This window comes from Glycine soja, chromosome 4 (assembly GCF_004193775.1).
Source record: "Glycine soja cultivar W05 chromosome 4, ASM419377v2, whole genome shotgun sequence".
NCBI lineage: Eukaryota > Viridiplantae > Streptophyta > Magnoliopsida > Fabales > Fabaceae > Glycine > Glycine soja.
The window spans coordinates 4078631-4221149 of NC_041005.1; the positions used below are offsets into that span (position 1 = coordinate 4078631).

General features: G+C 32.0%; 15 protein-coding genes, 1 non-coding gene and 2 pseudogenes across 27 annotated transcripts; 8 read left to right on the forward strand and 10 right to left on the reverse strand.

Moving 5' to 3' along the window:
• Positions 1–8203: 8203 nt before the first annotated feature.
• LOC114408809 (zinc finger CCCH domain-containing protein 23-like) lies at positions 8204–9234 on the reverse strand. The gene has a single exon (XM_028371982.1). It carries the CDS (start codon positions 9154–9156, stop codon positions 8455–8457), a length of 702 nt encoding a protein of 233 aa, XP_028227783.1. The 5' UTR covers positions 9157–9234; the 3' UTR covers positions 8204–8454.
• A 1890-nt stretch (positions 9235–11124) lies between these two features.
• Positions 11125–11227, forward strand: LOC114410985. The gene has a single exon (XR_003666373.1). It is a non-coding gene; the product is annotated as a U6 spliceosomal RNA (small nuclear RNA).
• Positions 11228–17152: 5925 nt separating this feature from the next.
• On the forward strand, positions 17153–20504 carry LOC114408812 (ferrochelatase-2, chloroplastic-like). Its single transcript, XM_028371983.1, has 9 exons — positions 17153–17312; positions 17867–18197; positions 18324–18467; positions 18634–18735; positions 18920–19023; positions 19108–19234; positions 19346–19498; positions 19636–19736; positions 19871–20504. The coding sequence occupies exons 1-9, from the start codon at positions 17245–17247 to the stop codon at positions 20184–20186; spliced, it is 1446 nt and encodes a 481-aa protein (XP_028227784.1). The 5' UTR covers positions 17153–17244; the 3' UTR covers positions 20187–20504.
• Positions 20505–21951: 1447 nt separating this feature from the next.
• On the reverse strand, positions 21952–27132 carry LOC114408813 (annotated as a pseudogene). The gene is made up of 5 exons (XR_003665942.1): positions 26731–27132; positions 26505–26594; positions 26303–26374; positions 25957–26076; positions 21952–23286 (listed from the first exon to the last, which is right to left on the reverse strand). The product of XR_003665942.1 is annotated as a far upstream element-binding protein 1-like (transcript).
• Positions 27133–28199: 1067 nt separating this feature from the next.
• On the reverse strand, positions 28200–30825 carry LOC114408814 (NADH dehydrogenase [ubiquinone] iron-sulfur protein 7, mitochondrial-like). The gene is made up of 2 exons (XM_028371984.1): positions 30278–30825; positions 28200–28757 (listed from the first exon to the last, which is right to left on the reverse strand). The coding sequence occupies exons 1-2, from the start codon at positions 30682–30684 to the stop codon at positions 28523–28525; spliced, it is 642 nt and encodes a 213-aa protein (XP_028227785.1). The 5' UTR covers positions 30685–30825; the 3' UTR covers positions 28200–28522.
• Positions 30826–41123: 10298 nt separating this feature from the next.
• Positions 41124–45356, forward strand: LOC114408815 (protein NDL2-like). 3 transcript variants are annotated; one of them, XM_028371987.1, is made up of 11 exons: positions 41124–41248; positions 41964–42063; positions 42623–42720; positions 42852–42940; positions 43529–43589; positions 43688–43774; positions 43851–43928; positions 44013–44069; positions 44177–44232; positions 44548–44683; positions 44791–45356. In XM_028371987.1, the coding sequence occupies exons 1-11, from the start codon at positions 41198–41200 to the stop codon at positions 45010–45012; spliced, it is 1035 nt and encodes a 344-aa protein (XP_028227788.1). In that variant the 5' UTR covers positions 41124–41197; the 3' UTR covers positions 45013–45356. The 3 variants fall into 3 exon arrangements, with proteins under 3 accessions (XP_028227788.1, XP_028227787.1, XP_028227789.1); XM_028371986.1 differs by having other exon boundaries at positions 41138–41260; XM_028371988.1 differs by having other exon boundaries at positions 41200–41248; positions 42623–42745.
• A 330-nt stretch (positions 45357–45686) lies between these two features.
• On the reverse strand, positions 45687–49716 carry LOC114408816 (homeobox protein ATH1-like). Its single transcript, XM_028371989.1, has 5 exons — positions 48465–49716; positions 47054–48301; positions 46464–46816; positions 46298–46358; positions 45687–46209 (listed from the first exon to the last, which is right to left on the reverse strand). The coding sequence occupies exons 2-5, from the start codon at positions 48194–48196 to the stop codon at positions 46039–46041; spliced, it is 1728 nt and encodes a 575-aa protein (XP_028227790.1). The 5' UTR covers positions 48197–48301; positions 48465–49716; the 3' UTR covers positions 45687–46038.
• Positions 49717–54300: 4584 nt separating this feature from the next.
• On the reverse strand, positions 54301–55033 carry LOC114408817 (abscisic acid receptor PYL2-like). The gene has a single exon (XM_028371990.1). The coding sequence runs from the start codon at positions 54910–54912 to the stop codon at positions 54343–54345; it is 570 nt and encodes a 189-aa protein (XP_028227791.1). The 5' UTR covers positions 54913–55033; the 3' UTR covers positions 54301–54342.
• Positions 55034–59454: 4421 nt separating this feature from the next.
• LOC114408818 (probable transcription factor At5g61620) lies at positions 59455–61739 on the forward strand. Of its 2 annotated transcripts, none has more exons than XM_028371992.1 (3): positions 59455–59857; positions 60787–60989; positions 61326–61452. In XM_028371992.1, exons 1-3 carry the CDS (start codon positions 59527–59529, stop codon positions 61368–61370), a joined length of 579 nt encoding a protein of 192 aa, XP_028227793.1. In that variant the 5' UTR covers positions 59455–59526; the 3' UTR covers positions 61371–61452. The 2 variants fall into 2 exon arrangements, with proteins under 2 accessions (XP_028227793.1, XP_028227792.1); XM_028371991.1 differs by having other exon boundaries at positions 59456–59857; positions 61402–61739.
• Positions 61740–66809: 5070 nt separating this feature from the next.
• Positions 66810–68404, reverse strand: LOC114408821 (annotated as a pseudogene).
• Positions 68405–71083: 2679 nt separating this feature from the next.
• Positions 71084–77114, reverse strand: LOC114408819 (glycine dehydrogenase (decarboxylating), mitochondrial-like). The gene is made up of 15 exons (XM_028371993.1): positions 75557–77114; positions 74728–74973; positions 74583–74660; positions 74394–74494; positions 74120–74315; positions 73899–74024; positions 73523–73708; positions 73259–73372; positions 72945–73097; positions 72514–72702; positions 72361–72438; positions 72149–72274; positions 71960–72058; positions 71663–71780; positions 71084–71384 (listed from the first exon to the last, which is right to left on the reverse strand). The coding sequence occupies exons 1-15, from the start codon at positions 76745–76747 to the stop codon at positions 71290–71292; spliced, it is 3096 nt and encodes a 1031-aa protein (XP_028227794.1). The 5' UTR covers positions 76748–77114; the 3' UTR covers positions 71084–71289.
• Positions 77115–78606: 1492 nt separating this feature from the next.
• On the reverse strand, positions 78607–80260 carry LOC114408071 (putative GATA transcription factor 22). The gene is made up of 3 exons (XM_028371195.1): positions 79987–80260; positions 79226–79570; positions 78607–79025 (listed from the first exon to the last, which is right to left on the reverse strand). Exons 1-3 carry the CDS (start codon positions 80161–80163, stop codon positions 78669–78671), a joined length of 879 nt encoding a protein of 292 aa, XP_028226996.1. The 5' UTR covers positions 80164–80260; the 3' UTR covers positions 78607–78668.
• A 7655-nt stretch (positions 80261–87915) lies between these two features.
• Positions 87916–91498, forward strand: LOC114408822. 3 transcript variants are annotated; one of them, XM_028371996.1, is made up of 7 exons: positions 87916–88309; positions 88381–88489; positions 88566–88686; positions 88912–89033; positions 89150–89271; positions 90718–90877; positions 91046–91498. In XM_028371996.1, the coding sequence occupies exons 1-7, from the start codon at positions 88141–88143 to the stop codon at positions 91047–91049; spliced, it is 807 nt and encodes a 268-aa protein (XP_028227797.1). In that variant the 5' UTR covers positions 87916–88140; the 3' UTR covers positions 91050–91498. The 3 variants fall into 3 exon arrangements, with proteins under 3 accessions (XP_028227797.1, XP_028227795.1, XP_028227796.1); XM_028371994.1 differs by having other exon boundaries at positions 87917–88309; positions 91041–91498; XM_028371995.1 differs by having other exon boundaries at positions 87919–88309; positions 88390–88489; positions 91041–91498.
• A 4956-nt stretch (positions 91499–96454) lies between these two features.
• On the forward strand, positions 96455–97845 carry LOC114408823 (NDR1/HIN1-like protein 13). The gene has a single exon (XM_028371998.1). It carries the CDS (start codon positions 96676–96678, stop codon positions 97444–97446), a length of 771 nt encoding a protein of 256 aa, XP_028227799.1. The 5' UTR covers positions 96455–96675; the 3' UTR covers positions 97447–97845.
• Positions 97846–101928: 4083 nt separating this feature from the next.
• LOC114408824 (ATP-dependent zinc metalloprotease FTSH 4, mitochondrial-like) lies at positions 101929–102854 on the reverse strand. Its single transcript, XM_028371999.1, has one exon. The coding sequence runs from the start codon at positions 102739–102741 to the stop codon at positions 102121–102123; it is 621 nt and encodes a 206-aa protein (XP_028227800.1). The 5' UTR covers positions 102742–102854; the 3' UTR covers positions 101929–102120.
• Positions 102855–111199: 8345 nt separating this feature from the next.
• LOC114408825 (probable ADP,ATP carrier protein At5g56450) lies at positions 111200–116062 on the forward strand. The gene is made up of 2 exons (XM_028372000.1): positions 111200–111796; positions 115141–116062. The coding sequence occupies exons 1-2, from the start codon at positions 111476–111478 to the stop codon at positions 115768–115770; spliced, it is 951 nt and encodes a 316-aa protein (XP_028227801.1). The 5' UTR covers positions 111200–111475; the 3' UTR covers positions 115771–116062.
• Positions 116063–121246: 5184 nt separating this feature from the next.
• LOC114408826 (glutaredoxin-C6-like) lies at positions 121247–122517 on the reverse strand. 2 transcript variants are annotated; one of them, XM_028372001.1, is made up of 2 exons: positions 121936–122517; positions 121247–121764 (listed from the first exon to the last, which is right to left on the reverse strand). In XM_028372001.1, the coding sequence occupies exons 1-2, from the start codon at positions 122329–122331 to the stop codon at positions 121750–121752; spliced, it is 411 nt and encodes a 136-aa protein (XP_028227802.1). In that variant the 5' UTR covers positions 122332–122517; the 3' UTR covers positions 121247–121749. The 2 variants fall into 2 exon arrangements, with proteins under 2 accessions (XP_028227802.1, XP_028227803.1); XM_028372002.1 differs by having other exon boundaries at positions 121247–122516.
• Positions 122518–134085: 11568 nt separating this feature from the next.
• LOC114408827 (heat shock factor protein HSF30-like) lies at positions 134086–136184 on the forward strand. Of its 5 annotated transcripts, none has more exons than XR_003665945.1 (3): positions 134086–134504; positions 134590–135466; positions 135544–136184. XR_003665945.1 is itself a non-coding variant. In XM_028372003.1 (2 exons), the coding sequence occupies exons 1-2, from the start codon at positions 134199–134201 to the stop codon at positions 135400–135402; spliced, it is 1119 nt and encodes a 372-aa protein (XP_028227804.1). In that variant the 5' UTR covers positions 134086–134198; the 3' UTR covers positions 135403–136184. The 5 variants fall into 5 exon arrangements, 1 of the variants encoding a protein (XP_028227804.1); XR_003665943.1 differs by having other exon boundaries at positions 135568–136184; XR_003665946.1 differs by having other exon boundaries at positions 134590–135460.
• The last annotated feature ends 6335 nt before the right edge of the window (positions 136185–142519 follow it).

Sequence of the window (142519 nt, forward strand, 5' to 3'; positions counted from 1 at the left end):
GATATAATGAAAATTTTCATTGTTTCGATGGGTTGATAAAAGAGGAATATGGAATTTGTAATAGTGAAATATATCAAAATCATTTCCTTTCTCAATAGGCAATAAATATGGTGTAAATGGTTGTGGTGTTTTTTTTTTCTTATTTATTGAGATTTTTAGTAATAAAAAACTATATCAAGTGTGTGTCTGAATATTGTTAAAAAGCATGCATATTATCATGTTTTCACGGCTAATTTATACAAATTAATGTTGGACCCGTGCACATGCACGGTTAAAAAAATAAAAAAGAAAGAAAATGACTGACTGAGATAGAGAGTAAATGTAAAAAAAAAAAATGAAAAAATATTATAAATTTTATGTCCAACCAACACGTAACAGTTAATTGGACAGATTCTGCAAAAGTTAATATTATTGATTTTAAGTTGACACGTGTCAATCTTATATTATGCATAATGAAATAGACACGATAAGTGTCAATTAGTTAAATAATACTTCATTCGTCTTGTAACAATCATTGTGTAACAAAAAAAAGAGTATCCCAATATTACTTATCATGTATGTTCTTTTTATTTTCTATTATTTTTATCTTTATCTTTCTTCGCTTCATAAACCCCAAAATGGAGTGAACTTCCAACTCTTTTCAATGCTACCTCCTAAATTTTTTAGAATAACTTGACTTATCTTGTATTTTGTTTATTTTATTTTTCACTCGATGATTTTTTGTTTTGCATGATAAAAACACATAGTTTAAGGTACAAAAAATTCAAAGACAATTTTTTACTTGTCAAATTTCATTCTGACAATCAATATATATTTTGATAAAACTAACTTATAAGTTAGTTAATATAATTTAAAATATTTCACAAATTTAGCTGATAAATTAGTTGATAAATGTTAATAACTTAAAAATATATATTTAATTATATATGTATGTATATATGTGTTTTAACATTTTAATTTGTTTCTAATAACGTGTCATCACAAAAACTAGGGCAATATTGTTTTTTTTTTTCTAATTTGTATCATAAAAAATGGTAAAAAAAAATAATGATTGCACTTATATTGTTTAAAATCAAATTTTTAATAAACTTGTATTGTTTACAATCAAATGATTGTAAATAAATAAGTGAGAATAAATTTGAGAAAATAAATAAAATGAGTAACTTTTGAGTTATCTTATTTCCATAAGTAGCTTAGAATTTATGAAAACAAGTTATAAATTATTAAAATAAGTTTGTATATCACGTAACACGATAAATTCACTTACCTTTTTTTAGTTATTTTTATAAAATTATTTTATATATATCATTAGTTAATACTTTTTTTTGAATTATAAGAATTTATAAATTAAAAAAATTATAAATATTTTTAATTTTATTTTATATCATTATATATATATATATATATATATATATATATATATATAAAGTTTACATATATAAAGTTTACATATTTTTATTTAAGCTTTACTAATTTATATTTAAGTTTCATAAATTAATATATAAATTATTTACATAAATTATTTAGTAAATTTATTTTAATATACAGATTACTTTTACTCTAACTATATAAATCAATATAATTGTAATTAATATGTAAATTATAAAAATTACTTAAATTTATTTCAATATGTAAATTATTTTCTCTTCAATTATATAGATTAAAAAAATTTAATGTTTAATTTTTAGGAAAATTATAAGTTAACATTTTATTTTAACAATAAAAAATTATTTAGTAAATAATATTTTTAATACCAGTTATGTAAATCAAGAAAATTACATAAATTAATATTTAAACTATTTATATAAATTATTTAATGTAATTTATAAAAATTATATACATTTATTTTATAAAAATAATACAAAATTTTATTTTGATTATAAAAATTAATAATTTTTTTAAGTTTAAAATTATTTAAATATTATTTTAAATTTATATAATTTGTATAAATTACATAAAATAAAATTTTAAGTAATCTATATTATTTTATGTGTTTTTTAATTATAATAAAATAATTAAAAAAAATTGGAAATTTATATTAAAATAATATTTTATAATAAAGTAAATACATGTAAAATTAAATATTAAATATTAAATATATTTAAATATTAAATATTATATTTTAAATTTTGAATTTTAATAATTCTAAAAAAATTAATTGTTCCTTATTAATGATACAAGTAAAATAATGTTTATAAAATCAACTAAACAAAACAAGTGTATTAGGAATTTGTTATTTTGTGTTTAAATAAAATATTACAAATTCAATTTCTCTTAAGATTATTTTTATTTTTCCTTTTATTTAACTTTTTTCTACTACATAAATGACAAATGGACAAAAATGATTTATTCTAAAAGATAGAAATACTAAATGTCTTGATTTAAAAATATGAAAATTTAACGGATTTAAAATCATAGGAGACCATATTTAGTCTATATTTTATAAAGAAAAAGAGTTATACTACCACAATCTATCATGAATGGTAAGTTAATTAACTTTTAAAATAATTATTTTAAATTAATTAAAATGATATTTTATGATTAAATAACAGTGTAAAATTATTTCAGATTATCATTATAAGTAGATATTAAACTTTATTTAAATCAATGTTGATATTCATTATTTTTAATGTTTTTTATGGAGATTATTTTTAATATGTTAGGTTTAATAGAAACGACAATTTACTTTAAAGAACATTTAGTTAGGTTTTGAACATATCCATTTAGTATTTTTATTTTTATTTTTTAGATAATAGACGCCAGAACATCGTCATAGCATTACTAGTTACTACAATGACACACCATTAAAGCCTTGCCAGCCTTTTTTACTTGAAACACCAAAATTACCCGTTGTTAATTACCAATTCATAAAATTGTAAATTTTTACATTGATTTCTTTTTTTTTTTAGATATAGCTGGGAAAAGTGATTGGTTTTCAAGGAATGACATTACACTGAGATGTTGGGGATTTTTCTGTTCATGTCTGGTCTGGGTTATGCTTTAGCTTTGTCTCCTGCAATTAAATTGGGCCTTATAGGTTATCTGCATTTGTGTAACTGTGTAAGCTGTAGTCCAATTCTCTTGGGCTAAGTGGGAAGCTGGGAGCATAACTACAACTTTTTCCAAATTCTTACTTTTAGCTGTATTTAACCTTTGTTTGGTATGAACTTTTTTTTAGAAAAAAAAACCTTTGTTTAGTGTGGATGAAATCGGGCAGAAAGATGGAAAACAGAAAATAATTAATTACTGGTTTAACCTTGAAATTTGGAAGTGTGCTTTTTATAATTACTGAAAGTTAAAATGATATTTTTTACTGAATTTTGATAAATTATTATTTTTAATTCTTCGCATAATAAATTCATACTTTATGATAATTTTTAACTATTATAAATTAATTTTTATTTTTAGCTACTAGAGTTAATATTTTAAAATTGTCACAAAATGTTAAAATTATTTAAAAGTGACAATTTATTGCGTGATGTGCTAAAAAGATAATTTGTCAAAATCGAAGATTAAAAAAATACACTCTTTATGTTTAAAGACTAAAATAGTAATTGACCAAACAGAAAATATTCATTGTAGTTAGTTTTCTAGGAACCACGTATAAAAGAAAGGAAAGAAATATTTCATGTGGAATCTGTTTACCGTAGTTGATTGCTCAATTTGGATGGAAAAACTATAATCACAAAAATATCCTTATTTGTTTTTTATTTACGTTATTTATGTCAATTAACACACATACTTGTTTTGTTTTTATTTTTAACTAAATAATATAAAAATCATTTCACTTTTCATTGATTGTTTTATTCCTTTATTTCATTATCTTCTCTAATATCCTTAAGTAAACGAAGTCAAATTCTAGAACGTAGCCCATCAACATCGTATATATGAATAAGTTTGGATCACATACATATGAAATGAATGAATGGATTGCAGAAGGGGTCCATGCCCTTTGTCTCCGGCACGCCGAAGCCACCGCTCCAAAGACGGAAAAGTACTGTCAAAACAACAAATGGAGAAAAGTACTGTCAGTATTGTAAATCCACAACTCACAACTCGTTTCTTCAAATTGCTTCAATATCCCACGGATCACGGTTACAGGAATATGGTCTTTTAGATTTTTTTTATTTTATACACAGAATAAATAAAACTCATCATTACATCAATTAGCCTTCACTGCTTAAGATTATTTATCAAATATTTCATGTATGATTTTTTAGATTAAGTATACATATATTCAATCAAAACTTAAATAAAAAAATCAGTTAAATTATTCTCTCAGCACATATGAATAAATTTTATTATTTTCTTATTTTAAAATGTACACTCCATTATCTAAAAAATAATATGGGTTTGATATTAATCTTTTCACTATGAACAAAAAATCTCTTAATAATAATGAATAATTATTAATGTGTTTTTAATAATATTTTGTCTATTTTTTACAACTTTGAATGTCACTAATAGTTACCTTGATACATTTAGTTATTCATTTTAATGTTTTAGAAAGTGGATTGAATTTTATATGATAAAATATATTATGTATTAATAGTTTAAAGTAATTTTATGTTGTTATTAAATTATGTATGATAAATTTATTTATTTATTTAATAATTATTTTAAAAGTTATATTAATAATAATTTTTGATTGATCCATCGACAATTCTACAGTATAAAAGTTTTTATATTAACAATATATAATCATTAAACTTATTTTAAATAGTATCTTTGTTTTCAGCTTTAATTTTTTCAAAAAATCGTTTTTTTTCTTTTGGTATAAAATTATGACACCAGATTCAAATCTAGAAGTTCCATTACTAAGCCGGTCTTTAGTGAGTAAAAAAAGTTTTATTTTATAAAAAATGGTAAACACTGAACACAATTTCAATCTCAAATCTGTAAGTCTGGAAACAATAATAAAAGAAAAGGGAAGTTTTATTTCACGAATCTAGTTTTAATTCCATCCATCCCTTTACTAATTTAATGGCTCCGGATTGAATTAAACGATCAATTACAATTGTCAATTGTTAATGAAAATATTTTTATTAATATAATTTATATCAGGATACATCAATGCCTTATGTTAATAATTTATATTTTGATAGAATATTTGTACGGTTGTACCAATAAACGAACCCGCATGAGACGCCATGGAAGGACAGAAAAGACTACAAGGACATGAATTATATGGTAAAAGTGGGAAAATGAAGGAAAAAACGTGAAGGGTTCAGAAAAGAACACAAGGACATGAATTATATGGCTTGAAAGACACAGCTTGAAGTCCTCATTTGCAAGTCATGTCTTATGACCTTCTATATTAAATAAATTAATATTTTTCCTTTAATCAATTATTTAATTGAAAGAAATTTTAATATTTTTAATCATGTTTTATTTAATACTTAAATTTATTTAATCAATATTAATTTTTTTATAAATCGTATTAAAAAATAATAATACAATAAAAAAATTATTAAATATTTTTTAAAACTTCAAAAAAGATATATTAAGTGTGAATCAAATCCAAATTCTTTTTCCCGAACTTATGTGTTCCTATCTAAATTTAACTAATTGAGTAGCATGTTGGTTTTTTATTGTGTAATATAACATTGTCATATTGTTTATCCGACTTATTAATTGAATAGTAAATTTCAGCCACCAAACTATCCTAAATATGGATCTTGCTTGGTGAAGAAACCTTCCTGTGTGTATTGTGATTGTTGATGGATAATCTCGATGGCATAATGGTATTGTTCCACGCAGCACTCCATCTCCCAACTCGAGTAACCTTTCCTAAAAAATTCAGAAAACGTTGTCGATTTTCGATGGAATCGAGAAATTAACCACTGTCCATTTTGTCTCGTTTTTCATTTATAAACTTGCTTACCAATAGGAATTAACGTTAATTTGTCGCCTACTTGTCCCCTCTCTTAGCCTAGTTATTCATTACTTCTTACTTAAAATTTAAACAACCACATTGCAAATGGTGCATCCTTGACCACATCTTGTCTCTTCCAACTCTTAGATTTCCACATGAGTGGATATTATCAAACATTATTTTATTTTTGTTCCTCGAATACAATACAATAAAGAAACACCAAGTGGCACCAAGTGGATAGACTATAAGATTCGTCTCTGGGATAAGCTCCGCCTTGTCAGCATCGCCATCCACGTCCCGTATCTAATCTAGCTTCAGATAAATCCTAGTGCATTTATTAATATATAAGCAATTGGTGTTAGTGATAAGTCATGAGGCTTCCATAATATTCTATTATTATTTCTTTATTATCTCTGATATAATTATTTGAACAACCATACTTTGACACATTTTGCACGGCTAACTCCAAACGAGTAAGCTCAACTCTCAAATTAGTAGTGATGAGTTTGAATGAGTATATAGTTTGTGATTTTATATAATAAACTACTTACGTTTTTCTTAATAAAAAATCAAATTCTTGAATCTAGCCAACTAATTAATGTATTTTATAAATTTTCTCCTAATTTAAAGTTTTTATTAATGACATGAAGATATTGATAAAATAATATTATTTTATTAAGCAGTTTAGTTTTAATGAATTATCAATGTAAATGTATTCATGCTATCGATTAATAACAGTTTTGGTGATGACTTTTAAAATAATTATATAAATTTCAATAACTTTTAATATATAACAATTAAGGATTTATTGATAGTATATTTTTCTCTACTAAATTAAAAAATAATTTAATAAAAATTATTTCAACAAAAATTAGTTTCTATTTTTTTTTTGTTGAAAAGCTTGTTTGAGTGTTTGACAAATAATTTTTTTTAATAATTTTTAGCATTTTCTAAAATGTTACTTGAAGTAACATTTTTTAAAAATGATAATTTTTAATTTTTTTATATATTTTTTCTTTTTATCCTCAATATATTTATCAAATTTTTTAATTATCTTTTTAAAATAAATCATAATTTTATTATTTTTCTGTCATTTTATATTTTTTAACTACTTCAATAACTAATTTTACAGAACACATATAATTTAATAAGTTATCTTTTTAATTTTTAGTTACTCGCTTTCAGTTAATTTTGTCAAATATAACCAAAATGTAATTATACCTTTTAAAAATTAATGTTATATAGTTACTTTAAAGTAAATGTTGACAAAGACATATACTTTAGTAACTAATAATGATATAACTCCACTTGTTTATCTCATGTTATATATATATATATATATATATATATATATTTATTTATTTATCATATTACTCATTAAATATTCTATTTTTTTATTTTTCATTAGGTTTATTTTCCTAGGGAGTATATAACAATTTTTTTTTTCAAAATTAGAGAGGTGTTAGAAATATATTTTTTATTATTGATTAAAATTTATTAAAAAACATAAAATTTTGAATAAGTTCTCTAAATAAGAAATGAAATTGACACAATCTTATTATATGCAATCATGAAATATATTTAAGAGTATATATTTTATTGGTAAAAATGAAAGACAATGTTATAAATTTTATAAAAATTAACACATCTTATTTAATAAACTGAGATAAAACACTTAACAGTTAAAATAGTATATTAAAGAGTGAAGTATTATCATTTTTGTTGATATTCACTAAGAAGCTTCATAAATTTCAATCATTAAATTGAGTGCTCATCTAAAATGTTTGTTTTCAGTACTTATTAGACCCCAAGTTACATCAAGCAAACATTAACCTAGATAACAAAGTGGTTTCGTTGGGCAAATTGTTTACCTTCAGATAAAGAAATAATTAAATGTCACCATCATTGCCTCATGTTGCTTACTTTCTGTAAACAAAAAGAAGCCATTACAAAACTTCGTCCGCACCTGTAACACACAGATTTCAGACACTGCAATCGTGAATCTACAGTAGATAAACAATGTCTTCTTTCTACTTCATACAAATAGAGTGCTAAAAAGATGGTGTCAAAATCCTAAATAGTGAATGATCTGAAAAGCCCAAAATCAGAGAAAATGAATATGAGCATTAAAAAAAAAGAGTCTAGGAGAATGCCAAAACGTGTGTACTTGACGGAACTAAGCTTCACAACGATTTATCATACAAAAATGTAGGCAGGAGGGTAAGAAATTAAGCAGAAAATGAGATAATCGAGCAATTGCATTTGGAACAATTTTGCTTCCAAGTCTCGAATAAAAAACACTTACGTCACATCGTTGTTCAGCGAAAAAAAAATAATAAGAAAAACATGATTCTTGAATGAAGTCCAAAATTAACAATTGATACAATCAAATGCTACCCAATTTTGGGCAGCCAGGAACTAAGGTAAAAAACAAAACACAGAGAGCAAAACGGTCTCTACCTTCTCAACTATGTACATATAGTTTTATTTTATTGAATTGCATTATATATTGTACAGAGACAAACAGACAGACCCAAATGAAAGGCCACGGAATCCATTCATTTCACGAGTTCCGATACTCATCCAATGGAATTCTCCCTACTAAGCTTCGCATATATCCTCGCTCTAATGTCTCTCCCCGATTCCACCCTCTCCATCGCAGGCTCCTCCTCGCACCCATTCACACTCATAAACCCGCCACGTGGCGACCCGAACACGCAACGGGTCAGACCCGAATACGACCCTTCCTCATCCAGTTTAACTATTCCGCGGACGAAGCTGTACGGCGAAGAATCGGAGAACGAAGAGTTAATGAGCACCGAAGTGGGAGAGGAAACAAACGACGACGACGATGAATCCGTCACGACGCGGAGTTGGTCGCTGGTGTGGGCGAAGAAGCACACTCTGCGGCGGCAATTTGTTCCGTCTTTGCAGAGCTGGGTCCGGTAGCGAGAAGGGTGGAGCCAGCATTCGAAGACGCCGTGCGCGAACTGACACGTGTCGCCCCTCTTGCAGTTCCCCTTCCGGTAATCGGGGCAGGAGGTGCCTGAGTAGTGGTACTTGCGGGGGTCACGGCGGCGAGCCTTCTCGGCGGGGTGGGCGTAGGGACACTCGGTCCAGTCGTGGGACCTGACACGTGGACAGTTCCGCACCTTGAACTGGAACATTCGGAAATGGTCGGAGGAGAATAATGAGCACGTGTCAGCATTGGAAGAGATCGACGGGGAGAGTGCTCCTCCTCCGTCCGCGTCCCAGGTAGGGATTTGAACGTTTGGGATCATCGTTTAGTGGTTCAGTTTGTTTCGGTCATTAACAATAAATATATAAAGTGGTGCCTGGTGCCATGGAAGGGGGCTTGCGGTTTGTTTAACCAAGGTTGAGTCAACATTAAGTAACAACAAAATATCTTTAGTCTCATCCGGTTACTATAATTAGCGGATAATTTTATTTCTTAAATATATAATTATAAATTTAGTTTAATCCTTCATTTGATTGGATTATTCTTTCAATATATTAAGGGATTAGTCTTTAACTTTTAATTAAATATATTAACTAAAACCATATATATCTATAGTTCCCATGATGACGTGTCCACTGTCCACATGGTTTGTTTTTGTCTAGCTTGCATTATAAGGGTTCGTGTTTAGCTTTAGTTTCTTTGTTTTTAGCGGTAACAACATTATATGTCTCAGTTGAATAAAACGACAAATGTTTCAATTTTGTTAAAACTCCGTTAAGTGATTGATTGATACTCCGTTACGGGATTGATAGTTACTATATCTATGCACGTGTATTTGTGTATGAGGAATTTGCAAAGGAATATAAGGCTTGTTTGGATTTTTGTTAAGAGGGGAATGCTGATTTTTTTTTAAATAGAATGATTCGTTGAACAGTTACATCAAGTTGCTGCTAATGTTATACATGTATTATGGTGGATTATTTGCAACATAGTATATTCTGTGGGTGGTTCAATACGTGTAGGCTGTGTAAACTGGTATAGAGGGAGCGGACTGGCCTGTTAGTCTGCTGCCTTCATTGCTGTAATTTTCTGCACTTCTTGTGCCTTTAATGTAATCAATGTTATTGCTGTTGAAAAGAAATTGTGAGTCAAATTTAATATATAAAATTTATTATTATCATTAATTGTTATAAAAAGATAATAACTTTTTTTTTTATAATTTTCATATGTAATAACTAAAATTTAGTTAAATAAAGGGTTATAATATATTTTTAATTGATAGCTTAATGTCAAATTTATAGGTGTTAATTATAAATGAGATAAAATTTATAGATCAATTAATGTTTTTTTTATTGTGTACCAATTTTTTTATTGATCGAAAAGGTAAAATTTAGGAGAGTTAAATACTCTTTTCATTTTTATTAATTAGTTGTCGTTTATGGTATTTTAGTAGGGTGACTGCTTTGATAAATAAATAACAAAGGAAAACATATTTATCCTAAATTAGATGCGGATACACATTGGAGATTGGCTAGGAAGAAGTCAGTAGTTACAAAGTTAAAATGATCTTTAATTAATTTTTATGCAACAAGAGACAAGACCTGAGCATTGTTGAAGAAACATTTTAGACTCATAAATGGACATACAAAGACAAGGCATAAAACTCCTCTGTTTAGGTGGCTGGGGCTATGACCAGGATAAATGGAGTTGGTGGTGAAGGATGCTTGAGGAAGGTGGAGTTGTTCCAGATTTAGTTTTCGACTTAGATGATGCATGGAACTGGCTAGTGACGTGGATGGTGGTAGGTTACTTTCAGGTCATGATTTTTTGTTTCTAAATGATACTCACACTCCCTTCCAGTTTTTTTTTTTTAAACTCAGCTCCCTTGCTTCCTCCACCGGTTATCATAATACTGAACCAAATCAAACATTACAGTCAAGGTACTATGAATATGAAACCTGAAATCCTATGAATGTCATAAATTTATTTTAAATAATAAATTTATTTAGAATAATATTTTTTTGGGTAAGAGTTATAAAATAAAATACAAAAAAAAAACCTAATATCAATTTTTCACTGACTCCGTTTATATTGAGACTTGAGAAAGATGGTTCCCGTTTGCTCCCGGTGGAGGCTCCGAGGCTGTGTATATACTCGACATTACTTTAGCTTGTTTTGTTGTTTCTTTCCCTTTCCCACAAGACTCAGGTCTCGTTCGCAAACGAGTCCCACACCGTCTAAACTTACCACAATATTAGCGTTTATAATTAGATGCACTGCATCACTTATTGTCCCTTCGGGGACATCCGATAAAATTGGAACGATACAGAGAAGATTAGCATGGCCCCTGCGCAAGGATGACACGCACAAATCGAGAAATGGTCCAAATTTTTTTCTCCGCTCTTTTTTGGTTTCCCTACTTTTTCCTATGAATCTGGTGACTAGGGTGCATTTCAAAGGAGTATGCACTCTCTCTCTCTCTCTCTTGAGAATTTTTATCACTGTTCGTACTTGCTTTTGAAGTGAGCACACTACGCACTGCACAATTGCACACCTTTTGGCAAAGTTTTCTTTACATTGCAGAGATAATTTTGTCTAAGTTTGTCTGCTCATTACAAGATTCAGATTTTCAGCATATAGACCTTTGAAAGAGTGAATAACTTGCTCTTTAATTTAAATAGGACAAACTGAACTAATTTGATAGGTGCTTTGGTTGGCTGCATATAAAGATCCTCAGAAAACATGTGTGGTTAAGTTGGTTGCAGTGGCTCCGTTATGAATGCTTCTAGTCTCTTATTTAAGCAATTTTTATTCGTACCTTATGAATACCTCTAGTCTCTTATATGCAATTGATTCTCATGATTTCTCTAAGCAAAACAACACTGTACTGATAAAGACCATATTAATTAGGATGTATTCCTAGCAATCTATGGCCACCAAACCACCTTCATTTTCTCCTTTCATTATTTATATTCCTTGCATTGCATCAATTGTTTAACTCCCGGGACGTAATTATTAAGGTGAAGCAAGCATCATAGGTAAGTTTATGTAGTTCGAGCACGGTGGGTAAGCTCATCTGCTATGATACATCCAAAAAGTTTGAGTAGTATTATTATGAATCGGATCATCTCAACGAGAAGAAAAGTTTGAGTATTGTATCATGTTAAAAGTCCACGTGACACTTTGGATTCAACTTTTATTTTCTGAAAATAATTTTTATTTTTGAATTTTTAAGGTTTAAAAACATGTATCTAAAAAAAATAATCTAAGGTGCCATTTCGTTTTTGCTTCTTTAGAAAAGAAAAGACTAAAGACATTCATTTGATGTTTTCAGTTCTGGACCTGTTCCAAATTTTAAATGAACTTATTTTCATTCTTATTTTCTGTTTTCTTTAAAAATAAAAACAAAAAACACTCAAAGAAAGTGTTATTCTATCTTTTCAGTTTATAAATTGTTTTCATGGAGAAATTACTGAATAAAACTAAATAAAAAAATATATATACTATAAAAATAATTTTATGTTAGACTGAATTAAATAAAGTATTAGTGGATATCCTTTGATAAATAATTTTAGAAAAAAATATATTCAAAGTATTAAATAATTAATTATCCATGAAATATGATTAGCCTGTATAAACAAATTCAAATAGGGAAATAACATATTTAATGACACATTTAAAATGATAAAATGTTAAAGGTTCTTTATAGGCAAATAAAATTTTATTAAAAACCAATTTCAAAGCACAAGTTGTGCCGAAATGACCCTACCAAAAGAGAATATAACAGTCTGCACTATGTCTTTTGCATTTTACCACTTCCACTTGCCACCTATTCGGGTAATCCAATATCGGTATGTGTGTTTAACATTAGAAACAAACTATTTACATAATTAAAAAATAACATAATTTATAAAAAAATATTATTAATTAAATTTATGAGAATGAATCGCATTCCAAATTTTTAAAACAAATTTTGAAAATATTCCACTTTTTGTTTCTAAAAATAGTTATAACTACATTTAATTGCAATTATAAACTATTAAGAAAATACACTTTGATTTAATATTTCCAAATTAAATAGATGAACATAAGAAAACTTTGAAGGCACCAAAATCATTCTTTACCTTATTTTAAATCATTTTCTATGCTCTCTAAAAAGTTGGAAAGAGGAAATTTTACCCTTCATTTTCACTCTTCCACCTAAATTTTTTAACTTTTTTTTTTTATTTATAAAATTCTCTTCCTTGCCCTCCCCTCCCTTCTAGGTACACCACACAATAACATCGAAAGTTCTTCTCCTGGAAAAAAAAAAGGCTTTAGGATCGCATGATAAACTCGTCGTTCCTCTATACACGATACATCGTCATACATGCATTTGGATGTAGACAAATGAAACAGAAATCTCAAGTATCTGATACTGTCTAGACCAGCTAGTGTAGTCACATATCCCTTGCTCACTTTAATTACCAGGCCTAAACGCTTGATAATTAATGGAAATGTTTTAAAGTACACTTCTCATATATTTGATTCAAAATAGTAAATGTTATCAACTTGAGAACAAGAGGGTTGTAGGAATCGAATCCAAACTCGGAAATTGTTATGCTAGTAACAATCATTCCCTTGTCAACCTAGGAATACTATGCTCCAACTTGAACTTGGCTGAATTATGATCATATTCCATTACCCTTAAGTGCAATCCACTTCCCAACTCCTGAAATTGAAGTGAAGGAAAAATCAGGTAGAAAATTTGATGTCAGCATATCAGGGGGACAGAGTCTGCCATATGCAAAACGTGTAAAAACTATTGATTAAAACACCAGTGAACTGACCAAGTGACAATCCATACAATTTTTCTACAATGTGAGACAATGTGAATATCTCACAGAAATTACCAGGACATGTTATACATTTATTTTTGTTTGGGCATAATAGCAGCAATAAGGTTTGAATAGAGACCTCAAACAAACTCTCTCGGCCCCTCCCCCACTAGACCGACCCCTAGTGGGTATAGGTTCAAGACATGTTAAACATTACTTATATAACATTAAATCCAAATCAATAGCCTTTGCATATATAAGAAGCCATCACATACATACACATGAAACCAAAAACTTAAATTACATGAGAGAAGTAACTAAGCAAATACATTGTATTATTGGCTGGATATGGGAGCACTATCTTCAGTAGCCATAGGCTCCACCTGAGGAGCCTTCTTTGCAATTGACTTTGGTATGTCAATATACTCTTGGATGCAACACTGCTGAGGATGCGACAATAGTATCAGCACATGACGGAATAGAACACGTGCCAACCCCTGTCCACTCTCCAAGATATAACCCTCATATTCACTAATGTTCAAGTGCCTCCACCAGTGTATCATAAACCTCCTGGGGGCAGTTATCAGGTCCAGGTTTATCATGAAGGTACATAACATCCAAAGTGAAGAGCTTCTGGTTCACAGGCCACTGATGCTGTGGTCGCTCTGATGATCTGCAGTAGAACAAAATCTACAATGGAGTAGCATGTAGCACATTGCATATTAGGATTCATAATCATAATACCATGCTAGTGTTATGTTACTCATAAATTTTAAATAGAATAAACCATCATTGTTGGTCCCCAATGATGCACAAATACAATATGTGTAAGATACGTGTAAGATTATTCTAAAATATATAAGAAACGATACATGCAAGATACATATAGAAATTCATAAAACATAACAAATATATAATTGCAATTTTGTAAATCCAAATTAAGAACATACTTCTTGGACATTAGTAATAAACATTGTACAACATTGCCATTATAAATCACTCACTATTGTTTACAATAGAATAGCGTCAGTCTCATTCCTTTTTGTTAAATTCATCAAGGGACAATTTTCTATATTGTAAATGCTTCAGTGTCTCATATGTTGTTGCATTGAATTTGTTGGAGGACAAGAATGAGGTAAAGTATCCAAAAGCTTAGATACGTGAAGCAAATTAAAGTGTCGGTATCGGTGCTTCCTAGAGTAACTGAAAGTGTCACTCTCTCTTTCTCTAACCGTCCTTAAACTAATGATAAGTATATAAGTAGTTCCTAAAGCATTAGAAATCATGCTACATAGTCCCTCAAGTATAGAAAGAAATTTCAAATTATCAGGGGATGCACCTGCATCCTCTCAGGTGAATGTAGGTCTGCCTATGCCTATAAACAAAGATTAAGATAGAAGGGTGTAAATTACTCTTATAAATCTAAAAGTCTTCCATACTCTAATCCAATCACAGGTTATTATATTTGATAATTCATAAAAAAAACTCAATACTTAAATATAAGACTAGTGATTAAACTAAAATAACTCTACAATCAGTTGACGAATACACTCCATGATAATTCAAAAGAATTTTAATTAGGTGTTTTATAATCGAAAATAAATAATTTAAAATTATATCTAACATAACATGGTTTTTAAAATCTCTCGCCCTAGTTCTCTACGACAACTCTTGCCTCCCCATAACTTTCATTCCTAATTAAGTAGTTCAAGCATTATATGCCTTGATAACTTCTCTCATTTTTCTTCTTATTCAATAAAATAATGCTAGAGATTTTTGTTATATCCTTCATCGGAAATTATTGCTGAGGAAGGGTTGTCTCATTTATGGCAATTTTTTAAAGCCTCCGAAGTTGTTTGATTGTCTCACAAGTTTTTATTTTATTTTTATTATTATTGTTATTATATATATATATGTTGTGGTCTTTTGTAGGTAGTTATATCAAAGGATGGTTTTGAGTTAATAGGAGCTTGACAACTTAAAATACAATATAATAGTATAGTTAAAGTTACCCCCTGATTTTTTTCACCAATATATTTCCTAAAATAAATATTCAAGCAAGATATTTTATAAAAGAAAGGAAATAGATTGATGTAATTTATTTTTCTTAAATTTTAAATTATATTTATCTATCCAAACACAACCTTAACAATTTCATGTTAGGTAATACTATTTAAGTCAATAGCTAATTATCAAATCAAAGAAAGAATTCAAGTGGCATTATTCTATTTAGCTCATAAGTGATGGAATTTGGGCCGCATCAAAAGATGGATACTTAAATATACTTTTTTTAGGGTGTTGCTAGGTGCACCCAACATTATTGTTGGTGCACCAGCACTTAAGGCGAAATGACAAAAATACCCTTGATCCGTAAGCCATTTAAGTTGATCCGTAAAAGGCTTACGAATCAACTTGATTCGTAAGCATTTTATGGATCAACTTGATCCGTAAGACTTTTACAGATGAAGTTGATCTGTAAGGCTTCTATGGATCAAGTTGATCCATTTTGTTCCGTAAAATGCTTACGGATCAAGTTGATCCATAAGTCTTTTATGAATCAACTTGATCCATAAGCCTTTTACAGAACAATACGGATCAACTTGATCCGTATCAACCTTACAGATCAACTTGATTCGTACGATTTTCGGATCATCCTCACACACACCCATCACAAATATGAAAAAAATATAGGAGCAGTTTTGATATTTTAAAAAAAATGTTGAGTACACCAACAATAATGCTGGGTGCACCTAACAACACATTTTTTTTTTACTGTATATTGAAATATACTTAAGCACCAACCTTAATTGCAAAATGAAAGTTTCAAATGAAGTTGACATTCGACTCCACTTAACGGCCGAGAAAAAGAACAACACTATACAGTAAATACAATTATATTATAAACATTTTTTTAAGACATTAAATTTATTTTAATAATTTAAATGAATTCTTACTTTTTATATTATAAGATATTAAATATTTTTATTTTATAGTGATTCTTCTTCTTTTTTTTACATTTTCAACTTACAAAACCTATTAATTTTTAATAATTTATTTACAAATAATTACAAATTAATATAAGAAATTAATAAGAAGATACGATGAATAAAAAATTATAAGAAGATATACATACATTATTAATATTTAATTTTAAGTAATAAATTTTTTTTATTGAAAATAATGTATTTATTATATTTTAAAGTAATATATATTTTATTATTTAATATAAAACTTTTTTTTTTCAATTTGAAAAGCAATAATAAATACTTTAAGAAAACCCATATAAAAATGAGTGTATCACTAAAAGACAAAAAAAGTGGGGAGTTTCTGTGAAAGGTGTCGTTGGAATTTGGAACACGTAGACGTTACTTTCATCAGAATTTAGATTTAGAAGGTGAGCTTGGACCGATTCTTTACTTGGTTTGGTTTGGTATTTGGTGTTGACTTTTTAACTTTAGTTCAACTTTGGCAACCAACTAACAATATAAATACTTACACCTCAGAACCCACCCCCTTCGTTCGGTTCAACTTTCTTTTCTTTGCCAACACTCCTTCGATTAGGGGTTTCGATCCCAAATTACAAATTGGTCGCCATGAACGCAACCTCATACTCTGCTCTTCCTTCTACGTTCCGCAGTCTCCATCATCGGAATTTCTCAGCGTAAGCTTGCTCTCGCATTTGCATTTCACTTTGATCGATTTAACATCAATTTCCTAAAACCTTCACCAAACCCTAGTTGTACTCTTCGCATCTTTCTATCTTTCGTTCCTTAATTCGACTTGTTATGATTATTTATTATTGAATTTCGCCGCTTTAGTCACTGTATGCTGGCTTTCATATAGGCGTGATAAAATAGATAGATTATTGTAATGAAAGGTGGTGCCTGAGGCCACTTTTCATGATACTGACTTTGAAATTGTTACTGCGGTTCCATGATCTGGTACTAGCCTGGATGGCTGCTAATGTAGTAGCATTGCATCTTCTGGGTTCATACGGCTACACACAACTTGTGTTTTGGCAGTTTTATCAATAAAGTTTTTTTTGGGCTTTTTTTTAAAAAAAAATACCTGAGTCAGCCATTCTCTTTCAAATTCAATAATGTCTTTTTTTTTTTTCTTTTTGTGAATGTCTACCTGCAGCAAACACTGGCTTCGGATTTATCACTTGTAAGTAGAGTTTGCTAACTAAAATGCTTTGTCACTCTTTATTTTCAGGTTTTGTTCTGATATCCAAAATCCTGGCTATGTTGATTGCCATTCAAATTGTAATAAGTCTACATCTCAAGCGTCTTTGTTTTTGTGTTCCGACTCCAACAGTAGAAGAAATGGTGTTTTTGGTAGACCACTTTGTGTGAACCCCTCTGGCAGGAGAAACCTAGTTGGTCCAGCTTTTTATTCTCTGGAGACTAGTGCTTATGACGTGGCTGCTTTAGAATCTCCTTCCCGTGTTGCAGAAGAAAAAGTTGGTGTGCTGCTTCTCAATCTAGGAGGACCAGAGACATTGAGTGACGTCCAACCTTTTCTGTTTAATCTTTTTGCAGATCCTGTATGTTAGTTTGTTTTTGTGCTTTTTCTACTGTTGATTTTTCTTTTTCCTGTCTATGTAAATTCCATTAGCATTAGTACATGTTCATATGATTTGTATGCTAATGTGTTTCTTGTATTGACATAGGATATCATTCGTCTTCCAAGGTTGTTTCGGTTTCTCCAGCGACCATTGGCAAAATTGATTTCTGTACTTCGGGCTCCTAAATCCAAGGAAGGGTATGCTGCTATTGGTGGTGGCTCTCCTTTACGAAAAATTACAGATGACCAGGTGGAGTTTAAATTTTTTGGTTTTCCCATTATCTGCTTTGTGGAGCTTTTATCTTTCTGCAACATGAATCTTTTTTGGCCTTTTCCTGATACAGTCAATAAAAATTCTCTGTATTGGTAATGTGCTGGAACTAATGAAGCTTTTATGGTTCGTTGTCCATGAGCAGGCACTTGCAATTAAAATGGCTTTGGAAGCAAAGGGCATCTCTTCAAATGTCTACGTTGGGATGCGATACTGGTACCCATTTACCGAAGAAGCAATTCAGCAAGTAAGTTCTCTTGCTTTTTGGTCTAACATTGTCTTTCTGCATTATTCCCATCATACATCCATTTCCTCCTTTCATAATTAAATCACACACAGGATAATTAATCATGAATTACATTATTTATTCTGAGCTCCACTGTATCACCTTAGGCTTGAGTCTAAAATCAAAAGCTTGTCTTGCGTGACAGATTAAGAGGGACAGAATAACAAGGCTTGTGGTACTACCCCTTTATCCCCAGTTTTCTATATCCACAACTGGATCAAGCATCCGTGTTCTTGAGCATATATTCAGGTACTGCTTATTGGCACTTTGTCAATGCTCTTTGGTGATTCAAGGATTATTCTTAATCAACTGATATCATCATTTAATTGTCAGGGAAGATGCCTACTTGTCTAAGCTCCCTGTTTCCATTATAAACTCTTGGTATCAACGAGAAGGTTATATTAAGTCAATGGCTAACTTAATTCAGAAAGAGCTCCAGAGTTTTTCTGAACCAAAAGAGGTGGGTTATTCTTGTGTTAAATGCTTTCAACATGATTCGTACGTAAATTGAAGGCTATGTGATGTATTTTACTGCAGTCTGAAGGTGTATCTTGTTTTTTCTATATGTTAGGTAATGATATTTTTCAGTGCCCACGGTGTACCTGTCAGTTACGTTGAGGAAGCTGGGGATCCATACCGAGACCAAATGGAGGAGTGCATCTTCTTGATCATGCAAGAGTTGAAAGCTAGAGGAATTAGTAATGAGCACACTCTTGCTTATCAGGTTTTTTTTAACCCTTTCAACTTGCTTTTCTTGCATCCTGAGTTAAATGGGGATTTCATATTTAATTGCTGGGTTGTACTCTATGGTGTACTTTTTATTTTTTTGATATCATACATTTTTGTTGGATGAATTTCCAGAGTCGAGTGGGTCCTGTACAGTGGCTGAAACCATATACTGATGAAGTTCTCGTTGAGCTTGGCCAAAAAGGTGTGAAGAGTCTTTTAGCTGTTCCAGTGAGGTACATTATTATTGATATTTTACGCATGTTGATTTTAATTCTAGACAGTAGCATATGGATTTTATAGTACGTTACTTGTTGCAAGTTGTGAATATCCCAGAGAGTAAAAGTAATCTTGTCTTCTTGTGTCCCAGTTTTGTGAGTGAGCATATTGAAACCCTTGAAGAAATTGACATGGAGTACAAGGAATTGGCTCTTGAATCTGGCATCAAGAATTGGGCACGTGTACCTGCCCTTGGTGTTACCCCTTCCTTCATTACAGATTTAGCAGATGCAGTAATAGAAGCTCTCCCATCAGCAACAGCAATATATGCACCGACCAGCACCTCTGAAGATGTTGATCATGACCCAGTTAGATATTTTATCAAGATGTTCTTTGGTTCAATCTTGGCATTCATCTTGTTCTTGTCACCCAAAATGATCACGGCATTCAGGAATCATGTCATTTAGAAGAATTAAATCCTGCTTGCTGAATTCAATCTGCAAGCATATAGATGAAGCCTATTGATAGCAACAAAGTATACTTTGATTTTTTGTCTTTGTTTTACTTATTTCAACCTCTACTGTATACAGCACAGAGCTATAAGGAAGCAATTTTTCGCACTTGATTATAATGAGAACTTGCACCTCGGCTTAAAGAGGATTCAAAGAATAATAATTGTAGACCAGGATCTATTCAGGAGCCAAGAGGCATTGTCTCCATCTCCGATATTAAACCCCGAACAAGTTATTGATTTTTGTATATTATTTATTTACACTTTCTCTACATTTTATATCTGCATAAACTGTTTAATTATTGAGCAATGTTTCTTTCTCACGCCAGAAGAATGGGGTGTGAAATGGATGAAAAGGAGAGAAAGGGGGAATAGGTGAAAAAAAAGTAAGAAATGTGATAACTCTTACATTTCTTTTTCATGTTTGGCCAGATTAATATCACTCCTTATGATTATGCAAAATGCAATTTTTTATCAGATATAATTCTAGCAAATTGTGGATAAATTTTATAAGTATTATTTTTCATGTTGAGAAATAAATTGAGGGGAAGAGAAAAATATGAAATTCTTGAAATTTATTTTTAGATGAAATTTAGAATTCTTGAATATTAATTAATTAAAATTTATTTTAAAATCTTAAATTAAAATTCCATTTAATAAAATGCCCAAACAACAAATTATAGTCTAGAAAAATTTTAAATTCCCTGAATTATTTTCCCTTCTTAAAATACTCTATCCAAACTCACTTTTGTGCTCTCTTTAAAGTAAAATAGAAAGAAATTCAGCAAAAAAAAAGTAAAATAGAAAGAAAAGGAAAGCTCTCTTTAAAGTAAAATAGAAAGAAATTCAGCAAAAAAAAAGTAAAATAGAAAGAAAAGGAAAGAGAGAAAAAAAAAAAGATGGATTAGTAATGAATAAAATAGTGAAAAGATTGTTACTTAGATGGATAGAAACAAGTGAAAAAAATACTTGTTTAGATGAACCAAAAAGTTAAAAGAAATTATATGAAAAAATTATATTTTATTTCATTACTTTTTCTTAACATAAAATAAAATTACAATTTTAAATTTTGTTGTGGAATCATTTTTTAATAAATTAAAATAAAAAATGAAGCCATTTTGTTATAAAGAGAAACCATTTTCTCTCCCCTATTTCATGCTAATTCAGGGGAAGACTTTTCAAGTGAGTTTCACGAAAATAATTTCCTTCCATTATATTTCACTTTTCATGAAATGGTAAAATTTATCGTTTTTTTAACTTATGCCTCTATTTTTCATTTTCTTCCACTCAATTTCGGTAGATTTCTAAGGAAACAGTAGGTTGAGTAGACTACTTTTCTCATATGAACATCCTCCAAAACACCCTCTGAATAAAGGCAAAACGCCATTCTAATTTCTCACCGTTATTTATCCTCCAACATACTTCTAAATTTATTGAAACAAATTAAAAACAACTTATGAACAAAGTGTTTCTCATAAATTAAAAAAATTATAAATACTCTTCCAAACACCATTATACCATAAAATTGACCATGAAACCAGATGAAATAAACTAAATCTAGCGTACCTCATTGCCCGAAGGCTCCTCACTATGCAAAGGTATGGGGGAGGAATACGGAATGCATCCTTACCCTTGCATATGTAAAAAGAGGTTGTTTCTGGATTCGATCCATGATCAACAGGTCACCAAGGCATAACTTTACCGCAGTGTCAGGGCAAAGATAATGAAAATTTTAAATTATTGTCATAAGTTCAAATAAGCTTCCCAAAGTTGCCTCCAAAATGTGTTTCTATTTAACAGTACCAAGATATTCAAAAAGTAAAAAAATTCAATACACCAATTCTTCCATCTAAATAGTGCAATGCTACATAGTTGTCACTAGTACAATAAACGGTGAAAGACAATAAAAATAGTCAATGAGAAGGGGAGGGGAAGGGTGGCAAAAATATCAACTCTTGGGTGATGCTTTAGCAACAGCACTATGGGGTGCCTGAGCATTACCATCACCATCACCAGTATATGCCAGAGTGTGTGTATAACCAGCACCAAAAGAACTGTTGCTGTAAGAAGGCGGTGCCTGACCATAACCAGGCTGGCCACCCTGAGGAGCACCATATGTTTGATGACCGTACCCTGGTTGCACTGCACCACCATAACCAGATGCTGGTGCTCTCTGAGAACCTGACTCTGGTTGAGCATACCCAGAAGGAGGGGGCTGCACAGGATATGCTGACTGATCATAGCCTCCTCCAGCACTAGGAAACTGTGACTCTCCATAAACAGGTGAATTGCCAGTCGGCTTTTGAGATTGAGGGGTTCCATAACCAGGCTGTGGTTGATTGCCATAAGCTGCTTGGGATGTAGGGGGAACCCCATAACCTGGCTGAGGAGTTCCTTGAAGTGAGTAATTGACAGTGTTTGAACTGGGCTGTTGATTGGTAGGATAACCTTGCTGCACAACAGTAGTCGGTTGGGCAGAAGGAGCTTGGGCTGAATCTCCCCGTGCTGCATAGTTTGCAGTGTGGCCCTCCTGCGCCGGGTTACTCCCACTGCCATAGCCAGTAGCTGGGCCATAGCCTTGCTGCTGATCAAATGTCGGTGGCTGCCCATACCCTGAGTGTGATTGCGCATTATATGCATCATAGCTGTCCTGTGCAGAACCCTGCTGTCCTGATTGGTTACAACCAGAGGAAGGTGGCTGACTGTAATTGTATGCAGAGCCATCGGCTGGAGGTGCAGTACCCCCAGGATTTTGTGGTTGCTGTGGCTGTTGACTATAGTAATCATAACCACCACCATGAGTAGACTGCTGGTGGGGGTGGTGCAGTAGACTGGTCCCAATTGGTGGAATATCCACCAGGTTGCTGGGCAGGATAGCCTGCATATGGTTGCTGAGGCATGTTATACTGGGGTGATGGACCAGAGTATGCTCCAGGTTGCACATAGCCATAACCAGCTTGCTGCATTGGAGCAGGGGGAGCCCAGTCAGAGGGTGGTCGAGATTCGTAACCTTGTTGAGGATAACCACCAGACATTGCAGGATTTATAACACGATTCTGTGGAGACAACCATTGAAACCAAAAATAAAGATTGAATTCAACCAAGGTTCCACATAGTACACGTATACAAAGCAACAGATGCACACACATACACGGGTTAAAGTTACACAAATAAAAATCAACATATAAAGAACACAAGATGAGGGTGAGCCCTGGTGCAGCGGTAAAGTTGTGCCTTGGTGACTTGTTGGTCATGGGTTCGAATCCGGAAACAGCCTCTTTGCATATGCAAGGGTAAGGCTGCGTACAATATCCCTCCCCCATACCTTCGCATAGCGAAGAGCCTCTGGGCAATGGGGTACGAAGTTTTTTTAAAGAACACAAGATAAAGGATATATCTCTTGCATTAACTGATTGCATACAAGATCAGAAAGGGATATAAATAACTACATACCGTACTGGTTCGTGATAAAACTGAGTTACTCCAGCTGAAGAACACCCTTTACCTAGTTGAATTGAATGGGTACAAAAGGAAGCATGGACCATAGAAGCAGACAAGCATACAATATTTATTGCCTTAAAAGGGCAATCCCTCATATAGTATCTCAAAATATGCAAGATCTTGTTCCAATTGCTACACAATATAATATATCATTCATAATCATATATTAATTCAACAAGAGACTCTGGCTGGACTACAGATATTTCAGTGTATAAGATGGAGAAACCCTAAATGCAAATATGTACACTATCGAGACAACTTCTCTGTCCTCCCATGTACATCCTCTTAACCTTTCCTTGACCCAATGTAACAGGTCAACCTCAGAGGATCATCAAATAAAAAAGCAAATAAAATTAAATATTATTTTAATGGAATGGGAATCTAAAATAAGGGTAAAGGGCCTGTAAACATATTTACTGCATGCAGCTCAAACTTCACAAAAGATTACAGTTAAATGACACAAGAATAAGAAAAAAGAAAAGAAAAACACATAAGAAATGTACAACCCATTACACACGTCAGAAACAACAGAATATAACAGAAACCTTGAACAACATAACTTGTTAGTTGAAACAACTACGATTTAAAAATGGATAAAATTAAAGTGCTTCACAATGGGCAAATTTCAGGCTGATATGTCAAATGGCAATGTAAGTCCAATATAAGACACAAGGATAAAATATTATTTCAAGTATATGAAGGTTTTTTTGAGGAGTGAACTGAAAAGCACAAATGGTATAGTTGAAAAGGATTTCAACACAATAATTCAATATTCAGTTTAATAATGACACTTCATAGAGTACAAAATATTGATAGGAGACTACTGCCCGTGATAATAAATATCAAAACTGAGATTTAGAACCATACCAGGGCATGCCGAGGGAACAACAACAAAGGAATTCACGTTGGTGTCACCAATGGTGCAATAGACTAACCCTACAATAGTCCCAATAATAGGATCAGTCATAGGATACACAATTAAGAAGCATATTCCATTGTCGAACAGGCTATAATCCCAATGAGTATCCACTTGGACCAAAAATTGCCATAATTACAGTAGCCTTCACGGCCCCAGGAACCTAAACCACAAAAATGATGAAAGACCCACCTCACCAAAGCACTGGGCTAACAGCAAAACTTTACCACTGTTAAAACAGTCTTTGCAAGAGCTTGGTATCTTGGTCAACAAAACTGAACAATGCAATTCTCAAATATTCCCACCAATATCCTCAGTTTGTGGATATATAAAAAGAGATAATGAGCAAGACATATTATCTACCTATATAGCAGACAACAGATACACACACAAACATAAAGACACAGTTAGCAAGTCAGAATTAGAAAGACCCTGAAAGTTTATGACCATCAACAGAAGCCTAGACTAAACCAAAAAATAATTGTGCATATTACTATTATATCAAGACAACTAATTGAACAAGACAACATGCAGTTGTCAACACCATAATATAATGTATCAAATAAATGATGATTACTGCAGTGGCCAGTCTCCCTAATCGTATTTCCACTTGGCGAGCAGATGCAATTGGAGATTACAAGCAGAAACACCATAACAGCAATTAGCAAATTAATGTATCTTCTACCTTTGTGCATTATTTTTATAGTAGTCTTGAAAGTTGAAACACCTAAACAAAATGAAACTATGCACTAATTTTCTTCTGAGAAGAATACAATAAGTAACATAGGTCCAATTAATCAAAGATGTATCGTATAAGTTAATTAATGATGGTCATGATATGATGCAATATCATTAATAATATCAAGGAATTAATAATCAATAAATTAGTAGTATTAAATATGAACAAAATAAAAATCATTTAAGCCACCTAAAGCAAAAACCATCACATAACTTACCAAAGTTATTTTTTCCCCTGCAAAGGAACAAAAGCAATTGTTGAAGAGAGTCCAAAAATCATGAAACATGTTAAAGAGATCCATCAGTTCTAGTTTTATATTTTAATATCGTAAGAAAAAATAACAAGACCCAACAGGCAATCACAAGCACACAGTATTCATCTAACAATCACATAAAGCATGGACATAAATTCACCTATTTTGATCAAACATCAAGATTATTAGATTTCTGCAGTATACAGAACACAAAACTCAGTAGAAAATCCACAATTTTAAACACTCAACTAGACTTGGCACAAGGCAGGTAAACATGCTAAGCTAAATGTAACAAAAAGAAAGCACCCTTAACATACCTCACCACTAATGACTTAATAAACTAACTGCTTTGCAGGCTCAATTTGCTCAGGAGTACCATCAATTTTTAATGTTCTTTCAGTAGATGTGTCACCCAGGGGAAGATGCAGAAGTATCACCTGAAAAAATATAAATATTAGTGAAAAGCAACACTAAATAGGAATTTCCAAGTCTTGAGAGTCTGCTGTTAAGTGTTACCACAGCCTATTTTGAAATTAGTAGTAATCACAAAGCCACAGTAAAAAAAAACCATAGCAACTAAATCAAAGCTAACTATGGTTTATCACCTACATCTAACACACAATGAAGACAACAATATAATATTTATCACTTAGAAGTGAAAACCTGAATCCGTGCTCCAGTAGAAGCTTGCATATTCTTTATCGTTTCTCCACCTTTACCAATTATAAGGCCAACCTGAAGATTCACAAAACAAACCATATGAACCACCAAACAGACCAGAGAAAAATTTATCCTCAATAAAGAACACACCAATAACATAAAACACTGTACAAAGCATAAGCTTATACACGTCTCCTTTTCACACCTTATTATTTGGGATTTTCATGACAAATTCATCCGACCCAGCTTGTCCGGTCAGTCTTCGAGTAACAATGCCAGAACCCCCAGATTCAGCCTGGTACAGAAACAATTCATCTTATATCATCTTACTATGACTAGCATCACATCAACATCTAAGATAATTTAACAAAATCCTAACCGTACTTAATTTATAAAAAAAAAAAAAAAAAAAACTCAATAAGGTGCGATACCTCAGCAAGAACTTCATTGATGAGTTTCTCAGCAGACAGGCAATCGCATCAGGAGTGCCCATAAGCTCAACCATCCTAGTGGAAGAATTAGGGTCCGCATCGATATCACGAGTAATTTGAATTTTGGCACCAGACTGCAACTGGAGATACTTAATGGTCTCTCCACCTTTACCAACAATCACACCAACCCTGCCATTAGCACGCTGCTTGGCGAGCTCGATGCCGGAGGGTTGGTCTTCGTACTTGCGCTTGAGGGGGGCGTAATCCTCCGCCATTGCCACAAACCCTAAACTCGCTACTCTGTCACGTTACTGTTCCCCTGGGGCAAGGGAGAAAGATTAGATATTTTGCTTTCCCTGTGCAAGTGCAACCCCAAACAAAATAAGGTCTTCAGTTCTTTTTCTTTACGTCATCCACAGAATTGAGATTCGACAATCGAGACTTTACTTTGTTTAATTTATTTTTCTATGACTGTTTGTATAAATAATTTAATTTAATCAAGTATTTGTTTAGTGATAAGCTTTTATTAAATGCATAAAAATAGAATTTTTTATATATAGTATGAAACATTTTTATTTATTTATTTAAGATTTAATGTTAATAGTTTATAAAATATATTTTAAAAATAAAGAATTGAATTTATATATATATATATATACATATATATTAATATAAAACATTGAAATTGATAAAAATATTCATATATAAAAATAATAATAACAATTTATCTCTTAATATCAATTATTTTCAGTATTTCTACATATTTATAAATCTTTATATTTTATTTATTATTTTTTATACAACATTTTTAAAGTAACTAAATTAAAATACATATTAGCATAATTCTAAAATTATTCGAAACTTTATTATATGTTACACGTGAATTTTAGCTTACTAATTTTTATTTATTGTATTTTTCTTGTATGCATGTAACATGGTAAGTTGACTTTTATTTATTACAAATTAAATTAAAAATTAAAATCATAAAAGTTATGTTGTTTATAAGATATTTTATAAATCAGATAAACTAAGTCGCGTTATTTTATATGAAACAAATAAAACAATGGGGTTGAATATTTTTATTTGAGAAAATAATTTAATGTTTACCAATAGTTCAGAATTAAACATTTTCATTTTATTTTGAATTTTCATAAAATATGTACAGGAATTATCTCAAATTAAATTGACCCCCACATTGCAAATAATCCTTCTTTGAAATTTCACTTCCCATGGCAATCAACACTTAATCACTTCCCTGGTTTGATACAAAATTTCGAAAGAAAAAAAAAATACAGAATAGTAAGGAGACAGAGTCCGTCCCTGCTCCCTCCCTTATTTTTGCTTCCCTTCCAAAGGAGTAGGCACTTAATAATAAATCCAAACATTAAACTGTGTAAACACATTCTTTGTATTAAATTCTTTTTGAATGGCGACTAGGCGAGACGAAAGGAGCTGCGGAAGGTGTAAGGTAGGGAAGAAACCTTCAGTTCAAAAATATCTATTGAAACGCCATTAATCAGGAATAGGCGATGAGACTGAAATTGGTCCAATGTAAGAACCGTAACTTACAAACCAAACATTAGTCATTCAGAAATTGTTTACTCTCAGGTACAGATAATAAACATTCAACCTCAAAGGGGCCTGAAACCCCGTAAAAGCATTCAGAAACTGTGACAAGGTATTGTATGGACACAATCTCCATCAAACATGGGTGCTTCTTAGCAAGGTAAACTACCATGTAGTTGCTTATTATAAAATAGCTTCGATGCCAAGAAAATAGATTGAATCGACCTCACTTTGTCCACCAATGGAGGAAGTCTTTGCGCCTATTGATCTTTTTCTGCAGCTGGAGGAGTCCATACAGCAAAGCCTCAGCAGTTGGAGGACAGCCTGGAATATATATGTCAACAGGAACAATCCTGTCACATCCCCGAACTACGGAGTAAGAGTAATGGTAGTATCCTCCTCCATTAGCACAACTTCCCATTGAGACAACCCATCTAGGCTCAGGCATTTGGTCATAAACCCTGCAAGAAATTTTCATCATCACATAGAAATTTGTAAATTTAATTAACTTAGTTTTGCCATGCCTAAAACAGAACATGACTAAAGTTCTAAGGCAATAACAATAACAAATTAATATAAAGAATAACAATAATATAGGAAACAAGGAATTTCACAGGGAAATTGTAAAGAGGAGATAAAAAAAGGGCATGAGAATTAATTACTAATGTTTCATGAACATCTATTGTAGAAAAAAATCCCAACAACCAAATAGATAAGGCATTACAATGGACGTAACTGCCAGCATTATGATATAAGTTCTTAAGATTGTAGAGAGCAATTTAGATCCCAAAAGGAAAAAAAAAAACTGACAATTTAAATTAAAAAAAAAAGTTGCAGAGTCTTACAAGTGGTATAGCAAGCTGGCTAATGGCCAAGAACAAAACTTATAAGGGGGCACTTGGAAGAACTTATGGAGAGTTTATTGTATTAACGCTTAATTAAGCAGTTTACCGAAACACATATAAAGATGAGGAACCAATAATCTGTGTTATAGAAGGGTATAAGAAGTGACATTCTCTTGTACTCCTTTTCTATAACAACTGATGCAAATTAAAACCTTATTTTATACTTTATAGTTACAGGACATAACTCAGAATGTTCCCACCTCTAACTCAATGCAAGACAATCACTATCCACATTAGAACCTCTTTTGGCATGCACTCAATCAAACTATTTTCTATAGCAGCATGCATACACAGAGAGACAACTCTATATTAGCTACCCAGCTATTACTTAGTTTTATTTCAGGAAGAAAGGCAAGGTAGCAGAGAATTAGAAGCACGTGGAGGCAATGAGATAAACAAATGTAAATGGGGAATCAGTCTGGGGGAGTAGATTGCAACAACCAGTGGTGGGCAGTGGACGTAGGAACCTGATTCTGTTAGTGATATGGAGTGAGAGAAGAGGACAGGAGAAGCAAGGTTCAGTTCAAGTGACGGAGTGAGGAACTGAGGATTGGGAAGATAGGAATCAAGCCTCTCAAAGAAACTACAGACTACAGTTAGTGTGTCATTTCCATTTTATATATCAATGTTCATTTTCAGTATTTAGCGATCCCTATCCGGTACTGTTATCAGCATTATCAGAATAATAATGAACTCTACGAGATTTCTTCATTAAAACAGTATCCTAGTTCCACTTTCCTACCAATACTAAACTCAAAGGTTACATCACCAAAACAAGAGTCAATTAAAACAAACAAAACACAATATCATATGCAAGATTAAATCTCCCTGGAGTGCAATTTAGTCACAGAAATCCTCAATTAACATACATTCATTCAACTCCTTCAACACCGACCATAAAATTTATCTTTAAAATTTCCTCAACATGTATACAACAGCCTCCAAATCGAATATTATGTATCCACACACAAACAAAGCAAATCAGTGCATCAAGTGAGTCATGTGATTTTGAATCTACGGTGGAAAGGAATAAAAATAGGGAAGTAAAAACCCTAGAAAAGGGATAGAGGGAATACTTGCGAAGAGCGGGAGCCATCTTGTTGGTGAGAGTGCCAGCGACGATCATGCAATCAGACTGGCGAGGGCTGGGCCTGAAAATGATGCCGAAGCGGTCGAGATCGTAGCGGGCGGCGCCGGTGTGCATCATTTCGACGGCGCAGCAGGCGAGGCCGAAGGTCATGGGCCAGATGGAGCCGCGCCGGGCCCAGTTCATCAGATCGTCAACCTTCGAGATCACGAACTCCGCCGCCTTCGACACGCCGGCGGGAGGGGAAGCGGACGGAGGCGGTGGAGGGGCATATGGGGCGGGCGTGGGTGTGGATGTTGATGCGTTCAGAGATGGGAGCGTTGTGTGGAGGGAAACAACTCTTTGAGGGGAAACCAGCTGAGGGAAGCGTGAAGAGGCTCGACTCAGAAGAGCCATAGTGATGCTATGCTATGAGCCAAGAAAGACACTCTCTCTCCCACCTACATGAGGTTTGTATAAAAACAGAAAAGACTCTGTGTGTTTTGTTCTACAGGCCCTGAATTTGACTTCTAAGCTTCACAGGCCCTGAAGGGGAACTTTCTTAAATAGATGTCTCGGTAGTAGAATTTACATCTACATTTTGGATAATAGAGTGCTAGAAGCAAATTTTGTAGGTGCGGGAAGCAAAAGTGGTAGTAGAAAGATCGAACAGAAATCCTTTTGAGTGGGGTAAAGGCCCAATGACATATATGATTTATATTCCTTCACTGTCTACGCAGTCACAGAGTGCTTTGTCCTCTTCACTCTTCACTCGCATATTTCATGGCTGATTCTAGTTTTCAACCACGAGCGGGAATAAAGGTACGGTGACTTTTCACTTTGTTTTTATTTTAGTATTTTGTACCATAGGAGATACTAGTAACAATTAAGCTACACTCCGTTGATTCTTCTTTATCATCTCCTAGTTCAAGTTCTTGATGAACATTACTCCGTCTATGGTTTATGCATGAAAAGAAAAAAAAAATGTCAAGATAGAAAGAAATAAAAGGAAACAAGATAAGGGAAGAAATTATAAATTTAATTAAGCTAAAATGAAAAGAAAAGAAAAGAAAATCTAAGAATTAATTAACAGTTGGCGTACAGTAGTTTCCAGGAAGTAGTAGTAGTAGTGTATATTTCATCGGGATTGGGTTTTAATAATAAATGCTCAGAACTCAAAACAAGTAATGGCTTATTGAAATTTGCAACCTGCATGCTGTGAGATCAGCACCATGCTGATTTTGAGCGATTCAACTTGGACTTGTCGTTATTAATGACTGCATCATTGAATCTGGATCTGGTGCATTCGTGGACCATGCTCCGGAGTATAACATTTTGAAAAACGAATGGTCCTGATTAAAATATGAATGATGCCATGCAACACAACACAGTACTGTCATTAGATCAACTGAGCTTTGCGATGGAAACTATTATTATTGATGACGGCTTGTGCCTCTCCTCAGACAAATAAATCACAAATGTGCCATTCTGCCAAGGAAATAGTGGTGCCATCCTAATGAGAAAAGAAGCTAGTGCAATGTATATAGTCAACGATCGAAATCAGTGAAACCTCATCTGATATCAGATTTTCACTTCATGCAAGCTAAAACCCGACGCTAAAAAACGATTCAGCAAATTTTATTTTCATAAGGATACATAAAATTAATGATATGAATTACGTTGTTATTTTCATATATTTTGATTACTATGTTATCTTTCTTATAAAATATTATATAGTAAGCATTTCTAGTATTGTATAAGCATTTATAAATAGGAATGTAGTGTGAAAATATAAATAAAAAATATTAAAAATATCATTCAAAATATATTTTAGTATATTTTAGTAACGAAACCTTAAACAGATCATTCAAAATTAAATTTTAAAACGTCAAAAATATATTTAATTAGTATACTATTTTTAAATATTAATTTATAAATTTTCAATATACTTGATGTTGATACAAAAATTGTATAATGATTGAATAAGTTGAAAATTTAATTCATTAATAAATTAAAAATAAAATATTAATTTGATTTAAAATAAAATACAAAAGATGTATATCATAAAATTAAAAATACGTGTCTACTTAAAAAGAGAGTACACCGTGCATACAAATATTATACTTTTTAATAATAAAAACTCAAATATGTTGCAAACGTGAATTATTATTAAATAAGGGCACTTTAATCACCTCATTTAAAAAAAAAACCATTTAGGAATTTTTCTATTTAAATTTGGATTTAAAAAAAACAATATAAAAATGTATTTTAAAAGAATTAATATTTTAAAAATAATTTATGTTCATAATTAATATTTTAAAAGTTAGTTTAAAATAGTTAATTTTGTTTGAATTAAAAATTAATTTTAAAATGTATTTAAAATACTTTTTAAAACTTAGAAATCTTACACCAAAAATAAATATATTTATCTTGAAAATTAAAATTTTTTTAAAGCTTAGAAATCTTACATCAAAATGGATTCCCAAGTCCCACCGCTAGAGAAAAAGGCCATCAAGTATCGATAATTATAGTTGATATACGGCAGAGCAATAACTTAATTTTTTTAATTTAGATTTCTAGTTAAATTTTAATTTACGTGGTAGCTAAGATATTACGTACCTATCACATCTTCCTTTCACGTTATAACCATTGTTCAGAAGATAGTCTCATAAACATTTTCATGTGAACCAGGACACTGAAAATGTAAAAGTTTCTCAACTAAGAGGGCAAATAAATTAAGAAGGCTTGAAAATGAAATTTAACTTGGGAAAAGTTTTATTTATTTATCTAGACAAGTTAAATTCTTAAGATTGATGGTAAGGTCAAATTGATTAAAGATCTCGTCCTATTACAAAGTATTTCCAAATCTTCAGTGAATAAAAAATTATTTTTTATTTTAAACATATGACCGTGCTAATTTTTGTAAAGCAAATGCCAGTATCATAAAGGATGTTGGTTAAAAAATTTAAAATATAAATATTTTTATTAAAAGATGAAAATTATATTGTCTGTGATATTAAGTTTTCCTATAATTTACCCTATAATTTTTTTTTAATTTCTTAATCAATATCGTATAAATACTGGTTAGCAGAACTTTTTTCTTAAAATAAGTTTCATATTTTTGTATAATAAATACTTCTTTTGATAAATGTAAGAGTATATTTTGAAGATTCAAAATCAAAGGGTACTACTTGGTGCATCTAGCAATTTTTCAAAATTCTAAAAATATCCCCTGCTAACTTCTTCACGCACCATTCATTTTGTTGCTTTCTTCTATGCAATCATTCATTCTCGTGAGAGGTGGTTCTTCGTTGTTGTGTCCATTTTGGTTGAGACGCATTGGTTGCGGTGGTTCATTGACAAGTGGTGGTGGTTGGTGTGGCTCTTAACGTTGGATGCAACATACGTTGATTTTCTTCTACAACTTCGATCTAGTTTTATACGGATTTGCAATTCGTATAAAACTTACAGATTGATAATCTTTAAGTTTTATATAACTTAAGGATTAACAATCCATATAATTGTTACGAATTGACAATCCGTATGTTTCTTACAGATTGACAATCTGTAACAACCATACAAATTGTCAATCTGTAAGGTTCTTACGGATTGGTAATTCGTATTATTGTTACGGATTGTCAATCCATAAGAAACATACGAATTATCAATCTCTAAGTTTCTTATGGATTATCATTAATCCGTAAGAATTTTTTATTTTATTTTTTAAAAAATTTGTTTTATTGTTTTTTAATGTAATTAGTTTTATTATTTAAAATATTTTTAAATACGTATAGTTTAATAATTTGTACCTTTTAGTTTATATAGTTTGAAAGTAGTATTTATTTTAAATAATTTAGAATTTTATTTTATTTTAGTCATTTATTTTAAAATTGTTTTTTTAGTCTTTATAATTTTATGAATTACAAAAATATTAGCAATACATTCGTAAGTAATTTATCGTAATATAATTTGTAATAAAAAAAGTTGATATTTATAACTAATTTATAGGTAATTATTTATATATATTTTTTTGTAACAAGGACTAAAATATAAGTCCCTAAAAGAGTTTATATTTTTTTGGTAACTAGTACTCGATGAGTATTTAAACATTTATAATGTTTTTGTAAGTATTATTAAGTTAACTACTTTATAGAAGTCAAAAAATAATTATATTGTGTCATATATTAGTTTATGTAAGTCTAAATTTTAATATATATGATTATAAATTTTGATGTATTATATTATTAAATGCAGTAAAAAAAATTAAAAAATTATGTGATGGTATGTATATGGTGTTGTTAGGAGTCATTTGTTTGTCATTGAATTTTTTTTAATGTTTTGTTAAGATGGACGAAGATTAATGGATGTATGATAATATAATATCTGAAGAAATTGATATGAATGAAGAAAATGAAGAGGAACCTGGTGTGAATGAAGAAAATGGAGAGGAACCTGGTATGCATCAACATGTTGATTATTCTGATGTCTTCAATACTTCTTAGGTATTAATATGTGTTTTTTTGTTAAAGTAAGTAAATGAATGTCTAAGCATGTATTATCCCTATTGTAGGTGTTTGGTACCTGTGATGATGTTTTGAATTTAGCTCAATCTGTTGCGTATGATATTGGTTTTGTGGCGGTGGTTATGAGGTCAGACACAAATACTATTATTAGAGGAAGGACCTCATTTGGTTTAATAGGTTGTGAAAGGAGTGAGAATATAGGGTCAGGAAGAAAGATTTAGTATGAACAGTTACTGGAAGTAGAAAATGTGGATGTCTCTTTAAGCTGCGAGTGAAACTAGTGGTGAGAGGTGAAGGATGGATGATGAAGTTAATATGTGAGAGTCATAATCATGCATTGGCTAAGTTATTAGTTGGACATCCATATGCTAATCGAACAACTAAGGATGAGAAGATTATTATTGCTTATATGACAAAGTCAATGGTCAAATAAAGAAATATTCTTCTAACATTGAAGAAGCACAATGCCAACAGATATACAACAATATAGCAAGTATATAATGTAAGATATGCATATTGTTCTTTCATAAGAGACAGTAATACTGAAATGCAATAACTAATGAAGCTTCTTGAACGTGATCAGTATATTCATTGTCATAGATTGAAGGATAAAGATGTTGTACGCGATATATTTTGGAGTCATTCTAATGTAGTGAAATTATCCAATGCCTGTAATTTGGTATTTCTCATAGATAGCACCTACAAAACAAACAGGTATATGATGTCTTTACTTGACATTGTTGGTGTAACACTAACATGGGTGACATTTTCAGCTGTTTTTTGCTTATTTGGAGGTAGAACGTGTAAACAATGTTGTTTGAGCTCTAGAGCGATTTCGAGGTATTTTTCTGAGATGTGATGCACTCCCTAAAGTCATTGTTACCGACAAAGATTTGACATTGACGAATGCAGTTAAAATTGTTTTCCTTGAGTCTACCCATTTGTTGTGTCGGTTTCACATTGCTATTAGGGTTGACTTATGGTAGGGTTTAAGGGTTTAGTAAGATTATGGTTAAGGGTTTATGGTTGGTTGTCTAGGGTTTATGGGTTAGTTATTTTATGGTTTAGGGTTTATGTCTTAAGGTTTTGGGTTTTGAGTTTATGGTCCATGGTTTATGGGTTTTGGTCTAGGGTTTAGGGTTTAGTTAGTTTATGGATTATGGTTTAAGGCGTAGGCTTTACTTATTTTAGGGTATAGTGGTTAGTTAGTTTATGGTTTAGGTTTTAGGGTGTAGGCTTTACTTATTTTAGGCTTCAGGGTTTAGTTAGTTTATGGTTTAGGTTTTAGGAGATTAGGGTTTATGCATGCTATTTAATGAATTATGGTTTAACATATTGTAGTTAGGTGAAGATACTACATAAATGCAAATTAAAACCTTAGTCATAACATACTTGTTTGTCAAATAATAGGAAATATTAAACATTGTGCAATCATATAACATACATATTTCCTATACAACTTAATGAATCCCAAGAATCTTCATGTGTCTAGTGTATGTCGCCTTCGTCTCGACCAAACATAAACATTTTTGTTGCTCAGTGACACCCTTGGGGATTCTCAGGCACTCCTAAGTCACGGTGTATGCTTCATTTCCAGCAGTAACCATCCCCATGTTGATTAAGTGTTCTAACCTTTCTGTTATCCGTTGGCAAGCCTCATACGACATTGACAACAAGGTAGAAAGTAATTCTGGAATGCATGACACAAAAAATGACTAAAAGTGAATTAATATTTTACTATAGTACTGCATGTTGAGGCATGTCTACATCAACAGGTGCAAGTGTAGGTGCAGGTAGTTTTGGCATAGTTGTTGCAGAGATGGGATACTAAGGAGGATCTGATTCAATAAATGTATCATCGTGTACCACAGGTGGATGTCTAGGAGGATCCTCAGGCTATGTTGGACTCATGCTGGAATCAGATATCATGTAGAATCACTCTATGTAGTCTACTGCACAATGTCCAAGAGCAACACAAATCTGACCTACCGATGCAAGGTATTCAGAGAACTGCATCTATCTATCATTAATCTCCTCTATAGATAAAGATGGGGGCAATAAGGTGTGGATCAATGGTTTGCACATAACTAAATTGTCGCCCAACTCTCTCTGGTCGGTGTATCACAATAGATGGACCCCATCTGATTTGTCTGAAAAATAAGGAGATCTTCTCAAATTCTCTGAATGAATAATGGTCACCATAAGGATTCCAACGCACAACATTGGACGTCAATTTATCCAACCACTTATGATACCCTGACACTGATAATGCCTTCCCAAACTTCCATTGGAAAGCATGTGGTTTCCTTTCATGATAATCCTCATCAGCAACACATGAAGCAACAATAGGGAAATGCTCGCAGATCCAACACTGCATATATTTAAAAAACAAAAAAAATACTAATCAATAGTAAATATAAACTATAAAACTAATCATTGAAGTTAAACGAAATTATAAATACCTGTAACAGTGTGATATATCCTACAAGTTGCATGGCGGATTTCTTTGACACATCATTCAAATTGTCATACATATGGACCAATGCAGCTGTTCCCCATGAATAGCTTCCAGATTGGTTGAGGTCATGAAATGCGTCCAAGAATACCACAAGCACGTGTGTGACACTCTTGTTAGCAAACAATGTGCAACCAAGTAGATGCAACATATATGCTTGAGCTGCTATGGTCCACTATCCTGCGTCACATTTGCTACGATAAATGTCTCGCAGCCAAGCTAGCCGAACATATGCCCCATGGCATTGAAATGTCTCATCTTTTGCTTCTTATGTATTGACTTCAAGCAACTCAATTAACAAGTCCACGACTTGGTCTGCATGAAGAGCATCAAAGGTATGGAAGACGTATGTAATAGGAAGATGAAGCAACGATGCCATATCATTGAGGGTGATAGTGACTTCTTCTACCGGAAGATGGAAACTACTAGTTTCCTTGTACCACCTCTCCGCAAAAGCAAATATAAGTCCCTTGTCACGAGTGTCTAAGGAACATGCAATTAGAAGACTTAATCCTGTGGCAGTCACTATGCCTTCAATCTATGGAGTAGACCTTCTAAATTTTTGTACCTTCCTTCTATGAGAGGACAACTTCAACTTAGGGCGTTCCTAAAAAAAATATTAATCACTTCAAGTTAAATGACAAATAGTTAGGAAAATATTATATAATTCAAGAAATAAGTACCTTTCCTGCCTAAACTGTGACTGCCACATGATGAATATATTCTGTCAAAATTGATGTATTGTGGGATCCCTTGGAAAACCCTGGGCATCCGCACGTGCATCATCAGTAACTACCTACTGAGGCTGCTCATGAACCTCGTCAATTGCAAGATCCATATGCTCAACATTCTCAGCAATAGGTGTAGTTATCCGTTGTCCACGCGCATATGTTGTCAACCTTCGACGCTGAGGGGCTTCATCTGCATCACCACTAACTTGTGTCCTTAAGGCTCTTCCAATAACTTTGTCTAAAGACTAATACAATCCTTTGGTTCTAACCATAATCTGCACATTTAAATAATAATAACAATTAATTTCATCGTTCAAATAATAGTTGGCTTTCATAGACTAACTAACAAATTGACTAATAAATAAATTTAATTTAAAATATTGAATAAATTACTATTGAATAATTCATAAATAAATAGTTAATTATTTTTTAATTAACTTTTTAAATACTTTTATATATTCATAAATCAATATTGAAATTCTTTTTAAAAATTTATAGCCTCCACATCACTAACTCTAGTAAACTTAAATATATGATCAAAATCTAAGTATAATTTTGTTTTTTATTTCTAATAAATGACTATTTTATTTTTTTAAAAAATTAGTATTTGAGTAATTTTAAATATTTATAAAAAAATGAAGAAATTTTAATTTTATATTTTCAAACACTATTTATATAAATATTTAATACTACTAGTGTAATAATATTTATATGACTATATCAATACAAAAAATTGTCATTTACAAATTTATATTTTCTTGTTAAACTAATTTGTACAATATTTACTTATTAAAAATTGGAATTAATGATATTTAACAAATTTATAAATAATTATTTTAAATATCAAATATAATTAAATTGCTTATATTTTAAAAATAAATAAATAACAATAACATTGTCGCAACCTACCTCACGACGGGACGACGAAAGAAAAAATAATGAAAGCATCGTTGGTCTCCTAAGGAGAAAATGAGTGAAAGTTGCCACCAACGTTTATTCAACGAAAACGTTAGAAAAATCAAAAAGAGGTCTGCGAATTTTGAAAACAAGGGTTCGGAAATTGTTTACGCATAGGGACGACAACCTTTAGTCGAGTGTGCACAATGTGACTTCAAAATTATGTATTTTCCCAAGAGCGGTGAATTGCTTTTATTACATTATTTCATTTTATTTTTATTTTTTCCGAGTCGACAAGGGTGTTGCCTTTGCTCCTATGTATCCTAAGGTGCGATGAGGAAATCAGACCTACGTAGTTCTTTAAGTTTGAATGTTTGTGTATTAAATTGATTTTATGTTTTTTGAAAAATTTATTTTATTTGCGAACATAGAGTCGTTAAGGCGTTGGACCTTGAAACTACATTTTAAATTTTGAAAAGCGGATGGAGTCGTTAAGGTGTTGGACCTTAAAACGATCTTAAGTGATATTTAATAAAGAGAAGTTTGGTTTTGAATTGATTTCCTTCTTCTTTTTTTTGTTTACTAGTTTCTAGTCTCACAAAAGAAAAGAAAATGATTTCACGACACTGGTGGTTGGCTAGAATTAAACCTTACAAATAAAATGAAATTACCAACGATAAAGGGGAGAAGGTGAATACGTATATAATATCAGAGAGGACCCATAAGGATACATGAATTACATTCAACTCTTAAGAAAAGAAAAGAAAAGGAAGAAGAACTAACCGATTGTTGCACAGGGCACAAGACTAGCAAGAAAAGCGATGTAGGGAATGATCCTCGGTTGCGATTCGGCAACGCCTCGGCTTCGCTTTTCTTTTTTTTCCTTCCTTTCCCTTCGTTTTTCTTCCTCTCTAAACTTTCTGAACCCTTTGCCCTTCCCCTTCATGGCTATTTATAGGAAAAAGCCATTTGGGGCAGGGGAAGCTCGCCAAGGTGAGTTGGTTACTTAAGGTTGAAGATATTTCATGGCCCAAGCGAGCCAGATGCTAGCCTAGGTGAGCTTAGGCCCAGAAAATTCCATAAAATGACTATTTTGCCAATTTCCTTGTGGTTTTCCTTCTTGGATTCGACAATCGATTTGAGCGATCCCTCGACCTTGCGTTGCAATTGGTGTTGAATGATAAAAGCATTCCCCAAATGAAATTAGGGTTTGATAAACATTTATACATTTATTTTTAAATAAAAAAATTCATAAATTATTTATTTATTGGATAAATTATTTATTAAAATCTAACTTCAAAAAACAAATATAATTAATTAAATAAATATATATTAAAAATATACAACAATATTTATTTATTAAAAAATATTATAACAAAAAAATATTAATTTAATTTTTAATTAATAATAATTTATTCAGTTATTATTTTATTAAATATTAAATTAAAAAAATATACGAATTGACAATCCGTATGAATTATACAAATTACTAATCTGTATGCATTGTACGGATTTTCAATTCTTATAATACAACAGCAAAGTTATACAGCGTAAACTTAAACCAAAATACAACAACAAAGAGCAAAGAGACTCATGGTGACGGCAACAATAACAACAGTGGCGGGGAGTGACAACAATGACCAATTGGAGGCACCAAAGGCGGGGTGTTGATGGCACGATGCGAAGAAGCAAAAACGAAAAAAAAGAAGAAGAGCACCAACAGAAGGCTAGGGTGAGTGAGAAGAGAAGAGGGAGCTTTTAAATTTTTAAGTGAAGGATATTTTTGACAATTCACTTAAATTGTTGGGTGCATGAAATAATTACCGCAACTAAAACAAGCTATTGGTAAAACAAAAAAAGAAAAAAAAAAGAGCGGGTCTATGGGAAGCGATTTTAATATGAAAGAATAAATGTAAAAAAAAAACAATGGGAAGCGATTTTAATATGAAAGAAATAGTGTTAGTGTTTTAAAAAAGGAGGGAGAAGGAGGAAAAAAAAATGGGAAGAAAAAAGAAAAGTGTCGGCTTGGGAACTATGGTTAAGCGAACCAAAGTGAGGGGTTAAGAAAGGCTGGTGTGAAACGGCTTGAATTGAATTGACACGGGGTTGAGCGTCGGTGACTCGTGCGAGACAAACACAGAAGAGAGAGAATTTGACACATACTGCTACTAATATAACAGCTATAAAAGCAAGAATCAAGCGAAAGAAAAAGGAATGTAGTGTGTGTGAGTGAGTAACAAATTCTAAACGCTATTGAGAGTAAAATGGCGGATTCAGTGTCGGTGGACATGGAAGCCATCTCTCCTCCACCCGAGGTACGTACGTACGTACGTAACTAACTAACTAACAACCATTTCATTACACGCTCGCTCGTCGTTTCCAGTTTCCCTTCTCGATTCATTTGACAACGTCTTCAACTATCTTTTTAACTGATTCTGTTTCTTCATCGCTTCGTTAAGCAAAAAACCATATTCTTCGTTTGCGTTTCATCACACAATGCTGTTGCGTTTGCTCCAATAGAATCTTTCTGAGTTCAGTCAATTAAGAATAGGATTATACGCTCACTTTAGTTTCTGTTTTAGCGGGGGACCTGACCTGGACACTCGCCATGTGAATTTCGGTTATATATTAATCATTCATTTCTAAATGCGTAAATGCTTTCTAGTTAAATAATTGGGATTTGTTTTTGAATTTTTCTCTTTTTATGTTACTTTTCTATGACTGGTAAGACTCTCGCAGATGCAGATTAATATAGTTTTTTAACCTCTTCGCATGCACAAATATTTGCACTTTTTGTTAACTTGTATTTTTGTTTTTTTTTCTTTCCCTCTGTGAATGAGAATAAGAAAGAACCAGAGGGTTTACAGGCTTCTGTTGCCCATGCTGAAATCATACATGTGGTTAAATAGAGAATGATTCTTTAGTTTGCCCCTTTTTCTTGTTGTGTAAACATGAAAGAGATGGCTTTTCGTATTCATATCTGATTTTCTTGTCTATTATGGCTAACGAGCTGCTGAAATATTTTTGCAGGAACATGTTGTTAGAACTCGTCATGGTTGTGTCTCAGTTGCTGTGTATGGGGACCAGGACAAGCCAGCGCTTATCACGTATCCTGATTTGGCTTTAAATTGTAAGCAAAATGGTTTTTACTTTTTCTATATGATTCTTCTAGCAATGAGTACTCTTAGGCCATGATTAACGTCATTTTAATACACTTTATTACATGCTAATAATTACTACTTCACAAACAATTATTAAATGATTTTGTGTTTTTAATATAATAAATTTTTTTCTTATAAAAAATAAAATAAATGTTTTATTTTGTATTATACTTTTTTGTTTTAGTTTCTTTACCATTTCAGTTCTAGTTAGCATTTTCCTTTATAATAATAATAATATTATTATTATTATTATCCCCCCAAAAGTCAATTTTTTTTTAAAAAAAAGAACAAAAATTGATGGGCATTTATAGATTTGTTTTAATCATAAGATGAAAACGCCGTCTCATTAGGTAGATTCAATGCTAGAATTTTGAAATAATGGTAGTTAGCTAGTTTTCTCTTAAAAGATTTTATGATGAGAATGCCAAAATATAGATAGAACGATGTTTTATGACTTTGTTAACACTGTTTGTTTTGTTTACAAACCAACAATCTGACCATTTGCTTTCCTGCATGTGGTTTCATCAGATGTCTCCTGCTTTCAGGGGTTATTATTTTGTCCAGAAGCCTGTTCATTGCTGCTCCACAATTTCTGCATATATCATATTAGTCCACCTGGGCATGAGGTCTCTAACTTTATGTCTTGAAACTGTAATATGCTGTTACTTGCTACTTATCTCTCCTCATTTGTAAATATTTTTGTTGTTGGATGTATCTAGTTCCTTATCATTTTGTACTTTTTCATGAGTTATTGCAGTTGGGAGCTGCTGCCATTGATCCAGATGATCCAATTCTTTCTGCTGATGACTTGGTTGATCAAATAGCTGAAGTTCTTAACTATTTTGGGTGGGCATGTTCTACCTTACTCGTCAATTTCTTTCCATTTAGGCTATGGTAGAAAGTTTTGGAGATAATGAAATGGGATCAAATGGAAACTGAAGTGATGGAATGAAATATGAAATGGAAAACAGTTCATTCCCTATGTTTGGAGATTTAACTACTAATGATGGAGAAAATGTGATAGTAAAAGGTTGAAAGTAAAATTTCAATAAAACCTTTATAAACTTAAACTTTTTTCAAGTAACCAAGTTTATGGAGTGAAATAGTGAATGACAAGTATTCAAAATAGAAGCTAAGCTGTACCCCGCACAATCTCTTCCTCTTCGGAAACTTTTGAACTCCTAAACAAGGGTCTTATTCCCTACTTCCATCCTTTTACTCTCCTAGTGTTAATTAGATCAATTTCCATTTGGCTTCAATTTGCTGTATTTGCTTATGTTATCTTTTAATTTACTATATTTGTGACTGAAAGTTCCTTCTGTTGTGCATTGAAAGTGATGGGTTTATAGCTTTTGCAACTGAGGCTAGAAGCTGATATTGCGTCTCCTTGATCTGGAAATGGCAATCTAATATCTTTCCCCTCTCTCTTTGCAGTCATAGTACAGTTATGTGTATGGGAGTAACTGCTGGGGCTTACATTCTTACCTTATTTGCTGTGAGTCTTTATATATGCTGCACTTTCTCTCTCCTTTCCATTCTTAAATAGCCTAGTTTCAAATAATGGGATCTCATATCTTTCTCTCTTGACAACAGATGAAGTATAGACATCGTGTTCTTGGTTTGATACTTGTTTCTCCTTTATGTAAAGCACCATCTTGGACTGAATGGTTGTACAACAAGGTTCTTTTTCTAAACCTGCAAGCCTGTCTCCTTATGAAAATACATACCACCTTTTGCTAAAGACTGATAATTGCAGGTCATGTCAAATTTACTCTACTTTTATGGCATGTGTGGGGTGGTAAAAGAAATATTGCTAAAGCGGTACTTCAGCAAGGTATGCCTCTTTCAAAAGAAAATTTCCCCCCTATTTCCTTCAGTGTGTGAAGATTGAGTCAGTCAATTTTATTGGTGGTGATAGGAAGTTCGAGGCAGTGATTATTTGCCAGAGTCAGATATAGTTCAAGCATGCCAAAGGGTTAGCCCAATTTATTTTTGTTTCCATGTGTGGACTGGGTTATAACTAACAGTGGGAATTTTGAAACTGAACTCTTGTTTGACTCTCTTTGAAATATTTCCTGACAGTCATTAGACGAGAGGCAGAGTTTGAATGTGTGGCGGTTCCTTGAAGCAATTAATGGGTAAGATAACACTTCAAAATTGTGGTTTTCTTCCAATTCAGATGTGATTACCTATAATATATATGTATGGGGTGGGGTGGGGTGTATAGGGTGGAGTTCTCTGCGGGATATCAATTATTGCCTGAAACCTCCATGCCATCTATGTAGCCAAAAAAAGATAATTGCTAGAGTTTCAATATCAGTCAGAATTTAATAATACATGCACTCGTTGCTTTTAATTTACCACTTTATATGCACAAATGCATGTGGTGATGCTGTAGGTTCCACGTACTGTGAACAACAATGTGCCCATGACTTTGTATTGGCATTTTGCAGGAGATATGACATAAGTGAAGGATTGAGAAAATTAGAGTGTCGTTCACTAATTTTTGTTGGAGATATGTCTTGCTTTCACGGTGAGGCTCTCCATATGACATCAAAGTTGGATAGACGACTCAGTGCTTTAGTCGAGGTGTGTAAGATAATTCAAGTTTATATTAATTTGTTATAAGAATTTTGTTGTGTATCAACAAAAAAAAAAAGAGCTAGATTTAATAGCTATTGTTTGCGGAGGTGCAGGTTCAAGCGTGTGGATCAATGGTAACAGAGGAGCAGCCTCATGCCATGTTAATACCGATGGAGTATTTTCTCATGGGATATGGCTTGTACAGACCATCTAAGCTGAGTGTCAGCCCAAGAAGTCCCCTGAGTCCCTCTTGCATTTCTCCTGAGCTTTACTCCCCAGAAAGTATGGGTTTGAAATTGAAACCAATAAAGACACGAATTTCCGAGGAGATATAGTACAGTAGTAGTAATGGTAGTAGGTGAATAAAGATTGCCGCTCTTTTTGATTTGATTGTTGAACAAGTTTATAGTTCTTTGTTTTGTCAAAAATCTGATGAGGGATGTCATAACCTTGTAGATAGAGGGAGACGAGAAAGAAATAAACAGAGGGAAAAAGGGGAAGAGTTTAGCTGAAAGCAGCTATAGTCATTCTTTCATTTGTAATCATAGACTTTAGTTAGCGAGCCTGAATGATTGGTAAAGCTTCGAAATTGTTATTTTTGGACAAATAAAATAATAAAGTTCTTGTTACAACTGTAAAGCTAACGCGGTGAGCATAATGCCGACACCATGCAATCTTACACATTGTTTTCATGTCGTCACTATCTTTCTACCTACTGATACTTTCATTAGTTTACTTTATTCGTCGTCCCGAGATTCCTGAAATGAAATAATGATGCAATTTTTGTTAACACGGTTATGGAAATTAATTGGTTAAAACATAAAAAGTTTTTATCATTTTTCTCCAATGACGAACTTGCTATAACTTGCAACTTGCAAGTATGCCCAAACCTCCAATTGATGACTTATAGCATCAACCCGTTAACTTTATCTGACTTGGATTATCTTGTTAGAGAGTATAACCCCTTTTATTTTGCTGTAACATTAGCTCACCTTTTAGCCTTGTTGGATTTATCTTCTTAAGTAGCTTAACCGCTATTATCGTTTTAGCAGCATTCCATAACCACTAACCAGTTAATACATGAATTTCCAAAGTGATTTAACCGGCACTTACAATTTATACCCTTACACTAATTTCTACGACCGCATCCAAATAAAAAGAAATCTTAAGCTAAAACGAACGAGTTATTATGGACATTCAAATAAATCCCGTGTTATTTTCTGAGATTCCATTTTTGTCATGGACATCCTCAGACTAATATACTCCAACCATGCAAAAGCATTATGCGCAGACTTTGGCTTCAGTTCTTTCTATTTTAACAAAGAAAAGGGTCCATGATATCGTTATGCGACTTTGTTCACCTATAGTTGACACTGATTAAACCTTTGATTGCTCATGCTTATCCTGTTTCCGTGGTTGCTCTGCATTCCTTCTTCATTTCGACAAGCCTTTCTTTTATTCATTTCAGCATACATCTCTTCGATCATAGGTTTCCACAGACGAACACGAGCATTTATAAACCAATTGGATACCTGAGTTTGAAGACACAACCAAACCAAGCATATCAGATTGTTCCTCTTTAAACCAAGTAACAAACAACAAGACTAGTAGGTAAAATACCTGGCTTCTCGTCAACCCACTTTTTACTGCAAGTAAATGCTTCTCTGCATCTTTAGGATACCTGAAAATCCATCATCAAATAATAAATAAATAATTTCTCTAAGTTCATTTCATGTATACTCTGATGATTAAAGTATAAACTGATGTTTCTATGGTTGAAACTCACGGATGCAGGAAATTCTGAAACATCCAAGCCCGTAGAACCCAGACTGATCTTTCTGGCAAGCCTCTTTGTGGCCTCCACAACTGATCTTTTCTATTCAACTGCTGGAGAGCCCATTGCTTCTGAAGGAATGAAGTTTCAGCAGACCATTCATTCTCTTCTGAGCACGAGTTGTTGAAATTTGATCCCATGGCAAGAATATAATTGCTGATCCTCTCTCGTAGGTCCTTGTAAAGGATAGAGATGGTTTGAAGAGCAAAATGTGCATGTATTTGCGGGTCCAGCTCTGTAGCAGCATGGAAAGCGGATACAACAGTATGTATCTCATCCAAACACTGGCTATATCGATTGTCCGCCTAAGTAAAAAAAAAAAGATATTACTAATTGTTGGAGTCCAAGTGCGAGTAACAAGTATCGCAATATGGAGATCATCCGTTTTTCAGATCAATATTATAAACCAATTTTAGCAATTAATTTTCCATCCATGCATTTGAATATGGAAATGTGCAACGCAAAGCTAACATGATTCTGTCCATGACCATAATTGATATGAACACAATAATGAAGTAATTTAAGATGTAGTAGCATCATACCAGTTGTAGAAGTGCCAGGAGTTGGGCTTTCTTTGATTCAGCAGCATGCCTTTGCAGTGGAGGCTCTGCATGAGCTTCATACGTAGAATTTGCATTGTTATCTATCAATATTCTTCTCTTGGGTGGGAAAGCTGAACTTGACTTGTTTCCACCTGATCTATTACCAGAAGCTGAATAATTTAACTGTTCTAGATTTTCAAATGAATATCTTGCAATTTGAGCAAGTATCTCTCGAATCCCAATGAGATATCTCGATTCCAGTACTTTTGGTGAAAACTGTACATATTTATCACCACCCAAGTTCATAGAAAGTTCCCTACTACTGCCGCAGAAGGCTTGCTCCAAGCCTGACATGGTTCCATTCATGCATGGGGTCACATTAGAGCAACTTACCTCTGAGCATTGTCCTGTGGTTGTCGATGTTGCGAGACTTAGAGAAAGTTCCTTACTAAAGCTAGAGGAATGGTTAGCATGATTGGCCATGTTTGCTAGATTTGATGATGTCCATTCATTTGGATCAAGATTTGCTAAAGAAGAATAAGGCTGACACCCAGTTCCATGAATCTCTGGAGCTTTAGGAAACTTGTTAGCATTCCAATTACCAGGAACTTCATTGTAACCACAGTCCTCAAAAGTTGCAGACAAAGGGTTTGAATTTGAAGTACCTTGCAAATTGTTGAAGAATGCCCCCAGTGCCCCTATTGAGCAGAGGGAGGGAGGCAAGGCTGATGATGAGTTCTCCAAATTTTCTTCAAAACCAATTCTAGCAGCTAGAATGGCAACAAGGGAAGAGGGAGTAATTGACATTCCTCCAACTAAATGCTCTTGAAACTCGGTGTTCTCCATAGGACTTGAGGCATCTCCCACAATAGTTTTTCCTTGTGATGTAACTAATGGACTAGAGTCCGCAATAATTGAAGGATTAATGAAGCAAGCATCACCATGGACATTATTTATAGGTTCACCTTGCTCTCCAGAAAGCATTGAAATTCCATTTATGATGTGGGATTGGTTGTTAAGGTCAAGTGAATAGCACTGAACGAGAGGATTTGAGGTGGAATGTTGGGAAATTTCATCTATTACTCTAGCATCTCGGCCAGAAATGCCCAGTGCAGCGGTGTACATATCACTCTCCATCAACATAAGCAGTAATTAGTAAATGTAACAAGAGGCTCTTGATTTTGCAGTGGTCTTCCAGAAAAACTTTACTTCAGGAACGGTATGATCCCACAGTAGTAGAAAATAGACCTACATAACAAGAAACATCCCCACCATAAACTAGAAAAGAAAATTGGAAGGAGAAAGGGAGCAAAAGGATCAATAATTATGCAGCATATGACTTAATTGAGCCTCCTTTCAAAATTCAAAATAGATGATAACAACAGACAAATGAATTAAAGTATCAACCAACCTTGACTAAATCTGCAAAAGAGTAGTCCATCACACGAGACTTTTCATGTCAAACCAGATATCTTCTTAATATTTAACAACTCCTTACCAAGATATCTTCTCCATTGTGAACCTACAGGAATGTAAAAGAACAACAAGGCTATTTGTTATAAGAAAAACCAACAAGGAAAAGAAGCCAAGGCATTCCAACCTTGCTTACACCATGCCAAATAAAAGAGCAACACCAAAGTTGTGTTGACTACTTTTGCATGAACAGAAACATCTTCTTCAAGCATCCCAACCCCAAAACACGAGTTTCATTTTCTTAGACCCCATCAAGATTCCCTCCTTTGTCAAATAATGTTATCTAGTCTTTGCACATTTAAGACAAGAAGTTGAAGAAGAAAACCATTAAAAGGGAGAAAGTGTTTGTTTAAAGTCCAAGTCAAAAAGGGAGTGGGGGATGCGCCAGTGTTGAAGTTGAATGGAAAATGAAAAAAAAAGCCAAAAATTAAGAGGGAAAGGTAAAAGAGTGAAAACAAACAAGAAAGGAGAGGGGAGGAGTGTTTGGTGCAATGGCACTCATTTGAGTTGCAGGCTTTACTGGGCCCATCTTCCCCCTCTCTCTCTCTGATCTGATCTCTTTTCTGTTTCCCTGCAATCATCATAATCAAAATATCTGGATTCTCTCTGTTCAAACTCCTGTTCATGGCAGGTACCCTCAGAAACATTTTCAGAGAAAGCCCTTTGCTTTTTAGCTATTTTTAAAACCAAGAAGGGGCTAATGTGACGAGAAAGGAGAGTAAATAAAGAAATAAGTTTGCAAGCTTTCCCTTCAGAATGTAACAACTAAACGCACAAGGCAAATGAAATGAGAGGAACAGAGAAAGAGAAACACTGTTATAGCCTTTATAGCAGTGTCCTTTCTTGGTGGTGACCAGACACAGAGAAGATTCATTCATTCATTCATTCAAGGCTGATGTAAGCAAACCACACTAATGACGACAATTTTTGGTAGCTACCTTCATCAATTTATTGTTGTTTGATGTTTTGTTATTACCAATACCGATAAGTGGATTACACTACGGAACCTGCTATCAACTCTTCATTGTTCGCTGCTATTGGTTGCATGCCACTTGCCACTGCCTACTTAAGATTTTCCATCTTTGCATGACCAAATCCATGACTTCACACAGAATTATAACTTTGCATATCGGGTAATCACCGTAACTACAGACCACAAACTCTATATTCGTCGTGCAAATGCAAACAGTGCCACTATAAAATTTGTGTTTGATTTTGTGGGACACACATAATTGAATGGTTTTACGTGAACTCCATTTAATAATAAAAAGTGTGGGTGCGCTGAAAGAGTGAGTCATCAACATAATACATAATTTTTTTTTTTTTAACCTATAGTTCATATTTCCAGTAGAGAAGTTGTCAAAAAAAGTTTATAGCTATCCAAACAAGCACTAGATTGAGTACTTCCAACCATCTATCGAAAGGGGGCACGCATGAAACACGTGACACCCACCTAGGTCACGCAAGCTACGTGACTGTAACTTATTTCTTACCTAAAACATTAATATATAAAGCAATATTAGATATGAAATAGTTTCATTTCTCATTATCTACTCTTCATTTCTCACAAACACTTGCTTGAGTATTGAATTGCTTGCAAATATTCCACCATCGTTGTCATGTTATTCTGGCAAGCTCAACCCTTAGATCTTGGATCTGGAACGTACTTATGTCATCGAAGCGGTTTTGAACAATATCCACCGAACAACTTTCAATTTCATTTTTTAGTGGAATGCTTTCAATTTCTTAGAGTAATTAAATGTAACGTATTGTTTTTAATTAAAGAAAAAAGTTTTATTAAGATAACGGATATTTTCTCACGACCAAACAAAGCATTAATGGCAACTTTAGAGTTTTTATTAAGGTGCAACTTTTATATTATACTAAAATTAAACAAAATCATAAATAAAGAGTATACATGGATACAAGTATCTTACTACTTGCTCCACTTTGTTAATGTAGTAAGATGTTAGAAAAACAAATCTATTTATTTTACCTACGAGTACTTATTAAGTTATATAGTAATGTAGTTGATAAGTTACTCAGGTAGCTTTTTTTTTTTCTTTCTGGTAGACTATGAGCTAATAATTTGATTAGCTATAAGTTAATTTGACTAAAATAAATTTCTTTGATGCACGAGCTTCATTTAGTACCTCGGACCTTGTTTTTACAAGTTACTTTATATAGTTTTTAACTCAAAGTCTACCAATTTTTTTATCCTTGTTAATTTCTTGAAATAATTTTTTATCTTTTTTTTTTTCAGTTTATAAACCCTATTACCTATTATTATCTAACTCTCAGCTATGTCACATTTTGTCTTTCACATCTTTAACTCTCGCCCGCAAAGTGACAATATGCATTGTCAATAGCACCTTAAGCCTCAGAGTCGACGAAGCATAAGACAATTCCAAAACCCTTACTTTAGCCCCCTAGAAAAATTTTATTTAGCACTATTTTACTTTTTTGGTGATATATATATATATATATATATATATATATATATATATATATATATATATATATATATATATAAGAGGACTAGAAGCATTTGGGTAACAAAACATGAGTTGAATCAGCTCTCAAAGCATTAACAGTACAACTATGGGCAAAATAAAAAACATGACAACAACTACTAAAACTGAGAACATGTTTGGCCATCTGTGACTTGATTTGTTTCTCTCAAGACATGATTTCCACTAATATTTATACAACTTTTATTATTAGCTTATTTAATGTAGTTGTTGCTAAGTTGTGCCTTTTCTTGGTAAATGGGGTCCAAACTATGCTTCAAGAAAAATCAATTTTATTTTTTGTAAGATCCCAATTTTAAATTATTCCGTTAAAATTTATTTGAGGCCTAAAACTATATTGGTTGACCATAGGGCACCATGATCGTTTTGTCGCCACTATTACACAATTCTTTTAAGCATAAAATGTCAAATCTTTATCATCGTTCTATAATATGGAATTTAAAAATTATTGTCCTAATTTTAAGATAGTAAATTATTAGAAGTATATTCAGATGTTGGAAGTGATAATATATATAAAATAAGTTAGGATTTTTTTTATTTTTACAATTTATAGTGAAGAAAGAATTATTTTTCTGTTACACATTTATTTTTATGTGAAAGAGAAAGACTGTGCACGTGTCATACAATTATTTATTTGTTCTTTGTTTCCTATTCACTATGTCATTGATTGGTAGGCGAGCAGTGCAGAATGCTCACATGGTTCATTAAGTAATGAATACAAGGTCATATATGGGCTCTGTCTAACCCTTTATATAAAAAAAGCCATCAACATGGCCACGGGGTGTCATAAATGACAAGGCCATATCTGCTATGTAGGCCTTGGCTTGTTGCCAATAGGTCCACCTATTATTATTAAGCTTTAATTTAATTTAGCTTAACAACTAATAAAAATTTTTTGCCTCAGGTCATGGGCATTATTTTTTCTTCTTGTTACAATCACATGTCCGACGCTATTTCAACCCAAGAAAATGGCCCATTTACAGGCCGAGCTCACTTGTCAATGTTAAGGGCTTTGTTGTTTTCACCTTCTTTTTTCTATTCTCACATGCTTTTTTTAATTAAAGTTCTTATTCTACCTCATTCCCTCACACCTCCTACCCCTGTCATTCACTTCTTCTTTCTCCTCTTTACCCCTGTATTCTCTTCTCTCCGCCACATACCCCTCACCTTCATATATACTTGTACTGCACCTCGTTGCTTATTTTTTGACATTTTTTTGTTTCTTTTACGTGTTATTATTATTTTAATTTGATTAAGATTTTGTTATTATTTTTTAGTCACCATATTATGAGTCTGAAATATTTATTAACTTTATCGATAATGATATTCATTAGAAAACTTGAGTGGCCCCATATTTGAACATTTGATTCTTCCACAATAATCAAACAGGACAAATTACTTAAATAACTTGAGCTGAATTTCATTTGGACCAATAGCATGTTAATAGTGATTGTTGTCATTTTGTAATAATAGAAATAACTAGTAGTTTTTAATGATTATTTCATGAGATGATGTTAAGTGTAAACAAAAGATTGATATATTTAATGTTTTTGAAAAATTATTTTGATAAGGTGTTTTTGTATTTCATACATTTTTACATAGTTATTGAGGAAAAACAAATTGATGAACTAAATGGAATTCATAATTAATGAATATATAGCCAAAATTCCTGTGAATCAAAGAATATTTAGAAAATCAAATCTTTTATAAAAATTAAAAAAAAACATTAATTTCATCAATGAAAATTATTTGTCCCTCGAACTTTTAATGGAAATTAATATTTTTTGACTTTTAAATAACTAATTCAGCGATGCAGATTTTACGCGGGTGAGGCTTCACAGTCACATGTTCCTCAAGGTTGGTCACAAGGGATCATCACAAGATTTTGTAACTTTTAATTTTTGCCGTTGAATTCAGGGTTAACATATGGACCGCACGAAAAGGTTTTAACCTCAACTACCTGTTACCTTTTTCTTCCAATCACCCTATTTTTTCTTCTTCTTAATATAAGGTAAATATTGTTCGGTGATTAAGGAAAATTAAAAGAGTACAAAATGCTTATTATATATAAAATATTTAATATTTAATATTTATATTTGTATTTAGTTTGAACATATAATAAAATATATGAAATGTTTCTTAATTTGCTTTTATTTAAAATGAATTCACATTAATATGTGTCAATAAATCTTTAAATATACTGTAATTATATTAACGTGAATTCATCTTAAATATAAGTGTAAGTCTATTCATTTTTTTAAAAAAATTAATTCATAAAATAAAAATTACAATGTATTTTAAATTAAATTAAAGACCTCTATATTGATTTTAAAATGATTTTAATTTGCTTCTTATTAGCATTCTACTTTCATGTTTTTGGCAGTGTCCATAATTAATTACACACTTATGATATGAGTTACACTTATTGGATAATTCTTGTTTCATACTTGAGTACACGAAAGCTCCCAACAATCTCGCAAGTTGCAATGCAAATTAATAGCCAATAATCCATCCCCAATAACATACGCAAATGTTAAATCATATTTCCAAGTGATGGCAATAAATTGTCTAATATCTCAACCCATGACGACTAATCAGTAATCACTAACATTCTTCTTCTTCATCGTCGTCTTAAGATTAAATACCTGACCTTTTCTTAAACGTAATCTATTTTCCTTTCTTTGTTTGTTATGTTCTGTTTTCCTCTCTAAACACCACTGGCCGCAATACCAAATTAATACAAGATTTGGAGGCTATACCATAACAATAATAAGTTAAAAAGTCGGAAGTGCACGTAATTCATAATTAGATGCTATTTCTATTAAAGAAGGGTGTAAGTGAGTAATTAACAATCATAAATCGGAAATGATTAACTAACCATTTGACTTACATTCAAAATCAATATTCTTGGAGCCTAGCCTAATTCAATGTACGAGGCATGCAAATTAAACTAACAATTAATTATTTTATCAAAATATACCCGACCGTAATTAAGTAATTAAAGGCAATAGAAGTAAGATTATTTAATAATGAAATGTTGGAGGTTGCAAGGAAAGTATGCATTTTTTATTTTTTTTGTTTAAACAACGTGTATTTTCCCTTGATAATAATTCTGTTCAAGCAAAATAAAATTATTATAGACAATATATTTTTTTCTTTCAAATATTAATCCACCTGCTTGATGATCAAATAAAGCATGCTGATGCAACACTAATCAACCAATTAATGTAATACTTATAGCAGTGATGGAGGAACAAATTAATATTAATTATGTGCTTATATAATTCAGTGCAGTGTGGTAGTAGCCATAGCGACCTCGCCGAGTTTCTGAAGGTTAAGTTTGACGACAGTGTCAACAAACATCTTAGTATCGACACCGGTGTTTCCTTCGGGTATGTCGACGACGTAAGATTCCAAAACAATGGTGTAAACCTTACCGTTGTCGGGGTTCTTGAACTCGTTGACGGAGGTGACGGAGCGGTAGTTGTGGAGGCGGTGTTCGCCGCCGACGACGCGGAAGCTGAGGAGGTGCTTGTCGTCGTCGAGGATCTCGAGGCGCTCGGTGCTGGTGGAGGCGGGGAGGCCCGACACGACGGTGACCTCGCGGATGCTGCCGACGCCGCCGTCGCCGGAGCGCATGTTGCAGCTCTTGACGAAGTGCTTGTACTTCTGAGGGTTCTCGAAGCTCCGGACGAGGGGCCACACCGTGTGTGCCGGCGCGTCGATGCGCTGCGCTATGATGGAGCTGCAGATTTCAGGGGAAGGTTCGAACTTGTGGTGCGTGTTGATGATGCTTTCGAGTTCCGAGAATTCCTCTGGGGTTAGACCCAGCACAGGATATGCTTCTGAAGCCATATATTATTATGATTTTAGTTGAGGGACGAGGCTAATGAAGGAGCTCAGGTTGGTGTTTGTCTTCATACATGAACATGAATACTGAACATCAAATCCAACAACACGCTTCCTCATTTCACTCTCATTTATCTTTCTTTCTGGCTACCATGCCATTACTCTTTTCTTTTAGACAGATATGCCCTCCACTTTTCTTTTTTTAAATGGTTTAATTAATATTTTTGTCTTTAGATTATTTAAAATTATTCAACTTAATCTTTAAAATTTTAAATGCTTCAATTAGATTTTTTTTTTTATAAATATTATCAAGTTTTTTCCATTAAATTGAAACTGACGTTGTTAATAAAAATCGTCAATATTTATAAGTGAAATCCGTCATAATTATTTAATCGAAAAGACCTTATTGAAGTATTCTCAAAAGTTAGAAGACTTGAATGGAATTTTTAGAAAATTAGCAATTAAATTAAGCTATTTTAAATAATTTAGAGATAAATAATTAATTAAGCATTTTTACAAAAATTTGAGCTTAAAAATTCTTAATATTTTGAATTCTTAAGTTAAAAATAATATTTTGAGAAAAAAGTGGTAAAATTAAACAAGTTTTCAAGTTAAACAAGACACACAAAGTTATAAAATGTAATAAGGAATTTGAGTGATATGTTAATATCACGGTTCAAACTCTCAACTCGCCTATTTTTCAACAAGGTCGGGTTAAGTGACTCAATCTGTTAGCCTGCATTGGTTAGTCTTGTTTAACATACCAACCCGGTGGGCTAACTGACGATAGGACATGACACAGATTTTTCATACATAAAAAATATATAAATACTAATAGGTATTTAGGTTTTGGATGATCATTTTGTATTTTTTTAAGTTTATAATTCAAAAAATCAAAATACATATTAGTTATTATTTTTATATCTTCAATTTCTCTAATATTTATAGGAAAATTTATATTAAGATCAAATTTAGAATAAACAATTAATATACTTATATTTTGTAATTAAATTTGTTTTTCTTAAAAAAAAATTAAATTTACTAATTTGGGTTAATTTTATTAAATAAGATACTATTTTTTTTTTATTTCCAGCGACTAGCAGCTCAGAAGCTGTGTTTGTCAATCTCAACCTGTTTTTGTCCCAGCTTCCTGCGCGGCGGACCAAAACAAATCGGGTGACCCACTTTATCATTCCTAATTTTTATAAGAAACTAATTAAAATGGTCTAATAGACTAATAGTGTTAAAATATTAATATTTTTTATATTATTATCTAACCATAAATTATTATATATATTAAAATTGTTAATTTTTATAATAATTATTTCAAAATTATATTTAGAATAATTTATAATTAAATAATTGACTAAAATCTTGCACACAGACAATGCATCAAATTATACTTTCTAGATGAAGAATAAACTAAAAAAATCATATTTTTATTATGTAAAATAATATATACGAGTCTAATTTTTCTCCCCAAAAGTTTGAGGTTATTTTGGCAGTTTTAAACGAATTAAAACAATAATTTTCAATAATAAAAGATTTAATTAAAATACAATTTAATTACATTTCATGCACTATATAATTACAAATAAAGTAGTTTAAAATATATTATGATAATGATCCAATTAGAGATAACATATTAATTATAAATTTATAATAAAATAATTAAATGATAAATTTATTTATTCACTCTTTTACTTATTGTTAGTTTAAAAATATATCATTTAATTACGTTTCATGCACTATTTAATTACAAATAAAATAATTTAAAAATATATTGTGAAAATATGCAATTAGAGACCTCATATTAATTACAAATTTATGATGAAATAATTAAATGATTAATTAATTTATTTAGTCTTTTATTTGTTATTGTTTTAAAAATATATGAAAGTCATTAAACATAATTTTCTTCTTTTTCAATTAAGCAGCTCGATCACCCTACTAATTAACAGTATAATTAAAAATTTAGGGCAGGAAATAATTAGTTAGTAATTAATTATGTGAATGCAAATTTGATTTTTGAAGATGAGACAGAGGTGGGAGAGGAGAAAAAGTGGTCGCAATCGTTGAAAAGGGAAAGGCTGAACTGGAGATACGCGGTTCATGTGAACTCTTTAACGAACTCTCACCCTCAACTGGACCCACCATTCCTTTCCTCCTGCAATTTTGTTTTTCATTGATTATGACCAACATAATAATGTGTATGTTTAATTTTGTTGCTGCAATACAATGTTTTGTTTTGTATTTGATTTGATATTACATGATAAAAAATGAGAAATCGTACATTGCTTATAGATTCCCTTGCTTATCAGTGAAATAAAGCGTTGCGTTGCGATATGACGATGTTTACTGTGGACTGTGGTGTGTGACTTTCTTCCATGCTTACCAGTTACCAAGTGTTGAATTGAACGAAACATAAATGGGCTGGGTTAGTTAGATATAAATGATATTTTTATGTATTTGACTATTTGGGATGGATGGGGTGAAAATAAGTGAGACAGGAAGAAAAGAAAAGAAAAAAAAAAGTAAAGGGAAAGTAATAATTATGATAGGCGATGTAATTAAAAAAGAAGAGAAACATAAAGAAAAAAAATGGAATGAAAGAGAAAATAGATGAATGAGTATAATTTTCCTAGAAGAAAAAAAAAATCTGTTTTATTCATATTAATAAAAATAAACCTTGCCTTTTCTTATACTTCTGTTGTTTGTAATAGCTCGACAAAAGAATAAAATGAAAATAATAAAGTAAAATATCATTTGAGTCCTGAAAGTGTTGTAACATTTTCACATTAATTCTTAAAAATAAGAAAATTTAAAAAATTCTTCAAAACATAATTTGTCAATTATTTTAGTTCAGAGTTAAAAAAATTATGTAACTTGAGTGATAATATTAAAATATGTAGAAGAACTTAAGTGATATTAAGTTGTTAAGTTTATGAGCTTATTTAACATCCTAGCCTTATTTAAAACTTTCTTAATTTTAGAAGCTAATTTGTAAGGCTTTATACTTTTAGTCCTGGTGTTTGAAAGATAATACATGGGTCCAATATCAGTCAATTTTTCTTTCAAAATCAAATGGAAAAGGAGAGAAAAAGTTGATTTTATATATAATAATAAAAAAATCCTTATTTATATTAAATTTAATTCTTTGTTTACATTATTTAAGTCTTTTCTATACATATTTTTTCTTTTCACTTTTACGCAATCAATTAGGAGAAAATAATTTTTTAGGTTTATTTAATAAATCTTTGATTCTTAAACTTTTTCATATTTTTACTTTTAAACAAGTTAAAGTTCTTGAACTTGGTTTTTGTTATCAGTTTTAATTTCTATTCTCAAGTAACAACGGTAATTATTAACATAAAAGTCACATTAACAATTTAATAACTTATCATTTCATAAAAATTCGATAAGAGAATGCATTTTTTTTAAAACTATATTTTTAATCCCATACCTATTTAGAGAGGTTAATCACGTTAAACTAGTTCACAATCAAATGCAGAGCATCAGTTTGTTCTGCCATTGGAATAATTAATTGAGGATACAACGTCGAAAGAATTATGTGCTAAAAAGTGAAATTGCTAAATACAGGACTATATATATATATATATACGACACATTGATACAAAGGAGGGGGGAAGTTTTTTAAAAAAAAAAGATAAAAAAGAAACCGAGTTGCCAAAACAAGTGGCTGTTAAAGAAAGATCAACGAGTAAGGAGGATTCTCTTCCTAGATGGGGACAACTGTTACTCACACAGATTAATTATAAGCATGTGATATAATCCCAGTCCTTGTGTTCCAGCTAGTTATTTTTCCGCACAGGTTAAGAAAACGAAGTTGGCGATGGTGGTTGATCATCGTATGAAAATGCTAACCAGTGTTTTAATAGAGAATAAAATATAGAAATTTTCTATTTTAAAAAACACAGTAGAATTTTTTTAAATGTAATAATTTTCCGTGATTTTTAATGCGATTCTAATAAAAAAAATTAGTTATTAATTTCTTAATTATTATACTCGGGAGATATACCACTTAACATGATTCTATATTTAAAAATAAATACATGGAAAATTAAAATAAATGTATTAATAGTAATTAAAAAGGAAAACGATGATTTTTTTAATGTACGGAGTTTGTGAATTACTGTTCTCAGCTGATGGGTGATGCAGTGCAGACATGAAATGAAGAATAATTCTCTTGATCCCCGAATGCCTAATGTGCCACTTGAAAAGATGGCTTTATTATGTATTAATTAAGGATAAGCTTTTTATAAGTTTGTCCAATTATAGTTGAAAGAGAGTAATTGGGTTTCTTTCTGTTTTTGTTTTCAACTGCAAAACCTTGGGTTGGAAAGGGTCCCAAAAGAAAAACTATGTTCTCTAATTCCACTTTTTTTTTTTTTTTAAACTCCAATGCGCACTTCAACAATAGCGCCACTAAAGACCGCACAATACAAAATGTACGATTTCTATGGCTTTCTTTGTCTCTTTGCTTTTATTCTGTTTTCTGAGTCTATATATATGCATGTATGTTTCGGTTGTTAATTAGGTATTGTGTGGGTGGGTTAGTAAGTAGTTTATGCGAGGGATATTCTTTGTCTCGTTGAGAATATGGGAATAGCAAGGAAATGTTCATATTGTGGTAACTTAGGCCACAATGCAAGGACTTGTAAAAGCACTCTCAGTCAAGGACAACTAAAGCTCTTCGGAGTGCAACTAGATGTTTCTTCTTTTTCTTCATCCTCAAATTCTTTTTCATCATCACCTTCATATTCTGCCATGAAAAGAAGTTTCAGCACGAATTACTTGTTGTCTTCATGGCCCTCTTCCTCTGTACCCTCCTCCTTTTCCTCGCCTTCCCTACTTGGTGCAAATGAAAATTTAGATGGTTACTTGCTCAATGCAAATAGCCTCATATCAACAATTCAAGACGCAAAAAAAGGTTATTTTTCTCACTTCATATTTTCTTATCTCTTATGGATTCCAATAAATTTTCGGGTCCCTTTGGTAGGTGAAATTATTAGGTACCAGACTATCATGTCTATGATTCTAACTATTTTTTATGTAACATATATTTAAATTTTTTTATTTAGGAAATAATGAATAATTCTATTATGTATGACATGAAGATTACTCAATATTATGATAATTTTGAATTACTTGATAATTTCTTCTATTTTACAAGCTCATCTGTTTTCACTCATTTCGTGAGAAAATCACTTTTATAAATTATTAATATGTTTATTTAAGCTTTTAATGAAGAAAAATAATAATGTTATCCTTACTTATTTTTTTTTTACAAAAAAAATCTACCATAAAATAAAAAGAAGAGACGAGTATAAGAAAAAATGAGTTATATATGGGATGGAGAGAAAGATAAAGAGAAAAAAAAATATTGTGAGACTTTTAAATAAAAGATAACATTACTGTTTAAAAATATAAATTGTTAGTTATTTTAAAATTCCATTCAGAGTAATGTTTAAAATCCTGAAATTATAGTTAAAATTTAAAATAAAAGTTTTCTTTTATAATTACAAACAAACAAAAAATATAACTTGCATGTTAAAATCGTTAAAAAAAACCACTTTAAGTTTTTTTAAAGTTAAACAATGATCGGGCCTAAGAGAGTCAGACTTTACATAAATAATTAAGTTGATCTCTAAATAGACACTTTCACTATAGGAATAGAAATTAAAGATTAATTTTAACTTTTCCCTAAAATGCAAAAGCTACAAAAGTTTCTAGTAACTTGGGAAATTTTGGAAGTTGCTTTTGATGAGCTTTCCACTTGTTTGTTTTTGAGTCATTAAGTTGTATTATTCATTCAGCCAAAAAAAAATGTGGTGTTATTTTTTTTCTGTCTGTGGTCAGGTGTCCCGTGGACAGAGGAGGAGCATCAGATATTTCTTATAGGGCTTGAGAAGCTGGGTAAGGGGAACTGGAGAGGCATATCTAGAAGTTTTGTGACAACAAGAACACCCACCCAAGTGGCTAGTCATGCACAAAAATATTATCTCCGTCAATCACAGAATAGCTTCAATAAAAGAAAGCACCGTCCCAGCCTGTTAGATAATGTGAGTAAATTAAAACATTTTTCCTTTTTTTAATCTTTTGGAATTGATTGAAATAGTATTAAAAATTTATAATAACTCATTTTATTCAAATGCGCTAGACCACCTTAATATTTCTCCTTTGTTTGATTTTCATTTAGATATTGAGTCCCATTTTGTCTTCGGTAGAACTTTAAATTATTGTTGCACAAACATTAGTTTTTACTATTTGGCTAGATAGTCGATCGGTTTTAACTCATTATGGATTGGATGGAATAAGCATTTTCTCTAATTAATCTTGAAAATTTTCGCAGAGGGAAATGAAAGTAAAACCTCATTTAATTTATTTTTGTTTACTAGTTTGACTTCAATGTGATACATAAACTGCTACAGCCACTTAAGTAGCAATTGGATTGGATTTTTCTTTGACATGCAGTGGCTTTCTCTTCGTCCTCATTCAGTGCTGAATTGGGCTACCACTTCAACTTCAACTAATTGCACTGTTCAGAGAGCGAACCCAGATTTAGACCTCAAACTTGCAACTCCCACGCCATTTGAGCTACCAGTAGCAGATACATAGAATGTGTGATATTTGACTTCTAGTCAGCATGCTTTACTTTTTGTGACTTCAAAATTATGTATATTTTCCTAGCCCTGAAGGTAGTGTTATCTTTCAAAAAAAGACAGGAATGAAGAATGTAGTATTATATATATTTATCTTTATTTTTTCACTTCATACGTACTTAAATATATCCGATTGAAGAGAATTTGTTACCCCAATTAATTTCTTTGTTCACGGGACAAAAGATTACTCTTTCCTTCGTAACTCGCGTTAAATCATGACTATTTTAATTTAAGAATTAATAAAATAGAGAATGGAAGATAACCAAAAAAAAAAAAAAAAACACAATGATAACGTTACGGCCGGGAAATGAATACACTAGTATGAAACTTTTCCACTTATACCACATAATAACTTTATAGAATTTACAAAATTAAACAACTTAAAAGTTGAATTGAAAGTTTTTATGAAATATTAAGTTTATACTATAAAAAATTTATTCAAATCAGAAACTAAATAATATTATATCATACTATTTTATTTTGACAAAGTGTTATTTCAAATATAAACAAATGTTTATTGTTGGGTGCATGTTAGTAGCCCCATATATATATCACACTCTGTTCCTGTGAGAAGGGAAAGAAAAAATAAATATTAATTATTAAATTTTATTATAAATGTAAACTCACGTGACTTATATGTTTTAATTTTAACTAATTATATTAAGATTTGTACACTTTTTTTTATATGAGAAGGAGAAATAAATATTTTCTATCAATTTTATTGTGAATGTGAACTCATGTGACTTACATGTTTTAATTTTAATTATTCATAATTCATTCTCAATGCACAAAGGCAGGAGGAGTCAAGCTATTCCAAAAAAAGAAGAAGATTAAATATGATTTTAGTCCTCCAAATATTCATATTTATTTTAGTCATCCAAAAATAAGTTTATTACATTTGATTCCTGAAATTTTCAATTTTTTTCTTTTAAGTCATTTATTTAATTCTGTTAGTATTTTCTGTTAAATCTAAGCTACCTCTACCTATTGTAGACAATGTCACTGAGACTCAAATTGATACAATCAAAACACCTGCTAAGATTTGTTCAACAATTAGGTTTCACTATCAACTGTGATAATATATGAGTTTAATTGTATGTACTTATTTTGAAAATAATAGAATTTTATTTGATTTTTTCTATTATTTCATGGCACACTAAATGCTAATGTTGTAAATGATAATACAAGTGTTGAAACAACTATTACGGTAAACTTTTAACTGAAAAAATAAGCAGAGTTAAATAAAAGACTTAAAAGAGAAATTTTGAAAATTTTGTGGACCAAATGCAATAAAATTATTTTTGGAGGATTAAAAATATTTAGAGGACCAAAATCATGTTTAAAGAAAAAAAAATAGAAGTGAGTGCAAACACAAACTTAAATTTCAAAAAGGATTTTGAGATTTTTTTTTAGTATTTACTTGTGAAAGTATTTTTCGTTCGAAAAGCTTGAAAAGGAAGGCTGAATTCTAATTTTCGCTTTAAAAGCCCACAGAATTGAGCTGATGTACTCGGTCGGGATATTGTCCATATTCCATCACCATTGAACAAACTATCTCTATCTCTATTTCTTCTTTTTTTTTTTTTTTAGGAGTTAGTAAGATTTGGGTACGCAATAGAGCAATCATTTCCATATCCATATTAAAAAAAAAAGGCTTGTGTTGGAATCTATACTTGTTCAAGTAACTACTTTTGTGTTCTTATTTAAATTCAATTGGCATTTATATACTTATATTTAGTAGGAAAAAATGAATTAGGTTATGTTAAACTTTATAAGATACTAATCTAATGTGTTTTTTTAAATTTATTATTTGAATTTAATCTATTTTGTAATATGTCTTTTTAAGATATAACTTTACCCTTTCAAAAGTTTGTTCTAACTTATTTAAAAGCCTATAATAAAAGTTTCTAAATAAGTAAATAAACCTATTTTTAATTAAATTAACAAATATTGAAAAGCTTGTTTTACTAGTTCGTCACACAAATCCAAGAGACTTTTTCTTTACCAAATTATATTAAAATTAACTAAAACGCGGCTAATGAATTCAAATTCATATATACTCACTTATTAAAGGTATGAAGATCAAAGTTGCTGCCCAAGACAAAATATGGGGATGGATTAATAATGCCTTAGCAAAGTTCTTCTCACAATCATCCCTACTCATCACTCTTCTTAAACCATATACATTAGAAAATAAAATTGAACAAAACATCGATTTAATTCTAAACAAGTTAGAACTTGATATTGAGAAAAATACGAATTTAACTTTTAACATTACACAAGAAAATTCGTTCTATAAAGTTAGTAGTTCTCAATACATCTAGAAATTATACAAAGTAGCTATTGCTAAATGATACACCATGCTAATTAGACGCATATGTGATATATTTAAACACCTTAAGCACAGTTTCTATTTTGAATGTGCCAGGCACAGGAAATGACACTGTCGGATTATTGAAGCCATAGTCCATAAGGCTCTTTACAACATCTTCAGGCTCTATCCCACTAGTATTCTACCAAAGAAATAGCTTATAATTAAGCTAAAAATGAGTGTATGTTTAGTTCTGTGTTGTAAAATTACTTTTGAGAAAAAAACCATTTTGTCAACAAATTAAGACTCTTAAAATATTTTTGTGGTAGAATTCATTTTAAGTTCTTGGATTATTTTTTTTAAGTTTTATAGTGTCACATAAAATGTAAGAATTTTTTTTTCTCTAGTAGTAGATATCATTTTGAGTTCTTAGTCGCTTTTGAGAATCTCACATAATAAATTTCACATAAGTATATTTTATGAATTAATTAGAAAGAAAGACATTAAAAAATCATTAATTTTTTAAAAAAGAACCGTTCTTGAGAGTTTTTCCATCCGCTAGTCATTGACCTCCATTATCATGAATAATCTTGCATATCTCATCAATACCTTCTTCGTAAACACCACGGGTAGAAGGATATGTTACCTATAATATAAATCAAAACCACCACAAATGAATATTTAAAAAAATGGCCAATTTGGAAACACCCCTCCCTTCCAAATTCCCAGGTTATCCAAATAGTGCAAGTAAAATTCCAATATAGGAAGCAAGTTGTACCATAAGTGCAGATAAGTTGTCCTGAGTGTTTTCCCCAACTCTTCAATATTGACACTGGCAGGATTTGTACCATGTGCTGAGACAGGTATAATGCAGACATTGTGATGGTGGTCTCCTCTTGCCTATAGTGTGTCCAATTGCCAAAAGAAGTAAGCAGCACAGAAATTCCAGAATATATATAAAAGGCGGGTAGGGGAAAGCATTTCACCTGCTTTAGATATGAAGGAATAGGTAAACACACAAAAAACACAAAATTAAGGTAACCTTTTATTGGTTGAATAGCAACATAAAAGGTTAAAATTAAATAACAACCGAAAAACTTCTTTATCTAAAGTAAATCAGACGAAACTATGAATAACGTGTGCACTTAAAAAATCAATAGAAGCCACACTACCCGAGTAACTAACATGCATTGTCCCCAAAAGGCAAACATGTACATAATAATGACTAAAATCACCATACCAAGTGATATGCGTGAATAATCATCAGTCCAACATATTCTCCAGATGCACCAGCATTAGGTTGCAAAGAGAAGAAGTCAAACCCAGTGATTGTACACAACATTTTACCCAAATTTTCGAACATTTCCTGATACCAGATTTGCTTGTTTCGACACCAAAAAATATCTATCCCATATTTTCCTGAATAAAAAGCACTTTTATTATATTTAATCTTGTACATACCTGATAACCTTGAGCCTGTTCAGTTGGTGCAAAAGGGTGAATGTTAGCAAAGCTAGGCCATGTCAAAGGCATCATTTCAGTTGCATTCAGCTTCGGAATCATACTGTGGCACAATGAAAGATCTTTTGACTGTAGCCCATGAATGTACCTGAGCAGCTCATGCTCAGTGTGGTACCTATTTAAGGGCAAATTGAATTCAGTAAGGTACCACAGTATAATCACGTGAATTCAACTTATGTGCAAAGGGATATACGTGTTGAAGATTGGGTGTGTCAGATAAGGAGTCTTCCTAATTAGTCCAGAGGAAGTGCAGTCTGAACTTCTGGTGCAAGAGATTCAGCTGTGAAGGAGACCTGCATACGAATTAATTAATGTTTTAGATGGCCTTTTAGTAATGAGTAATGACATAATTGACAATTGTGAACATGGTATATGTAAAAAATCTTACAGGTTTGCCTTCGGAAAAAAACATTGAAAAGATTATCAACATCCTCCCAGGTGGTTGTTTCATCGAACGCAATAGTGATCTAAAAAGCAACCAAGCTCCATATTCCAAAGACAAGAAAACATACTCAGCTGATATGATGCAACAAAAAGCAACACTCACAATGTTCACATCAACAACCTGCAAATTTATTTCACTCTTGCGAGCAGCATCAGCAATTGCATGGGCATTGGCAGTCTTAGTTTTCAGTGTGAAAGAATGGATGGTCCTGAACTTCCACGGTTCCAAGTTTCTTCAGTCCCTGGGCAAACACCCCAGCTAGACCATGAACCCGTTGGGCAATGTTTTCAAGTCCTTCAGGTTCATGCATCCTCATCTAATAATTAATGCATGACATCATATTATTGTTATAATTTTGTGGATATATTAAGAGGCATGGTGCTCACATTGCCTAGTTGAGCATTGTATTCATTGTTTGTATTTCAAATTGTTTCAAAGACTTAATTTCGAAGTGGCTAGTAAGAGATAACTTGCATTGTTGGGAGTTATAAGGTGGTATGGTGGTTGGAGGGACCGCACAACGATTGGAGCGATAAGGAGATTTTGGATTCAAATCTCCCACTAAAAAAAGAGACAAGGGCTTGCATGTGGGTCTCGGAGCACTATTATAGTAATAAATCCACCGATCGATTTGCTCCTTTTGCGATAATGGGATAAAAAAAAATTGTATTGTGATTTAAGTTTTATTAGATCCACAAAAATATGGAGCTATATATGGAATTATGCTTTACTGGTTTTGACATAAGTTCTTTGGGACGATCCAATTCTTCTATGATTACCTGACCTGGTCTTAAATTTTATCTTTTTCGTCTACGTTCTTCTAGTTAGAAAAAAGTTAAATTCAATAGTACGAACTACGAAGGTCTAAAATATAAATTCAAAGTGAAAGTCAGCAATCTCCACGCTTGAAGAGGATAGCAGGTTAATGACAAAGAGAGAGAGAAAAAAAAACGGATATGAATTGAAATATTGAACAAGGCAGCAATTACAAACTATATAGGGGAGGGACATCAGGCCCAAATAGCGAGGGAAGACATCAATCCAGCCCCAATGAAAAGCATGCAGTAAGACAGTATCTGCAGCCTAAAGTTACAACTCATCCTCTTGCTAAGAAAATCCGCAGCTATCAAATCTACCAAAGCCATATACACCAAAATCCCCGACGACGAGGAATCCAAGATACCTTGGGTGATGAGTGCACCTGGGCTGTAAGGGTTATACCCGGAAGAAATAGCCGTTCCAATCCCGACACCCAAGGGTGTAGTCAGTGCAAAAAACCAAGCCATTATAGTTGCTGACGAGGCTTTAAACTGCGCTTGGGAAATGCACCCTCCAAGCGCAAACCCTTCAAAAAACTGATGAAACGATAGCGCCGCAATTAAAGGCCTTATGTACAAGGACTTTGCGAAACTCCTAAAGACAACCCAGTTATAACCGAATGTGATACAATCCCAAGCTCCAACACCTGCACATACACCCGTTATGTTATCTCCACTACACTATGCACAATACTTTATTTATCATTCCCAAAATATGAAGCTGTAATAAATTTGTCAATAAAAGAAAAAAAATAAAATTAGTTCAAAAAAAATAATAAATTAGTCTATAACACAAATTTAGAGACTAAATTTAAAATTTTCAATTTTTAACCATTTCACTCATTCATGCATGTATTTGACTACTTATCATTAATTTAGTTAAATTAGTTACCTGAGAAACGACGACGTGTCGAACGTCAGTTTCTTCTCCTTCTTCGATGTGGGAGTGGGAGTGGGAGTGTTCCTTGACGTCGCCAGTGCCATGACATGCATTATTGCCATGAGGATGGTTATGTCTATGATGTGCAGCATGTGCATGCATCCCCACGATGTGCATTCCACCGCTTTCTTCTTCCCCAAACACCTTCCCATTCCCGCCGGGTTCGGATGACCCGACCCGTGCTTGTTCTTCGGAGGAGGCCTGCTTGCGCTCGTAGTATTGCGTTCCCACGAAATCGAGGAGGAGCGTGAAGAGCGCGGCCTACATGGCGAAGAACCCCGTGAAGGGAAACTTGGACCACGGGAACGAAGGCAGGCACGGGTGCTGGAGCGCCTCGGTGGCGTCGGAGAGCATGTGGACGAATCCGGTGGCGAGAATGACGCCTGCGGCGAAGGCCTTGGCCGCGACGAAGAGGTTGCCGTCGGTGCGGAGGTGTTTTCGGACGAGCGGGATGGCGATCCCGGCCATGCCGGCGAGGAGAATGGAGGCGATGGCGAAGAACTTGAGAAGCAATGCGGCCGATTCATCTCGGCATAGCTCCAACTCGGCGCCTCCGCAGCTTGAGTTGGTCATCGATTCCCGAAGGTTCTGGAAGAAGGACGAGGAATTTTCTAAAAGCAGCGTCTCAAGAGTTTAGAAAATAATCATCGTTGGAGCAAATAAAAGAAGAAGAATCGTCATGGAAAGTGCGTGGGGGGTATAAAGAGAGAAGAACAGAGTGTCTACATTCTTGCATCACCTCTCTATATATTAACAACATTAACCTCATGCCTTTCGTTTTTTTATTCTGCCTACACTTAATAATGCAAAGCCTACTTCACTTAAATATCATTATATTTTATTCTAATGTGTAAGAATGTTTTATTTTTTATTTGATTCTTCTCTTTCACTTTATTTTTTATCTTTTAAAAATTTTAATTTGGTCCTTTTCTCAGTTTAATTTTTTTAAAATTTTATTTAATCATTTATCTTATTTTTTATTCAACTTCATCTCTTATTTTTTTTAAAGTTTAATCATTCAGTCTATCTAAGATCGAAATTATTAATCGTTTTAAAATAATTTTTCTTTCGATTTTCTTTTCTTTTCCTCCACTTCATTTTTAATAAAAAAAAGTTCATTCCTAATAATTAATAATATCAATTTTAAATCGATCTAAAGAATAAATTTTAAAAAATAAAATAAATTCATAGATAACATAATTTTATATATCTTAATAAAAAAATATTTCTTTAACCAATATTTTAAGAAAAGTTAGTATAGTATTTGTCTTTCTTAAATTTAACTAGGACTTTCTTAATTTAACACAGGTTAGTTTGATACAAACCACTAAGTTCCGGACTTCCACTCCCCATGATATCATTATGACAATCCCACCTTCCTTGTTTGACTGTTTCTACTCTATTCAATTATAAATTCATCTAACTAAAGTTAGTATCATAATAATAAAGTAGTACCTCCTGTCCTATACGTACAAAACAAATGACCAATTTATCAAAATCAATAAAAATTATTAATTTAATTATTATTACTATAAATTTATAATTTATTTCAAAGTTATCTTTAAGATTAAATATTACACGCCAATGATAACACTCAAAATCCAATGGCACTGATGTAGATTTTATAGAACTAATGATTAACTTTTTGTATCAACATTATTTTTTAAAATGTCAATTTTCCCCCATAAAATTTGGCCTAAAACCATCCATAATCTTATTCAAAATTTTGATTTCCCACCAAATTTTTTTAAAAAAATGCTAACTGGTGTTTTAGTAAAGAATAAAGTATAGTATAATTTTTCTATATAAAAAATACAGTAGAGTTTTTTTTATTGAAAAATATAATAATTTCCCCTAATTTTCAATGTAGCTCTTTAATAAAAAAATATTTATTAATTTCTTAATTATTATCTCAAAATACTGTTTAACAAGACTCTATATTAAATCTTTTTTCCTTTTTAAGAACACTTTGTCATAAGTCAAACTTTGAGAGGTCAAATACCATAAATAAGCATGTGTAGTACTGGGACGGCAGAGATTAATGGTTCAATGTGAAAAAACTCTAAATGCATGCTTGGCTCCGTATCTTCTCTCTCCAATTTACACACTTGAAGTGAATTTTGAAAGCTACCAAGAATAGTTTTGGATGAAATTCTGAATCACATTGTTATAAGAAACACAAATTGTTATTATTAGAACAAAAAAGAGAAGAAATCTTATATGAAAAAAAAAATTAACCTCTCACAATGTTATCATCGCTTGGTCATTGAGTTTTAAATTATATTCAAACAAACAATACCAAAAAATTCTGCATCCTGCCCATATCATGTGCATTTGTTGTATGTGTCCAAGAATTTTACGATAAGGGATTGTCTACTTGTCTTCAACCCTCATTTGTACACCAAGTGATCAGCCCCTACAATATCCTTAGAAATAAAATAAAGTTACCTAATAATAGGCATTTTTCCCTTAAAGAAAAACTAATCACTAAAATTAAATGATTCGCTAAGATGAATTTGGGATAACTACCATTTTGGAGACATCAATATCCATTTCTAGTAGCAGGAGAAAGTCACATCCTCGATTTTAATTGAATAAAAAAGATTTAATTATATTTTTAACCGATCAAATTAGAAAGTATTTTTTTATCTTTCAAATAAAAATTTATAATTTTAGTTCGTCAAATTAGCACAATGTTTTTTTTAGTCCTCTCTACCTAATTTTTTACTGTATGAATGTACAATTTATAACAAATTTTCACCAAAAAAGGACTAAAAATATTTTGTAAATTTAAGAGGATTAAAAATATGTTTAAGCCAAGAAAAAGTTGCAATTTCAATATTCTTTGCTTGAGTGCTTGTAAACTCGAACACTTTGTAACATTACCATACACTAAAATACTTCAGAGAACAAAATAAAATTTTGATGGAATTTTGTTTTTGTATTCACAAAATAAAAGAGTTTACAAACATGATAGAATTGTTTGAAAAATGAAATATTTTTAATAACATGTCCAGTAAATAAATATTGTATTTAATGAATATATGGCAAAAATAAAATGAGAAAACTATTATTAAATGAGACTTTGATAATAAAATAAAAAATAAACATATTAGAAAAAAAATTCTCTTTTAGAATTTGTTAATAAAAGTTAAAAATAGTATGAATATAAAAATTAAAAATTGATTAATTTTTCTTTATTTTTGCTATATATAAAACAAGAAAAAAAAGTTTAGAATCTATTGAATTCCTATCTTCAAATAGTTCAAAGACCTAATTAAAAAATAAATACAAGTTTAGGAACTCAATTGAAAAAAAAAAGTTCAAGAACCTGAAGATTAATTTAACCTTAAAAAATAGTTATAAATACTAAAACAAACATTTAATATTTTGTTAGAATTAAAAACATTTAATATTTCTATCATCCGTAACAAATCCTAAAATCCAAAAGCAGGAGTATACCGCATTGGACACAAGTCACAACAGTTTATTTCTTTTTTGGATACCTTTCTTTGCTGTGTTTAGGTATGGTTATGTGGCTGAATGAAACTTACATCATCATCATTATGATATAATGAAGCAAAGGTCAAGCAGCAACGCCTGAATGATAGGAAGAGTTTATGTACAATTTAAAAAATGAAAATACTTGTCAATGGAAGAAAAGATTAGGCCGTTGCAGCAGCTTGTTCTTCAACAACCTGTGATGTTGGGAGAAGGGTGCAAACGAGGTTGCGATCACCGTACACATTATCAATACGTCCTGATACAACCCAGCAACATTTTACATTTATTAGTCTATTTAATTGTCAAACACAACTATTCAAGCCGAAAATGCACCAAGTGAGAATTAGAATGACTACTATTAATATGCCACACTTTAATGACATTTAGAATCAATTCCTATCCCCTCAGAGAAGGGAAAGTTTTGAGAATTAAATTAAAGTAAAAAGTTCCACACCAACTTTAGAGAATAGCCTTACAATAGTGGATAATGTGGTAGGTTAATTATGATTTATGAAAAGGATCATCATGTCATACCTGTGGAAGGCCAGAACTTAGAAACACGAAGCCAGGAAGCTGGGAAGGCAGCATATTCTCGAGAGTATGGTTTTGTCCATGCATCTCCCATGAGCACTGATGGTGGATGAGGGGCACACTGCATAACATTTTAGATAATCACTCAAACTAGATCGAAATTGTAAATAAAAATATGAATCCAGTGGTACAAGTATAACACCGCTCAATTATAAAGTAGTCATCTGTTTCTTATTATATCATGTTAATAGAGAAGAATACCAAAGAGACAAAACAACAAACTCATATAGTCTCACATACCTTTAGAACATTGTTGTTAATGTCGGCCTTTCCTTTCTCAATCTCAGCAATTTCTTGTCGAATGGAAATAAGAGCATCACAAAACCTGTCTAGCTCGGCCTGCAATGATGTTTAGTTGAATTAAAGAAAATTTTACATGATAGAAAGTACAAAGAAAAGAGGTCACTCGATTCCAGATTGTAATCATACCTTGCTTTCACTTTCAGTTGGCTCAATCATGAGTGTGCCAGGCACAGGAAATGACATTGTCGGACTATGGAAACCATAGTCCATAAGGCGCTTTGCAACATCTTCAGGCTCTATCCCAGCAGTATTCTACCATAGAGATAGCTTACAATTAAGCAGAATATGAATAATCCTGATTGGTTGAAAAAAAAACTGCAATGATCAGTTGGACCTACCTTAAAGCCTCTTAAGTCAATAATGAATTCATGAGCAACTGTTCCATTGACCCCACGGAAAAGAACAGGGTAATGATTCTGTAAAACTTAGAAGTATAAGTAAAGTTGCAAGGTAAAGAAACACAAGCAATCAATCTATGACGTTGCACAAACCTCCAATCGTTTTGCCATATAGTTTGCATTCAAAATGGCTGTTTTTGATGCTTCGGTGAGTCCTTTAGAACCCATCATGGCTATGTAAGAGTATGAGATAGGCAATATCAGTGCTGAGCCCCATGGTGCAGCAGAAATGGTACCAAGTGGTTGTGACTTGCCAGGGGCAGGAATGCCACAAGTGGGAACCTTCAAATATGGTAACAGATTATTAATTATAAAGGAAACAAAGATATTATTATACAAGAACATTATTGTTACTGCTAGGGATCTCAAGCATATGTGTGTGGCAGAGAGAAAACAATGTCATCCAGTTTCAAGGATATTACAGATAAATTTTTCAGTGAGAAAAATGTTATTTCTAATTAGTGTGCAACTAAAAAATGTATGCATGCCATATAGATAATATGACACATAACAAAAATTATTACCACTGGATGTGATGGTAAAAATGGTGCCAAGTGTTTCTTTACTCCAATAGGACCCATGCCAGGGCCACCTCCTCCATGAGGGATGCAAAATGTCTTATGGAGATTCAGATGGCAAACATCTGCTCCAATCCAACCTGGGCTTGTAAGTCCTACCTGTAAATATTAACCTCGTTTGAAAATTAGGCCCAAAATGATATACTGTAATACAGAACAGCAACAACAAAAGCACCAGTTTGTATGGTTCCTAGTTTTGCATGGCAATATGATTGAAGATTTACATAGGATATAAAGACGTGAATTCATGAGAAACAAACCTGTGCATTCATGTTAGCACCATCCATATATACTTGACCTCCATTATCATGAATAATCTTGCATATCTCATCAATACCTTCTTCATAAACACCATGGGTTGAAGGATATGTTACCTATAATTTAAATCAAAACCACCACAACAAATGAATATTTAAAAAAAAGAAAAAAATTAGCCAAGTTGGAAACACCCCTTTCCTCCAAATTCCCAGGTTATCCAAATAATGCTAGTAAAATTAGAATATAGGAAGCAACACAAGTTGTACCATGAGAGCAGCTAGGTTGTCCTTATGTGTTTCAGCAGCCTTCCTCAACTCATCAATATTGATGTTTCCCTTGGCATCAGTTCCAACAGATACAATTTTCATTGCACACATAGCAGCACTGGCAGGATTTGTACCATGTGCTGAGACAGGTATAATGCAGACATTGCGATGGTGGTCTCCTCTTGCCTATAGTTTGTCCAATTGCCCAAAGAAGTAAGCATCACAAAAATTTCAGAGTATATATTATCAAATGCAGTAATGTAGGGGAAAGCATTGCATGCAGAAAGAGTGAAACACACAAAACACAGAATTGAGATAGTCTGTTACTGGTTGAACAGCAAAGTAGAATTCATAATAATGACTGAAGTCACCATACCAAATGATATGCACGAATAACCATCAGTCCAGCATATTCTCCGGCAGCACCAGCATTAGGTTGCAAAGAGAAGGAATCAAACCCAGTGATTGTACACAGCAATTTACCCAAATTTTCGAACATTTCCTGATACCAGATTTGCTTGTTTAGACACCAAAAAATATTTATCCCACATTTCCCTGTATAAAAGGCACTTTTATTAAATTTAGCCATGTACATACCTGATAACCTTGAGCCTGTTCAATCGGTGCAAAAGGGTGAATGTTAGCAAAGCTAGGCCATGTCACAGGCATCATTTCAGTTGTAGCGTTCAGCTTCATTGTACAAGATCCTAGCGGGATCATACTGTGGCACAATGAAAGATCTTTTGATTGTAGCCTATGAATGTACCTGAGAAGCTCATGCTCAGTGTGGTACCTATTTAAGAGCAAATGGAATTCAGGTAAGCTTCCACAGTATAATCACGCAATTGAACTTATGGGCACAGGGATATACGTGTTAAAGATAGGGTGTGTCAGATAAGGACTCTTTCTAGTAAGTCCAGAAGGAAGTGCAGTCTGAACTTCTGGTGCAAGAGATGCAGCTGTGAAGGAGACCTGCATACGAATTAATTGATGTTTTAGATGACCTTGTGATAATGAGCAATGATATAATTGACAATATGGTACATGTAACAAGTCTTACAGGCTTGCCATTAGAAAAAACTTTGAAAAGATTATCAACATCCTCCAAGGTGGTTGTTTCATCAAAGGCAACAGTGATCTGAAAAGCAACCAAGCTCCATAATCCAAAGACATGAAAACAAATGCAACAAAAAACCAACACTCACAGTGTTCCCATCAACAACCCGCAAATTGATTTCATTCTTGCAAGCAGCATCAGCAATTGCATGGGCATTGGCAGTCCTAATTTTCACAGTGTCAAAGAATGGATGGTCCTGAACTTCCACGGTTCCAAGTTTCTTTAATCCCTGAGCAAACACCCCAGCAAGACCATGAACCCGTTGGGCAATGGTTTTAAGTCCTTCAGGTCCATGATATACAGCATACATAGCAGCCATGTTTGCAAGCAGTGCCTAATCAGAAACAACAATGATCAAACACAAAATCAACCAACTCAAACAAGACCAAAACATGGCTCCAGGAACACACTAACACAAGGACTAGTCTATTCCCAACAGACTATTCATACAAATATGAATTAAAAAAAAAATATTAGAAGTGAAAATTTAGAATTGAAAAATCTTGAGCAGTTTTTGGCACACCACAAGTCACCCCAATGATAAAATAAAACTAAGAGTTATTATAAACATAAACACACTTTCTCTTCTATGTTTCAACTCCATTTTCTTCCTATTAACTTTTTCCTTTCCTATCACATTACTTATTACATTTAACATTTTTTCTTTTGTGTTCTTTTTCCTTTTCATGTTTCTCTTTTTACCACCAAAATCCATCCCAAAATGGGATGGAAGTTGAGTAATGTCTAAAAACTAAAACACCCTTATAAATATCTCTTCTCACTTTCTCTTTTAAAATTTCTTTTTCCTTCCTTCCTTCCCTCCCATTACACCCAAAAAAGGGGTGTTGGTTTATATTTTTCCAAACTATAATTTGATTAGACCAAATCAGGATCAAAGAACAAAGTTGTTATGGTACCTGAGCAGTGCAAATGTTGCTAGTGGCCTTGTCCCTCCGGATATGCTGCTCCCTAGTTTGCATGGCCATTCTCAAAGCCGGCTTTCCAGAAGAATCAACACTGACCCCAATGATCCTCCCAGGCATCATCCTCTTATACTCTTGCGATGTGGCGAGGAATGCGGCGTGTGGACCCCCATACCCCATCGGAACCCCAAACCTCTGAGCAGAGCCAACAACAATATCCACCCCCATTTCCCCAGGAGGCTTCAGCACAGTCAGAGCCAACAAATCAGTCCCCATAACAACCTTCACTCCATGCGCATGAGCCTCCTCTACAAACTCTCCATAGTCCAAAATCTCACCCTCAGTCCCCGGGTACTGAACAAGAACCCCACAAACATCACCGGATTTATAGTCCACATCCTTAACATCCGCAGTAACAACCTTAATACCAAAACCAGACGCTCTGGTTATGCAAACATCAACAGTTTGAGGGTGACAGTTACTGGCAATGATAAAAGTCTTTCTTTTTCCCTTGTGGATGTTGTTACACATTGACATTGCTTCAGCGGCCGCAGTTCCTTCGTCGAGCAAGGAAGCGTTGGACATTGGAAGCGCGGTGAGATCTGAGATCATGGTTTGGAAATTCATGAGGGACTCGAGACGGCCCTGAGATATCTCGGCCTGGTAAGGAGTGTACTGAGTGTACCAGGCGGGGTTCTCCATGATGTTCCGCAGGATCACGGGCGGCACGTGCGTGTTGTAGTACCCCATCCCGATGTACGACTTGAAGCACTTGTTCTTCGACGCCAAGCTGTTCATGTGCGACGACATTTCCGACTCCGTTAGCCCCTCGTTGAAGACGCTGAACGACATGTCGTTCAGACGGATTGATTTCGGGACGGTGGCGTCGATGAGGGAGTCCAGGCTGTCGAAGCCGCATGTCTGGGCCATCTTGCTTTGTTCCTCCGAGGTGGCCGAGTTGTGGCGCCGTGGGAATGTGTCGCTCGGCTTGAGCGCATCCAGTGAAATGAATCGAGATGGGACATTATGTGAGAGTTTTCGGTTGTTTCCGATCGGGTTCTCTGGTTTGGGTAATGAAAAGGAATGGGAAATAGATGAAAGAGAACGCGAATGGGAATTAACCTTGGCCGAGGAAATTAGCCTCTTGAGAATCGCCTTGTTTGCTAGCCTCCGGGCACGTTCCATGAATGCGAATGTGGAAAAAGAAAAGAGTGGGGTGTGGAGGAGAGTGTAAATAAATAAGGTTGGAGAGATCTGGTGGTTGGTGAGTGCGGGCGCACCTACGAAGGAAAAGAACGTGATGTCACACTGTCACTGTCTTGAAAAAACCTATGTGCGCGCGTAGGTTGGAGCTGTATGGATCGAAATACGATTTCCTTTGCATTCAAAGGTAAAATTTGGAATAGGAAGTGTTGTGATGTGTGGTTTGGTGCGAGATTAGTAAGTTGACGGAGTTAGAAGAGGGATTTAATTTGATTAGTGAATGGTGGGTGAGAATGAGACAGGACGCAGAAGCAGGCTATAAGAACATTGGGAGATCTTGATTCTTGGTTCAGACAGTATTTATGTTTTCTTGGATGCGTTATGTATGGAGAATCCTGACCGTGACATTATTTTAAGTTTGAATTTTATGAATGAAAAAAATCTAATTAAAAAAAAAAAGAAATACATTAAAGGTGATCAATCGAGTTTTTCAATAGATATTAATCATCGGTGAAATCAAGAATACTCCATATCAATAATATGATAACAAAAAAAAATATCAAAATTAGTTATACAAGGATTCATTATTTTTTTTATTCATAAGAAGTCATTAAATTGAATTGTGAGGGTGTGCTGACTATGTGTGATAGAACTTGTGAGGAAGCTCATGGAAAGAAGGGAGGTTTTTATTTATTTATTTTTTTATCAATAAATATTGATTTGTTAATTTTATTAAAAATATTAGTGAGAGAACTTTTAATGTGCGACTTTTTCCTTCACCCTTAAATCTATCTTCCTAATCATTAAGTCAACTTTATATCTTCAAGGAGGGAGGGTAAGGAGGCGCATGGTAAAGAGTTATGAAGGATAAGTGGGGGGTGTTTCAAAGGAAGGAGAGGGGTAGGGATGTCTATTTATTGTTTTGGAGAGTTTAAATATCATATATTGGGGTGCCAATCGTAGGCCCTTCTTAAATGGGTATTTATGGGCCAACCTAATTTTATGCTACAGGCCGATCCGCATCTCTTTATTGGGCTGAACCAACCAGATCCCAACAACTAACACAAATTAGGACTTGCTCTGTCCTTCTGAAGCCCGTGCTTAATTAACAATTAACAATATTTAGAGTGCCTTGAAGTAAAATTAAAAAAAAAATTGCGTGCTTTTGTCTAACACGTAATATTAATTATCAAATACACTTTACATTTAAATTGTAATTAATTTTAGATATAATTATAGAATATATTTAATTTATGCTTTAAATCATATCTGGTTTCCCAATTTCTTTTTCAAGATCCGTCATTGATTTCATGAAAAAAAATAGGACAACATAATTGTCGATTTATTTATCTTTTAAAAATTGAAAACATTTCGATTCTCATGACTTTTTATTGTACTTTTAAGATATGCATACATTTCTTGTTTTGACAGATTTAAAATATGCATACATGAAAATATAAAAGAAATATAGAAAAAAGTTATATAATGTAAAATAGTTTGGTATTATAACTCAATCATAATTATAATATATAATAAATTTATTAATTTTTATAATAATTATTTTAAAAGTCATTTAATAATAATGATTGTATAAAATTGTTTTTTTAATTTCATTATACATAATCATTAAACTTAAAGAAATATGAGTGACGACAGAGAAATAAAAGTAAGAATGATTTCAATTATTTAATGTTTGAATAATGAAACCGCGCACATTATTATAAAGAGTTTAATTACGGTTTAATGATTTTTAAGTTAATTTTACAAAAGTTAAATAAGTTTATTATAAATGATTAGATAAGATTGGATGATAATATAAAATTTATAATTTTAAACTTTCATTACATATCCCTTTGTTTCTATTATTAAATGAGTGGAAAATCCATGGAAGAAACATTCCTTCTTAACAGTAAACAAAGCCGCAAGATAAATCCATGAGAAGCATCGCTGCCTGAGCTACTTCATCCATTATTGGAAACACTTGCTGCTTCAAAGCCGAACTATCCCTCAAACTCAAACCAAAATCGTTCAAATCAATCTTCACGTTCTCCTGCTGAGATGTTCCTTCAGCAGTACTAGTAGTTGCCAACTTGCACTTAAGCCTGAACCGTGCAAAATGGTTTGTACGAGACTTCTTTTCCTTGTGATGCACTCTGATCTTTGTAGAAGATGAATTCACGGAAGGAGCAAAACCATTTACAGCTTCTGCCATTGCCCTTCTTGCCTTCCTCTGTCGAATGCCGCAGGCATTGCAAAGTGACTGCACCACCAAGATGTTAAAAACTTCGTAACCCATTGCCCAGAGACTCTTCGCTATGCGCTTGTTATTTAATTTTAATTAGAACTAGCTATTTATTAATTAATTTGTAGAACTACATGCAAGTATCCAATGTAAAAAAAAATGACAAGCAACAAAATATAGCTAGCGTTAATTAGATAAAAGAAGGAAAGGGAAATTACCTTAGGACCATTAGGACCACTCCTCCAGAGTGGGGTACTGGTTGTGTTGCAATCCGCACAAACCCTTGTAATATTATTCAATGCTTTCTTTGTGGCCAGATCGCTGCTAGTGCTAGGTAGCCTCATCATTTTTCTCGTTAACCTCGCAGTTGAAGACATCCATTTTTCATAATCATGATCTCTTTTGTTCTCTTCGTCCTCTATTTTGTACAAGGAAACGTTATGGTGGCCACACTCGCTGCTTGAATCTGCCTTAACGGGCTTAGGTTGAAGTTTAACGGAGGATGAATTGCACACTTGGTTGTTGTTGTTTGATGGTCCAATATGAAATACAAGCTTCCCATCCTAATTAAAATGAATAGATGAAAGACTATAGTTAAACATTAGATGCACAATTCATACTAAAATGGGTCTTTTGTGTAAGTATATTTTGTGACATGAGCCGGTCATTAATTTTTCTAATGATACCAATTAAACAACAGATGCATGTAATTAACGTTAAGAAAATAACTTAATTTGACCTGCAATTTTTCATTTCAAAAGGAAAACCAGTAGCTTTAATTTGATGAATATTATTCTAGCTAGTTTATTCTCTTACTAAAGCCACTTAGCTAGCCACACACTCATCACTAGAGCAGTGCACTTATTTCTTTCTCAACATTTATTTATATAAGCCTCACGAAGATGAAGATATATAACAGAAAAATGGAAAGCATAGTTAAAAATGGTTAACCAAAATTAAAGGAATATTAAAATCTTGCCTGTTGATGACCATGTCTTAAATCTCTGATATCTTTGGTTTGGCTTTGATCGAGTATGTGAAAGAAGGTGCAACATGAGAGAGAAGTTGATTCGTGATTATTCGCAGAAATGAAGAGTTGACTTTGATCTTGTATCGTAGGGCATGGGGGGTTGGGGTTCAGTGAAACAGAAGTCATGAATGATAAAATTCAAATTAAGATTCTAAAAAAGGAAGGGGCTGACCACACGGTGGTAGGGTTCTTATAAAAGGAGGAAAGAGCTAAGCACAGAATAAGAGGTGTCTGCCAATGTCAAGCATTCACGTCAAGGCTTTTTATATATATATATTCTAAAACCTAAACAAGAAAAGAAAAATGTGCAACTAGGATTTTCTGCAGTGGGAAATTTAACTCATCACCCAGTTAATCAGCAGATCCTAACCATTGGATCAAGATCGGACGTAAAAATCAGACTTAAATTTTTTTTATATATATATCAAATGTAAACCAAGTATATATACCAACCGATAGCCATCTAATAATACTAGTTCACGACTGCGAGAATGCATATAAAGGCACTGAATCTGGTTTCAAAAATTATCAACGTACGCCCCCATTTTAAGAGTGTATGAGTGAATAGAAGAAAGAAAGAAAAAATTATCAATATAATAAATGAAAGTGATGAGAAATGAAATGTATTTTGGAACCAAATTTATTAAAAACAATGCAAAGTAACTTGTAACTTCTACAGCAATTAATCTTGTTGATATGAATTTTACATTGATGGGTTATGGTAAAAACATGCTGGAATACAGGAACAGGGAAAAAAAACAGTAAATGTACTACAGCGATAACTGAAAAAAACAATATTAATTATTGAGAAGAGACAAGAAAAAAGGAGGTGTAAAATGCAACTACGCGACCTGACAAAAATCCTATCTGCGTTTTTTCAGTCCTCTCACATATGGTTCAACCTCGATCAGCATATATTTAATAGGATTATATTATTCATTCGTTATTTTTTAAGATATTGTTTTCTATTTTTTATCACATTTAATTATCGTTATATTCGTATTTTCTACATGCTTTATGTTCTCTTCTTATGTTTCTGTTTATTGCGTAATGATTGTATAAATATATACATTGAGATGAATTAATTGAAAAGCAAGATAATATTAATATACCAACAAAATTAACTTCGAATTAGGACATCATGGAAATGACTAACGACGGTTTATAATATTTGTTTAGTAGTGAAAGAAGAATGGGAGGAGAGAGATGATGATATGGGTTTAATTTTTTTCACTAATAAAAATTAACAATTAACATTTGATAGAAAAAAAAACAATATGAAAATGCATGTGTTAAGTCACCAATGCCTCTATTGTTTAGTGATTTTATGGTGTGAACTTATTTTGAAAGTATGTATTTGGTAGTTTAATCTTGATTTATACGTACAGTTTAATTAAAATTAATGCATTGTCAATATTTTTTTTATACCTACCTATATAGATAAACATATATGATAAATTATTGATTTTTATAATAAGTTTTTTAATGTCATATTTAAAATAATTTTTAATTGATTAATCCTATAAAAGTATTTACACACAGTATATCAAAATGAAACTCATACGTATCCCAATATTATCTCGATGAGCTATTTGCCTCCTGTATTCAAACTCAAATGGATGGAAATGGAATAGTTGTTACTTGTTACCAACTTACCATTAATTATAATCGTGCCTCTGCCCTCTAGTAGTCACCTGTGTAGAATTTATGAATTTTGTTCCCTTTTGAAAAAATGTGATGAGGATTTTGCAGATCTGAATAGATTGATACAGATATGAATGCAATTAGCCGTAACTTCTTAGTGTTGCCAAAGAAAAAATCAAGTAGGCTGCAGTCTCGTGACAGAGACAACAGACTCTTAGTCCCCACACCCTTTTGCCATCAACCATGTATGTACACATTGTTTTTTTTTCCATCAGCTCCATTCCATCCGTTGTGAAAATTAATTAAGAACAATTAATAGCCAATTAGCCCATGATTAATTTCTTCCACGTCTTGGAGGTCTTAATTATTAGTCTTATTATCCTCAAAGGAATTTTAGGGAACAACAAAAGTTCATAGAAAACGGTCGTACAATCGATTAAAAAATCATTTTTAACTGATTTAAAAAGTTATTTGTCTGTACTAGTGGCGAATTTGATACCATGGTATAACGAGAATCAGAAAGCTATCTTTGTTTTTGGCGCCACTAATTAGGGGTTGAAAGTTGTTTAAATGTCGTTCACCTAATAAATCTACACAAATCTGTGCCTAATCTACAGATTATCAAGAAGCTGGAAGCTACGTATGAATCACTCCCGTGTCTTGAAGCCAAAACAAGATTAGATAACTGTTACTGATGGTGAGGCCTAGTTTTGTCTCAACGTAAGTGTGTCCTAATGCAAGTGGTACTGTTGAATTTTGGACCATGGTCGTATGAGTACGTATTCGGCTAAATGACACTGCAATCGGTGGCCGAATTCATCCTCCCTATTCTGCTGTTCTGAGTCTGACAGAGATCCAGCTATTTGTCTTTAAGCTACCACTGTTCCAAGCGGAAAACTTAACATTGGAGGGATTTTCTTATAGCCAGTGGCATTAAGCTACTATATATATAGACGTTCTGTTTATATTTTTGTATAGTTGATTTTGAAAGAATTTATGTTGAAAAAAACTTATCTAACCAATTTTGCCACCGTAAGTACATACTCTTGTATGATTTTGATTGCCTTTACCTTGAAAATTTTGACCTTGGCCTCTGTCATTTGATAGTTCCTTGCCCTTGTGACTGCTTCCATCTAATGTTTCTTCCTGTAAAGGTTGAATTCAGAAGCACCTCAGGCCCTCCAAGAATAGTACCATTCAATTGCCTCTCTTGTTGAAGAACAAGACAGAAAACATGGTTAATAGAAGGCAATGGCTCCATTAACAAGATTTTTGTCTTAACAATATGTTACATGAATCTCCAAGAGTTTTAAGGAAACACACAACATACTATACTCTGCATCCTTATGCTTCTTCACAAGTTTCAACATCACAATCAGGTCGCAAATTTAAAGTGTCTAATCATGCCACAGAATTTGTAATGCAATGGGATAGTTAGACATACTTTTTTCACATTGTTTAATTGAATGAATTTCTTGCAACAGATGAAAGTCTAAAGTTATGTTCCTTTGAAAATCTATCTCTAAGATTATCCAACAAATCGGTAACATTTTTTATATGTACAATACTGAGTAATTGGAGGAGCAAGGGTTCAAGAAATCTAATAAAGAACTATTACATTACATTTTTTTCATGCTTCAAATAATTCATCATTTTCATCAGGCATTGAAAGAGCACCAGTGATAAACTTAAAATTTATTGTTTGACTTAACTCACTGAAGTGCTCGCCTAATAGTTTTGCTCCAAGAGCGACAACTTTTACCATTCAATGGGGTTGTCTGCATTACCGCAGCAACAGAAACATTCCATGCTGTATTTGTAATTTTGGTTTATTGTGCAGGTGTTAGAGAGCTACAACTATGCTACTGTAAATTTGACAAAACCACCATTAAAGCTAAAGAAAAGATAAAAATTGTATATTGATATTCTTCATTGATAATAAAAGGATAGGAGAAATACAATTTTATAACCTAATTACTACTGTTTGATCCTACAAGTATCACCATCTTAACTTAGAGAATTAGAAATAAAAGCTATATAATATAATAGATAATATTCTAATATTTTAACTTCATCTAATGTAATCTTTCAAATATTTTATTTTAGGTCCAAAATAAAATGCTGTAAAAAAATGGTTGAAAGATTACATTAGACCATCATTACAAATATTATTTTTAGGAGGCACAGCACAACACCAGTTAGCTAGTGTCAAGAAAATTTTCTAAAAATTGCAAAGTGGTCTTTAATTAATTTGAGTGGTTATATTTCAAAATCCCAAATTTACAAACATCTCATTAATACTCCCTCTCAATTCATATATAAAAAAATAATTAATTTAACATTAATTAAAAAAATTAGTTGACATCATTTAATTTTATTAATCTCAAGTAAAAAATAAAATTATTTTTAAAATTTGTTTTATTGGAACTTATTATCATAAATAAAAAAGAGTTATTAAAAATAAAAATAAAATTAAATGAAGGATATTTTATGAATGATAACATTAAATATGATAAAATTAGTTAAATTTATTTATATTTAAACCTAACCAACAAAATCACTTTTTTGTTTAAATATAAATCTAGAGGGAGTACCTCTCATTTTTTTTAATCTCTTTTTCTATCATATTACACATCAATCTTATTAAGCATCCATCTCTTATTTCTTTCTCTCTCTTTTAATATGTAAATACCCACAAAGATGTTCAAGAATAATTTTTGCTTTTAGATTTATTCAATTTTATTACTTAGTTCTTGTATAAAAATAAGATTTTGTAGCTTAGTTCTAAAATCGATGCTCCTACTACTGACCTTGGAGTATCAATTCTAAAAAATATTAATCCTAGAAGATATTGGATTTAAGACTAAGCTACAGAATCATATTTTTATAGAAGTCGACACCGTTTAATTTAAAGAAATAAAAGAGGTGTAAGGGATAAAATAAAATAAAAAAAGAGATGAAAAAAGTATTTAAATTAAAATATAATAAAAAAAGTGTGAGACTCACACTGATTTTAAAAACTTTCTTCTCAAAACATTAAACAATAATTAAACCAAATACTAAGTTACAAAACTTAGTAAAAATTACTTTTAAATATCCGCTATTCAATCTATCTGTTATAATTTATTTATCTGATATAAATATGATGTGATTTATCAGTAGAGCATTTAAATACTGGTCCACCTTAGACGTCAGCATAAATTACAAGTGAAGGTGCGGTTGACATAGGATATTCTACGAAGATAAGCAAATTAAAAAAGAGATGTTATTAATACTTCTTGAACACTGTCAGCAAAGCGGTGAGACGCGTGTATCATTTCTTTATGTAGGATTATAAATGGTGAGACTAGCTGTACGTGTAGGCACATCGGATCAAATAAATTAACAAGCACAGCTCATAAATGGTTCATTTATGAAACTTGGTATTTTTTTGGTGGGATTGTGATTCCTCATTAATTACCCTCACCTACGCTGAGTCAAGTGAATGCCCATGGAAACACACAAATAGCTAGCCGAGCCAATGTTAACAAATGTTCTCTAACTGTTCAATTTTTTTTAAAATAAAATATGTTGTACTATTTTTCATCGATTAATTCCTTAATCATCATCCTACCTAAAGTCCATATGAAAAAACAAAATAAAATGCTCCCTAATTGCGTGTGTGCGCGCTTGCATGTTGGTAATGGTATTGCGTAACGAATCAACCTGGCCTTTTCATATCATAAAAGTTGCAAACATGATCGTCCAACATATTTCGATTATTTTCCATATCAATCCTTGTTCCATACAACTATGATGTTCAACCACATTTTCATTATAAATTGACTTTTAAGTCAAGCACATGCAGAATTTCTTTTCAGTAGTTGAGAACTAGACGGTTGAGTCTCGAGCCTCGATCGGAATTTCGTTCCCCAGAAACATCTCAGGAAAGGAGCGACATACACATAGTACTGTTTCGAAAACTGGATGAAACATGCATAGCCATGTCAACTTTACTTTTTAAGGAGGCTTCAGCATCATAGTAACATTAAGTAATTAACAACGACAATATGTAATTTTTCGAACTACAACTAGTCATATTAATATTTTGAAATTAGATGGACTAATTGTTGAGTTAGCTGCTTGATTGAGAAATAAAAAGATAAGATTAAAAAACTAAAAGGCGATTGTAATAGGAAGTCATTTATATGAAAGCGGTGTTGCAGAGGTAGACAAGGAAGGATTAACACACACACACACATATATATATATATATATATATATATATTATTGGAGCAGTACATGACACATTGTACTAGGATACCATTGATCTGATTTTTGTTGTTTGTTGTTAAAATCAAAAGCAGTCACAAGTGTCGAGGACCTGAGCCTGACCAGAACTAAGGACCCTAGCGAGCCACTCATCGTCGTCGAAATCCCCTTCATCTTGAGCAACAATGGAGTCATTTTGCACCTGCAGCACATTTGAGGATGAGGGTGGTTCTGACGGCGTTGGTGGGGATGCGATGATCTCTTTGTAAAGCTCTTGCATGAACTTTTCAACCGCTTCTTCTTCGAAAGAGAATTGGCCCACATCGTTCTCCGTCTCGGTCAGAATCTCGTCCAGCTTTCGGGTGAGAGCTTCGGTGGAGGAAGCATTCTCTTCCATCAAAGCCATTCTCTCTCACTCTGTGTTGGTAATTGTTACTACTACTAAATGATAAAGACCAACAGAGGCTGGCTATTGAAATTGAAGAGAGTGCGATGCCACGCTGGCAGTGGAACAGTGACGTGGCAGACTTTCATGCTGAGGTCTTCTTCCTCGTGTGACCAAAACCATCACTCTTCGCTGCTCCGTTTCGCACATGGGGATAATGTTTCCCTACCACGGCTGTCTATCACCCGCGCTGTCACCTAATCCCACCTCCCAACATGTCGTCCAATTTTGGTGATATGCGATTCCCATCTTTTACAATCAGATGCATAATTTGGAGATGTAACTAAACTTTTTAATTAGAAATTACTTTAAGAATTTTATTTTATTTCAATACATTAAGAGTGTGGTTCTCTTAAAAATTTATTTGATCTATAATAACATGATTGGGACTTCACTTTTAATAATAACAATCAATGTATAAGACTGTAATTTTATGTTTTTTTTTTTTACTGTGGCTACATCAAAAATTAAACTTATAACCTCATGTATCTATCAATATTTTACTAGGTTGATTCTAGTATATTATAAGATTTTTTTATTTGTAATGAAGACTGATAATGTATTCTATATTTACTTCAGTTTAATGCATGTAAAGGCAAGACAAGAGAATATTTTGTGTTTAAGCCGGAAGAGAATTAGAGAGGAAAAAAAAACATGTAATAGTATCAAACTTAGTCTTCTGTATGTGTTATAATGAAATATTTTATGCTAAATCATTATTTATACATTAGGTTAAAGGTAATCATTGTAAAACATACACAATATAGTGTTAATACTTTCTTTATGTGTGATCAACTCTCAAATCTATATTTTAGGTTATAAATCTTTCTGAGATTTTTTCATATGTTTTTCCTGAATAAAGTTTGGTGGCAACTTTCACTCTTCATTCTATTCATAATCCAATTTGCCATCTTGGCACGATCCTAATGTGGCACCCATCAAACCTAAGACTTGAGCTCTAAGGTTGCAACCCTATGGTTTTGAGTTGTGCATGTGATAAAATTGTTGCTACTGTGGAGATCACGACCTTATAGCAATAGAGTTTGAAATCCGAATCACACCTTGCTTCCAGGTTATAAAACATAATTAGTCATGGAAATCATCACCTAATTCAATTTGAAAATCATATTTTGGAATAGGGATACACTTCTTCTGGAATGATCATTCTAAAGGGAGGATAACATAAGAATTTTTAAACATTTGAGGTGCAGCAAAAAAAAGGGTGCAGGAAGTAATTGCCTACGAGGCAGAGTTACATTACACCTTCCCTAGTTTGGGCTCATTTGGTTCAGTAAACGGGCTCTAACGAAGAATCCCAGTCCATGCTTATACCTTACTTGTGTTGAGGTGCATGGGAAAGTGTGAGAACGGATAAAACACACACACTAGAAAGGGAGAACCGCATACGTTATACAGTGACACCCAAATTATAAACGTTAGATATACTTGATTTGATTTCATAGCCACGTGGGACCTACCTAAAATGAAATGAAACCAAAATGAGCATGAGCATTCTTTTTTATTTATTTTTCATTCGAATCGAAGTAACAAGGAAAGTCAAATCAAAATCAAAATCACAACCGAACTCAAACCCAAAACCCAAACTAACGACAAATTTCCTTTTCGCAGAGGGACACTGTTCTGTTCGGTGTTCAGACAGAAAGATACACTTTTTCCAAACCTCCAAACCAACCCAGGCTTTCAACAAAACCTTTTAAATCGAAAAAAAAAAAAAAGGTGAGAAAGCGAGAAAGAAAAAACCAATGGGTTTAGGTTGGGTGGCGAAGCCGAATAATCAACAATGCAGAAGGTGGACGACAATTCGTATATGGGGAGCAACGTTTATCTGTTGCATGTGTTTAATCTTCTTCACTCCCAGAATCCCTCGCTCTCCCAAGCATCACCAATTCGTTGACATGCGCAATCTTCTCGGTAACCACCCACATTGCATACGAGATCATAATTTTTGTATGAATTTCATTTTGATGTTCTGATTATTTTAGATTCTCCAGGAGTACCCAACACGTTGAATGTGATGACAAATTTCCCGTTTTTAGTTGTGGGTGTTCTGGGCCTTGTGCTTGCCCTGGAAGAAGGTGTCTTCAACATAAGGTTTCGGTTCCTGTGTAAAAAAATTGATTTTTCCTTTTCCTCCGTTAACTGACATTGTTGTGTTGTGTTGTTGCAGTTCCCAAGGAGAGGTTTGGACATGGGCACTGTTCTATGCTGGAATAGCGGGTGTGGCTTTTGGCTCTGCTTATTACCATTTGAAGCCCGATGACCATCGTGTGTTATGGGACACTTTACCGGTTAGTTAGTATTCTGTGTTTGATCTGTAATTCTTTTCCTTTCCCATACTCCAATTGCTTTATTGTTTTCAAAATGGATGATTCCGTGACACTTTACCGGTTTTCTGATTCTATTAACTCATCTCTACTCAAAATACTCTTCTTGCAAGTTGTAATCAAGTGGGATCGCTCCTTATTCTGTCTCTCTTTTTTCATTGTGAAGCTCACTGGTTTTGTCAATGGCAGATGATGGTGGCCTTCTCCTCACTTTTGTCTAGTTTGGTTGTTGAGAGATTGGGCCAGAGGATTGGACTGTGTTGTATGTTTGCACTCAATCTTGCTGCCTTTCTATGTGTAATTTATGAACGGTTAGTTTTTATTTTTTTTTATTCATACTTATTCTGTCTTGGAATTCCCATGCATCAAATGAAGGTGCTTTAGTAGCCAAGTTTTATGCTGAATTCTGTCTGCTAGTTGGTTGCAGAATTTATAATGATGTTCGGTTCTGCATGATGTTCCAGTTGACTCTGCCTCTAGCTATTCCGGTAATAGCAGTCTTGTACCGCTCCAAATATACTCACTCAAGATATTGGTTTTTTTCTACAGGTAAGCCCTGAATTTTGTATTTTTTTTATTTTCCTGGACGAAGTTTCTATGTGACTGCCTGTTCCTGCTTTTGATGTGAAAATTATTTGTTAAATGAATAAGAGTTTATTGTGTCAGTGCATCATTAAGGGAGAGTGCCTAGGATACATTTGTTCACTAGCAAACTAAAACTTTGCTTAGTTTTTATCTTTTTATGATGATATCTCTTTTGGGCCCTACTGTCATTGCTCTAATGAAGTTAGGAATAGGGATAGAAGACTGTACTAGAAGAAGTAAACCTTATGCCATTAACGGCTTTTGAGATACATTATCTGTTTACCGAGTTTGGGTGGATATCTCACAATCTTTTGATTGTTATATAAGAAAAGAAGTTGTCATTCATAGTTGCATTGGCTATAGTTCTGATGTTTAGTAGTGGATAGTGGATACCTTTAAGGATTTTGTCTTTGAATGGAAATTGTAGGTGTTCACTAATAAACTGGTTACATTTCTAGCAAACTGTTTTGTTTGGATAAAGGAAGACTGTCTATTCTTTGATTAAGGTCCTATTTGGATAAAATTTTCCATAAACACTTGTAGAAAAAGAAAATATGAAGGTAAAACGAATTGAGCCTCTCCCATAAAAGCTAAAACAACCTATGTACTTAACTTTTATTGAAGCTCTCTCATATAATTTTTCCAAAAACTATAAGGTGCATAAATTGATTTTCGCTTATGAGAGAAGTTCAACTCATTTTTTTCTTCTTCTATAAGTACTTATTGAGAAGATTTTCCAAACAGAACCTTAGTTTATGATTTTAATGCTAAGATATTCTGCTTGATTATGCAAAGAAGAAATATAGAAATCTTATCGAAGATGTTGCATGCCATGAGACACATAAAGAGTTTCCAATCCTGATTTGATGGGTATCTTAACATGACGTAGGTTTCAGGGCATGCCAACACCATATGAATGCTCTGTCCACTTTTATAGTTTTTATAGTTTTCAAGATTTGGGACTTGACTGTAGTTTCATCAGTAGACCTTCTTCTCTGAAACAAATGATCATTTATGAAGTGCAATTTCCATGGTTTCATTTTGGGGGATATAACTCTTACCTGTTTTTGTAAGACACCATTTTTATTGTATCCATTACACTTTTATCTCTAATTGTCAATGCCGTGTTTTGATTATATTGGACAAAGTACACCATTATACTTGAGGCATGCATCTTGATTTCTGAAGTTCACCACCTCTTTGATGTCAGCGGTTTTAGTCCTGTGAAAGTTGAAACATTCTTCACTTATAACCCCCTGCCCCAAAATGTGCTCTGTTCCTGAATCATGCAAATCTTAAAGAAAATAAAGCAGCTGTTAACGTATGAATTGAGGATATAAAAGTTAAGAAATGACCATATTCTCTTAATTGTTGTGGATATGCTTTGAAGCCTGAACTCTTTTGGCACAGGGATTTATCTGCTAGCAAAATTTGAAGGTGCTACTGACAGGAAATTGTACCATGTAAATAACTACATCATCAGTGGGCATTCTTTGGAACACTTGTGCTTAGCACTGATCCCGATTTTACTCAGCGTAATGCTCATCAACAGGGAACTAAAGTTTCAAAGGTATTTGATCAAAATGTCTTGTTGCTATACTTAGAAATTGGTATATCAAACTCTCCTTGTTATTCTACTTTTGAACCAGTTATATGCTTCACCTTTTCTAACTGCTGTCCCCTAAGAAGAGATGTGATCCCTTTTTCTTATTCATTTATTGGCTTGATGATAGATTAGTTGATCATAAAGATAGACCATGAAGAGGTAGAGAGAATTGATGATTGCTCAATTGCTCCTGGATGCCTGAGAGAGAGATTGCAGCAATGAATGAGTGAAAATGCCTTAGAATTATGTAAACCATGGTTGGCGAGGTAGATCAAGCTAAAACTTCTCTTCCATAACTTGTAAGTCTAACTAGTTTAGTTGTATAGTGGGCTCAAATTCCTTTCTCTTTATTTACAAAGGAATCTCTGTTGACACCAATCTGATTTTGCCTGGTGGGTCGTCATGTGTATGAAAGCTTTTGTGCATTTCAGATAATATAGGAATATGTATGACTGAGGACCTGAGGTGACAGACAAGAGGTTTCTAACTTGAATTGGTTTTTCTTTGTCGTTGTTCATTGCCCTTGTGAAATTTGTGACAGCATTATTGATTCATCAACGTGATGCTATGAGAATTTTGTAACTAGTCTCTGTTGAGTTTATTTTTTCATGAGCTTTTTTTTTTTTTTTCGGATGTGAGAATAACTAACATGCAGAAAGCAATGATAGATTCTGTTGTGAACTTGTGAGGGACTTAAGATTGCACTCTTGTATGTTTCCTTTCTGGATTTATCATGGATGAATCCAGGTGGCAATAGAGGATTCGAGATTCACACTAACAAAGGTCAAGGCACGTGTTGGCGCTTTAGATGCGCACCTGGCAAAATATATGCTCCCTTCACATGCTGTTGCTTTGTCCTTTTGAATAACTTTTAATCTTTTTATGTCTGCTTATTTTATGGCTCCTTGCATATTCATAATCATGTGGCTTGTACCCACACACACATGATTATATATTTGTATTAGGTTCGGTGATCTTTCATTTTCTTCTGGCCCCCCCTCCTACTTCATTATGGTAAGGGAAGATCAAATTCGTTGTTTGGAGGTTGATTTCTTTTTATATATTTAAAGCCATAAAAAAATGTTACTTCTACAGTTTTGCTTACTAGATTGTAAATTGTAATGATTAAATGAATCATTTTTATTGGATTACAAATATGAAGGTGAAGTCATATATTAGATATAAATAAGAAAGTTGAGTGTCGTGTAAATAATAAAAAATCTCAAAGATCTTAAGATTTTGAATTGAAATGTAGAGTTTATACACTTGTTTTCAATAAATTTTTTATTTATTTTGGAGCTATTTTTTTTTTCTGGTGGTTAGAGGAATCATTGGCTCATGTAACTAGCACTCGGAGACGTTCGAGGCTACATACATACATGCACCGGATTACTGTTGTGTTCATAATCTGGTAAGGAACCCAACATTTTCTTATTTAGGATTAGGATTAGAACATTTGTAACTAGAAGCTAAAACGTGGTATTCCTTACTAGGAAGGAAAAAAAGAAGCAAACAAAATACTTTGGTAATGGTTTTTATCTTTGCTCCCGCGTTGGTTTTGTTTTGCGAGTAGTCATAAACCATCTAGAATATTAGGCTACTAAAAACAATTGAGTACATAATTTGATGCGTTTAAAAACTTTTTTCCTAAAACTAATCTGGAAAGGGAAGTTCAATTGGATAAACTGAAACTCTTGAGATTCAGTGATTGAATTGAACTTGAAAATTGGAATGGCAAGAAAAGAATGCGTGGAGCAGGATGTGGTGGATGGTTGTAGTAGTACTGTTGCGCTCACAATGCGGGTCTCCAGCTCACAAATGGGTTTCCAAACGATTAATCTCAACCGGAGGATTGAAAAAATATGGTCCAGAAGATTATATAGATTACTAATTTGAAGAATTTTAAGTTTTCTAAAAACCAAAATACATGTTAATATAAATTTAACAATACTTACTGTATATTTTTTCAAAACCTTTTTTGAGTTGTCTAGAGTCTAGACAAGCCTTATTGATTTAAGCCCCAACAAATTAAACCGTCATTTGGATCCATTTTTAATAACTATATTTAAGGGGGAGAGATCAATACAAGTTTGAGAAAATCTTTATTTGAAATCACAAAAGAATAACAAATAATTATAAATCTTATTACAACATTTTTCTACTAATTCTTCATTTTTTTACATAATAAGTATTGAATGCGTCTTATATTTCTAAAACATTAAATATATCTACTTTTTTATTACTAGAAAGATTTGTAAGACGAGTTGTAGAAAAATATAATTTAACTTAACCATAATTGCTTTGTAGATACGTTGAGAAATATTTAATTGATATAATTGGAACTAATTTTCTCTTAGCTGGACGTGGAGGTTTCACCGGGAGAAGAGTCCCATATGGTGACTGACGTTGAGAACGAGAAACCGTGGTAAAAACCTGAAGGGTACAAAAGAAGTCTGAAACAGAATCAAAATAGGGAAAAGTGAATCACGGTGCCTCGCATATATAGAATTTTTTTAAAGTGGCATATATTGAACGTTGGATTTAATTCAATTAAGGGTTAAGATTTGGTATAAATTTAATAATATACATTCAGTGTAAACGGATTTAATAATATATATATATATATATATATATATAGAGAGAGAGAGAGAGAGAGAGAGAGAGAGGGAGAGAGAGGGGGGGGGGGGGGGGGCAATGAAACTTTATAAGGAAGAAAGAAGAGGTTTGACAGGAACCATAGTCTCCTTGTCAACATTTTATTTAGAAAATTTAAACCATTGAATGTTTTAAAAGTATTTTAAGGATATAAATTGAGAACTTAACAAATATTATTTTTAAAAACTATGATTAAATTATAATGGAAATTACAATGGGGTGGGTGGGTAGGTAATACTTTTTTTTTCTTCATAAAACCATTTTATTTCTAGCTTCTCAATTAATGTTTTAAAGATACTAGTATTTGCCTTTTAACTTAATTTAATTTTCTAAAAAAATATTATTATTAAACAAATTCTGAAAATCGTGACACTACCTATGACATTTTAGATTTTTTTTTTTTTTACGGAGAAATTATAGATTTTTAGTATTAACTTTTCTGCCATGTTAAACATATCTATTCTATTCTACTAATGTTAATTTTATTAAATAAGAAGTATTTTTACTTACTTTCTCTTAGAAATTATACCTTGGGAGAAAACAAAATTAACAAGAAAAAAAAATAAAAAATAGTAAATATAGCATAATATGATAAAAAAATAATGTGATGAAAAAAATTATAAAAATTATTCTTCCATCCCAAAATAATTATAGTTCTAGGTTATTTTAAACATACTAAAAAAATAAATAAAAATAAAGTAATAATTTTATAAAATTAATCATATATCATCATTAATTCATTTATAGAATTTGTTATATACTATTAATATTATAAGAGATATAAATAAAAAATAATAATTAATGTTACAAACTAAAATGATAATTATTTAAAAATAATTTTATTCTCTTGCATAATAATTATAATGAGAGGAAGAAATATTAACTTTAACTTTCCAGACTTATTGAGCATATCTATTCTATTCATGTTAACCTTTGTAAAAAAAAAGTAATTTTACTAACCTTTATTAGTTAGTTTAAATGATAGTACTTTGGAAGGAGAAAATATATATTTGATTATCTGTTCAACTTGTTATCGCATAAATTTTAAGATAAATCTAATTATTTATCATAGACCGAAAAAAAAAACATGAGTGTGAAATACTTTTGCAAACGTCCATTTACATATGCAAACCATTACACAAACATACCAAAGTCTGTAAAATCATCTCTATTCTAAGTATTCTTACACCCAGAAACCCCCCTCTTTAAAATTCATATAAGTAAAAATCCAAGTGTCGGTGCTCTACCCTGACAGGGTAGAGATTTGGTTCGGACAAAGCACACTGGTACTCAGTCATTCTTCTCTGTACAAAACCTTTCATACTTTTTTTTATATAAAAAAATAACTAAAACATTTCATACTTAAAATATTACGATAATCATCCAGTAGTATATTGAAGTAGGATTTGAGTTAGAAATGGGCCACGGAGTGGGTTGAGAGGTTAGAGGTATGGTAATTGTTGACTTTGGAGTCAAGCAAGTGCAACAACGAAAATGATTAATTGATTACAAAACTAATACTTATAGTTACACTGTCAGGTGTCAATCAGCAACGAAAATCAAAATGCGCATATTATAATCTTTTTCACCCCGTTGCAATGGGTTATAATAGTTACTACTTTTAGCCTTATTTTGTGGTAATAATAATTAATTAATTATTGCATGTCAATCCTCTTGCATTAGTATACGTATTTGATTTTACCAATGGGAAGTCGATAATTTTTTTTTGTTACGGTTTAAATGATTAAAATATTTCATCGTTACAACCAGACACGGCGTTACTTACCTTTCATTCGTCCTAGATAGACCATTTGTCTTACCAGCTGTTGATGATTGGAAAGTAGTGAAATAGTACAACAAAATCGGATGGAAATGTATTTGGTTGCCTAAACTTTTATATTTCAAATTTGCAGGGGCATTAGAGATTAGATTTGATCACATTATAGAAAGAAAAATTAGTTTGACCTTCATATTATACTAAGAATATGAAATAATTCAATATTTACCTTTTTAATTAACTAAAAATATTAAAAATGTATTTGATATTTCCTTTATTTGTGTGCTTGATACATAGTAATATAAAAATAAACATCTGAAAACAAAAAGACGGAGAAAAACGTCTGGCCATAACATCCTGGGGCTTGTAATTGTTCCGTATACCAAGTTGCCAATTCAATGCAAGTGTTTATCTCCAACCATAAATTTGCGTTTCAATTTTATTTTGTCTCTAGCATATTATATAAGACATTTGACCAATTTAATTCAAGTCGAGTAAAATTAATACAGATAATTTTTTTAATTAAATTTCAATATAACTATGCATTTGGAAAAACATTAATATATGATTATGAGTTCAATTCTGGACGCATACATATAAAAAAAATCTATTAAAAGAGATTAATTCTTTAAATAAATTTAAGTAGTAATCAATCCACACTTATTTAAGGGATGTATTTTAAAAAAATTACATGCAAATATGTTAAATGTGTATAATTTGTCCTCTTAATTTTACACCTTTGAACTCACTGTCTCTATTTTTTTCTCTTTTTTCACGATAATAATTATTAATTATTAATTTAAAATAAATTATCTCTCATGACTTATGGTTCTAAGTCCGTTACTGACTGGGGGACAAATTGTTTCGTTTATTCTAAGAAAAATATAACTATACTCTTAAGAACAATTTTCTGGAAGTAATTAATTTACGCTGTAGTAGTTTGAATTTGTTTATTATAATAATAGTAATTGATAAAGGAGAAAAAAAAAAAAAAAACAGTGAGTGTGAACGTTGTTTAAAAGATGGAAAATAAGTGGAGCCAAGATTACCGAGAGTTCACTCAACTGAATCACATGTTAGGAAGAGCAGCGCGCGACGTGTGTTAGATAAGCAAAATTACTGGACACAGAACACAAAGCTTGACTTGGCTTTCAAGTCTTATAATAAAATTAAGAAGAAGTTTAGATTAGAGAGAGAGAATAATGGTAAGAAAAAAGAAGAGATTGGAATATTGGTGAGGTGGAAGCATCCACTTTTGGTTCTAGGTAGCTATCTATCTCTTCTACAAAACTTGTTCCTCTCTCAACCCCCTTCCTTAGTAGTACTCAAAATGTCCGACCCAGCTTCCAAACCCAACGGAAACGCCGCGGCCGCCACTAACGGCAATCCCGGACCCGTTAAGTCTCAACTCTACAACCCCAACCGTCAAGTTTACCGGCCGCAATCGCACTACCACCGTCGCGGCCAACGCTCCCACCGCAACTTCTGCTGCTGCTGCTGCTTCTGGACCATCCTCACCCTCCTCGCGGTGGCTCTCCTCGCCGCCATTGTCGGCGCCGCACTTTACGTACTCTACCGCCCTCACCGTCCCGAATTCTCCGTCACAAACCTCCGCATTGCGAAGATGAACCTCACCACTTCCGCCGACTCCCCTTCCCACCTCACCACGCTCTTCAACCTCACTCTCATCGCGAAGAACCCTAACAACCACCTCGTCTTCTTCTACGACCCGTTCTCCGTGACGGTGTTCTCGAACTCCGTCCCCGTCGGAAACGGTTCCGTTACGGCGTTTACTTCGGACAAGAACAACCAGACGAGCCTCCGCGCGGTGCTGTCGGGGTCCCAAGATCTGGACACGGACTCGTTGACTAGCCTGAGATCGGGGCTGAAGATGAAGAGAGGTTTCCCCGTGGAGATTCAGATGGACACCAAGGTGAAGATGAAGATGGATTGGCTCAAGAGCAAGAAGGTCGGAATTCGAGTCACCTGCGACGGAATCAGAGGAACCGTTCCCTCCGGCAAGTCTCCGGCGGTGGCCTCCGTCGTCGACTCCGAGTGTAAGGTGGATCTTCGAATCAAGATCTGGAAGTTCTCCTTTTAATAATAATAATAATAATAATGTCTTTTTTTGATTGATTGATTGTTATTATCATTGCAAAAATTCGTTATTATCTATCGACATCAATTTCACTAATCAATCCAATCAACCATCGATCCCTTTTCTCTTTTTTATTATTCTTTTTTTTTTTTTTTGGTTTTCATAATTGCATTGGGGGATGATATATCCTTACTTACTTTTCATGAAATGTGCACAAGGTCAAATTTGTATGGGGGGAATGAATTTTGAGCTTGTAATATGAGATTTAGGGCTGAATCGAAGGCCCTAAATTTAGTTTTTCTTTTTTCTTTTTAATTTGTCATTGTAGTTTGTTGATGTAATTTGTTTCAAAGTTCTTATTCTTATAGTAATGCAACTGAAAATTATATCTTGGTTTTGAAATGTAAGTCTAACCACTCCTCTGTGTCTTGTTTTCTTCGATGCATCTATGTTTAATGGATCCCCGGGATCTGCCCAACATGATCGAATGAGATTCTGTGCATTGGTTTCAGTGAATCAGAACAATACATGGTGTAAAAATTAAGTAATTAACCTAAAATGGAAATGAGGGCATTGTATTGTATTTCTTTATTCCAGTACGTTCCAAACTTGTTAGCACCTTAATAAAAATATTATACTAGTATTATGAATTAATTTAAAATGATTTTAGATATAAGTTTTAAAATAATCATTATAAACTCAATAATTTTTCATTAATGACAATTAAAATTAAAATAAATAATAAGAATAACATCATAGACATATATAATTTGATTAATTTCACATTTACACTTTTTAACGTCCGCTTATGACATGTTTAACTTATTTTTTATATATTTATTATATCTTATCACTTTATTGGGTGAAGTGAGATGTAACGTAATGTTAGATATTAGATTAATATGTGTAAACAACATATTTTGAAAATAATAAAAATTACAAAGCGATCGATCATGTTTATAGTCTAACAACTGAAGTCCTAAATGGCTAAAACCAGAGATGAAAGAGAGAGAGAGAGAGAGAGAGAGAGAGAGAGAGAGAGAGAGAGAGAGAGAGAGAGAGAGAGAGAGAGAGAGAGAGAGAGGAGGGGTGAATTTGGTTGGTATGACAATGAGAATGTAAGAGTAACGAGGAAAGAGACTTTACGAAGACCAGTGATTTGTGGGTGATGCGTAAGATTTTCCCGCAGACTGAGAGATTTGAGAGTTTCAAGTTTCAAGCAAAACAAGTTCCGGAATTGATGCGAAATGTGTTCAACGTTAGATCAGGTGCTGTGCTGTGTTATATCTTTCTGGATTCTGAAAAGTGTCCTTCCCACCCTATTGCCACGCGCACTTCTCTTCTCCCGTCTGCAGTGTTAAACGTCGTCAATTCCTCTCTTTAATCGTTATCACTGTGCTACCACCAAAAAAGACAAATCGTTATTACTGTGCACTTAACTTCTAATCCAAAAACTAAAAAGACCTTTTTACCTTTTTGACCTTCAATTAGCAACAAAATGAAAAAAAAAAGATATAGACAATTAAGTACACAACACAAACAGTGTTTGCTGGTTTAGTTAGTTAATGATTGCTTCATTCCACCCAACTTTACTTGGAGTTTGATTGAGACCTTGAAGTTGATCACAGTAACGGAAAAGATGCATCAAAACCAAAAACTAGAATTAAATTGCTTTCTTTATCAAGTGGAATGGTCAAAATTTTTATGTTATTTTTTTATGTTTTTACATTCATTTCTCTTATATATCTTTTTCATTCTTTTTATATCATTCTCATCTTTTTCTATCACATAATGCATCATGATTTTAACTTTTTCTTTCTTCTTTTTCTATTGGGATGTGACAAAAATCATAACTCCAAATTCACTTGGGACCAAATCAGGGATCCCCAAAAAAATTGTGCTAGTGGATCTGAAGGCAATGGGTCGTGGGTGCTGTACGAGTCTTTAAAAGCTTTCTATTTTCTACCCTTCCTATGGATACCTATCTCTACCGGGGAAATCCTAATTTCCATCCTAAAGCACATGTGAAGTCTGATATTGTATTAGATCTTATGGACCTACCTGCTACATAGATATATTAGATAGTGAGATCGTAAACAATTTAAGAAAACAATGAGCGAGACAAAAAACAAGTAAGGAGAGAACAAGTTCTCTATATACTCTAAAGAAACTCCCTTCTTTTTTCTTCATAAGCAACATCTGAATCTCTAACTGTATATGTGATTTCTCATTTATCACCATCAAGTGAAGTGCATGACAGTGATAGGGGTGTCTTAATTTGGGTGCACGTGCTTACCATGGACTTCTCGGCCTAGTCGGCAAGATTGTTAGATCTATACATCTTCCAATTCTTTTTCTCAGTTTGTGTCCCCTTACCCCGTACTTTTGTTTTTCTTGGTCTCCTCGTGTTACTTGCATATAGTTAGTGACATATAATAGTATAATACTAATACGATTATAGAATATGACATGTGTGATATGGCTTAATTTTCTACCTACAATTAATATATAAGTGCGTGTCTTCACTCCCAATGCAATTGTCAATGGCACTAATTAATCCAACCACGTGAACCCATTTGAACAAGAGGCGAATCCGGTTTCTCAAAGTCACAAGTAAAGGAAGGGCATATATATATATTGCAGAGCAGAAAAAGCGGTTCTGAGAGTGACATGATGTTGTAGTTTTGATTCTTGGGAAAGCTGTGCGCTTTACCAAGTACTATCAAATTTATGTTGATGCGGTGCTTTATGTTTAATTAATTAGTAGTTTTGTGTGACACGCACTTAATTTATTTGAGCATTATTATAAGAATGATAAATGGGATTTGGAGAGTGGTCGTTTTGATGATTGTGACCTTAGAGCTAGAGCAAAGAATGACAATGGTTGTGGGTGGTCAATGCAAATGATTTGGTGCTACTTCTAAATGATTGAGAGCACTGTTTCAGCTGCATTATTGAACAGCTAGCTTACGATCAAAGGAACAAGTTTCTCAAGTCTTTCGCTAGAATTTAGGGATATTTGGCTAGCTAGAGTTAGAACAGCATTTTTTGGACCGCAGACAAACCAGATCTGGAGCTGGCATTATAAGAATGTGACCTTAATCTGCAAAATACCAAACCAAAAAAGCTAATAATACAATTTCTAGCGCACCAATTTTAACGTATACTCTATTACTCGTTAAAAATTATAAAATTAGAAAAAAGATTCGAAGTATGACTTATAAAAAATTATATATACTTTTTAAAATTTTAACAAAAAACATATACTTAAAAAATATGTTAAAAGGTATATTACTAACATTTTTCATATCAAATATTCTACGTACCTATATATAATTAGCTGCTTTTAGTTATTCACAAGTATTTGTTTTGGTCATCTCACTAGGTTAAAATTTTGAATGCATGATTGATTTCCAAGTATAAAATTGAATTTGTAACAATTGATTATGAAAACGAATAAGGTTTAACAACTGAATTATTCATGTTATGTTTTTTCTTTCCTAATTACTTTGCTTTGCTGGATCTAGCAGATGTTAGGTGGGATTCAAGGGTGTGTAATCGGAATTTTAAGAGGAGAAAAACATTTGTTAGATAATATACTCCTTAAATATTAAGTAAGTAATTAGACACAAATAATTAATAGATTAAAATTAAGGTTGAATTGTTTAAATAATACTTGAATTTGATCATTGACGAAAATAATTCTTAATCAGAATTTACTTATTTCTTGGTCGAATTCTAAATTAGTTAGAATTCATTTCTCCTAATAAACCCGAGAATTTTTTTTTTTAAACTTTAAACTGATTAAACGTAGCTTTTAATCAAAAATCCTTTTTTCCTTTTAAAAAAATTCAAGTATTTGCCCTGAAATCAAAACCCTGCCAAACTCCTTGCAGATAATAAGTGAAGCAAATTCATCAAAGTAAATAATAATTGTCCATTCCATTTTGGGTGAATTGAATGGAAGGAGGAGAGAGATAATAATTATATTTATATATATTCTTTTCTAAAAGATCCTTTAATTGGAATTTTTTATTAAAAAATGCATTTCAAAAAACTCATTTTCTTAAATTTATAGTTACCTTACCTTTAGGAAAAAAAAGGAAATAAATTGAGACACTATCTAAATTTTAAAACAAAATTCCTTTAACCCTTATAACTTAGGCTTATATATATTTTTGGTTCTAGGAAAAATTACCAATTTCACATTTGGTTCTTAATATAGTTTTTTTTTTTACTTTTGGTTCCTGAATTTTATTTTTGTATTTTATCCTTTTCATTACATTGACTATGTTAGATTGAGATATCACCATTTGATGGAAAATATATCAGCCGTTGTGATAAAAAAAAAATCTTAAAAATTTGACCACTTGACATAACCAATCCAATGGGAACCAAATACAAAATAATTTTTTGCAAGAACTAAATATAAAATTTATAAATTTTTCAAGAACCAACTACAAAATTTGTAAATTTTTAGGGGGGGAAATATTCAAATTTTTAGTGATCAAACACTAGCTAATAAAACAAATCAATGGGAACTAGTATCCTACAATCTTTAAATAACTACCATATGACATAAACTTGAGCCAGAATACATAATTTAAGTTCCATTGACTAAAGTGGAAACACTAGAATCCAATAGTTATTTTGTAGCATGAGTCACCAGTCACCACTCTATGATCCCACAGGGGTAGCACCTTGAGCCTTGGATGCAGCTGCAGCAGCAGTAGAACTAGCAATTGGATTAGGCAGTGAACTGCTCTGAGATTCAATTGTTTTCTGATGTTGCTGCTGTTTGGACCTTACTTTTTCAAGTAATGCCTTTATCTGATTTCCTGCAAGTGTCTCATGCTCCGGAAAAGCGTTTGCAATTGCACGAAGCTCCTTATCGTGTGTGCTCAGAATAGTTTTTGCATTGATGTAAGCCCTCTCCAGCAACCTCTTCTCCTCATTCTCAATAAGAAGCCTAGTTTCTGAGCTCATGCTTTTCCCATTATCATTGTAATCGTGAGTGACTAGTCCAACTTTATTACTCATACCATATCTAGTAACCATTTTCCTAGCAAGATTAGTTGCGTGTGAAATATCAGATGATAGACCAGAAGTAACTTCACTTTCTCCAAAGATTAGCTCTTCATCAACCCTGCCTCCCATGGAAACATCAAGATAAGCAAGCATCTGTTTACAGCTGATACTGGTCTGATCCTTGTCAGGTAATTGAGTAACCATGCCAAGAGCCGAGCCACGAGGAACTACGGTTGCCTTGTGAACAGGAAGTGCTCCAGCAGTATGCATTGCCACTAAGGCATGGCCACCCTCATGGAAACCAGTAATCCTTCTGTTCTCCTCAGATATAATGGCTGACTTGTGTTCACTTCTGTTGTTGAGCGACAGCAGTTGCAATTCCTAAAATAATGAAGCATGATCTTTTATTTAGTTATTCAAATATATTTAAATATGAGACTTGTTCAATAAAAAAATTGTGTCAACCGTTCCAAATTAAACTCACGTTTTTCTCTATTATTTATTCTTCTCTCCTACATTTTTCCTCAAATTAAAACCAACAATTGGTATCAGAATTCTCTTCTTGACGGACCTGTGAAATGGATGCTGAATCTAGTTTCTCACAAATTGTTCTTTCTGTCTTTGATGAGGAGAGCTATGACCTTTGGAAGGTGAAAATGAAGTTCTATATGGAGTCTTTTGATTTATGGGATGCTATGGAAGAAGATTATGAAGTGTCACCGCTCCTGAAAATCCCACCATGGTCCAAATAAAACCTCACAAAGAGAAAAAAATCAAGAAGGTGAAGACAAAGACATGCTTATTTGTTGGTGTTTCTCAAATGATCTTCACCACGATCATGACTCTCGATTCATTCAAAGAAATTTGAAATTATTTAAAAAAGGAGTATGAAGGGGATGAGCACCTTCGTGGCATGCAAGTGCTAAACCCGATGAGAAAATTTGAGGTGCAAAAAATGAAGGAATTCGAGACAATTAAAGGATACTTGGATAAATTACTTGGCATTGCTAACAAGGTTAGATTGCTAGGCATTACATTTGCAAATTCTATAATTGTTGAAAAAATTATGGTTATGGTGCCCTGAAAGATATGAAGCATCAATAACCACTTTGGAGATTATAAAGGATTTGTCCAAGATCTTTTTGATAGAGGTGATACATGCCTTGCAATCTCAGGATCAAAGAAGATTGATGAGGGATGAATCAATAGTTGAAGGAGCTTTACTAGTCAAGCACTAGAATACGACCAAATACAAGAAAAACAAGAACTTTGATGGAACGGGATCTAGTTCAACATCAACCAATGCAAAAAGAAATTGAAAGAAATCTTATCCGTCTTACCAACACTGCGGAAATAAATGACACCCTCCATTCAGATGCTGGAAAAGACTCGATGCTAAGTGCAATAAATGTAATCAAATGGGGCATGAAACTATTATTTACAAAAATAGAAATCAACTACACAGTGAAGCTGCAAAGGTTACTGATATGAAAGAGTAGTACCTATTTGTTGTTACATGTTTCTCTATTATTGAATCAAGTCAAAATTGACTTATTGAAAGTGGTTGTACTAATGACAAATAACAATGATTTATTCAAGGAACTGAGCAATATAAGCACATTGAAGATTTGAGTTGTAGATCTTTGGGTTTTGCAATTTTCAATTTTTTAGATCGACTTCACGGTTTACGAACGATTTGATTTGGTTTTGAACACACCTAGTTGTAGCCAAATAGTTAGTTACCTCTTTGCAAAGTCTTCAGTAGTTTAGTTTGATCCAGTCTATCAACTTTCACAAATGCTTTAACATATTGAGGAAGTGCTGAAGGATTACAATGTAGAGAGTGCTGACTTTCAAATGCTCTAATCACAGCTTCAGGATTGTTTTGATGGTAAAGTTCCTTGAGATGAGCAACTTCAGTAGCTTCATCTGCATCTCGCAGTCGACGGGTCAGACTGCCAACATAGCTGGACCGAATCTCTCCGGGGAGCAGAAAAGCTTATTTCCTGCAGAAGTTTGAAAGTAGGTGCAACAAATGATAGGTAGATAAAAATCAGCAGTTACTTGGTCCCCAGAACATAAATGTACATAAGAGACAATTTTGAAGTCTAAAGAATTCTACAGCAAAACAATTTTTCTTGAACACCAAAGAGGTAAAATAATTCAGAAAAACAAAGCTACTATAAATGAGAGAAACAAAAACAAATACTTATAGAAACACAGTACAAACTAAATGTGCTATAGGAAGAAGCAATGTGTACTTGTACAGCCTTCAAAATTATTAAACGATAAATAGCTTCTAGCCAACAAACTATAAAATTCCATGTCTAAGAAAAGTAATACAGCATACATATCACAGATGGAAATTACCTTCATTGAATTTAAGACATAGTGATCAAGCATGCATACGTCATGCATAACTAGCTACGATGGTTCTATAATTGCCTCAAACCTTGCGGATACCTCCATTTCTAATTCAAAACAAACAACCCTTGACACAAATGACCAGATAACCTAACAAACTGTAATCAATGAATATGCAATCTTAACAGAAATCTCTGCTCTTAACAATCTTGTGTTTCATTTCATGACTTGCACCATCTATGAAGCACCTTATTTCCAGCTACTTTGAGCATGTTTGGTTTACATCCAACTTGTGCATGAATTCCAAGACAAAATCCAACAGTCCAACGGAAACTGAATGCAAAAGGAAGGGTGTAGATGTTTTTGCAAAAGTCATTTTGCCACCAACCTCCGTTTGCCCGGTTGCAATGATAAGCCAAACCTGCACTCAAACAAGCTTGGCCCATAAGAAACAACCGAGAAAACTGATTCCAATGAAAGAAAACTCTTGTACCACCCCCCAATACATTTGATCCTGAATCAAAACCCTCGACCTATCACCATTTCAAAATAAAACACACATTCAATATAAATGAAAAAGTTGAAGATAAAAAATCTATCTTTTTTAATTTATTATTTGGTTGCTACTACTCCTATTTACAAAATTACCCCTGACTCCAATTTTATATCTTTTTTCATTATTTTTTACAAACCAATGAAGTGCTTCACCTGCTGATGACCGCCTATTAAAGGTACAAAAGGCTTACCTCACCAGTGGTCCATTTCTGAAAAACTTCACCGTAGACGCCACCCATTGTAATTTGTTATTAATTAATCAATAACTAAACCAAAGCTTATACTTCTGTTACTTCTCCTCTGCGTTCCCAGATAATTTGGTTTCCGTTTCCCACAAATTTCTCCTTCCACCTATTAGATATTTGTATTTTTGAATCCTTATTTTTTTTATATTTCTTCTGTGTTCCTTTATTATATAGTGCATAAGAATGATTGATTGAAATAGACCAATTTGAGAGGGTGGAAAGCTAGAAATTGCGGCTTATTAAATCGGAATTTTGTTTCCTATAATTTGTCAATTTGGGAGATTTGGGCTTAGTCAGTTAAATAATTCATTAATTTTTGAAAAACTTTTTTTTTAATAAAGCAAATAAACCTTATTACTCGTTGAGAATAAGGCCAATATCAAGCATAAGACGTGCTTAGCTACCAAAATACAAATGTTATAATATCACACAGGCATATTAACTTTAAGATTTAATCTTAAGATTCATTATTAAAGTAATAGGATATTAGATCTTCATGTAAAAATTCAGTTTTTGTAGGTAATTATTTTAAAAAAAATTAATTTTCTATTCTCTTCACAAGATTTATTTACATTCAATTCTTGTAAAATCTAAAAAAATATTTAAAATCTCAAAATAAAATTCAGTATTAGAATTAAAAAATAAAAAAAAATCTTAAAAATAATGTGATACTATATGATCTAAAAAAAAATCACTATGATCTTAAAATAAGATTTTTTATTAAAGATGCTATAACATGGAAGCTCATGTCACCTACTCTGGTCATCCGAATTGGTTACAGCAATTCACCACATCCACATGCCAAGGGGTTTGATAAATAAATCCCCTCTTCGTTGCCTTCAACCTGCTTGAACAGGTTATTTTTGTTTGCTCCAAAATCTGTTGTTTCTTCGCAGATTTTTTTTCCTTGAAAAAGAAAAACTCAGACAGAAACCATACACGTGGACCAAAACAACTTATACAATGTGATATGCCATTCATTATACCTGGGTGTTAAAAAACTACCTCAGATGAGTCAATTATAATCACATATTTAATTAATTGATTATCTAGATATCTTTTTCTTAGGAATAATTCCCCTTACTCACGGCTAATAATTCAGCATACTGAATTCACTTTGATGCTTTAATAAAACTTAAGACTCCTAAAATCTAAAGAAAAAAAAAACGGTTCTGCAATATGAAAACTTATAAAAAAAATTAGAGGTCCTTAAGAAGTCTAGAAGTAAAGAAATAATCCTTTTAGATAGATTCAATTAAGGAACGGACAGTTCTTAATAAATTTTTTATACACACAAATCCGAAATTAAACTCTTGATCATATACTTAAAAAAGAATAAAAGTTATTTGATGTTTAACAAAATTAACTTATAAGTATAAATATCCAATTTTATCCTGATAAACACAGATAAATGAAAAAAAATGAGAAAATAAAAATAGAAAAAGAAAAGGATTAAAATCAACAAAAGAAAAAGAAAAAAAGAATCATTTATTTTTGCTTTGGCACATTAAAATTCAAAAAATCATATCTTGTTTCTTTTTCATTCCCAATGAGATTTATTAAAAAATGTACAAAAATATAAAAAGACAAAAACATTTCAGATTTAAAAAAAGGAAAAAAAAAAGTCACATAGGCACCCGTTCAAAATGCAAGGGATATTTTCAGTCTGCTCCCAATCTTCATTCTCACGGTTCCGAGCACCATACCAACTCAAGTCCAACATGTCAGCTTTAGTTGCACTCCTATGGACAGCTTACTCTACCTCCTTTTGCTCAACCAAGTCCCTAAAACTGCACCTCATAAACAAACACATCCAAACAAAATCAATTAAAGAGGTGGGATAAACTAATGCTACTAAATGAAGGCTTACATTCCGAATATGAAAAGGAAGCAAAAAATTAAATAAAAGAGTGTTGAGAAATCGAGGGCATAAATATCAGAGAAATTTATACCAATTGACCATGAATAATCATATAAATGAATTTGACAGCAAACCTTAACTCAAAATCTTAAAGTTTAGTTTTATAGATCTTCTCCTCACTTATATGGTATTCTAACTTTTTCATTTCTACTTGATGCACGACTTTACCTCACACTTATAATCCAACAATCTTTCCCTCAAATACGAGTCTCTTCCACATGATAATTTTTTCCTCGAACAGAAGCTATTTTCAATCCACGAGTATTCAATAATGACCCTAAGAGCTTAACCATTGGTACTCCAACTCATCTAGTCATTGTCGCCAACATCCTCTAGTACCTTGCACCACTACAACACTTACGAGACTCATTGTCTAGCCTCCATGCATGGACTCACTCGTCAATAAGACTTTTGATAAGGGATCTCTATATCCATGGATTCGTTGTTGTCATCTTACTCGTTTGAGTCGGTTACCAAATCGAACTATCGACTCTAATATCAATTGTTGTGAAACTGAGAAGGGTAAACATCGGGAGATTCACACCAATGGATCACAAACAATCACATAAGTGAACTTGACGTCACACTTTAATTCAAAATCTTAAAGTTTTGATACCAATTGTTGAAAAATCGAGGGAAATAAATACCAAGTAGATTTACACCAATGGGTCATGAGTAATCATGTAAGTGAACTTGACATCACACCCTAATCTAAAACCTTAAAGTTGAAATTTATGAGTTTTTTTCTCACTTACATGATGTTCAAATTTTTCATTTTTACTCGATGATAAGACTTTACTTTATACTTGTACTCCAACAAAGAGGTAGGAGGCAACTTTTTGAAGATAGACTTTGGAATCGTTCTTAGGCACCACACAATGACACTCTTCACCTTCATATATTGAGAGAGAACCTATAACATTCTAAAACTATCCAATAATTATTTAGAAAGATAATCTAAATATATCTTTTAGTAAAAGAAAAGATTAGAAATGCTAGTATAATAGCTGATTAGAGAATTAGTTTAAAGATAATAATAATAGAAAGAGAAATGCTAGTATAATAACTGATTAGAAATTTTTCATTTTTACTCAATGATGAGACTTTACTTTATACTTCTACTCCAACAAAGAGGTAGGAGACAACTCTTTAAAGATAGACTTTGGAATCGTTCTTAGACACCACACAATAACACTCTTCACTTACATATATTGAGAAAGAACCTATAACATTCTAAAACTATCCAATAATTATCTAGAAAGATAATCTAAATATATCTTTTAGTAAAAAAAAGATTAGAAATGCTACTATAATAACTGATTAGAGAATTAGTTTAACCACCACAGCTTAAACAACTTAGCTCACTTTGACAGACCCATTTGTGTAACCACTGTTCATTATCTGGACAAGAAGGCTAGAGGTGCAGAACACGACGAAGCTCGAGTGACTGTCAACGGGTTTGAGTGTCATTCACTGATCTTCCCTTGATAATATTCTCTTTCTTTAAAAAACCAAACAAATTCCCTCATGTTTTACTTTGTCTATTCTTTTGTTTATTTTCTGGTCCATTTTATTTGTTGGAGTCTCGTGAATCCTGATCATTGCCACTTCTTTTGCGATTTCCAGTTTTATATATTTTCTGGTTAAGCTTTTGATCTCTTCCTTGTGTGGGTCACTCCCGTTGCTCTTTCTTTCGCTATCATTTCTTTGTTTATTTTCTTCACTTTATTCTCATATCACTTTTTTTGTTATCATGTTACTTTATAATATTTAAATGTTACTAAACTGAAGCTTTTCTTATTTTGGTCATTACGTGTTTGTGTGCAGTACTAGCAAAATTAGTTGAAGTAAAAATTAGATGACATAGAAGTTGAAACTTCAGAATGGTTTATAATAATAATATATAAAGGTTTAGTAATAGTCATTTGGATTCACTTCCAATTTGATTATTGCAAAATTCATTATGAATGATTTTAAGTAAAAAAAATTAAATATATAATAAGATATTTTTGTAATAATTACTTTGGATGTGTTTTTGACTTGATTATCATGCAAACTTTTAAACTAAAAAAAATAAAAATGATAAAAAATTTTCACTCCTGTCAAGCATATATATATATATATATATATATATATATATATATATATATATATATATATATATATTTTGATAAGATAAAAAAATAAGAATTCCTCTTTTACATAATGTCAAATTTCCTTTTTTAATTAAAATTTCTCTGGTTAAAATAACAATAAATAAAACATAAACAAATATACTCTTTTTGTTCGATTTTAAGAGGTAAAATAAATAATTTTTTAAATTATTTAAATTTATACATTTAATTAGAGGTAACCGTCTTAAGACGGACGGTATAGAATGTTAATACCTTCCCGTAATCAACTCCTGAATACAAAATCTGGTTTTGAGATTTTTTTTTTAAATGGTTTTTTTATAGTTTTTCTTAATAAACTATGATAAGGACTCTTCTAATTATTTTTCGTCATTCGGCTGTGATCCGACTATGACAATAAATTAGCTAAAATTCATAAGTTGGCCAAAACTTATAAAGTTACAAATTTATAAGCTTTGAACCACTTAAAAAATTTGAATTGAAAATTGAAATGTTTCTTCAATTTCTTGGGTCTAAGTTTATATATATATATATATATATATATATATATATATATATATATATATATATATATATATATATATATATATATATATATATGACAGGTAAGTTTTTTAAGAAATTTTTAAAAAGTTACAAATATGGGTAAGTCATGTTTTATAAAATGACTTTAAATAAAGAAGTTGTGTTAAAATATGACTTATTTTACTTTTTTCTAATTTTAATTATATTTTTAAACACGGATTACTTTTTAAAAAAAAATGGTAAAATCGTTTATTGAAATGAGACTTCTACTTTTATTTTTTTAAAAAAATTAATGAAATTGTATAATGAAGTGAGACTTTTACTTGTTTTTTAGAAAGAAAAAAATGATGAAGACGTGTATTTAAATCAGACTTCAATTTTTTTTTGTTCTTTTACTTTTATCAAGTCGTGTTCTAGTAAATGATTTTAGTTTTTTTTAATATATAATCATTTTGACAAACACAAGTACACGGCTTTGATATTTTTATTATTTTAAAAATTAAAAAGATAAAAAGGACAAAATCGTATTATAATTCACGACTTAAGTTAAAAGTTATGAATTCAATAAAATTAAATTAGAAATATAATTAAAGAAATACAAACTCGAGTTTTGAAATATCAAATTTAAAGTCATCGGTAGGAAAATATTAAGTTTAATTTCTTTTAATGAAGATTTTAAATTTAAATTTTATGCTTAAAAATATTATTTGAATGAAAAATCTCATTAAGAATGTTCAGTTAGTTTTGTCAATTACAAAACTAATAAATATTACATACTAACATTAAGGTAATCCAAAGAAATATGAGATTGAAAGTCGTGTTTTCAAAACCCAACTTACCCATTTAGGTAAACAAAAACTAATTACTCCGGTAATAATGTAAAAATCCGAGAGTCTGAAGATGGTAAATTACAGGTGGATAAATCTAGCGAAAGAATAGTATAGAACAAAACTATCTGTTGTCTATAACAGCTCCGACCGGAAAGTCATAATAGAATAACCAACGATTTTTTGTTTTTTCCTTCACCAACCACGCCATCACCACGTTTAGAAATGAAGCATCTTTTCATCGTTCCGTGTTTTTCCTTTCTTTTTTCTCTCACTCGCAGAAAATTAACGCAATTCCACAAAAGCGGAGAAGCTCGATGGTTTGAAAGTGAAATAAATAAATTGCGCTGGATTGGGTTTGCATGATGGGCATGTTCCCTTTTGAGCCAAGTTTGTGAATTGAAGAGAAGGAAGCACCGTAGCAGCGAAAAAAGGATGAGCGCAGCGGATGATGATGACCCAGAAAGGAGAAGATTGAATAGTGGGTTGAAGAGCTTTCAGCGCGATCTGATGGCTGGGGCGGTGATGGGTGGTGTGGTGCACACGATTGTGGCCCCAATTGAGAGGGCGAAGCTATTGTTGCAGACCCAAGAGAGCAACTTGGCGATTGTGGCGAGTGGGCGTCGCAGATTCAAGGGCATGTTGGATTGCATAGCCCGTACGGTCAGGGAAGAAGGCATTCTCTCTTTGTGGAGAGGCAATGGCAGCAGTGTTATTCGTTACTATCCTTCTGTCGCTCTCAATTTCTCTCTCAAGGTTGTTACCCTTCCTCTCTTCTTTTCTATTTTCTTTTCTTTTGCCTCTCTCGTTATGCACCAAAATCAGATTCCTTCATTTGTTGTGTCCGCTAATTACTGAATTTATTCGTTTGACCATCGTTTGAGAGTTGAACTGGTATTCTTAACTTTGGAGGAATTGTAGCCTTCGGTTGCCTTAGTTTATCCTATTATTTTGTGTCTTGCGAGTATTTGCAGTCAAATATCATCTGAGATTCTGAAAATAAACCAAATTAGTCTCTGAAATTTCAGACACCTGACAATTTTAAATTACAAAAATATCATTTTAATTCTTTTTCTGTAATTTCAAGGACTAAAATGGCATTTTTATAATTTTGGAGGTTAGACTGATTGATGATGCATGTAACTTTATGGAATTATTTGGTGTATTACTCAAGGAAAATTGCAGTTAATTTAGTATTTTTACCTTTTGTCTGCATTTTATTATGATATTATGTTTTTGGTTGTATAATATATGTTTCATGGAAATGGAAATTACCTAGCAATGCACGTTTTGCAACCATTTAGAACTTATATTTCTTGATGGTATGTTAGGATCCACTTGTAAGGTATGAAACTTGAGTCCCACATTAAAAGTATGGGATTCATGTGTGGGGCTGATAAGGCCTTGGGCTCTCTAACTATAATGTCTACCTTTTGTGGTGTACTTCTCCTAAGGTTCCTATGGATTGGTCATAGAGCTTTCATTGATGGTGATAGCGACTTAAGTCTCACATTGGAAGTATGAGATTCTGGTGTGGGTTTATAAGGCCTTGGCCTCTTTAACTATATAATCATAATTGAATCTAATCAGTTTCTGGAAGTCTTGAATGTGTAGCAACCTGTTTCTTAATCAGAGCCTTTAAACTTTAAATTGGTGTGCAAGATATACTGTATCTTTCAGTTGACTCGGTGTACCCCTCCATTTATTTTTTTGGGTTTATATATTTTAATATTCGTCCTATTTAAACATTTAAATTTTATTTAAAGCAATGCCTAAATCATATAGAGCAATGCTTAGCCATGATTCTTGTAAAACTGTAATTTACCTCCATAGTCCATAACTATAAGCATAATTTTTGCTTTCCTCTATCAATTAGCAGATTTGTCTCATCCATCAAGTTAACTGTTCCTCATTTACTGTTCTTTTTTTGTTTTTGCTTTTTTCTGCCATCCATATACCCTCCTTGCCTAGTATTGTTCCATCATTTATTACTCCAAACACTTCATACCTATATCCAGGAGCAAAATCTCTCAAATTGCAGATCCTGACTGGCAAATGTTTTCCAGGCCACAATGTTCTCCTTGTATAATGTACAAATGGATTTTGACAAATACCTGTTTTCATAATGAATAATTACTCTAGAAACAGTGCTAGTATGCACACCTTTCACTCATTAAATATGAGAAGGGGACTTCCTTTTCTTCAGTTTGTTCTTGCAATTCCTTTTTCTATTTTTTTGCTACTGCAATATCAAGGCTGATTGTTGCTATTGTAGTTCTTTCCCTATTGCTCTGCAGAAGTCTGGCCTTACTCCGTAAAGAGAGAGTAAGAAGTAGAATGGAATCTTTTTTATGTGCTGCACCTTATTTTCATGGTACTACATTACTTCTTTTTTTTTTTAAGATGTGTCTTTTCCTACCTCCCCTGCCTTTTGGATATTATCTAGGACTGTCCAGTTTTAATGAATACACCTCTTTCTCTGTACTTTTATAGACTGGACTTTTCATTGGCTTTTTCTTAAATTTCATGATATGGTAATAGATGTTTGACTTTCTGCATTTTTAGTATTGAGATATAAATTACTCACTGACCAGAATTTTTTAATGAAGATTTTGTCTTTTCTTTTTTCATGTTTATTAGAAACCCTTTTTCAGTCTTTGGTGGGAGTAAGATTTCTTTCACAAATGCATGGTGTGGATATACATGTATGTATCAATATGTTTATTTTATAATATAATATATTAAAAATACTTATCAATAAATTAATTGATTCATCGACCAGTTGTTCTATAGGAATTTGATCTAGACACTAAAAAGTAGGGACATAGATACTTAAATGCATTGAGTTTGAACTTGTGATGACAAATTCATCCATTATTTATTTAGTTTGGGATTGTGATTCCTTGATGGTTAGGATTTCCTTTACCTCTCCGGATAATTAATTTCCACTCAAATAAGGATGATTGGTCTATAGTTTTATATTACTAATTTACTGTGTCTGACATTGTTTTGAGCAAAATTAATGGAATGTTTCAGTACAACTTGAGATGAGATAATTAGACTGTTTTAAGATCATAGTAATTTGCTGACCAAAAACAAAGATCATAGTAATTTGATTCAAGTCTCTTCCCTTTTCTATCTTTTATTTTATTTAATGAAATTATTTTGTGAAAGAAAATAGGGTAAAACTAAAGTCATGTCCAAAGGGAGAAAAGGGAATTGAAGAATCCTGGGCTAGGTGTCTGAGACTGAAGAAATTTGCTTCTTCGGATGCTAAACACAGGCACTGTTCAGTCAGGCAGATTTTTGTGAAAATATCCTGAAATTTTTCTGACTGAAGAAATATCAGAATTTTCTAACCAAATAAGCATTTTCTGCTCTTGTTGAAGACAATGATGTAGCTTCCTAATTAATGCATTTATAGAGGTTTCAAATGACAGCAATGTTTTTATCAGAAATATAAAACAAAGGATTTAAGCATAGATTCTCATTTAAAGCAATGCATTAGTAACAATGTGACTACTGTGATGTGAATGTGGCAAAAGATGTATCTTGTGTTTTTTTTGCCTAGAAGATGGCCAGTCCCATTATTAACGTATGAATGAAAATGTGGGCTTTACAATTGTGTTTTTCGTGTCCTAACCTAGGGTTGAGATGAATACATGGAGTGCAATTAAGTGCTAAAAATACCAACCCAGCTATTACAACCTAAAATCAAGGTTAGTAATTAAATTTCCAAAGAACAGTTGTAACAATCTTGGTAGTGTATCTTTGTTAGTTTTGCTCCTTTCTCCATGTGATCCTTTTATGTCTTTTTGCTGTTTTGCAACCACGTTTTGTGTGGTTCAGACAAAGGTATTGAATAGAGAATGACTGACAGAACAACTTCACCATCTATGCATTCAATGGAACAAGGCACAATATTTTTTTAAAAAAAAGTTTATTTCCGTGTTGGCATATTACAATGTGTATTTCTTTTCTTTCTTCTGCCTGTCATCATTCACTCATACAACTGATGAAAGATTATAATTGAAGCTTAATATGTAATGTTACAGTTAATGCTGTCTTGATATTGATAGATGAACTATTTTTTTCAACAGGATCTATACAAAAGCATGTTAAGAGGTGGAAACTCTAGTGACAATCTTTTGCCAGGTGCCACTGCTAATTTTGCTGCGGGCGCTGCAGCCGGCTGTACAACGCTTGTGTTGGTATACCCCCTTGATATAGCACACACGCGCCTTGCTGCTGACATTGGAAGGACAGACGTGCGCCAATTTCGAGGCATTTACCATTTCTTGGCTACCATATTCCACAAGGATGGCATTTGGGGGATCTACCGGGGCCTTCCTGCATCTCTACATGGGATGGTGGTACACAGGGGCCTTTATTTTGGAGGCTTTGATACCATGAAAGAGATCATGTCTGAAGAATCAAAACCTGAGTTGGCGTTGTGGAAGCGTTGGGTGGTAGCTCAGGCAGTCACAACCTCTGCCGGGTTGATATCTTATCCACTAGACACGGTTCGTAGGAGGATGATGATGCAATCTGGCATGGAACAGCCAGTGTACAACAGCACCTTGGACTGCTGGAGGAAGATCTATAGGACAGAGGGGTTGGCTTCATTTTACCGTGGTGCAGTTTCTAATGTGTTTAGGAGCACAGGAGCAGCAGCTATCTTAGTCTTGTACGATGAGGTTAAGAAATTTATGAACTGGGGGAAAATTTAACAGCACCAACGTTCATTGATTTCATTTTGACACCGGAGACTCAACTTCAATACGTCAACATGTTGCAAATCTTGAGGCTTAGGATAATTTTGTAAAAGCACAAATGAGCTCCATTACAGTTCATTAGTAAATGTGTCTTTATTGGCATTCCAACGCTAAGGCCATTGATTTTGTGGCTTTGCTATTACTAATTTTCCTTTGTATCTTTTAAGACGATGGAAGATCAGAAATCAGATATGATGAAAGGGGATTTTTATTGGTAACAAAAGAAAATTGATCTTTTGTTGTCTAATTTTTTCAAATGCAAGGTGTAACGCGCGAGGACACTTACTGCCAAAAGGATGTCTTAAATACTAAATTAGCACACAAGTGTGTGCATAACGTAATCAGAGTTAGAATAGCCTAAAATTATTAAACTCACAAGAAGCCACTAAAATAGTGAAGAATAACATAAAGCTGTCAAAGGCAACACAAAGCCACCTTTGCGAAAAGGTTAACAAACAATTTTTAAGCCAAGAATTGGTGAAATAAGAACGAAAAAGCCTTGTAAGTGGCGTAAAGTGTTAAACTCCAAAGTGAGAGCAACGACACGTATGTGGCTCGAAAATAGCAGGGCAGAAGGCAATTGGATTGGATAGGAGCATGAAGTCGTAGGTTTAAGGGTAAAATACCAAAAAATCCCTTATGGCTAACTTAATGTTAAAATTAACTCTATAATTTATAAATTTTCGTTTCAACTTCTTGTGATTTTCACTAAATTGCAACTCAAAAATGTCAAGCATAAAGAGACTCAATCACCTCTATGTTGTTCATTATTTTATCCCTATGGCTAAATTAAGACCTTGTGCGCGTGGTTAAGAAATGTACAATCTGTTTTACTAATTAACTTCTATAAAAGTTAATGTCCTCTTAATGTTTTTTGAAAGAGTTGCTCAAACTAGCTCTATGATAGAAATTTAGTATAATTTTATTAACTTTCACATAGAAAATGATTGGGAGCAAGAGGTGTATTAGTTAATCATGTTAAATTATATAACTGTGAAAAATCCTGATGTTTAGTATGAAACATATTTTATTGAATTGCATAAACAAATACTTAATCAAAACTTCATTATGTGTATTTCGAAAATGATTAATGATAATGAACTTTTTGTTTTTAATACTTTAATCTTTATGGTAGACAATATTAACATTCGATCCCTTTTACTTGATGGAAATTTGTTTGAATTTTACATCGTTTTGAAACATAGGATTTGTTTCTCTCCCCATAAGCCTCTGTTTTTCACTCTTTAATTGTTTGCTTCATTGTTTGAGTGCAGTAGCCATGCCTAAAGTCATTACCTTAACCGTAAGCAGGGGGATGGCAAAGGCAAGACTGGTGACTAGAGTGAAGTCGTAACAAGATAATTGTACTAGAAGATGCAGCTAAATCACCTTCTTTTCACATAGAGTTAATGTTTGTTGGATAGTTTATTTTGACAATGTTTCACACTCAAAAAGAAATGAATTATGTCTTAATAAAATTTAGATATAAAGATCTTTTTTATTTTTCGATGATGAAGTAAGACTAAATTCATGAACTTATTATTCTAAGTCGAAACAAGTTGATAGGAGCTCAATCAAATGAAATGACTTATAGACATAATAGCAAAGATGATTATATCTTTTCGCTTGAAATTGTTAATTTAAACACTTTCTTATTAAGTTGTAATTTAGTCAAAACTAAAAGGAGATGGAATGTGAGTTTCTAAACTACAAAGAGCTCGTTTGAACATTAAAGAAATTATAAGGACTCTTTGGTACTTAAACCTCTTTTATCACTTACCGAAAAGTATATGGGTAGACGGATACGGCATTACAACTCTTTAATCCAGCAAGTCGCATGACTCCAAACAAGCCCAAGAAGCAACAAAGACAAAATGACGTAACCAAAGTGAGATTACCCTAAAATTATTAAAGTGGCAAGAAGCCTCTAAAATAATAAAAAATAGCATAAAGTTGTTAAAGGCATCTGATACATCTACAATGCACACAGATTGCAAACATAACTAAGAAATCATTTGATTTAAAGAAATGAAAGACGGATAAAAGTAAAAAAAAAATGAAATATTTTAATTAAAGCAGAGTGTATAAGTATGAAATTTATATCAACTTTTTAAATTTTCTATCAAATTCACCAAAGGAAATTAAACCAAACACTCCCTGAGTGAAACATTAAGAACAAAGCCATAAATTGCTTTGGAAGCAGAGTTATGAAAATCCCCTAACCTTTTGAGAATTGGGGATATTTTCCTCAAGCCCAAAATTTCGATAATTACAATTTTGATAAGCACAAAATTTCCATAAGCAAAATCATGCGCTTGGTTTTTTTTTTTTGGTTTTTTTTTCTAAAAAATCTCACGATAAAATTAATATTAAATATTAAAAATGGATATTAAAATAAAGAATTTAATTAAAATATATTGACAGAATAATTTTTTATGATGTTATGTTTATTTAATATTATATTATGTATTATTTGATTTTTTTATTATTTTATTTATATTAATTCAATCAGAGTTGAACCATAAGCCTTAAACTTATGATTCAATGATCAGTTTTATTTTAAAAACAATCAGCTTTGGTATATCTCTAAAAGGTGGAGTAAATTTTAGGAATTAACTTTTTGTTTTGTTATGAAACTTGGAGTAAATTATACCGATATCTCCTATGATTTTTTTAAGTTGTACATGATATCAATTTCTTTTTAACCCTACAAAAAAAAAAAAAAAAAAAAAAAAAAAAAAAAAAAACCTTCCTTAGTTGTTTGAAATACATTACACCATGTATTCTTGTTACTCCAAAAAACACAGGGGATACTGTGTAGTTTGCTTTAAAACTTAAGTCTTCATGGTATTTATCTATATTATTAATTTATGTCGCACGAACACTACATCTAAGGTTACTTCTTATTTCCGTCAAATTTTTTATTTTTTAATTTAATATTTATCCAATAATGTATAAACATGTAGCTAGATTTCGTACTCATTCATGCAGAATTATTCCGTACCATAAAGTATATCAATATAAAAGGCAAAGCGATAAAGAATGAAATGTATATTAAAATTAACAAGAAGGTTTTCCAGGTGATCATCGTGATTATATTTACCCATACACAGACAAAATGAAATGAAAAAGTATAAGGGAGAGGTAGGAATTCCATCAAGAGTCTATACATGAATAAAGAATGAAATAAATATCACTCCTCTTTGTTAAAAAGAAAAATCGTGTTTATATATGTCCTGGTGTTACGTTCGTAACCATAAAATATTTAAAGAGACTTCTTGATGTTGAACTATGTTTTAAGAAGAGAGTGCAATGCCTAAAAGCCCAAGCATTATGGAGCATTTGATTATGACTTCTGCTGCCTAAAGCAAACGTGCAAAGCCAATTGTTATTTTCACGTCGGCTGCCCAATTGTGTTTATATGTGCATTATAAGCATACTTGCATTTTAAAACCTTGAATGATATCTTGAATAATGTGAATCGTCAAATTCCATACTTGTGTTCGGAAATGGAATCATTGTGCTTACGTGAGGCTCTAAGATTCTAATAAGATCCGCCATTTTTTTAAATTAAAAACCACGCCATGCTTGCCACGTCTGATTTTGTATTATAGAAAGCCAAAAAATTAGAAAGTGAAAGACGCACTCACTCACTCTTGGATTGTCGCTGTTGTTAGTTGCAGCTGTGGTTGATGTTGTTGATGTCATCATCTTCTGTCTTTTCCCAACTCAAAGGAGAAATAATTGGGTCACATAATCGCGTGGTGGGAATTGTGGGGTTAGGATTTAGGACACTTACCCTTAATTATCACATCTATACCTCCTTTGTTTTCCTTAATTGGGAATAGATCCTGCCACGCTTTGTTTGTTTTCTTAAATTTGTAGCCTCTGTTTAATACATCCCAATATCATGTTGTGCTATGCTGAGCTATTGATGATTTTTAATCCCCCACCCCCACACCACATGCACACACACATTTTAATTAAAATTTCCTAAACAATTTGTTTCCGTAGTACTTTTTTCTCCAGAATATATATTAATAACTAGTTTTGAAAAACTATGGGTTAAAGATCTCACACTAGTGATATGACTAAAATTGTATTTATAAGTATATGACAATTTTCACTCTATAAACCTTTTTAATATTGAGTTAGACTTATATCCACATTCTAAAAACATCTCTTCATGCTGTTGTCCAGGTTCATTGATGCTATATATATATATATATATGCTTATCAATCAATAAATCTCCACCAATCTACAATTTGTTACTTCATATACTTTGAAAAAAGGATGAAAGCTCGCTTCTAGTTCTAGGTACTACAACTAATAATTTTTGGTTTCCCTTTGATTTGTAGTTTGTAGCTGAGTTGGCATGGCTAGTGCAATGGTGATTCTTACTAAATGCTGATGAAAGTCTCATGTGTTTTAAACTTGGAAGTTGAGACCGAAGCTTAGTTAGGTTTATGGCGGTGAAGGCAAGAAGGATACCATGACGCACCTCTTGGCATGATGTCAATAATTTGATACGATTATTCTTACCAATGTTTTAGCTTTGAATCCATTCATGCTTCTTTTTTTTGTTACTTTTGTTCGAGTTGATCAAACAAAACCAATGAAACGATAATTTCGTCTAATGTATGGTTATTCCCTTAACTAATTAATTTTTAATGTAGGCGGGGTTTTGGCGAAAGTAAAAATTAAAACAAAGATTTTGTTTTAAAAGAAAAGGCTATTTATACCGATGCAGTAAAAAAAAAAAAAAAAGCCTAAAGATAATAAGGGAATATTTCATCACCAAAGATAATAGGAGAATAATAAGAAGCACGATTCCGTGTTTTCGTGTGTATCAAAGTATCTTTTAACCTATAGTTAAAAATTAATTTCCTTTTAAGTTGACAAAAAATTGAATTCTTCTTACAAGTCTTCTCTTTTCTAAAGCATGTCAATATGTTTAACTAAGGATTTCATTTATTTACTTACGACTTCGCGGGTTTCCAGACTTTTAACTAAGGATTTCATCTATGTAAATGGTTCTGGCTGATAATAAAAAAATAATCTAATGAATTTGGGGGTTAAAGTAGCATATTAATTGATTTCACGAGGACAGCAAGGAATTTCAGAATAGAGTGTGTATTTAGGGGGCCGAGCTAACCCTCAGTTTGACAGAGATGAAAGAGAAACAAAAAAAAATATATTTTTATTCTCTATTTAATTTTAAAATTTTTATTTTAACTTATTTAAATACAATCTACCAAACAATACCTAAGCCAGCACCAGAAGGAAAAAGAATCTTTTCCATTCCATTTAAGTTCATTCTAGGAAAAAAAAAACACCAAGGTAGCGCACCAGAAGGAAAAAGAAAAGAGAGGCGTGTAGAATTGCATCAACGTATAGTAAGTTTGTTTGCAATAATTGGGGGTGCATGCCTTTGTCAAATAAGTTTCTATTCCAACCTTCACTTGGTAGGGCACGGTGGTGTTACTGTTTCTTACGGTCCCACCCACCCAATCCAAACCAGATAATATTTGCCATTATGATACATTTATTCTCATTGAAACCAAAAAAAACAAGAGGAAAATGAAGATAACGATGAAAGTGAAACTAGCATAAAACAAAGTGCCATAATTCTAACCCGGAAATTAATGAATTTACATACAAGTAAAAGGGGGAAGAGGAGATGGAGGAATAGATAAGCTTAGGATTCCCGAAGCAAACTGACAAAGCGACTGCCCTATCTACGGTCCCGATTGCATAATAATTGTGAATGGGACCCAATCTACGGACAAGAGCAATCTACTCAGTATAGCGCGTTGAGGCCAAAGTTGACGTTATTATTACCACCCTCACCCGCTGGTCATGGATGTCATTCCTTTACACGTGTCACCTCTGATCCGTAAACGGCAAGTCAAACCAGATTCGTGATCACTCACCTAAATTCTGCCAAACTAGTTTCAATAACACAAATTGGGATTTCACAACCCTAAATTATACAATTAGTAATGTTCTTCTTTTGGAACAATAATACTAGACAGATAGGGTAGCTAGCAATAGCTTAGCGTATCATATATATAAAAATTAATCAAGGGGAGGAATATATTGATATGCATAGTTCATACCCAGAGAGCGCCGACTTGGACGAGTTTGGGGATGAGGTGGCCGCTGACGTGGAGGGCGACGAGGGATTCGAGGCCGCCGATGCATGTGCCGCCGATGAAGGCGGCGGGGGCGGTGGTGTCGGGGAGGGGGAGGGAGGCGATCTCGTGGTCGTCCAATTCGATGACGGTGGGGTGGACGCCGATGGTGGCGAGGAGCTTCTTCATGACGTGGCACATGCAGCAGGAGGATCGGGTGAAGATGATGACGGGGTGCTCCGATATCAGCCGTTGGATTCGGCTCTCGGGGGACTCGTCCAGCTCCATCGATAGCGAGGAAGAGGAGTTGCTCATAGTGGGACTTAGCTCCAGCTGCCCTACGACGTCGTTTGAGCAGCACCCTATCCCTATGCCTTGCATCCCCTCCTCACTCTTCACTGTAGTTGTTGCTGGTGCACTACTAGAAGAAGAAAGAGACTCTGAAACTGTGGAACCGACTTTGAGGGAGTTTTTATTTTATAAATCCAAGAGGACAAATCGTGCTTGCTTTCATCACAAACTACTGTTTCTTTTTTTTTTTTTTCTACAATCGCTGCCACCACTCCACTCTACCCCACGCGCCCTTATATGCCATTCTTTTCTATCATTTTCATCTACTTCAACTATACATCCAGACGCAACGTAATTATCATAATTTCACTTACCTTTTTCTCACTCCTTTTTTTAGTTAGATTTTTTTTTTTTTTTACATACCAGTGTATCATATGTTTTTTTCATTAAAAATAATCATATTTAAGTTAAATATCTTTATTATAAATAATAAAATTCTCTGTCTAAAATATGTATATTTAATATCAACAAAATTACTGGTACGGATTTTTTTTTATATGAAAAACATAATCGCTATAATTATAAAGATCGAACAGAAGTGTATACTGCAACGATTAAACTCCGATGAGGGGAAACTTTGTAAGTATCGGAATCTTAATTGAATGCTTGGTTTCATATGTATGTGTTACGCAATTTGGATTCGTCAAACAAAGAGATTCGACTTTTTTTTCTGTTAAAGTGTACTGATCCCTCCATAAAACCACCCTTGCCTTATTTTTTATTAGCTCTAAATATTAATGTTTGACAAGATGCACAGCATAGCCATATTCTAGGTAGACATGAGTTTTTTCTTTAACTATATATATATATATAGTCGTAGTGGTTGTTACACTTTAGCAAGGACCAGGACCAAGACCACCAATGAATTATTACTTGATAGTAGATAGATACTATGAAGACGAGGGCGCGTGGCCATGCAATTTACCGTTGTTTAGGGGCACCGGATATTTTGGGGGTGAAACGAAAAGTAAATAATCATTTCAATCTCTTCATCATCATTTTAATTTTAAAAATCAGTCTCAACATCTTTGAATTTCTTACTTATCGGCCATTTTTTAAGTTCTGTATTAATAAACGTGATCTAATGTTGAAAAAAAAATACATATGTGTCGCATTAATATGAAATTAGATATTAACAAGTTGTTAATCTTTTTTTATACAAGTTGTTAATCTTAAAGGTGTTAAGCTTGAGTCTCTTAAATGAAATAGAAACCAAAAGGTGTTTTAGTTAGGAAAAAAATAAAAAAAAATAGATAAAAAAGTAAAGAAATAAACAATAAATAATATGGTAAATCTCATTATTTTTACCTAATTTCTTCTTCAACAAATATCTTAACGTATATCAATAAATAGATGGTTTAATTAGTAGTAATTATAGATAAAAGTCAAGAAATTAAGCTTGGCCTGCTGGTGAGATGGGGTGAACGCGCAGAGCCAGTCCCACGCCCATGACATAATTATCGGAGGGTCTTAAAAATGGAGTTACTCCACTGCGATACGTTCCCCTTCAGGCAGGGAGCCCCAGGTTGGGAATAGTAGCCAATAACATAAAGCCACCTCGGAAGCTCATGCCAAGGCTAATACCCATTGATTGGACACTAACAAGAGAGGATCCATCTTTGATCACTATACCAACAAAGAAATGTAATAACAACTACCTTCATTTTGATGGTCAAAGTTTTTCACGTACTAAAATTTTTCTAGTAAGAACATTTTTTTGTAACTACATCATGCTAGAGTAGAGGTCTTTAAATGAACATTACATGAGTGATCACCCAATCCATCACAGACCCTTCAAAGCAAAAATCTAATTACAATTTCTTGGATTGAAGTGTTATGATTAAATTAAATTAAATCGTTATGAAAGACTTTTTTTCTCTTAAAAGATTAAAGTTTAATATTTGTATAAAATATTAAGAGGATTATATAATGAAACAAGTTGCCGGAAAAACTGTATTGATTATATTGTATGTTGAACTTTTGAAATGTGCACAGGTTTTAAACGAGGAGACAGTGAATGGCAATGCAAGTAGAGAGGTACCTAATAAAAAATAAACATACACTAATACCAGTAATATATATCTTAGACGACAAGGGTGTGGAAGTGGTTTAAATTTACACCTTGGACTTGGTTTCTTGTGACTTTCTTCTACGCAAAGTTTGTTGAGTGATTGGATGAGTGGATTCTGAAATCAGTGGGAATGGGAATATATATATGACGTGGCTGAGTGGATCGAACGCAATGTGCAATAGTGAACTAAAAGTACTTCTCAACCTTTTAAGTTTTTTTTTAACCAAAGTTGTGGAAAGTTTCTTATTTTATATCTAATTAATTTTCTTTTGTCGAAATAATCTGTAGAATAAAATGATACTTTTAATTATAATTCCATATCTAAGCCAATAATCTTTTAAGTTTTAACTCTTCTTTATTTATGATATATTGAGTTTAGTAAAAAGATTAGTTTCTCACAAGTTAAAAATCAAAAAAGGACTCATATTTAGTTTATGATCATACCTCACAGAATAGATTTCAAAAGAAACTTATGAAGAGGGAAAAAAAAACTAGCCTTTTATTTGAAAAAAAAAACATGAAAAAACCTAGCCTTTGTGTGCGGAAGCGGCACTCGTGGTCACCATTCAGATAAAAAAAATTCATCCATTGATTATTTTTTCATTCTCAAGATAAATGTAGTTCTAAGTTATTTTATAAAGATTAGAAAAATTAATAAATAGATAAAATTAAATGATAATTTTATAAAACCAAATTTATTAAATAAATAAAATAGAATAATATTGATATTAAATTCAAAAACTAAAGTAACATTTTTTAGGAATATTAATAAAAAAAATAATTAATATTACATTAAAAAATCAAATGTTATACTTATTTAGAAATTTTTTTTAAAAAATATAATACTTATTTTAGAACAGATCGAGATAGTATTATTTTTATGATAATATCAAAGTTTTTTTTATGGTGTATTGAGTAACAAATACTATTTAAATTACTTTTAATATTTTTTTCTAAACTAACTAAATTCTCATTGTCATATTTGTGTGTGGCAAATGTAAGTGAGAGAAGTGTTTTATTGTAAAAGATAAGAGCAATTAATAATTATTGTTACATCAAAATTTAGATTACCATGTTTATTTGAGAATTCATTAAAATCTCTTATGTCTATTAAATCTCAAAAATATATACCAAACAAAAATTAAATATTTAGAAAATTTTCTACATAAAAATCAAATTTCTAAAAGATCTCAATTATTACACTCTAGTATCTTAATTTTTATGTCACTTTTCTCATATATTATTGTTAATGCATTATCATGATTATTGTCATTATCACCATTATAACTATTACTATTGTCATCATCTCCTTATTGTCGCTATCACTGTCCTTATTACTATTACTATGTGGTGGCATGATGATAATAGAGATAACAACTATTATGATAGTGATGAGAATCTAATGATTTTGTTTGTGACACCAATAACAATGATAATAATAATTATGGTAATAATTGTGGTGATCATGATAACAATCATGTCACTACCACTACCCTTATTACTATATGATAATTGAGATGTTTAAATACAAGATTTTTGAAGATATAATATTTATTTGATGATTTTTTTAGAAATTTAACGGTTACATGAGATTTTAATGTAATTTAATATCATTTATTTACATCGAATAATAATTTTTGAATGTTCTGATCTCTCACAACAAAACTCCTATTGCCTAGCCTCTTACATGATTTTGGCATTTGTAAATGTGAGAATTAAATAATAGTCATTTACTTATATTTTACATAATAACATACCATACATTAAAACAATGTAGAGCGATAAAATATCAATTAATTTTTTAATAGTACGACATTTCGTTATGTTATACATACAAAAAATTACTTAAGTGGAGAAAGCATGATTATTAAGATACGGAAAAAAAAATGACGAGACTGAAGATGCAAATTGCATCATCGTGTGCTCAAAATTAAACCACATTCTAAAGCTAATCACGGTGGATTGGTCAAATGCTCTGTATGTACGAGAGGTGTTCATGATTTGATATGAATTGATTTTAAGGTAAAATTAATCTGATTTTATGATAAAAAAAAATGTGGTTGTATTCAAATAAATTTGAAAAAAATATCAAATGAGAATAATTTTTTTCTTTTTGGGAATTAGAACCAATTTAATTTTATCTTTTGCAATTTGAATTGGTTCAATTATTTTATTTAGTTAGCAAACAAATGAAATTTCATTAATTTAGGTTAAGAGTAGAATCTATTATGCTTTTGTTTAGTTTAGAAAAGAAAGAAAAAAGTAGTAAGTACGATGATTTTTAGGTTGTTTAGTAGAAAATAAAATAAAACGAAACAAAAGATAAAAGTTTTATTCTCTCTTGATTGGTTTTTGTAGAAAGTAGTAGAAAAGGAAAAAAAATGTATATAAAATGACATAAAAACCCAAATAACAAAACATAAGTTGTAAAAATAAGGATAATTTATGGTCGTTTTGTTTTAAGAAACTTATAATGAAATACCTTTCAAAAGTATTTTTTAATAAGCATACAGATAAGCACATTAAAAAAGGAAAAAAATGCTTGTTTTATTTAAAAATATTTTTTAATAAATAAATTAAAGCGAACGGCCTTGGTATTTTACTTACACAAAAAGTAGTTTCTTGTCCTTTTCGCCTAAATTGGATGCAGTATCATAGTGTTGGTCTCCATTAATTTTTTTTTGCAGTTCTTCCCCTCCCGACATGGTATCAACTGTCAAATAGAGGAAGGAAAGGGCTTTGAATTACTATATTTTTTCTTTCCATCTCCATCCTTTCTTTCATCTCTTCTTCTTTCCAAACATATATACACTTTAGTGATTTTTTATTTAGAAAAATATTTATTAAATAAAAATAATCCAATACATATTAAAATATTTAGAAAATTCTTGTTTGGAATATTAAAAACTCATCATAAATTACACTCATTTCAGTTTAAATTGCAAATCATAAATCAAAATAATCTCAATTTTATTTGAGAGTATAATAGGAAAACAAATAAATTTAGTAGATTTATGACTTGGTTTTGTTTTAAACATGAGAACTCAAAATCGAATTGAATTCTATTAAAAAAATTGAATTGAATAAAAGAACAACATTATTTTTTATTTTTTTTTACTTTCAATTTTTTGACAGATTTTAATAGTGTAGAAGTAAAACAGTTTGAAACCTTAAACACCCGTTTCGTGTACTACCTAAAACAAAACAAAATCGATTAGGGTTAGTTTAGGAGTGAGATAGTAATCTCTCATGACTCAAATATAAAAAAAAAAAAATTATGAATAATGAGAGAAAAAGAAAAAAAAATCTGGGAAAGTCTCAAAGTTTTTTTTTATTGTTTGTTGTATATATTTTATTGAAAAAATCAGATAAAATTCATACTAAAAATGAACTTGTTGAAATTTTTATATTTTTAAATACCTTTTTGTAAATGATAAAAAATATTAATTAAATATTATTTGATTTTGTTGTACTCGTTAAAAAATCATACTTGAATACTACAAAACTTATTTGTCATTAAAAAGTTTTGATTAAATACCTCAATACTTTTTTATAAAAAAAATCTTTTAAAATCTTTCAAAATTCTAATCCAATAGGCATCCGTTAATCACGCTTATTTACATCAATTTTAATTGAAAATTAATTTTTTCTCCAATTAATCCTTCATTGAAACTTAATATCAACAATAAAAAATAATCATTGAAACTAAAACTTCACGCATGGAAGTAATACTTAAAAAAAATCTATTATAAAAAAGTAATACTTTAAAAAAATCTATTATAAAAAAAACAAAAACAAAAAGTAATACTTTTAAAAAATCTCCGTCGTTATATAACTACCACCAAATAAATGCATTGCACTGAGCTTTAATGGATTTGACACTCGGTGGGTTCAATGCCAGGACTTTTGATTAGTGGTTGATTTTATAAGTTCTAAATATCGACACACCTCATGTCCGATACTCTTCCATTTTAATTCTGTCGTGACTCCCTATGTCTCAATCTCTAAATTTATGGAATAAACAAATCTTGTGGATCTAACTTAATTACTTAGCATATGTCCCATAAAGTGGAAGTCACATGTCATGGTTCCGGGCATTAACCAAAGTTTCATTCCTTCCTATTATTGCTTCCAATGGGCCAAATTTATTCATATACGCATTAATGACCAGTTAAACTTGACGTATGCATCAATTTTACGCATTACTTCGATCGTATTACGTATAATCACCCTAGATAATTGTAAGTGGTTCAGTTTGTTATTGGTTTTGTTTTTCCAAATGTTACTTCTTCAATCTGGAGAAACAAAATGAAAAGGTAAAAGTGCTGGTTTGTACAAATTTGTTTTCGTCAAATTCCTCGAATCCTGCCTGGCATTTTTAAAGATGGAAGCAACACAGACAGGAAGTGACTTAAGTGGACAAATAAAAAAAGAAATTCAGGAGATGGGCAAAAAAAAGTGTTAGTTTTGTTGTCTCTTAAGGCACAGAGTTACAAATAGTCAAATAGAGGATTAACATAAGACGTGTAATGGATACACTATCCCCAAAGATTTGTCCACGATGTGCAAATCTTTCAGGAAACAATATTTTCTGACTAAAATATAAGAAAAATATGTAAATAAATTATAAAATGATGTATGTAACTTACTCTTAAATTTTACTAACTTCAGTTTATTTTAAAACTGTAGAGGATCAAAATCGCACAACCCAAGACATTATTGAATTGGTATTCCTGCTTTGAACCACTGTTGTGGATGACTCTTGTGGAATAACTTACCGCTAGGCCACTGTGTTTTGATTAACTAATGATATATACCTCGTTTACGTGATTCAACCAATAGTTAATTAACCCAGTGCATCCTCTAAATTGATGACATGTTCATTTCATAAAACATTGATTGTTACCTCTGCAGGTGCACGGACTATTACACCTCTCAAGTGAATAGTCCCATCTCTCAAGGACAATATTCTCACATATGCAGATTTTGAATCTTATATTTTTAACCAATTGTTTCATTCAATATTTTCACCTGTGTGATCCACTCAACCTAATTAGTATTTCATAAGACTCTGGTTTCACCTTACAATAATCATATTGCAAAATCACACAACTTAACAAAGCAACTAATTTTCTAGAAGGATAGATGAAAAGATCCAATTAAAAAACAAATACAACTTCAATGCTCATATTAAATATAATGATAGTTCACGTAGCAATTTTAAAGTTGTCAAAACTTTCAAGGACATGTAGAGTAATTTTAGTGAGAAACTAAAAATAGTAATAAAATATGTGAATTAAATAAAAAATCTAAAGTTTTAGGAACAAAAACATAATTAAGCCTTACTCAAATTATAATGTTTTTTGTTAAAATATTAGATTTCTAATTTTTGTATACATATTGATATTTTATTATAATTTTTGGTGTGAATATTTTAATTGTTAAATTATTAACATGACTCTATACATTTGCATGGATTCAGTGCATACTTTTACATTAATTATCATGTTAATCATTACGATAATAACAATAAACATAATTAATTTTACAAATTAACTTTAATTATTATTATAATAATAAATACACAGTTAATTTTATACAATTTTATAATAATTAAATAAAATATGTATATATAATATATATGAGAAGTGTCAAGGATGGAGGCAAGGGCTCCTCTCCATTTGTCATTTGTGTTTTGTAACGCTTGTTGGCATCGTTGGATTGATATACGTCAAACGGAAAGTGGATGCCTGCAATGGAAAATAAATTAAAAAAATCTTATACTGTATTGAAAATTTGAAATGTCATTGTTAAATTTTCAAAGTTTTTATTTAATAATAAAAAATATTATATAAATAAAATTTAATAAATTATTAGAATTATCTAAAATGTCATGTCAGCATAGAGGATCTGTTCTGTCAAATTTATATTTAAATTAAATTTTTTATTTGTCCTTTAAGATTTTTATGTCAAAACTAATAAATACAGTAAATTTTTTAAAACTCTTTTAAAATAGCTGTGGACTTTCTAATTTTATTTTTTTCATTTGTACACCACACTAAATACATATGTGCGCATTAGTTAAAAATTATATAAAAAGTAAGGATATAATTACTAAAAGAGTGATTAATATTATTTCAAACTTTAAAAACAATAAATATATAGAAACAATTTTATTTAAATCCGATAATTAAAAAAATGGAGGTAGTAAGTAGTAGTAACTAATATGTTTCGATAAAATATTTAAATTTCGCTTGTTTTGTAATAATTTTGTGAAAAAAAGTCATTCTTAATTTAACTATTTCTACTTAGGCTTGCATGTGGGTGACGCAATCTGATGCTTAGGCTTGGCACGTCGGTGACGCACTGACGAGATTGTAGCGTGTTGTTTGTTTAACATTATGACTTCATAGTCTGACTATGATTATACAGTGAATAATTTTGAGGAGAAACGTGTTTGTTTCCCTATTTTTTATATAGATATAAATATAAAATTTACAAATATAAAATTTAGTTTCAAACAATTAAAAAGTCAGTTTCCCTCCCACTAACGACCTGTTCATAAATAATCCCTAATCTGTCATTTATAAGAATTTTTTTAATGTTTTTAAAAAGTTACAAGAACTATAATTCTTATTAATATAAATGTTATGATTTTGTATTAACATCATAACACAGTATGCAAAAATTAATTTTAATAATACAAAAGATTAACACAATATCAATCATCATATTTTTAGTGTAATATATTTCATTATTAATATAAACACACGATAAATATTTTTACTTTAATTTTAATTAAAATGTATTCTTATAGGAGTTGTTTAAAAAATAGTAAATATTTTTTATATATTTTTATTAAAAAAATAAAAATTCTCATCAGTTGTTTAAATTTAATTTTGTGACCGTTAAGGGTGGAAGTTGTATCACTACCATTTTTGTTTGAAATTGAAAATAAAATAAGAGAAGAAAAAGTAAAGTTAAAGACAAAGAACACGATAGAAAAAGCAGGATCGTACGACACAAAGACCTATGATTAATGTCCCAGCGCGCGGACGGAATATTCTTCCTTCCTTATATGTTAATTATGTTAAAAAATAATACATTAATACGATAAAAAAACTTTTTTTATATATAATTTGTATATTATTAACACGACATTTTAATTAATTAAATTAATAAATTAAATATATTAAAAAATAATTATTATCGATATATATAATATTAAAATTTCTAATACATATTTAATATATATAAGTTTATATAATAAATTTTATAATAATTAATTTTAATTTAATAATATTTTTTATATATATAATTTTTAACTATAAGTTTACATATAGATGTAAGAAAAATTTATATATATAAAAAAATACATTATTAAATTAAAATTAATTATTATAAATTTATTATGTAAATTTATATATATATTAAATATATATTAAAATTTTTAATAATATATATATATATAAATTGTCATTAATTATTTTTTAATATAATTAATATATTAGTTCAATTGATTAAAATATTATATTAATAACGTGAAATTAACCTTTTATAAAAATTTATATAAAATTTAAGGATTATCAATTCGTATGAGTTATATATAAAAATATTTTTTATTCTTTTTCTTTTATTGCTAGATGTATTGAATAAAATGTTGGGTGCTGGAATAAAATCCGCCATTGATACGGCAATGATGATGGTGAAACCTAGGGCGGCCCATTAAATGCTACTGGTTTAGTTTAATGTGGGCCAATTCGTGGCCCATCAAGTGTTATTAGGGTTTATCAATTGCTAATCTAATTGGATTGTTTGTTCATAATGGGTTATATTTCTACTATTTATTTATCCATTTGTATAGCTTAATTTTAAATAACTTATTTAATTATTTGTAGGAAAAACTGAATTAATTTCTTAAATTTTCTTAAATTAATTATTATTCAAAACAGACAAATATTTATTTTAAAGTAATATTTAGATTAATCTTGATTTTTCTAGTTCTAATAATTTTATTTTTGTGGGCTGATCCAGTACACCACGAAGCTAACCCAAAATTGGATAAAATTCGTGCTAAAATATTTTTGTTTCATTTTTATTAATCCATTTCAAGCGTTTTATCTATTTATGTCAACCCATCATCATTCATCAATGAGCCGGAAAGTTCAATTGCTAGTAACCTGAGGCTCGAGCTAGAAGTTCAGCATATAAATATGATCTAATTTGAATCAATTTAAATTATTTTTTCTTAAATATTTTTAATATATAATTTTATCAAAGTATATATATAACATTTTAAGGTTTAATTACTCATTTTAATTTTTTTAGTCGCACAAATTCTACATTTTAATTTCTTTAGTTAAAAATCATTTACCATCCACACACATCATACCATTTTAATGTCTTTTAAATTAATTTCTATACTTAGTATTTTTAATATTTTTTAGCTCTTAGTGTCTAAACTCACAGAGATTAAAATAAAATAGTATATATAATGATTTTGAAGTATACAAATCAAAAGATAAAATTCATACAAGGACCAAATGCATAATTAAATCAAATTTTAATATATAAGTTTAAGAATTGTCTGATGCAGGTAGCCCAATATCAATGAATGAGATATGGCAAATTTAAGAGACTAACTCAATCTCACACAATTGATATGGTAGTGAATATTTATAAATCGCTTTAGTTCTATAAAGACATTTTCTTTTTACTTTTTTATTTATAAAATTTTAAATATTATTAGAAAATTAATTTTGAACTCTCTAAGATTTTAAATGACGAAATAAAGTTTTAAGAATATTTAATATTTACTCTTTTGCCATATTCAATTTACCCATCTTACCATTTTATAATAACTATAGCAATCAAATTCTCCAATAGTCAAGATAAATTTTATTACATATTAGAATCCACTTTTTAAATTTCTACTCACTTAAATTATTCTCTCAAGAGTCTCTCCTTTAATTATTAAAGATTCTAAATTTCATTTTTACCTCTTCAATTTCAACGTTGATGGAAGTTCATTACAATTATTTTCATGTTTTATTTTTTCTCTCTGGTGATGATTTAACATGTGTATACGTCTGTCAATTCTTTTTTGGATTAAAATTTAAAAGTTTACAAACACAAAAAGTTAATCTGTTTTATTTATTTACGGTAAGCTACTCCTTATAGCTTCCAAAAATCATATAAAAAAATTGATACTTTTGCGTTTTATAACAATACATAAAACGTAGAAGTATCACTTTTGTTACTTTATCATGCATCGAACAAAGAAAAAGTCCATTGCACTATTTTTTTTCATCATCTATGATAAAAATCTCACAAACAAAGACTTCTAATCATGAAAAAAAAAGTAATAATTAAAAAATGAATTTGATTAGCAATCTCAAATAATAAAAAGTAAAATATTTATTACGATTTTATATTTAAATTTAATATCGGTTAAAAATGAATGAATGTCGACAAAACCGCGTTACAGTATTGCTTTACTACTACATATTTTATTTTTCTTTTGTCAAGAGTGTTTTCCAGTGAAGTGACGTTTGGCAGTGTCGTTTCTGCAACTGTGATTACACGCGTCCGTCCCATTTTGAGAAGCGATTCTGGGTGGAAGCAGCGGATAAGTCGAGAAGTTTCGAGAACTTTTACAAAATATCTTTGGCACAGCAGAGTGACAAATGGCAGAATCTTCTGACACTCTTCACCCATCAAAAAAAATCTTTTCCCTTTCTCTCTAGAATCTTCCTCATCCCCTACCTTAAATTGCTTCTACCCTAAGCCCCAAGTAACGTTTCACTCATTCACATTCACACACTCAATGAAGGGAGTTACAGTGAAAGTTGAAGAAACAATGGCGTATGCTAATGCTGCTTCAACTAGCCCAACAACATCTTCAAACCTCTCCCCGCAACCCATGGAAGGGTTGCACGAGGTGGGTCCCCCTCCGTTTCTCACCAAAACCTTCGACGTGGTGGAAGACCCATCCACCAACGACATCGTCTCGTGGAGCAGATCCCGCAACAGTTTCGTCGTTTGGGACTCTCACAAGTTCTCTACCACCATCCTGCCTCGCTACTTCAAGCACAACAATTTCTCCAGCTTCGTACGACAACTCAACACCTACGTAAGCATCATTCTTCTCTTCCTCGTACTTACTTTACCGTGTTTCTATAACTGACTGTGAATTCTAACAACTAACATTGGTGCAGGGTTTTAGAAAAATTGATCCTGACAAGTGGGAGTTTGCGAACGAAGGGTTTTTGGCGGGGCAGAGGCAATTGTTGAAGACGATAAAGAGGAGGAGGCACGTGACAGTGACACAGACACAGTCACACGAGGGAGGAAGTGGGGCTTGTGTTGAATTGGGGGAGTTTGGGTTGGAAGGTGAGATGGAGAGGTTGAGGAGAGACAGGACAGTGTTGATGGCTGAAATTGTGAGGTTGAGACAACAACAGCACAACTCGAGGGAGCAATTGTTGTCCATGGAGACTAGGTTGCAAGCCACTGAGAAGAAACATCAACAGATGATGAATTTTCTGGCTAAAGCACTCAACAACCAGGCTTTTATTCAGCAGTTTCTTCAAAGGAATGCTCAGAACAAAGAGTTGCAAGGTGCGAGAAGAAAGAGGAGACTAACTGCTACCCCAAGTGTGGAGAATTTGCAGCAAGATCATTTCGCTTTGTCAATTGAAGAAGGATCGGCTACTATTGAGTCACAGATGGAGTCTTTTTTCTCAGCTGCGTGTAATGATCCGTTAGAATCAAACAGTGAACTCAAAGACCCAATATTGAGTTCAGTTCCAGTTGCAAGTGGGAGTAATTTGGGGGAGGTGAGTGATTCTGTTTGGGAGGACTTGCTGAACCAAGACTTGGTTGCTGGGGACCCTGAAGAGGAAGTTGTGATTGGTGATTTTTCACAAGTTGATGTTCCTGTGGAGGATTTGATTGCGGATGCTGATGAGTGGAGTGAGGATTTGCAGAACCTTGTGGATCACATGGGTTATCTTGGGTCCAAACCGTAGTGGAAAGGAAGGATTTTCATTATCTGGGGGGTTCAGATAAAACTTTCCCCTTTGAACCGTGGTGGTATTATTTCATAAGGCTTCATTGTTTTTTTGTTGATATTTGTCGTTTGATAATTTCTGTGATTGTAATTGATGTAGAATATTGGATGGTTCTATATGCAGCAGCGAAGATGGTAATACTAGTTGAAGAAGTGGTCGACAGATATTGCCTCATTATCCGTATCCTTTGTAAAGAATATGGTGTTTTGTGAATAGCTGAGTATTCGTTGTGCTAGTGATGATGCTATTTTTACTCTTCTGTTGCCCAGTTTATAACTACATTGTACATTTTTGCAGGGTAGGTTACTCAAAAGCAGATGTTCAATGGGGTGTGATCGACTGGGAAAAGTAGTATTAGTCTAATCATAATTTGTTGGATTCTCAAATTTTCAGTGTTGAGGGAGGTTGTAGTAAGATCATTTGATTGATTCTTGTACGGTGGCTGATTCCATAGTGGAACATCAATTAACAATTCTTTGCTTACCAGTCATCTCACCTGATTTAATAGAGGAATAAGCATTCGTCTCCCTTTTCAACTTTTATTTTGTTCAATTATTTGTAATCATTGAGTTCTGTTGCTCTTTCTGTTAAAAGGTTATGTTGGGTACTTTTTTTTTTTTTTTACTGAATGTTGGGTAATTTCTGAGATATTACTCCATCTCTATCTATGAACATTTCAATTCTTCTAATTACCAAGTCAGTCCTTAAGTTCATGTAATAGCATACACACTTTACTATTGTATTTGCATTTCATAAGTTTTTTTTAATTCTGTTCAATCAATCTATGACAGACTTTAATTTTGTTTCTATTTCTTATTACTATTAGTTATAGACGTCAGAAAATCTATAATGTGTGGTACACGATGGTAAAGCATCTCCAATAACCGTCTCCATAGAAATTTTTTAAGTAAATTTTTAAAGTTTTTTTTTTTAGTTTTCCCGGTATCTATTGTGGTCTTCATAAAGTAAGAAATTCATCTATTGTGTTCTTCATAAAGTAAGAAATTCATATATAATTTCAGTTCAATAAAAAAAAATTTAAGAAATTTGTATATTAAGAAATTTATATACATTTTTATTCTAATGATACTTTTTTATTCTACTCCAGTTTATAAATATTTTTTTATTGATAAGAAATAATTTCTTGTAGAAAGTATATATTTTATTTTTAAGAAATTTTCTTTGTCACTTATTTCAATGATGAAAATTTTTAAGAAACAGTTATTTCATTTAAGAAATTCTCAAAAAAAATTACATGGGAGAGCTTCTAAGCTAAGCTCCTTAAATATATGAGATAATTTTTTTATTTCTAGATGTTGTCTCTTAGTTGAGCTATGACGATATTTTGCGGGTAGAAAAAAAGTAACAGTAGGTTATTGTTAGGCTTGGGTCATTGTTTTGACCTTTAAAAATTGATTTAATTTAATGATGGTGTTAAAACTTGGTTATTCATTATAAAAACGAAGACTTATTGAATATTAATTTTAGTTATATCATTATATTACAAACTTAAATAAACGTTAAAACTAAAGCAATAAATTGTTGTTTCTTATTAAATGCAATTTTGGAATTATACTAACGGGTACACAAACTTTTGTTTTAAAGTGTTAATATTACTTTTTTTATTATGTTTTATAATTATTTTGCATTTTTCAATAGAAATGTCACTGTTCTATTAATTTTTTAATTTTAAAATGATTAAATGTCATTATTATTCTATTATGTTTCGCAATTATTTCGCTTTAATATATTATGTTTTAAAAAATTTATTTTGATTCGTTATATTTTTTAAATGTATTATTTTGGCCATTTTTTAATTTTCGTTAGAAACATTAATGTTAGTCAATGTTGTAAAATTTAAAATAGTTAAGTTAAGATAGTGATGGTTAAAACCACCATTATCTTTTTTATTTAAAAAAATTAAATATCACTAAGTAAATGAAGAAAAAGTAGAGTCTCTTCTCCTTCGGCGGCTCCATCCCTTATTGCCGACCAAAAAAGACTGGTGTCTCGCCCTTGCTTTCGTCTCCGTCGCAACCTCTTTATGCGACTGAAATTGTTACCTCACCTAACGACAACAATTGTCTCATCATCGTGCCAGCAACAACACATTGACAAAGGCAAAGAAGAAGATAGACAACGCCCGGTTGCAGATGAGGTTTGATCAATCGAGTCGGTCAAAAGCATTTTCCAATGAAATGCACCATTTGACCCCTCTATGCACTACTCGTCTTCGCTCAGACTAGTTGTAGATGTCGGAGGAAAAATCTTCCATTTGTTTGGCCTAATCATGTTCAGCAATGGAGGTCTTGCTTGCTGACCTAATAAAGAGTCACATTGTAACTTTCTCATTTAGATCTGGTTTAACTGGTGAGTTAGGGTCATGTTTTTATCTTTCGTTGAAGTTAATCCTTGCTTTAATCTCCCATGCTTTTGTTTCAATAACATAGTTGTATGAAATGTTTTGGTTTTCTAGTGAGTAGTATAAGAATTTTTTGTATTTCGAACAAAATTATGTGTTGACATCGTTCATTCTTTGTGGATATGAAAAAATAGGAAAAAATGATGATTTTTTTAGTTGTTTATTGATTTAAAATAAAATAAAGATAGTGGAGGTTTTTAACCTCCATTATGTAAAGTTAACTATTTTTTTTGCTTAATGTCATTTTTGATTCATTATGTTTCACAACTAATTTGCTTTGCTATATTAAGTTTTAAAAGTTTCATTCAGGTCTTTTATGTTTTTGAAATGTATAATTTTTTATCCTTTTTTAAAATTTAAAAATTAATAAAACACTAATGTTTTTAATAAAAAACTGAAAAATGATCAAAATAATACATTTAAAAAACATAAAGAATCATAATAAAACTTTTAAAACTTAATATAACAAAATAAAACAACGGTAAAACATAATAAATCAAAAGTGACATTAAAATTTTTTAAAATATTAATTTCGTATGATTGAGATTTGTTTTAAAGCAATAAATTGTTGTTTCTTATGAAAACATTTTTTTGAATTTTATTAATTACTTATGATTGAGAAGACTTTTGTAGATAAGATAATTAAAATTGAATAAATATGATAACTTGAAACCTTCATCCCAAGACTCAAAGTGTTGAGGAAGCCAGGGACTTTAATGTATTAGACATAAAAAATTCACTTGGGCTTAATCACCCAAGCCACCGCCAAACCAACAACATGATGGTGTGATCCAAATGACACTTGGCACCAAAAAATCTACATGCCACAACAGGGAAGACGCCCGACGCGACACAAACAAAGATTTAGATCTAGGGTGGTGAAGGAAGAACTGAGGGGTAAGAAGGTCCTTTCCAGGATGTGTCGGAACCAATATATCAACTCCCAATGTGTTATTAGGATATTTACCCATGGAGGAGTGCCCGGCCCATTCAAAAGTCCCCTACCCAGTCCGCTCGCTTAATCGGGAATAACGTAAATAACTATTAGTAACTACTATTTTTATAAATTTATAATTGTGATAAAAGAACATGCATATTATAAGAGAAAATAGTTACTATATGTTGACGGTATTGGAATAATTTTATACATGATGATAAATTATTATGCATGAGATATTTATTAATTTTTAGAATTATTTAAAATGTCACACCAATTGATAATTTCAGATTAGCTGACAGTGAATTTTTTTTTACAATAATAGTTAATAGCTATTAAACTCATATTACTATGAATTATGATGATATTATAACTCACTTTATTATAACTCATTTGCTGTGAGTCCTCAAAATCTTTGAGTTTTTCTTTTTCTTACTAGAGACTTTCGGTACTAGAGAGGATTTACTTTTCATATCAATCCATTTATGAGGTTAGTTTCATTTAATTATTTTTTTTATAAGTATGAATATGAGAGGTTGAACACTTATCAAGTTGTTAAGAGACTAGGTTATCTGTCAATAATTTCACATTATGTTTATTATCCCAACACATATTATTTATTATATATATATATATATATATATATATATATATATATATATATATGTTAACATTTTAATCCGAATATAAACTTGCCTAAGGCTTCAAAATTTGTAAAACATGCCTTGTTTAAGGCATTCTTTTAAGATTGATTTAAAGAAATAAATTCTATCAATAATTTATTTTTTTACATAGACGGATCTAAAAATTCAACCTCTAAACATATATTTAAAACAAAGCGTAATTATATATTAACTATCCTACTCCATGTCAGACTTTTATTCTTTAATTTGGTATTTGACCACCGAAATGCAATCACATCATCGTGGTGGTAGGTTCCTACGAAATTTTGCCGTCCAGAACAAAGATGTGCTCAAACAAAAAGGCAGGCAAATTTGGCCCCCATCCTACCAAAAATGAAAGCAAAGATATTCATTATCCAACCGCCCCCAAAAAATAAAACATAAAATAAATGAATGTGAAAGAGATGAAAAACTAGTACCAAGATTATTAAGAATAAAAAAGTACCAAGATTATTAAATAAAATTCATGTTATTTTTTTAAAACATAGAACAAGACTTATTCAATAAAGAATGAATTTAAACTATTTTGTCTTTTTTTAATCCTACCATTTATTTAATTATAAAATATATTTTTTATCAAAGTTAATTATAAATGAATTAAAATCTATTAAATACTAAAAAAAATTAATTTATAATTAACTTAATAACTCTATTAATCATAATTATTGGTCAATAATCAAAATCGCTAATTTATAAAATTAAAAGAATCAAATGCTAGAATTAAACATCAGAAGGACCAAAATCGTAGATTTAAAAAAATAAGAAGATAAAAATTACAATTTAAATTAATTAAATGGCACGAATTAACCAAGCATTAAATATTACATCTAATTTTAAATTGTAAGTTTAAAACAATTTTACAACGACTCAACCAAGAACTATATAATAATTACAGATTTCTAGGTCATGTAATTTACTAATTATTAAATAATGTTAAATAAATAATAAAGTTGTGACACCCTCTACCTCGATATACATATTTATATAATAAAATACATAAAAATATGAAATTACATAAAATGAGATTTTATTCAATGAAATAAAAGAGTTCACATGGATAAAAGGTTCACATTCACTTCACTATTACCAAATAAAACTTGTCATAAATATTTTCGGCTCAAAACTCATGACCCAATATCACATCCTATCAAAGCATTGTATCCTGATGTCCTCCAGCACAAGGTTCCTTAAAGCAATCCACCTAATCATCTGCTTCCACGAACACAAGGTTCGAGATCGTCACAAGATTCAAACACAAACAGCACACGGAGAGTGAGTTATCACATTCCTAACTAATAGAGAGAAATGTGATAACATATTGATATACATATCATATAAATGAAATACACTTTACTTAAATACATCTCACGTCATTCCACCACTTGTCACGTAACATCATATATCAACACAATACGTCTCATTCATTTTCACATCATTCACGTACTCAAAGATCAAAACACAATATCACTCAACCAATCAATATCGATCAATACACAAGCGTTATGTAATAGATATACTAAGACTCAATCCTATATGCAATGTGATATCATGTCGGTGAAAAACCTCGTCAGGCGCCTAGAAGTACATGACAAGACAAATCACACATTGGTAAGTCAGGTCACTCTCATTAGGTAAAATTACAGGGAGACTATTCAGGGTCATATTATTTGGCGAGAATGCTCAAACCATGTGGGATCGACACATGCTTAAAGGAGCACTCAAACCAGGTGTATTTATCCCCAAGGCTTATACTCCGAATAGTCCGTCAGTACCTCTCCCTCCTAATTCAGGTCCAACCTAGAAAACATTCTAGCACACAAACTCTATCTATCAACTGTACAAAACACTCGACTCCTCAATTGTTCTCAAAATAATTTTAACTCGTTGCGTCTCAAAGTGATTAAACTCGTTAGGTTTCCACAGTGGATCCTATCACAATACTCGTTGCACATTAACTCGTCACCCTTAAAAGGTCTTACAGTCGTGTGATTGTATGGTTCATAGCTCACAACTTAATACACATAACATGTCAATACACACGTGTGATATTGCAATTTAACACATACTCAACTTGTCACTTACACATAGTTCATCACACTTTCGTAATCCCAAGACAATACATTATCACGCCTCATGCATTATATACATGTCACACAATAATAATATTAATATGTTATGTTCATATGATTAAACCCCTCAAACAATTTCACATAATTATATCAAAATCAAAGGAATCAAAATCATAGTTCAAAAACATGAAAACACTAAGAACACTTAATTTTATCAACTAATTCGCGTCAGGGCATCAATTAGTCCGTCAAACACAACAATCTCATAATTATAATTGTAAAGGAAGAATCATGATACAATAAACATCCCAAAATAAATTTCAATTTGATCCTCTAAGGATCCCTACACATGTTCATTTTAACCTTAACTGCGATAAACTCATCCCTTACCTCTAAGCAGGCTCACGTGTGTAGTTCGACAGTGATAACAGTGTCTCTAGCGGTTTCCCAAGATTCCTCAAGCTTTTCCTCTGGTTTCTTTGCTAGGGTTTCCAAACTTTAGAGAGAATGAGAAGAAAAAAGAGAGCTATGTGGGAGGGACATTTCTCTCACAACAGACTTTTTTTTTGGAAATCCCAACGGTAGGGGTGTTCCAAAATGAGTTCCGAACCGTATATTCAAATTTCAAAATGATCTGATGGTTAAAGAGTCTGGGATCATAGTTTTACTGGGATAGTTTGAATATCTGCGAGAAAAAAGAACTATGTGCGAGAGACATTTCTCTCACCACAGATATTATTTTGCAAATTCCAATGATGGGAATGTGAAAAAATAAGTTCCAAACCTCATGTTTAAATTTTACTACGATCCAACGATTAACGAGTCTGAAATCGTAGTTTTACTGGGATACATCTGGATATATGCAGGAAAATAGAGCTACGTGCGAGGGATATTTCTCTCACCACAGACATTATTTCACAAATTCCAACGGTAGAATTTGCGAAAATGAGTTCTAAACCCAATG

Excerpts from the sequence above, each read along its gene's own strand:
- LOC114408071 (XM_028371195.1), bottom strand. The coding sequence starts at position 80,163 with ATGACTTCTGTTTCACTGAACCCCAACCCCCCATGCCCTACGATACAA. Across the intron at positions 79,571-79,986 it reads TAAGACATGGTCATCAACAG|GATGGGAAGCTTGTATTTCA; the intron begins GCAAGATTTTAA and ends CATTTTAATTAG. Across the intron at positions 79,026-79,225 it reads GTGGTCCTAATGGTCCTAAG|TCACTTTGCAATGCCTGCGG; the intron begins GTAATTTCCCTT and ends TTGGTGGTGCAG.
- LOC114408812 (XM_028371983.1), top strand. The coding sequence starts at position 17,245 with ATGAACGCAACCTCATACTCTGCTCTTCCTTCTACGTTCCGCAGTCTC. Across the intron at positions 18,468-18,633 it reads GAAAAATTACAGATGACCAG|GCACTTGCAATTAAAATGGC; the intron begins GTGGAGTTTAAA and ends GTCCATGAGCAG. Across the intron at positions 19,235-19,345 it reads GTTTTTCTGAACCAAAAGAG|GTAATGATATTTTTCAGTGC; the intron begins GTGGGTTATTCT and ends TCTATATGTTAG.
- LOC114408814 (XM_028371984.1), bottom strand. The coding sequence starts at position 30,684 with ATGGCTCTTCTGAGTCGAGCCTCTTCACGCTTCCCTCAGCTGGTTTCC. Across the intron at positions 28,758-30,277 it reads ATGGCTCCCGCTCTTCGCAA|GGTTTATGACCAAATGCCTG; the intron begins GTATTCCCTCTA and ends AATTTCTTGCAG.
- LOC114408819 (XM_028371993.1), bottom strand. The coding sequence starts at position 76,747 with ATGGAACGTGCCCGGAGGCTAGCAAACAAGGCGATTCTCAAGAGGCTA. Across the intron at positions 73,098-73,258 it reads GTGCTAACATGAATGCACAG|GTAGGACTTACAAGCCCAGG; the intron begins GTTTGTTTCTCA and ends TAATATTTACAG. Across the intron at positions 71,781-71,959 it reads TTAACAACAATGTTCTAAAG|TGTGCCCCTCATCCACCATC; the intron begins GTATGTGAGACT and ends AATGTTATGCAG.
- LOC114408823 (XM_028371998.1), top strand. The coding sequence starts at position 96,676 with ATGTCCGACCCAGCTTCCAAACCCAACGGAAACGCCGCGGCCGCCACT.
- LOC114408826 (XM_028372001.1), bottom strand. The coding sequence starts at position 122,331 with ATGCAAGGCATAGGGATAGGGTGCTGCTCAAACGACGTCGTAGGGCAG.
- LOC114408827 (XM_028372003.1), top strand. The coding sequence starts at position 134,199 with ATGAAGGGAGTTACAGTGAAAGTTGAAGAAACAATGGCGTATGCTAAT. Across the intron at positions 134,505-134,589 it reads TACGACAACTCAACACCTAC|GGTTTTAGAAAAATTGATCC; the intron begins GTAAGCATCATT and ends ACATTGGTGCAG.
- LOC114408818 (XM_028371991.1), top strand. The coding sequence starts at position 59,527 with ATGGGAATAGCAAGGAAATGTTCATATTGTGGTAACTTAGGCCACAAT. Across the intron at positions 59,858-60,786 it reads AATTCAAGACGCAAAAAAAG|GTGTCCCGTGGACAGAGGAG; the intron begins GTTATTTTTCTC and ends GTCTGTGGTCAG. Across the intron at positions 60,990-61,401 it reads GTCCCAGCCTGTTAGATAAT|TGGCTTTCTCTTCGTCCTCA; the intron begins GTGAGTAAATTA and ends TTTGACATGCAG.
- LOC114408824 (XM_028371999.1), bottom strand. The coding sequence starts at position 102,741 with ATGCATACTGCTGGAGCACTTCCTGTTCACAAGGCAACCGTAGTTCCT.
- LOC114408822 (XM_028371994.1), top strand. The coding sequence starts at position 88,141 with ATGGGTTTAGGTTGGGTGGCGAAGCCGAATAATCAACAATGCAGAAGG. Across the intron at positions 88,687-88,911 it reads TGTTATGGGACACTTTACCG|ATGATGGTGGCCTTCTCCTC; the intron begins GTTAGTTAGTAT and ends TGTCAATGGCAG. Across the intron at positions 89,034-89,149 it reads CTATGTGTAATTTATGAACG|AATTTATAATGATGTTCGGT; the intron begins GTTAGTTTTTAT and ends AGTTGGTTGCAG.
- LOC114408825 (XM_028372000.1), top strand. The coding sequence starts at position 111,476 with ATGAGCGCAGCGGATGATGATGACCCAGAAAGGAGAAGATTGAATAGT. Across the intron at positions 111,797-115,140 it reads CTCTCAATTTCTCTCTCAAG|GATCTATACAAAAGCATGTT; the intron begins GTTGTTACCCTT and ends TTTTTTCAACAG.
- LOC114408815 (XM_028371986.1), top strand. The coding sequence starts at position 41,198 with ATGGCGGATTCAGTGTCGGTGGACATGGAAGCCATCTCTCCTCCACCC. Across the intron at positions 42,941-43,528 it reads GAAGTTCTTAACTATTTTGG|TCATAGTACAGTTATGTGTA; the intron begins GTGGGCATGTTC and ends CTCTCTTTGCAG. Across the intron at positions 43,929-44,012 it reads TAAAGCGGTACTTCAGCAAG|GAAGTTCGAGGCAGTGATTA; the intron begins GTATGCCTCTTT and ends TGGTGGTGATAG.
- LOC114408817 (XM_028371990.1), bottom strand. The coding sequence starts at position 54,912 with ATGGCTTCAGAAGCATATCCTGTGCTGGGTCTAACCCCAGAGGAATTC.
- LOC114408809 (XM_028371982.1), bottom strand. The coding sequence starts at position 9,156 with ATGATCCCAAACGTTCAAATCCCTACCTGGGACGCGGACGGAGGAGGA.
- LOC114408816 (XM_028371989.1), bottom strand. The coding sequence starts at position 48,196 with ATGTTGATGGAGAGTGATATGTACACCGCTGCACTGGGCATTTCTGGC. Across the intron at positions 46,359-46,463 it reads TTTCAGAATTTCCTGCATCC|GTATCCTAAAGATGCAGAGA; the intron begins GTGAGTTTCAAC and ends ATGGATTTTCAG. Across the intron at positions 46,210-46,297 it reads GTGGGTTGACGAGAAGCCAG|GTATCCAATTGGTTTATAAA; the intron begins GTATTTTACCTA and ends CTTCAAACTCAG.